General features: G+C 41.4%; 5 protein-coding genes across 6 annotated transcripts; 3 read left to right on the plus strand and 2 right to left on the minus strand.

Moving 5' to 3' along the window:
• Window positions 1–17,539: 17,539 nt before the first annotated feature.
• Window positions 17,540–20,209, minus strand: tmem167a (transmembrane protein 167A). The gene is made up of 3 exons (XM_085787031.1): window positions 20,059–20,209; window positions 18,381–18,415; window positions 17,540–18,278 (listed from the first exon to the last, which is right to left on the minus strand). The coding sequence occupies exons 1-3, from the start codon at window positions 20,190–20,192 to the stop codon at window positions 18,208–18,210; spliced, it is 240 nt and encodes a 79-aa protein (XP_085643157.1). The 5' UTR covers window positions 20,193–20,209; the 3' UTR covers window positions 17,540–18,207.
• A 1,336-nt stretch (window positions 20,210–21,545) lies between these two features.
• On the plus strand, window positions 21,546–49,118 carry LOC146981631 (DNA repair protein XRCC4-like). Of its 2 annotated transcripts, none has more exons than XM_085787034.1 (8): window positions 21,546–21,675; window positions 25,655–25,818; window positions 26,984–27,177; window positions 34,390–34,556; window positions 34,978–35,142; window positions 36,129–36,229; window positions 39,821–39,947; window positions 42,560–43,002. In XM_085787034.1, the coding sequence occupies exons 2-8, from the start codon at window positions 25,680–25,682 to the stop codon at window positions 42,570–42,572; spliced, it is 906 nt and encodes a 301-aa protein (XP_085643160.1). In that variant the 5' UTR covers window positions 21,546–21,675; window positions 25,655–25,679; the 3' UTR covers window positions 42,573–43,002. The 2 variants fall into 2 exon arrangements, with proteins under 2 accessions (XP_085643160.1, XP_085643159.1); XM_085787033.1 differs by lacking the exon at window positions 42,560–43,002 and adding an exon at window positions 48,853–49,118 and having other exon boundaries at window positions 21,608–21,675.
• A 1,393-nt stretch (window positions 49,119–50,511) lies between these two features.
• On the plus strand, window positions 50,512–85,165 carry LOC146981632 (uncharacterized). Its single transcript, XM_085788258.1, has 9 exons — window positions 50,512–50,915; window positions 52,230–52,293; window positions 53,578–53,961; window positions 55,100–55,274; window positions 55,444–55,571; window positions 57,505–57,798; window positions 60,542–61,708; window positions 67,228–84,958; window positions 85,105–85,165. The coding sequence occupies exons 1-9, from the start codon at window positions 50,883–50,885 to the stop codon at window positions 85,163–85,165; spliced, it is 20,037 nt and encodes a 6,678-aa protein (XP_085644384.1). The 5' UTR covers window positions 50,512–50,882.
• Window positions 85,166–85,397: 232 nt separating this feature from the next.
• Window positions 85,398–99,968, plus strand: LOC146981633 (uncharacterized). The gene is made up of 8 exons (XM_085787032.1): window positions 85,398–92,502; window positions 92,611–92,724; window positions 92,852–92,965; window positions 94,893–95,051; window positions 95,369–95,451; window positions 97,397–97,541; window positions 97,634–97,816; window positions 97,949–99,968. The coding sequence occupies exons 1-8, from the start codon at window positions 85,581–85,583 to the stop codon at window positions 98,104–98,106; spliced, it is 7,878 nt and encodes a 2,625-aa protein (XP_085643158.1). The 5' UTR covers window positions 85,398–85,580; the 3' UTR covers window positions 98,107–99,968.
• Window positions 99,969–103,348: 3,380 nt separating this feature from the next.
• LOC146981634 (hyaluronan and proteoglycan link protein 1-like) lies at window positions 103,349–111,619 on the minus strand. The gene is made up of 4 exons (XM_085787035.1): window positions 111,324–111,619; window positions 106,105–106,449; window positions 104,650–104,946; window positions 103,349–104,477 (listed from the first exon to the last, which is right to left on the minus strand). Exons 1-4 carry the CDS (start codon window positions 111,412–111,414, stop codon window positions 104,191–104,193), a joined length of 1,020 nt encoding a protein of 339 aa, XP_085643161.1. The 5' UTR covers window positions 111,415–111,619; the 3' UTR covers window positions 103,349–104,190.
• Between the last annotated feature and the right edge of the window lie 491 nt (window positions 111,620–112,110).

The raw sequence follows: 112,110 nt of genomic DNA on the forward strand, positions 1-112,110 counted from the left end.
GGCTGTGTGGGGCCGCAGGCGTACAGTCCGTCCCTCAGCAGCCTCTGCAGGAGGGACACTGAGGTGAAGAGGCTGTCCATGAAGAGATGGTGGTACTGACCCTCCAGGCCGCGCACCAGAGAGGTCACCACCCTGTAGCCCAGGGAGGCCACGGCCTCGTCTTCGCCGGGCTTGCCGACGCAGATCTTGGCCCGGTGGCAGTAGCCTGAGCGTGAGTCACACAGCATCCACACTGTCAGCCCCTTCCTCAGGGGCTTGGACGGCATGTACTGGGTGGGGGAGAAGCGTCCCTTCATGACAATAGCACACTTGTCTATGGTCAAACAGCGGTTGGGCATGTATGCATCCCACATGGTGTTCTCCACCACATCAAGGAGAGCCCTGATTTTGAAGAGACCATCATATCCACGCTCCCCCTGCACGGGCTCAGACTCCCGGTCACACAGCTGGAGATACTGGGTGAGTTTTTCAAAGCGCCTGGCTGTCATAGTTTTTTTAAAGCCTGCGTTGCCTATGAAAATGTCACTGGCCCAGTACATGCCGGTGTCTGGAAGCTGATTGATGCCCATAAGAATGTTCAGACCTACATAAGCTTTCATCTCCCTGACATCAGTAGGGTGCCAGTGGGGGTCTGATTTTCCACTCCTCCTTTGCCGATAGAGGGCGTAATTGTTTGTTTGTTCTACCATGTGTTCAAAAAGAGAATCTGGGAAGAGTATCCGGAAATAGTCACGGGTGTCAGCATCATCCCCCAGCGAGTGCTGTGGGCCGCTTACGGCGGAGAATGGTTCGATAGAAATTACCTGGTCAGGTTCGCCCCAGAAGTCTGGAGAAGTGCAGTCCTCGTCCAAGTCATCTTCAAAGCTGAAAAAACTCCTGCGCTCCTCCTCCTCCAAATCGGAGAAATCAATATCCGAATCGTTTGAGGTGGTATCAGAGCAGTTGGTGGAGGTAGAATAATAACAGTCCTCTGCGTACTCCTCTTCGTCGTGCTTGATCCCATTACTGCCAGTGACCAAAATTATGTTGCAGCCTCCTCCCGCGATGAAGCTGGCCGCGTCTGCAGTCTCCGCCGCGGCTGCTGCTGTGCTCGTGAATCCATTCTCCCCCTCGCCGCCGCCGTCGTCCTCCTCCTCCTCCTCCCGCACTTCGTCTTCCTCGTCCGAGTCTGGCTTTCTGTACGGAATTTCAAACCACTTCACATCGGCTGAAAGATTAAGCGGAGAGTCTTGACTGTCGCACACGGTGCTACTTTCTGTGTCCGCGCTAGTTTCCAAAATAGTAAAAAGCTCTCTCCCTTTTCTTGCCGTCGCCATGTCGGGGTATTAAAGTGCCCCTGCATGAGTCTTTTTATGTATATTTTTTCAACGTGGAAAAATAATCGCACAAACCGGTCATTCGAAATGATCTGATGTGCACTTAACTGCAGCCTCTTCTCAAAAACTTGCTGGTCGCGGACCTATGCGGCGTCTATAAGCTTGATTCTCATTGTTTCCGCTCCTGGTTTTTCTGGGCTTTGTAGCGCAGTGTGGCCGCAGACGTCAGAAGCTGCATGCATGTCCTGCTTTGTAGGGCGTTTTGCGACTGCAGCTGGTGGGGTTGCTAGTTCGCTAGGCTGGCAGATGGCCGCTTGCTGTTCTAATGCCCGCTGGCATTCACCACTATCAATATGCCGGATACCCATCTCTGAGGCCGCGGAGACAGAGAAACCACTGCGTAAAATCCAAACATCAAAAAACCATAAACTGTCAATCAATTGTATCACCTAACATTTGGAGAATGTGGAAACTTTCTTATAGCCACTGTGTACAGCTCACAAACTGCATAGTTTGCAGTGCACCCCCATTCGCACAAATGTTTTTGTGTTTTGAAAGTTTTTGAAGACTTTAATAAATCAGATATTCACAGGAAATGTGTAAAAACGTACACTGTGGTCAAAATGCAGTGATGGAGGTTTCCACGTCACACAGGACTCCTAATTTACCCGTTTCCCAAACAGACTACACACTGAACTCGGGCAGAGAAGCAGCTTGTTCATTCATAAACATGCTTCTTCCCTCTGACAGGTTCCTACATGAATCTGAAGCCCTATAGGCTATTGTGGAATTAGGGACCTCCCTCTATTTTATGAATGTGGGCAGATACTCTTGTGTTTTACTCCAGATCTGGGGTTGAATCTGATCTGTCCCTGATGAGATTGATTGATCTGCTGTAGGTTCTGCCCATATGCTCCAGCTCTTAATATTACAGCCTATTTTCAATTATGGCTGTCTGTTTAAATACTAACATGGAAGTGCATAACATTACCAGATACGCCTAAAACAATGATCCTTTAAGATCTGTACAACTCAAGCTGTGTTGATCATCCCAAGCCCACCCTGCAAAATCCAGTAACATTGTTTAGCTCTGCTCATGACCCACAGTCATAGCTACCTATGTTTAATAATTAATGGCAGAATAAACAACCCACAACACCCACTGCCTTCATGTTGCAGTGTTATCCCTCAGGTGTAACTCCCCTATGATGAGTAGAGACTCTATAGCCTTTGTGATAAGTGATGTGAGACAACATAGATTGGATTTCCCTCTTCAAATTCAGGATTAATGGTTTTTCTTCCCTTTTTTTTTCATTTTCCCACACTCACTGTAATGCAAATCAAATTCAATATTATGCATTTTGTCTTTTGTTTGATAAAGCATTATTGACCTCAGATAAACTGCATCAGTATGACTAGCCTACATGATAGGGCAGGAGATGTTAAATAAGACCTTTGAGCTTGACTTAAAAACAACTACACTCTGCTCATGGATTCCTTGCTGGCTTGGGAGGAGACTAGTAAAATCATGTCTTCTTGTATGGGGTGGGGGGGATGGGCTGCAGGAAGGGTCCTTTCCAAATTCTTTTAGCTGTGGCCTGAGTCTACATGGCTGACTGAGCACTGGGTTGCTGCCCCTGGGCCCTGCAGCGGAGGCACGATTTATGCGTCCTTCCTCACTAGCTTATTGCACAGATTCTCAGTGGTATCATATTGCTTGTCTGAGCTAAGGGCCTTGCTGCTGCTTCTTTCTGCAGAGAAGGAACTGAAGCTGTGCGCAAGTAGCCTACACTGGGAACCAGTATGTTAAGAAACAGTGGAAAATGAGAGAGGCTGTGGACCTCCAATATCCAGCCCAAAAATAGAAGTAAGGGAAAAAAAATGGCTCACTCCAGCGTTTCCAGGCCCCTGGAGCAGAGTACTGCAGCAGACCCCTCAGAGACTCCCGCGGTGGGGTGGAGAGACGCCGACCAATGGGGGCTCAGGCGTTCAGTGTGTGTGTGTGGTTATCTGCATATGTGTGTCTGTGCGGCTAACTCAGCTCCTCCACAGCTCAGCTCAGATCCTTCTCTTGTGGATGAGTTCAGAGATGGTTTCTGCGTGCGTGCGTGTGTGTATGTGTGTGTGTGCATGCATCTGCCAGCATGCGAGCAAATGGTGCAACCACTGCAGCCTCTTCTAAAGACAGACCAACCCTTCTCTGTCATTCCCTGACAGTGTACTGTGTGTGTGTGTGTGTGTGTGTGTGTGTGTGTGTGTGTGTGTGTGTGTGTATTTGTGTGTGTACTGGTGAGGGGCTTATTAATAGTGATGTTTTCTTCCACCGCCAACGGCATCCTCAGTCTCAGCTGATGTGATTGGAATTGGGGGAGCAAATTATAAGCAGTGTAGTGCATGTGTTAGTGAGCAACTCACTTAAAACCAAGGAGAAATGACAAACCTTCTCACAACTGGCAAAACTGATTTAAAGTAGAATTTCATGCATTTTCAGCATGGCCATGATTGCTTTTGTGCACGGCCATGACTGCTCTTGAACTGCAGTATCACATCTTCTCAGGACTTTAAAATGACATCTCTGTCTTCTCCTCTGCTGAAGGGTTGACTGGCCATGAACTGGTCTTTTACTCCATCTTGCTGTTCATTTTGACAGCTCTATTACCTACCACAAATGATCAATGTGACGGGTAATACTGACCTTGAGAAACACTCACCTGGTTGCCCCCTCCTGGTAGGCAAAAGCGGTACACTGCCCTCTGGTGGTCGTTAGGGAGAACTATTCACCAGCAAAGTTGTGTAAGGACAATGTTTCCTTGTGTGTGTTTAATTCTATTGGCAGAAATACTGTGTGTATTTTCATTCATATATAACAAAACGTTCTACTCTCTGTATCAGAGATGAATAAATAGCTACTTAGTGATGGGCAACAGGTTATTCTACAGAGCAAAATAAAGGTGCTGGAGAACTTTATTTGAATATAACCACTAGATGGTGGTAGAAGACAGAGTACAGGGGCAGGAGGAACTGTTTAATCATACTGAGCATCATGTTTTATGCTTTGAATCTGTAAGAAGTTATGTTACCAGAACAGTGCATGTAAAAGTTTTAATGCAAGTGTATCTCTGTGTCTCACATTCAGATCCAGGATCTGACTTGGCTCTTGGTTGTTGGACCATGTGTTCCTCATTACGCCTGTTGTGTTGGACCACGACTAAGAGACCTGGTCAGTGAGGCTCTGGCTTTGGTCTTGGCTCATTCTCAGGGCCTCTGCTGGTCCTAGTCAAAGCTAAATCCAATATGTGAGGTTTCCTGAATATCACAAATCTTTTTGTATACATTATAAGGTTATATTAGCTGCCATTTAAGGCTATTGTGTATGACTCTAGGAAAAAGTGAGGTAAGGTAGATGAGTTCATTATTGTGAAAAGTACAAGACAGTTGTATATCTCTGTTGAATATGAGACCAGTTACTGCATGTTTCAGCATGAATTGCCCTTTGTTAACGTGCCTATTTTTTTTCATGAGTCCACCCTTGAATGGATGTACAATTAAATTGCTATTATCATGATATGTTAGCACACTTCTGTTTGATTCAGATGGCTACGGACCACCTTGAAGGAAACCACTCATCCTTTTTACATTCCCTGCAGACAAATGAAGCCATGAGCAGCTGCTGAGAGAGACAGTGGATGGGACAGATTTTAAGTGCTTAAAAGATGCACAACAAAACTATTTTTAGTTTACTGCAGGTCATCTTTATTTTTGTTCACAAATACTGTTTAAACTGTCCATACACATATTACTTCCCTTCACTGATTGGTTTCTGCTACTGACCAGATTTAAGGGATAGTATTTTGATAAATAGTTTCACGTGACAATTTTGCCGATTGTCCTTTTGTATTAATATGCATATGACAATGTCCTTCGAAAGAAAGACAACTGGTAAGTATCAGTTGGAGAGAAAATTGGGAGTCTGGGGGAAATTGTCCAATTTGTACTCTCCAATTGTAATTTACTGGGGGATCTCCACTTTCCATCTACTTTTGGGTGTTGTCTTTGCAGTCATGTGACACAACACTGAGCAACAGACTCCCTCAATGATGCATCAAAGACCACAAAATATGGCACATGAGGATTGTGCAGAAGTGATCCGTGTGCTACACACAGAGATGGCCCGGAAACCCCTTTTTCCAGACAGGAATAAACAAATAACAATTGTTTTGGAGAATGTGTCACTAATCCACTAACATATGTCAGTAATTTGTATGTGTCCATGGGAAACTGAGCAGTACAGTTGGTTTGAAATGTAATTAATGCTCTGTATGGGGGCCAGTTGGTGCATAGTGTTGATCATTGTGGTATCCCTTACACTCTAATAGTCTGCTGTGTTTTATTATTAACAGTAAATCATCTGTTTGCATCAGAGTCTGCTAGACTACAGGACCTGTTTACATGTTGATTTTAATTGAATCCAAATGGATGGATGGGGAAATATCAACACATGGTTTGTGGGTGTTGTACACAGTAATTTGTCAGTGTTGTAAAAAAAAACAAAAAAACAATGCATTTCATTTCACTAGAAGATGACTGCATCTCACATAGTAGATCAACAGTGTTTTGTACCAACTTGTCATCAATATATTATTGACAGCAGTTATTAACGGACAACTTTAAACTACACAAAGCCAAGCCTATATGTCAACTGTCTGTTAACACAATGGCGAATACCTGTTTCTGTCAAGAATCATAATAGAATTTTTCTCACGCTTGAACTCCATGGGGTTATGTTTCTCTCAGTATTATCAGTATCATGTGTTGACACACGCAGCACCAGTGAGTAATCGTTTAAATGTTAATGATTAGCTGTAATTTGAGTCATAAAGGGAAACTGATTTCCCTTGAATTTCACCAGTGAAATTTGACAAATTTGTTTCTCACCACAGGGCCCATATGACACAATATCCTACGTAAGCCTTTGGTTCAGTTGTTTTAAAGGTCTTCATTCATTCATTCATTCATTCAAAACTGACATGTTGGAGCTCGATTGCAATCAGATACATAAACTCATCGTTGTGAAACAGTCATCAGATCCTCCAGCGTGGTGAGATGACACACTGTCTAATTGTTCATTCTCTTGAAAACCAGTTAAATCACAGCTGCCTCAGTGCGGGGTATCCTTGCTTTGCTCAGAAAGATTTACAGACTTAATTTGACATCGGTCTTACCAAATGCCAATGACCAGTTGTGTGATCTGGGATGGGAAGTAAAAAGCTCCCTGAACTGCTGCACAACACACAACCCGGTGTCAAAGAAAGTTATTACTCTAGGAGGATTGTAAGTCTCTGTTTCTCTCCTTGTGTCTTTCTTCTCCCTTTGGGGAGTAAATCAATAGATTCTGCAGTCCTGTTAATACTACCCCCTCATGTTAGGGCAGTGGAGGAAGGAAGTGACCACATATGGACCTTGTTACCATCCCTTGATGCACACTTCAGGTCACAGAACGAGGGAGTGTGTGGGGTGGCGCATGTGTGTGTGAGAGGGACGTGCATCAAATGTCTGTAATCCTGCTGCACAACCACTACCACTCTTCTGAAGTCATATCGCTAGGTACTTACCACTGTAATTGGTGTGGCCACAGCTGTTATATTTGATGTTCACAGACAAAATAATCTCTCTCTTTTTTTTTTCTTTTTTTCATAACTGTTTAGTACCTTGTGTTGACTAAACTTGGTGGGAGGGAAGATTGAAAAGGTTTGTATTGCTGCCAGCCTTTTAAAAACAGGTGCCTTAAGTCAAATGGCCAGTCTTTTAAATGGGAATAATTAATGAACAGATTTCTTAATCTAAACCTATAACATTCTTATGACTTCAGCCAACAAAAAAAGAAAAAAGAAAGAAAGAAAATGTGAAAAATTGAGGAGCCTCATATCCCTCTGCAAGTGTTTGGATTCAACACAAACTATTCTCCGAGCTCTCTGTAGCTGATTATTTTCAGCAGTTATCACAAGTGCAACAATTTAAGACTCGGAGTAGTTAAGGGGTGAATAATACATCTACATGTGACACTGTTTGTTTCTAACTGTCAAGCAACACTTCCATGAGAGATAAATGACAATCAATTTCATATTGCTTCTCAGGTCATAAAAACTTACAGACTTGGTGGTGCTTATTGGTCAAGTGGTTAAAGAGCACGTCCCATGTTGGCAAATGCCTGAAGCGCTGATCGCCGGTTTGACTCCTGACCAAGCCATCTTTAGTGCATGTCATCCCCCCCCAGTCTCTCTCCCTGCATTCATGTCTCTCTACACTACACTAAATACAGGCAAAAAATTTTTTTTCTAATTAACTGAATTGACGAGTCAGGGGTGTTTGTTTTATATTTTCTACAACATGGCGGCAAAGCGTGGAAAAAGCCCAACTCAGGACAACAACAACAAGAGACAAATCAGATGAGAAGCATTGCTACTCTTTCAATGTATATAGAGATTTTTTTCCCTGACTGTTGCTGTTGTGGAGTCAACGCCAAGAGCAGGGAGGCCTGTTACTACGAGACATGATCGCCCTTTCTCAGCCTGAGTCATGTCTGAAGGGCCAGGACGGGACAGAGGAGCCTTTGTAGCACTCTCCGTTCCCACATCTGAAAGTCTTGTGTCATCTGGATAGACATTTTTTCTCTTCACTTGAAGCATAAACAGTGTTACAGTGAGTGATACCCATAGACACAAACAACAAAATTTGTTTGGTTATCTGTCAACTGATAAAAATAAAATAAAAATAAAATAATAACACAGAAAATGTGAGCTTTTGTACTTGTAAATTCAAACAACATATGAAGAGTTCATTTGCAAAAGCAGATAAGTGCCATTTTGAAAAAAATGAGCTGAGGCTTTGTAGTTATTCTTTGCATAGTGTTGTCTTCAATAAAACTTTTTTTTTTTTTTTAGATATGTCTGTTTTGTTACATCTCAAAGTCACTCAACTTTGGTTTGACTGATATAACCTTATGTAAATAGAAAATAAAAAATGAAGATTCTAGAATTTTTTAAAAACGGAGTTATCTGCTTTTGCAAATGAACTCTATCTAAGAGACCGCTGTGACACAATATGATTTGCTGTGGATTTTCTTCCATTTCCTCACTCAGCAATTTGAACTTCTTTATTTGTTGTTACATCATACACTCGTCTTGCACCCGTTTACAGAAAAACACAGAGGTGGTTGAGAGCAGCTAGACGAAACAACTGGAATAAAAGAGAAAAACAAGTTGTTAACAATGTGGAACTGAATAATTTAGACTAAGTACACCATCAGAGGGAATGAAATAGTGTTGGATCATAACAGAAAGTCATTATAATATTTCTCACACAAGCCTCTCTGTGTTAGTGTTGCTTTGGATATGGAAATATGCAGATTGACCTGTGATACCGCACATCTATCTCTTTTAAATTGTTGTTTGTAAAGTCACTTTCATGAGAGGTAATGCCATGGTTCTTAATCACATGTCTGAAAGACATTTTATTATTTTAGCACTATTAAGTGTCTCTAAAGATTACAAAACAGTTCAATTATCTTCTATGTATTCCACCTCAGTTTCCTCACTGCAGCTGTGTTACTGAAGCCCTTTCTATCCATTTCCCACTGTATGAACATGTTTCAGCATGGAGGGAGGTCAGTCTGCATTGCATGTGCTGGACGATTATGTTGAGAAGATAAATAAATAAAAAACAAAAGCAGTTTACATTTACAAGAGGATTTTTTATCCTTCTGCTTGTGTGATCTGACAGGCACTTGTTGAAAGGTCCTGTAGAGAAGATTCATTTTGTGTGTAATTTTTTCCGAGTAGATAAACAGTGTGAGGAAGTTAAGCTGTCAGACTGTCACTGATATTTGGAAATCCCTTTTCTGTGCACAGAATCCAAACACTTGTGTTTCTGAACGCCTACTTACTGTAGAGATACAGTGTGTGAGATACAAGTGTAATGTTCTGACTATATGAAGCCCAGATTACGATGATTACCTAAATGTGGCAAAACTTTTGTCAAGGATCATTGTCAACAGATTTGTAGATTTTAGCAACTGTGGGATCAAAAGTTGAGAGACAACAATAATTGAGAATAGCTTGCTTTAATTCTGCAACAGTGAGAGGAAGAGAAAGATAAACACAGATAATCAGTGTCCAAGTGGAACGCTTCTGGAATATTAGAAAAAAAAAAAAAAAAATCAAAGTCACAGCCAATAAGTGACAGCAAGATCTGTGCTTTGTGTATGCGAGGCACTTCATCACCAATGTGACACAATACTCCTGCGGTTTCAGCTTCATAATTGAATTACTCAAACCTGGAGCTCTTGTTTCATTTCACTAATTCATGAAACATGTTAAGCTGGGCAGAGAAGGACACTTTTGTCAGCGTGCAATATTTCATTTTCATCTCTTGCGGGCCCAGCTAGTGACTCGCAGGCAGTGAGTTGACCCACTGTCTGATAAACATCCCCCTCCCCGAAACCTTCGTCATTGATTCTCCTTAGTTGAACTGTTTTTGTGACTATAACAGTGTAACCAGGGGTAGACAGTATTAAAACGTCGGTAATTTTTAAAAGCAAATACATTAACTCAAGTAATGGAGTTGTGTACTTCATCTACGCCTGAGGGTAGCCCAAGAGAGAGGTTTAGAAAGATGCCGTCTACCGTTACAATGCTGATTCTTGGGCCTTGCAGATGTAATGGAGGTTTATGGGGCCATATCTTCACAATTGCCTCCAGAAGGGGTGAGAAAGTCAAGTTATCAGAACCCACACAGGCATGTTTGAACAACACTCTGGACATAGATGAGATCATCAAAGCCATTGAGGAGGCCAATCAAGCATTGAGTACAGTGACCCTCTATCATCTACTGTTTTGTGCAACCTTATTTCACAATTCTACAGAAAACAAACAGCCTCCACAAAGCAGGACTATTGTTACTCAACAGAGAGGGGAGTTATTTTCATTACGCATGCACCAAATCCTGTGGTCGGTTAAGTGCGAAAACGGTGGTGTTAGTGGGCCACGACAATGTCACTGTGTTGTTGCAGCGCTGCAATTTATGACACACTTGATACACTTGTAGTCTAATTGGAAACATTTCTTTTCTGTTTAAATCTTTGCAGGCCCACTGCATTGTGTACACTTTCGGGTATAGCAAATTATTTATATCGTTATTTATCAATTTGAGGTTACAACCATGTGATTGTGAGATGGGCATCTGACAAAATTTAACTAAGCATTTCAAGCTAATTGGTATGTTGACATTGGACAGATATATCACAGCTCTAAGATTAGAGATGCCCTCATAAGTGTGACTGTGCATAGTGTTGTCTACAAGTGCACTATGCTTTCCTCTAATATTGATATGGAACAACAGCCCCACACCATCTACAATATGCCTGTGCTTCCTATGTTGTTATGGATACCAGTAAAACAGATTAAACTCCACAAGTCACTCAAAGTCAGTAGTAGACTGTGAGCAATGTGTCCCCAAGAAGAGGATTATAGACCAAGAATGTTAGTAATGGTTATGTGGGTGAGTCATGATAAATCAAATATGTTTTCGTGGAACAAGGCCAATTGCCTTTCACATTGCACTGTGCAATCCCTAATTTTCAATGCTTGATTGTGACAGAAAATGTTTAGTGAGGATTTCTCTGATACACAGTGCAAGATTTGTGGGTGATAATTAAATTATCATAATCTAATTTCCAGAAAGAAAGAAAGAAACAGGGCGGTGTTTAACTCAGTTGGTAGAGCAACTGAGCATGTGTTGAGGCTGTAGTCCTCACTGCAAGTGACCCCGGTCCAAATCCCATGCCGAGTGGTCCTATCCTGCGTGTCATTTCGCACCTCTCTGCCTCCCATTTCCTGTATCTCGCTCGACTCTCCTATCCAATAAAGGTGAAAAAAGCCCCAAAAATATACTTTAAAAAAGAAAGAAAGAAAGCCGCCAGTAAAAACAATAGGGTGTTTAAGAATCTATTATCATTTGGACAACTGCAGATTCACATTTTCTGAAAGAGCCTTTTCATTTGACATCCCCCGATTAATGTCTGAAAGAGAGGACCGGTTTATCTGATTTCACTCTATAAAAGGTTGAATGGTCAGTTGAGTGAATTTAGGCACAAAATCAACACACATTTATCCCCATGGTCTACTAAACTTTGGTTTTCAATGTATCCAGTATCTTTCACACTATTATTTTATTGAGAATATGTCTCTATTTATGTCTTTATCTATGTCTGCTTTGGAAAAAGGAGGATTGGTTTCCCAGAGCTGAAGCCCAGACTGAAGGCATAGCGAAGCAATCTGTGTGCATGACTGCATGTGTGTGATTGTAAACGGGACTCTGGATGTATATGTTGGCAACATGTCTGTATGAGAGTACATGTGGTGTGTGTGAATTGTGTTAAAGCTCTATCATCTGTACAGTGCCTGGTTCTGCACTGCTGATGTCTGCAATTGCTGTTCTTCATCAGCAGGCTTCATTCAGCTGTACGACTGCAAGCTGTTACAGTATGCCTGTTGTTCCACCGACTGCGCAGTTCCTATAGCAGCTCTGAAAGATGAAGTAGAGGACCACACGTCCCAGTTGTTGTCTGGAAACCCGCCTGCTGGACATGGGTGAGCATCTCCACTGCCAAAATGGAATTGGTCCTGGGTCTTCCTGGAAGTGATGGAGGACCTTAACATTCTGGTAGTCACAGACACTTCACGCTGAAAGTAGAATCCTTACAGGGGAAAAAGGTCATGCACATTATGTTTGTGAATCATACATAAAATAACAGTGTTGCAATGTTGTAAAACTTCTACAGGAGGAATTATGAGTCTCTGAGTCAAAAATCAAAAAAATATTTTTATCTTGATTAATTCACACAGATTTTTAACATTTTGCAATCTGTTTTTCCTCCGCTGCCAACACGCAACCTTTATTTGTTTTCCAGAAATCATGACATGACAGACATTAGCTGTAGCTAGCTAGCATCGTGTTCATAAATTGTGGTATTTTAACTTTGTGTAAGAGCAGAACTTTCACTCAAGTGTAGGTTAAACATTTTTAACTGTTGCCGACACAAACAGCTTTGCTTTCACTGTGAGCACTAAGAACACGGAGATTCCTGTGCTATATGCTGTGACTGTTTTCCACTACGCATCCTTTGTGTTGTTGTTGGGCAGGGTGAAAGCAAGATAACTGGAAATGATACAAAACAGATGCACAAGATTGTGTTAAGTGCTTAACCCAAGTAGGTCATTTAAAAAATAAAAAAAAATCTAAAACGTAAATGCAGTCTTTGATACCTTAGTGGCAAAACTGGTTTTGCGCTTTTAAAAACACATCATTGTGAAATCATAAATGTCATCATTACTGGTTAAGAGAACGATGACTAGTCAAAGTCTTAAGGTTGCCAGACTTTCACATGGGTTTCTGTGCCAAATGCATGTGTGTTTGCAATTTCAGCAGCCATAATTAGTGATTATAGTCAATCGCCATTAGTCTAAACGCTCATGGGTGTAACAACGACAGCTCCTCCTTTTATATGGGAATTTTCCCAGATAACTTGAGTGATGCATCTATATGAATGAGGTTTTTGTAAATGTTAAAGACAGCGGCCTGGGCTCCAAGCCTGTTTCTATTTTGTTGCTAAGTTTGACCTGCAAGTCTCTACTGATAACTGCAGTTTGACTACTTTCATCAGATGATATGAACACAGTTTGTGACTCAGCTTTAACCTCCCCATTGTCTCATTTGTTTAATTATACTACGGTTAAATTTCAGTGTCTACTTTTTAAAACTGTGTCATTATTAACTTCAAATCTATTTCTACACTCTGACAAATCTTCAGTAGTGTTGACCCCAAGCTCTTGAGCTTTGTGGAACTACCTTGTTACGTGGAGACAACTCCTGCCTCGGGCTAATGAGCACAGAGTGAGATGTCCTCTGAGCACACTGTGAATGCCACCTTCAAAGGAGACAAGCAGCGCCCCAGTTTCTGTGGCCACAGGGAGCTGTCTAACAGGACTGAGTTAATATTTTTCTCTTGTTACCATAAAATTTCTGGTAAAAGATTACATGTGGAAGAAGTTAGAGTGACCTCGAAGGCCTGGATCCCAGGATGAGAGCACATAAGCTGCTAGCCTACAGTATAGCTGTTTAAACTATCCAGTGTCCATTAATGGGTCATTCACACAGTGTCATCAGGTTTACGTACCACCGACCCAGATTTGCCCTACATGGAGGATATTGGTGTCTTTCAGCTGGTGGCATTAGTCTTGTCGTTTGTTCCTTCAGGGACAGAAAACAAAGGTTGCATGTTCCTAATGAGGAAGTGAGGACAGAACAAAGGCTTTACAGTATGAATGTAATGTCGAGCATTTTAACCTATCATACTGTGGCCTTTGTAATCCTCTATGTATAAAAGGGAGTTTGGGTTTGTGGCTGAAACTGCAAACATCCACAAGAGAGAACGTGCCCTCCCAGGTATCAGTAAACCAAGACACCACAAGGCTTCAAATTAAGAACAAACCAAAAAAGAAAAAAGAAAATATGGGGTCATTGGGAGGTTGATCACTGAGATACACCACTGGGATAATGAGGACTAATCATCTACTCATGTATTACATGCCTCTCTCCTCTCCTATATATTCGTATCCCTGTCATTATCTCCCTCACATTCTCACTATCCATGCTTCTCTTTGCAGTTTTCTTTTCCTCTGTCCATCTTTCATTCTTAAGCAGAGGCAGTGCAATGATTGAAACAGGCTTTGCCAAAAATTTAAAGGGTCAAGGTCTGTTTGGACACTTCTGGTTCAAGCAGCGGGAGATGGAAGAGACTTTATTAGCCTGATTGCCTTTGAAGTCCTCAAAATGACAGCGAGAAACTCCTCAATATGATCAAAGGAGGAAAGAGACCGGGAAATTAGAATAATATGGTTTGAATGTTCTTCTGCTGGAGCCTTACGGATGATGATGTATTAAGGTTTTGGAGTTACTGCAGTTGCTATCATATCTAGAGTTACACTGGGAACATTACAAATCTCTCACTTATCAGCTGCGTGAAATCGGGGGAATGAAATGACATGATTTATCCTCAATAGAAATATCCTCATTGCTCATCTGAGAATAGTTTCCACAGCCACTGTGGGAAAAAATAGTTAAGAAAATAATAATAGTAATAATAATAATGATATTCTCTAATAAACTCAATGAGCTCACTGATGTTATCAGTGAGGTTGACATGATTCCTATCTGTATCAATTATATTCACCTCTTTGTAGAAGGGGAATGACTCATGGTTCATAATGACACAAGTGGCATTTGACTTAGATATCCAAGTAAATTAAAGTAAGCGATCCGGTCGTTTTGGCTAACTTCTTGTCAGCCGATGGAGTTAGCAGTCCCCGCCCTCGTCCCTACGTCACCACATTCACGCGCATCCCTTGGCTGCACACATAGAGAGGACTGCCCCTTTATGCCGTTCTCTCTCCTCATTGGATAAAGGTTGTAGGATACAAGGAAAAAGTTTTCTCCTCGGCTTACAGCAGAGCAGAGTGACTGACAGACCCGTGTTTCAGACCAAACACTCTATATAAGTGATTGCTGTCGGAAGATATAACTATTTAAGACTTATATTAACACAAATATTCCACTTACTTCTGCTTTAATGATACACCACACCATATTAAATGAGGTGTGTTGGCTTAGATGTCTAAATTTCATGCCTCTGCATGCTGTCACATTACTGGCTAGTGACAAATAAAAAGTAAGACTTCTGTTTGATAAGTGAAGTGGGACACTTGCATAAGTATGAGAAATAACCATAGACTGTATAAAAAAGGAAATAACATAAAAAACAAACAACAAAAACTTTTCTTTAACATTTGACATTTTATTTATCCCATTAACTATGCAATTATTTATGTATGAAAATTCAAATAAATGTTTCTAAATGGGGATCTAAAAGCTGCTTAATATTGAGATACAAATCTATGGGTATAAAAAATAAGGTCAAAAACGTCTCCTGTTTTAGTTGCAAAATGTAAAATAATCATAGATTGAACAATAACAATATCAGTTGGTATTCATTTAAAAGAGCATTTCAATGTGGTATGTGCAATACACTAATTGCTAGGAGAATCAATTGCTATGCATTTGAAACGTTTGTGTGATTGTAACCATGTTGAAGGACAGCTGTGGGAGAGACTTTCTTTTTTACGACATTACTCTCCCTGAAGAAAACCACACTATGAAGTTGAGGTGGGTTTGCGGGCAGCCTTGCCCTGGAGGTGACAGGAGTGATTTTCAGCAGATGTCATGTAAAACAGAATTCTGACACACTAAAAAGAGAGAAAAAAGGTCTATTTTCTTGTGCCTTTGGCCATATGGCATCCACTTGTGTAAATTTTGATCAGCCAAGTCAAACACAGAAATCAGGACATGCATTTAGCCCCTTTAGAAACTGCAGTTGTTGTCTTAGGCATCCAGTCACTGAGGTGCTGCCAATATTCTTCACTGTTATTGTTTAGTAACCGTGCCCACCATTTAAGGGAGTTTAACAGTAATCACTATGACCTGAAAAGTAAAAAAAAAAAAGGAAAAAGTTTTAGTATGATTTTGTCCCCAAATGCCCCCTAAGGAAGGGATATACTGTATATACAACTCTGGGACTATTTGTTTACTTTCCCATTCTATGAGATTTTTTCCTTATATGTAAACACCATAACAATCAGTCTTTCCACATGTAACATGGGACCATCGATATAGCTGCTATCATGAGCTGGAGTTAAGTGACTGCAGGTCCGCCGTATCATTTTCCTTTCAGCATCACCTAAGACATTAGCTTGGTTCATTGACTCAGAGATGTCCCGCCAGCCAACCAGTATCTCTGCGCCCCAAGATAGAAACAGATGACTGAGAGCTTCCTGCTCCTCTGTGTCTCCTGTATCTGCGTCACTGGCTGATAATCATGACTTTACCGGCAGGCTTCACTTGATGCTTTATCTCAGCCGGGGAGCGCCAAAACGGATGTGCACCAATATGGGTATCCTTGTTCCCTAACAAGGGACTGTGTGTGAGGTGTTGGGATCTGGACACTCATCAGTGATCAGTCTATCACTGGTGAGTGTGTCAACAAGTATCCTCCTTTATTTTAAACCCTCTGTGCCACACAGGAGAGAGGACATGTGCGGGATTTGTTTCTGTTCATTATAACTTTTAGCATTTAGTTTAATGATTTAGATTCCCTCCCTTCTTTTAAAATTTCCCAGGAAATAGGCCATGTTACAATTATGTGATCCGAGTATTTGATAAATAGATCAAGAAGGATTTCACAGTCACATACTAGACTGTACAAGTACAACAGCAGCGAAATGTCATTGCAACAATTTTGTACTGTAATAGGTTAAATTTCAAAACTGACAACAAAAATTAAATGACGCACAATGTCCTGAACTTCAACTTGCCATAACACGTTTATTGGAATCATATAATTTCAGCTCGTCACAAGCAGTATTTGGAACAATACTTTGACATATTATTAAGCTTTTGTTTGGCTACATTTGAAGGATGGAATTAAGAGGATTTCCCATGTAGATGAGCTGTCACACATTATCATAACTTTTCTAAAAAACATTCTGGATATCCTCCAGTATACTTTAGGACTGTACTTTTGAGACTTTCTCTGCAAGGATGGAAAAAACTAAAATTCTGCTTTCCATTCTAATTCACCTCGCTGCCAAATATCTGGAATTAAATACTAGACAGATATCTAGCGATGTCATGTTGTGTGGTACAATCAACCAACAGCTCTTTGCAGCAAACCCTGTGGAGATGAGTGTTGACTGGAAGGTTATAGCGGAGGTTATCGCAAACTCTTCACTGTCCATCTCACTCTGAGCAGAATTCTGAGCACTGCACTTTAAATGCACTTCACATCCGTGCTCTTGTGCAGAAAATCTTAGTCATAGTTTCCTCTTCGCCAAAACTACTCAAGAGACAAACTGCTCAGCTGCTTCAATCTGACATGGAAATGTGCCTATGTTCTTGGAGAACACTGACAAATGTTTTAAAGGTCATCATCAACATCATGTTTTTTGTTTGTTTGGTTTTTTGCATGTTTTGCATCATAACTCATCGTACAGTGTGGCCCTATCACAAGACTTAAAATTGATGGCAAACACAAAAATCAGCCTTCTCAAACCAGATTTCCAAAAAGGTTCTTTAATAAATAGCGACAAACTGACTGTAAAACCATCAGTAGCTCTTTGTGACAAATATGTGGGGCAATTTGACACCAAAAGAGCAACAATAGCATCTTGTTTGTTGTGGAATATGATCACCAAGTTCAGATACAACGAACAAAAGATTTCATGTGAATCGCTCAACAGTTAAGAACATTTATACAGGGAGAGGACTGCGGCTACAGGTCGCTGCAATTGTGATTTACCCAAAAGCGGAAAAATAATCCATTTGAAATGTTTGGACAAACAATGCATCTTTTGGTCGACCGTTGTGATTTATTTTTTTTCCTTTAAGCTAAATGGCAGGTAACAGAAAGCACTGCCGCCTCAAGACACACACACACACTCACTCTCATACATCCATCCAGAGAAAATGTTCCATGTAAGCAAGCACAAGGACAGACCTGGAAGTCAGTGGAGGGATCTAGACACACTCTGGGGCTATCAGCTCACCCTTCCTCCAACACAGACATACACTCTCTCTGTGTGGTTACGGTGACTGGTCTCCGTTTTTACATTATCTACGTGACAACCACAGGAGGACCTGTTGTGCTTCTAGGATCGTATTGTCCATGGCTTGTGTCTGTCTATCCATTTCCCCAATGTTCCCATTTGTGGTTTTCTTTGGACTGCTACTGTTGAAACAGTATACTAAACGCCATGATGACACAGCAACAGGCCACCCATGGACTCTTCCGCTCGCCTGGAGAAGAGAAATAATGTTAAGTTCAAGGCTACATCTTTACACAATATTTGTGAAAAAAATGACTATGAAAAACAAATTGTGAAGCAATCACAGGCTTACCTATTCTGGCGCACTTCCAGAAAATTCCTAGAAGCCTAAAAAAAATGAAATGACAAAAAACTATTAGGAGTATTTATGGCCTCCATGTATGATACCGGTTTGACAAACTTGGACTTTTGTATAATGTACATTTCTTTACTGCATTAAAACGTAAAGGCAGAAATGACTCTGATGTTGTGATACTGACTTGATACAAAGGTACCACATTGAGAAACTACAACTCAGACCTCCTGAGCCTTTACCAGAGGACTTATCACTCTTCTACAAACCCCACCTGCAGCCATCAAATGTTAATTTTCATGTAAGGAGTGTGCACAGGGGAATACGGTGGGATAGCAGGCCAGTCTTAATCTCTTGTGACAGCTGAGGCAAATGGCAAATCTGCATTGACATGTCTTTTTCCATCCATGTTTAAAACCCAACTTTCTTAACTTTCATACTGACCAGATGGTGTCAGCATCCCATTGTAAAATTTTCTTTTACCAACTAAAAACAGATCTGATGTAAATGCTACATTTTCTATAATCTAGGTTTCTTTGTGTTTTTTCTAATGTAAAACATGCATTTCTGTTCAAAACACAAATTAACCCTAACCCTTTGCAAGAAGATGTTATTCTCGCCAAGTTTTTGGCCAATCCCGTCAGCACAAAAATTATCTGCATAATGTGTGGCACCAAATCAATACAAATAATAGCTCATGCCTTATAGTCAACATATCAATCAAGAGGGAAAACTATTAAATCATCCCATCTGCCACTGTCAGACTCATGTGTTTGTCTGGAGATGATGTCCCTCCCTGCTCCAATGGCGTGTGCGAGTGTGTGAGTGGGTGAGTGTGTGGCTGTTCCTGCTCTGTGCCAGACTCATTAAAAAGGTGAATCATTGAGTTTGTAAGTCCAAGGATAATAATGATCTGGTAATGATGAAAAATTACGGCTTTCTGCTACTTTACTCGTCTCAAAGAAGAGCTTTCTTATTAGCTGAAAAAATAAGCAAGTGTCCTTTGTAGCACCAGTGAGTTACAGTTCATTTTAAAAACATAGGGCTTTATGTGCACATAATCAACTGATAGCCTACTTAAAGTAGAATCAGCTTCATCACAGATCATTTGTTGGGTGTAAATATAAGGTTGTCAACCACAGACAGAAAACAAACAGTTTAAATTTAAGTTGACATTGATAATTGTCAAATTGAGGAAGGTGATTGGTGGTAGGCTCTTGGAGAATGGAACCAGATTGCAGAGGATTTTTTATTAGACATAAATCATTTTATGCCTTAACTGCCTTTACATTGTCAGTGATTGCGGTAGCATGTCACAATAGAAATTCCTGAGGGTATGAGAATAAGATATTTTCAGTGTTGCGACTCCACCCTGAGCTTTAGCCTTAGTACTTTATTCAATGTATGTGCTTTATTTTGAACTGCTTCAATGTATATCAGGATTTTCTTTCTTAACTCTATAGTACTTTCATTAAGCTCAGTGTAAAAAAAACAAACAATGAACTCTGACTGTGCTCATTTGACAGGGAAGCTGTGCATGCCACGCCTTACAGAGTAACAATATAAACTTAGCAACAAATATTAGTAGGATAAAAAACAGAACTCAAAGACAAAGACGTGCATTTAAGACATTAATTGGATTATTGTATGATATGTGTCATGTGGTATCTGATCATACCCGGTCTTGTTCTTGTCCAGCAAGCTGGGAGCCATCGCTCTGATGTAGGCACAGGTACAGATGAGGAGGAGAATCACTGTTAGCAGCGACTGGAAGTTGAAAATGGCTGACTGCAAGTTGAAAGAGAACAACATATTTAATACAGACACAATCCAGTTATACCAGTTATTCATTCTGGCAGACAAAAGACAAAAAGTGAGCTGGCTGTATATATGGACTCAGAGTCACCTATATGTATTACACACACTACACACAAGTATATATATACATTCTGCCTGGAAAAGCAACCCAACACAGTTCCTAATGTCATGCTGTTTTAAATGATATTTAAAAAAAACATCACATACAGTATTTCATGGCCTGAGAGGTTTGGGATTTGGTATTGCTTTTTATACAAAAGGCATAACTTGCCATCTTTTCATAAAAATGAAAAGGAAGCTGAATCATCATGAGTTACAATACATGTAAGCTACAAAGTTCCTATGAATCAAGATGTTTTAGTGCAATTTCTTTAGGAAACATCTGTCTCAGTCTACACAAATGTGTCAAGAGACAGAGAGACTATGTTTGTGCATGATGTTCTCATCCATCGGTTTTCTAGGAATACATGTTTTCAAAGGCTTATTATTGGCACAAATCATTACATTTTAGACATTTAATTTACATGTTGATGTTTTGTTTCATAATTTAGCACATAGTGATTTCTCTCTGTGACCATCATTAATCTTCCCTGTATGTGCTTGTCGATGCTGTATGTTTTGTAAAGGTGAAACAAAAAATCTGATTTGCATTTGCTTATCTTTGAGATCTCAGTTTAATAGGGGACACTTCAGGGAATAACTAAGTGACTTTCCAATAAGCTTTTTAAGTACATGTGTTACTGAAGGACCAACCGCATACTACCAACCATCAAAACACACACACTCGTCTCGCACTGTGTAGCTACTGCCTGAACTGTGGACAGCTACGTGGCAAAACACTTCCAAACATTCCGACGCTGGCACGCGCTGTGATCATTGGTCTGTGATACCTTTAGTCTTTCTTATCGAACATATCAATTTGTCATATCATCGCAGCGTGCGTGATAAAACCCATCTCCAATATAATTTAAGAAGAAAAACATAATTGATTGGCTAAAGGCTGTTAGCCTTTCTTAGCTAGTCAATGCTAGCTCGGGTGTTAGCATTTCCCATACGTCCTGTTGCTTTCCACCGACTACAAGCCTCAGTTGTTGTCACGGTGTATTTCCGACACAGTTTGGACGCAGGGCGTATGTTATAGGTGATGCATGGAGGATTAAGCATGCGAGAAAAGGCTGTCGTTTACCAAAAACAAACTTACCATTTTTTGCTGGGAGTCAAAGCCACATCACACTTCCTGCTCTCTCTGAAAATACGTAGCGTATCCAAAGACGTAGCGTAACGGCGTAACTACGCACTGCGTCACAAAACCTCGTTTGCTGATTGGGTGAGAAATCAAGAGTTGAAAGTTGAACCGTCTGTCATAAACTGTCAACGGAGCGCGCACAGCAGAGACTTCAGTCCAATACATCCATGCTTCAGTCTCACACTAAAATGACTCTGCTTTGGACACCGCAGTAGTAAGCAACACAGCACCGTAAGTCTAATGAGGACAGTTTGTAGGTCAGGGGTTTTATCCTCGACAAAATATCATGTGAAATAGGTCAGAGTGATTGAAAACAACTGTACTATTTTAGCGGAACGTTAAAACGTCCGCGCGTTGTTATTAATAATGGAGTAACGTTAGGCTATCACCTGGACCGATAACACAGCCATGCACAGGTGAAGAATGTAATAGGGCTAATTAGACAATACTAGCATGATGCAGGCAGTTGTTATTGTATTATATAAGATAATTTGCTTTATGGACAGCTCCACTACTTCCTGAACTTTAGCCAGCTCCTTTATTTCCTGTCTTACATTATTGGACAAACTGATTAATCCAGGTGTGTCTGACCGTTGTTGTGAGGTCAGACACACCTGTATTAATCAGTTTGTCCAATAATGTAAGACAGGAAGTAAAGGAGCTGTAATATTGAGGAAAAGGTGACCGGTATATAGGCTATATGGTTCGACAGTCTTACAGATCCTATTTTGTTTCAGTGATGGTGCAAGAGTTTTGACGTGTCTGTGGTCCACTTTTCTCTCAAAGTTTTCACAATGAAGTCCCCTCCCTTCAATCAGCCCCACATCTTGATAACATTTAAACCATGTTTTGCATCCCCCTAGACCCCCTCACCCCCCAGGGCAATTCATGTAGCCTATAAGAAATCTGTCAGATTGTTAACCACACATAAATATAAATTTAAATGTTTTCTTACATGTTTAAATGAAACTTGGTGAAAAAATGGGGCTAAAATGTTGTCAAATAGAGTCTTGTTTCCAAGAGCTAAATAAGAAGTGAAATTGTGAAGCAGACTCACATTCACGTCGTTAATGTGACAAAGTTTTATGTTAACAGTGCACTGTACAGTCTAGGCTTCTTTTTACAGTCAGCACGCATCCCAGGCTGCTGCAGTCAAATCAAGGCTTGATGTATAGCCCCAGTTTGTGCAGTTTAGAGGCAAGACATTAATTCAAACTCTGTAGTGATCATGGTCAAATTGTGTTTATACCCTAGTCACATCTTCAATGATCTGACTCATGTGATGTGGTGTTATAGCTACTATTATTATTGTAATTATTATTTTGTTATGTTATTATTATACTGCCAGGAGTCATGCTCTATAGTTGTCCAGCTTCCATGCTCACTTTAAATTTTCCACATGGTATTTTAAATGTTTCTACATATTAGGTACAATTGTTATTCCAGACGATGTCAAGGGAGCATTTTCTGTCCAAGCAATTGCAGGATAAAACATGTTGTGTGGCAGACATGCTCCGACCATATTAAGACAACACTTTTATGCTAGATACACTGTATAGGTCAAGTTTGTCATCATTCTCAAATGCTTTTGCTAGGAGTTTATAATGCAAGAGAAGGAACTTCTTGTCATGTCCCGAGGCACAGTATAGCCCTGCTGTCTCTTTTGCAAGAAGCAAGAATATAATAACTTGGATACATTACAGAAGTTTTTCAAACTTTATGGTCAACCATGCATCAGTCAAGCTATTTTGACCTCAGTAATTCTGCCTCTGACATGATTATGGTATAAGCCAGTTCCAATTTATTACTTATTGTAGTGCATGTTATATTTGCAAATTCTGTTTCTACTTGTCAAGTGGCTTAATCCAATAGCTGGACAGAATAAAAACTAAAAAGGCTATGGCTGAGCCTAGAGCAACGCTGCTTTAATCTTTGGCTGAAGATGATAACAGAGGACTGGCCAACGAGTTGTTCTTTTCATCTTGAATTGGAGAAAGCATTAAGCGAAAGTCCAGTGAAAGGAAAGTGAGAAGACTGACCTGATCGTCAGCATCCATTAAAGAGACAGTTTACTGCCCTGGTTTTCTTTCTGCTCGACACAAATTCCTTATTTAAGACACAAGATGCATAATTAGAGGCTCTGTATGTGACTCATTTGCCTACTACTTCCTGCACACAGAGTTATGTCTTGCAGTTTTCATATGCGGCAGTGCAGAAGAAATGACAATGAAAAGGTTGAGGAAAAAAGATTACAGAGGGGTTATGAAAAGAGGATGAAGGCTGTGTGTCAAAACTGCCGCTTTGCTTGGTGATTTAGGTATTTCAGTGATTGTGTTTGCTGATCAAGTGACTGAACAGATGCTGACAGGAAGACTTCAGGATAGACTTTGAAGGCATTGAGCTTCTCTCCATTCCTGACAGACAGCGCTGTTTATTTAATTGGACTGTCCTTCTGTCATTAACACAGGGTCATCGTCCCTGCAGAACAGATGTTACAGTAACTAATGAGTAGCTGAGCTCACTTCATGGGGTTAAAGTTGAAACCCTCAGCCCCCTCATCTTGTTCATCCAGTCACACCCCTTCTTGAAGCTCAAAGGGTCAACTTTAATTTGCTGCACATTTCTGTGCGTGTGTATGTGCACACACATACGCACGTGCTGGTATGAGTGTGTGTGTGTGTGTGTGTGGACAGGGCAAACCAGTGTGTCTCATTTCGAATAACCTTGACCAACTGCTCTGTCAGAACACATGATGGGGGATGTAAAGAAAGAAAAAAAAACGTGAAGCAAAAACGTGCTGTCACGTCATAACTTATAGCGCAGTGTCCGAAGGCGCTTATTTTCATTTTTTAAACATGTCCAGCTTGGCTAACTGCCACTTTAGCTGTCCTTTTCCCTCCATCTCCACACACTTTGCCCTGTATTTAAGTAGGGAAGATGTCCGACTCACCTCTCACTTCACGTGGAAGCAGTAATCACATGTTCAGGGCTGGACATTCACCAGCAATCAAGTAAAAGTTTCTCAAGCTTTTTGAGAAGAAGAAAAATGATGTGCACTGAGTAAACCAAAAGGGCAAGGACAGTAACAGGGATCATATGGTAATCCTTAGATCCTCTGTTGAACACAGGCTGTTACCGGCAGACATGCAGTTGCTGTAATGAGTCAGTTTATCAAGACATTCACCTCAGGGCAAGATTACATTACCAAACAAGTTTGTTCATACACATTAAACAGTGCAGTGCAAGTATTGATTTTGTTTCCTCATGTACAGTAAATTTGAGATTGTGGATCCCACAGGTTTTGCTTTGCTAGTTGTGGTCTGGCTTGACAATGGTTGAATAAGCTTGAGGTCTGTTAAGTTGATTAACAGTTCTCTCCTTCACTGTCCTCGCTGAAGACTGCATGAATAAAATCAGACACCAACTTACTGCACGTTTCTGGGTAATATTCTTCTATTTATCTTTAACAGCATGTAATTACCTTGCTGGTGGTCAGGGAGCCCGAACTCCCACAAGCAAACTCTTTAAAACCTGTTAATCTCCAATGTGGTTCCACTGACTCAGAGCAACCCCCACTGAAGACACACATGGATATTTTTATTGCCACATCCAAGCAGTGGAACAATGAGGTGCATTGACGCATCTAGAGCAGAGTTCTTAAACAGGGGGTTCGTGACCCCTTGGGGGTCTGTGGAGGTGCTGCGGGGGGGTCGTGGAATTTTTGGTTGATTAGAAAATGTTTTATATCTTTTAGTTTCAAATAAAAACATTGATTTGAATAGCTTGTCTGCATGATTATCATGACTTGTTGGTAGTGGCATTGGTATCAGTGAACAAGGTCTGTTTATAAATGGCAGTGGCACAGCCAACCTACTCACTGTGCCTTGTACTCGTTCAGAAAAAAACATGAATATATGAACCTGTGTATTATTTGAATAGCTTAGTATTGAATGCACAATAACAAGCTACGTTTGTGGTATTGGGTCCAGTTTAATGCAATACACTTTTTTTAATATAGTAGGGGGTCCCTGCTCCATCTCTCTCTCTCCGTCAGTTTAGGGGTCCTCGGCCTGAAAAACGTTGAAGACACCTGATCTAGACTAGAGGATAAAAACAACATTTTAACATTAATGCAAATCATTGTTGTAAAACTGAATCCTAATAGCATCTTGTTTAGAGTTTCTAAATGCCCATCTCTGATTTTGTGCAGGTCTGGAGGCTACCCGAGAACCATCATGGTTGGTACAGTCCGCCAGATAACAGTAGATACTGATCCAGGTACCCCCTACTTCCTGCGAGTTGACTGGGCTGTGGACCTGGCTGCTGGGTTTACACTAGCTCTCACAGATGGCAGCTCAGCGTGGATTGGAGAAGGTAAATTTCAGAAACTTATCAGAAATTGAGGATTATTCAAAGTATTCAGAGGATCACATTCTCTTGTTGTCTTTTTATCCACAAATTTGTAGGGCTGGACCGATTAATTGTCATTTATGATTTGAGCCTTTCTCAAACATATCAGTATCGGCGTTTGCATTGGACGTTAAAAACCAAGCGTAAGCACTTTTTTTGTGCATTCAAACTTTGCAGGTGAACTACAGACTTGCTTGGTTTGATTTAAAAATGGCATCCTTGCATTGGTTGTCCACTTTGTGTTTTTTTTCTGTGGCTGTCTCGTGTATTTAGGTTTGCCCCACACACCACCACTAAAGGACAGGGGCAAGTTGTAAAAAGAAAGTGTGTATTAGTTTTTTACAGGCTTTTTCTGTAGATATATTTACTTTATTTACAATATTGGCTATGTATTCAGTTATCTGTTTTTGGTCCTTAATATCAGTACTGGCACCGGCCTCAGAATTCCCATGTTTTTACAAATTTGGGCTTATAGGGACTTAGATCTTCTGATCAGTGACTGTACTGGGCCACTACCATTTGGTTGGCAGTCCAAACATTGTAGGCACCTGGCTGAACCCCATCTCATAATATTATAACTGTTGGTTCTCTAACCAATGTGACTGCAATGACCTTGTTTCATCATCCCCATTCACTCCTGGTCTGCAGCTTACAGGTGTATGAAGTAGATTAAACTCCACAAGGCTTGTCTTTGTATGTGTGTTCAGCGTGTGTGTGTGTGGTTACATATGCACATGAGTAAGTATACTGTGGAAGGACACCTGGAACATAACTGCTCCCTAGTTTTCTATTGCTCTCCATCTGCAGAGTTGACAGGCAGAGATGGGGTTGTGACAGCTATGTGCGGGCTTCTGGGTCGTCAGCGTTTCTGTGTTTGATGTGTTAATTGGGACCCTCAGCTGTGTGTGAGCAGCTGTGCAACAGCTGATGACATTCCCCTCGGTTTCTCTGCATGCTTCTCTTCAAATCAGCTTTCACATGCATCCATGCATCAATGTAATTTATATTTATAGTATTTCTCTGCAGTTCACTTGCCACCTATTTGAACTCTGTATAGTTGCTGGCAATTGCATGACTTTAACATGACATGGAAATGAGTAAAATGTTTCATAAACATCTCTCTGTTCAGTTTCAGAGGATGAAGTGTCGAAGGAAGCCATTGAAGTAGGAGTCTCAAGGGAAAGATATGTTGATGATCTTCTTCAAGCACTAACAAGAAGTGAGAAGGGAGGAGGACGAAGAGGACGCAACAAGGTGTATTCTTTCCACCTTTCTCCAGATCACTGTCATCTCTCATATCAGAAGATCTCTAATGATGTCTCGGTAAGCTCTGGTAGATATTTATTAGTTGGCTGGTGAACAAAATCTTTACATTCTTAGGTCTAAAACTGATCATTTTCGAAGTGGTACAAGTTACAGTTTTAAAGCTTTGTACAATGGCAGTGCATAAAGAAACAAAACAAAAAATGCAGCCGCCTCATTTTTTCCACTCGGACTGCTGCACTGGCACAGCTCTAAGGCCACTGCAGAGATCATTAAAAATTTACAGTTGTGCAGGAAAAAAAGTTGATCCTGACTCAGCTTCCGTTGCAGCACAGTTCTATATCATCCGGCATGTTGTCCAATCAAATACATGCAATCACGTATGTCTAGCACATAACTTTGCAATATGAATGCCATATTCAGTGATGGCAGTGACCATCGTCCTCACTAACATTACCTGCAGGGGGCACAAGTATCAAAATTGACAGTACTTAATACTTGCCTTGCCTGTAGATGGAGCACATTGATATGTCTGCAGTTTTTACAACATCTAACCTCTCGTGCCGACATAAAGCTGGACTGGGACTCAAACTTGGTGCCTTGTGTCTATAGTTGGATGATATTTTCTGGAACTGGTTTTGGATGCTTTTTTTCTCTGGCACAGAATGTTCTTATTTAGGGACATTATACATCATACATCACAATAACCATCTAAAGGAGATAGAACAGACTCATTAGCTGGAGTGGAGAAGTTTGAAAGCCAAGTGTTGAATCGATGTGGTTCGCCCTTGGATTCCACAACAGTGTGCACTTTCCTCTTGTCACTATTCCCTGGGGATAAATGCATCTAACGACATACAACAAAATAGAAAGGAAGTCTTATTTTTTACAGGGGGGGCTGTAAAGGAGATAAGGTTTATAGTCTTTCAACATTATAGCAGAATTAGAAAGGCTTGGTTGCCTTTGGGCCACTGTGGAAAAAGCCACAGATAGGAATCATTTGCTTTGTTAGCAGTCATTTGATAGCAACAGTCTGAGCCGGATGTCTAATGGCTAATGTAAACAGTCACCTCCCCACATGAAAGCACATCTCCCTCACATTTCTCTAACTTTCTGCACTGAAACTGAAAATGTTCAGAGGCTTGCACTGTAGACCGCGCTAAGGTGGTTCTTCCACAGAAAGTGACAGGTTTGACGGAGTACAGGTCATGGTGCTTTCAGTGGATTTAGGTGCAATTCTTCCACTGTGAGAGGATGCTGTTGCCTTCAGGGAACATTTCACTTGGGGTCCTGGGACTGCTGTGCTGGCAGAGAAGACCAGAAGGAGAAGGCCAGGGGGGGCAAGTTAGACTGTAGAAACTGCAAATCCCTGATTTATGGCCAGGGTCGTTCCCAAAACAACAGTTGATTAGAGCCTTTTTTTAGTGTGGGCCACATATACAAGTGTGCCTATGTGTGCATGTGTATGTGTCCAGACATGCAGAAATTCTGTAGGTTTTAGATGAGGCTGCCAGGCCATCAGCCTTTCAGTATCATATTTGGAAAATCAGTTATTTCTAATGTGTGTGATTGTGCCACCTGCAACTAGTCAAGGCTTTTTAAATGAAATAATAAATTATTGATATTGTGATAATTCACAATGCATTTTGGACACCCAGATGATTGCCACTTTGCAACAGAGAGACAAACAATTGATTTGACCTCATATATTCCCCAATTAAACAACTGTGCTGGTTTTGACACAAATGTATGAGTTCTCTAATTTGTGTGGGTGGTAGTTTTCACTTCATTTTTCTCCTCTCTGTTTCTTTTCTTTCTTTTTTTTGCTCAGGGAAATGTTGTTGCCAAAAGGAGCAACTAGACCACACAAAATGATTGACAAATCAGCCTCAAGTGTGCTTTTAAAAACTGAATCCATGCACACATTGTTGCTGACAGTAATCATCACTGTGTGTGGTTGACTGTGTGGTTGACACAAATCTATGAATCCTGGGGGGCTATTTGCATTAAGTGCAAACTACCACTCTTGTCTAACACCTGCTTCTTTCCTTTTTTTCTTGCTCTTCCTGGTTTGCCTTTTTTTTTTCAGCACGTCAGAGGTTAAAAACTAGAACATATTTTCCCAGCCAGATAATTTGAGGGTGCAGAAATGACCAAAAATGAGCCAAGTTTCCTTTGGGAATAGAAGAAAGGAGGGCAGAGGCAAACCAGGTGGTGAACTTAACCTGACATTAATATTTTATGAATATGACCCCAGAAGTTGTAATGATGAATGTAATTTGGGTCTTTGTTGTAAAACTACTACTATGCAGGTGTTTTAGATGGCTAAGTCAGACATTATCTCCTCCTTAATGTCTGTTAAAGTACCAATCTGTCATTGGGGGGGGGACTAGCACTAACACTTTGCTGACACTGAATATTCTTGGAGATTGAGGACTTAAGCGGAGCTAGACATTAATTAGGCTACCAAAGCAAATTGAAAAAAAAAAAAAGTTGCTTTTTTGCTGTTTTTTCGGTTTGCAGTTATTGCATCTTATTTTGTTTTGTGAAAACTACAGAATTATTTTATATACCATAGTCATACTGTGACAAGCAGCAATTGTTTGATTGATTGTTCAGAGGTCATTTTATTAAAAATGTCTCCATCACTTTATCTTAAACTACAGAGACCAGATTTGATCTGGAGAGATTGGTGACTCTTCTTCTTGACACTTGTGGTAATCAAAACCCCAGGATTCTGGATGAGTCCATGTGGAAGAAATGTGACTCTGATTATTCCACATTTTAGGTTTTTCAAATAGATTCTATATTGTTGTTTGCTGGCGATATAGCTGTTCAGTGTGACACCAGCCAGTAATTTAACTGGAGACACCCATGTTTTCTTATCTCTCATGTTGGTTCAATCATCCTACATTCTGTGAAATTACACATATTTTTTATGTGTTTGTACACTGAGTTTGTCAACATTATTTACAAATAATGTAAATCATGTGCATAATCATTTCCAATTTCCAAAGTTTCTTGGACGTTAGATGAAATTCAGTTAGACCAGACCAATCATAATTTTCGTAATTAGTTTTTAATGTTGTTTATCTGTTCTGTGTCTGTCTTCCTTTGTGCTTGGTGGTAATTCTCCAAGCTGATTTATTAGAATTTTTAATTTTTTTGGTTTTGTGTCCCAAACCAAACATGTAGTTTTCACTATGCCTAAAATTCACAGAAATAATATTTTGTTAAAAAAACTAGAAAAACTGCAAACGCTTCGCTAGTGTAATGATATTCAGCCTCTGATTTTTAATTGTTGGCGCTGTAGTAATGTTTTAGTGCTACTAGGATGACTCGTGGTCTTTGTAAAACTGATAATAATATGTAGGCACACTGGGTCATCTGTCTGCTTAAACCACAGAGTACCATCTACCTACATGTGAGACAGATTTTTTAATGACATTTCTAGTTCATGTTAACTGTTTGGATGTACGACAGAAGGAGTAGCCACTAGATTGCTGATGATGCAAATTTTCACCCCCTTGAAGTGGCCAGAATGCTTTTATGGTGGTGGTTTCAGAAAAAAATTCAAAATGAATGAAGACATATTGTTTACAAGTTTTCTTTTAGTATCTGGGAACTTGGCGCAGTCAGATGTAAATCCTGACCACATTCAAGAGTCTGATCCACCGACACATTTCTCCTACAGTCTTCACCAGCAAGGTCCACCTCACAAGGTTTTCAAGACCATGTGTGCCTGGCACTGCCTGCATCACACAAACATCACTGAACCCAATATTGTAGACAGATATCGAAGCAAGATGAAGTACTTTAAGTATTTTCCCCCTGCACTCTACGCTGTTCTCTCTATGAGAACATTTGTGCTATCAGTGATGGACAGACTGCTGTCGCCCCCTCCCTACACTTCCTGCTCTTTATCTAGCCTCGCCGCCTCTGCACAGCGGATGAGGGAGTTGATGGGACAAGCTGATCTCTGCTCGATGCCCACTCTTCCCATACTGAGCACCCATGCCCACCCTTGAACACTGTCTCTTTTGTCATCAGCTCTCACCCACTCACTTCCCTGTTCCTTAATAGGTGTTTTCAGATTGAGAGGCAGAGGGAAATCTGGCGTTTGATCACTGACATGTTCACTTGGGGTATGTTTTAAATTATAGGACACTGGGGCTGGACTCTATGTTGGCAAATTAGCTAAATTAAAATGGCAGAATTTTCCATTCTTTGAAATGTGATGTGATAATGCCAGCTTTATTGATTACTGATTATTGATTAAAGGAGTTATTGTCCTCTGATTCTTGGGAATAAATTGTGGGTTAGATCTGCAGCGGCGTGTTGGACAGTGTGATAAGGAAAGCTTTGTGTCCACTGTGCCCACAGTGTGTTATGGTATCATTTTCACTGGGGCTGTGTTCCTTTGTCTTTGTCCTCCACACCTACATCCCCCCTTCTCCACGGGTTTGACCTTATGGTCTGGCTAGCTGTCTGGAGACACACATGCAAACAAACAGTGGACCACACACACACTGGACCACATTATCATGTAGGACAATTTCATCCTGGGAAGAGGATTTTATATTCACATATTTTACTGAATGTGGGTGTCAAGAGTGTCATATGGAGGGGATTTTTCAGTGTCTGCAAGGTCAAGAAGTTCATTGCCTTTGATGGTCAGAAACTAGCCTATCTTTATTAGTTAAAATTTAGAATGTCTTTTGCTATTAGAGATTGAAACAACACTACTAAGAACCATTTATGTTTTTTGTGTGTTTTTAGTTTAGAAAACAGAGCAGAGAAATGTGGCAGTGGGCTGTGTATCACAGACGAACAATCTGACCTCCCACACCTTGGCCAAAGTTGCCAACAGTGTACAAGCTGACCTTTAACTTTATCTCAGTGTCTCAAGAGAGATGCCAAAGCTCAAGAAAATAAAGATAGCTTTTTAGAGTTTCTCTGTCTTTCAACAAGGAGCTTGAACCAATAAAAACAAACATCACTGCTTATCTGATGTGTAAAAATTAGCTTGCTGCGTGCCTACATTTTCAGATTTACATCTTGTTTAGTGCATCCTTCCTCTTTCCATGCAAGGCAATAGGCTAAAGGTAAACTTTTGGTTATGTGGAATTTCCATGTTTACTGCAGTAGGTCTCCCAAACGCTGAAAGTAAAGACAGTGAAAGACGCAAGATTTGGTATTTAAAGGAAGGAGAAGCCGAAAATAAACAGCGGCTGAGTTCTATTTTCAGTGTTAATCCAGTAAATAAGGGTTGTGATTCCAGCAGTTTAGATCACTGTATCTGGTGTCTTAAACTGGTAATACTATGTTACCATTCTGGTCAGGAAGATTTGTGGTTTTAAACTGTGTTAGTGTGTGAAACTTTGATGGCAAAGTTTGACAAAGTCCCAGTTATTATTATGGAGTGAGACTTCACATAGTGTACTCAGTGTTCAAAGCCTTCATATTATACTTTGTCACATGGCTGACACGTTTCATTGTGAGCGCACAGTTAGCAATGTATGGACACAATCACTTTCTCATTACTTAAACAGCCCAACATCGCCCAATGTCCCTACACTAGTCTCACAGTTTCACATTAATTGTGGACCATCTGACACAAACACTGAATCACAGCTATGTTGATATGTGGATGACAAAGCTCAGTGTCACACAAACTTCCTCGTAATCCCTGAGAGGAGCCTGCACTGGATCACTGTGACATCCTGATGTTGCTCTATATTTTTATGGCTTCCTGGGAACATCATCCTCCTTTAGATCCTAGGTGGTCTTCTCTGTGTCCCAGTCCTATAAAATGAGTTCTGTTGAATTGCTGATCATTGTGATCAGGATAGGAACTGGTAGCATTTGTCCTGAATAGCCTGTGCAGTTGCAAAACAGCTTGAAGGTTATAGAAAACTTCAATGCAAAGATATATACTGTGTGTTTTTGCAAAATTATTAATTGTCAATATTCATTAGAGCAAGCGATGGGGGAGAAAAATATATAGAGAAAAAAGACTGACAGAAAGAGACTGCCACACATCAGAGGGTTAACAGAGATAGATGGGTAGAATAAGGCTGTGAAGCTGTGGGAGCGACGTGAAGCGAGTGTCCACTCACTGAAACATGTTGAGGTTCACTGGTGGAGGGGAAAACAGCTGTGTTGCCTGCCAGGACAGTCTCAACCTGGGACAAAAATGACAAGTATTTTATGAGAGCTTTTGAAGATGGAAGCTTTATTATAGTGGGTCTGCAACCTCCACGCAGCCCAGTGAAGATTTAGCACCTCATCACCTTCTGGTTTCCCAGTACATCATGAGCAGTACCTTTCTGTCTGAGTGCACATCAACTGTGTGTATGTGTGTGTGTGAATCTCCAAGGCAACAAGCAAATAGAGTCTGCTGCTGTTTGAAAAAAAAAAAAGTTTTTTTGCCTTTCTGTATTGAGTATTGTCATTTGCTGTAAATTGAGTCCCTTTTGGCCAAATTTGGAGAGCTACAGTGGAATTTAGAAAATTCTACACATTGACTGTTAAATGTTAGAAAATGCTGCAACGCCCCGGCCCTGCTCTATGACTAAGCGCCAGTGTACAAACTGAATGAGGAATGTTTTATTACTTCTGAAGCCTGCCTGTGATTCCAAAGAGTCACCGACAAAAATCAACAGAGAGGAAACTGTGTCTGCGCTCTTGGATCATTTACTTCTGACCACTGAATTCATCCTGTTTTTCTCACAGACAGAAGAAAACACATCATCATCTTAAAAAATTTCCCACTTCAAATAAAATGTGATGTAATGGTTTGTTGCACTTCTGTATTGCACAGCTTCTTGGGATAACAGTGAGGTGCTGCTCATTTTTTTTCACCGCAAGTAGATTTGGGAAGCTGCTCTGGATGAGACTTTTAGGTTCTTGCATTAAATCTGGCTTATGGTGCTTGCCATCCTTTTTCCAGGTAACGTCCTGCAGCATTTCCTCGAGGATCCCCAGGTCCTCCCGGGGCAGCTGGGAGATGTAGCCTTAAATCTGTCATCCTGCCTCCTCCCAGTCTGGCATGCTCAAAGGGAAGCACCCAGAGGTTATGCTTACCATGTGCCATGAACTAACTTAACTGTCACCTGTCAGTGCAGCGAGATCCTCCCACATTGCTGAGCTCCTGAAGACAGAACTTTGCCTTAATGTTATATACGTAATTTTGAATTAAATAGTCCATTGCTATTTGATTCTTCTCTCATTTTTCTTCTTTTCTGTCTTCTCTTTCCCACTGTCCTTCAGGTGTGCTTGGGCTCTGTGGAGCTCCAGCCAGCTCCAGACCCTCTAGAGCTGAACAGGGAGATGATTGGCCAGTCCCTAAAGCGCAGCACAGATCTAGAGTCAGAAAACTGCCAGCTGTTGGAGGAAAACCGTAGGCTGAAACAGCAGCACCACAGGATACTCAGAGAGTAAGAATAAAGACGGAAGCAGCTCTGCCGGTGGATGAAACATGTGTGTTTATGAAAGAATGTTCGATGGACAGCAAATGGCATGTTCAGATGGAAAACACCCCGTTAGAATCTAATTATATTCTTTAGATGTTAGCTGCTGGCATTTGTTTGTTGATCGTGTTGTTTGCATGCAAACTCCCCTTGCTTCTAGTCACGCTGCCAGCTGTTTATGTCCACAACAATCATCTATGACATCATCACCGGTCGCCCATGTAGGAGTTTTGAGGGCTACACCCAGTTTACAGGGCTCATGATTTCTGGGAATTAACTCTGATGAAATATTTGTCTTTAATGTCATATGTAAATGTGCAAATCTGAGTCTGTGCATGTATGTGAACTTTTTGAAAAGTACATTGATGTATGTGTGTTTCCTCACCAGACTGGAGCAGCGAGTTCAGGATAAGGAGAAGTTGGAGAGGAAGCTGTACTCACGTTTTGGCATGGTGCTGAACGAGAAGAAGGCAAAGATCAGAGGCCTGCAGGACACTGTCCGCCAGCTCCAAGGAACCACGGAGCAGCAGAGAGATGTGAAGGAGAGACAAAGGTCAGCAGGCTGGTGTTACATGACTTCCTCTGATGCTTTGGCAAGCCTTGCCTGCTTTGGCACTTTAATATACAGGAACCAGTGAAATACACACAGGGTTTAAGTATAAACACTACTGATGTACGAGTGTTTTTATCACTGTTACCATGACCAACTAATCAGAATAATATGTAGTATAACACATATCAAATATTGTCATAGCTGTTTTATTTACAATTAATGGAGGTATTATATATTCTGAAGAACATGAAAAATGTTTGTGAATGCCCTGAACCCCAAAATATTCAGACAAAGAAAACACAAATTCTCAGAAACATCTCAGAAGCTGCAATGATTAAATGCTTACCATTTTTATATTGAAATGGATATAAAGAATTCATCAGAATAACTGCTGACCAACTTCTTTTCTGCATTTCTAGTCATGTTTCTTGTTGGTACATGTTAGATTACTTGTTGCACAGCAACAGTTGTGAATGGTCTTTTGGTTATTTAGAGCCTTCACAGTGCCAATGGGTGTAACTGGGGGATTTATGTTTCATGTGATGCACTTTATTGTGTGATAGTTAATTTAGCATTTAATGTAGAATAAATTAACTTATTCAGATCATTGCTTTAGTAACACACTTACAAATTTTGTTGCCAAACGGGTGAGTACAACACTGTCAGATGTTTGCTACACTTCTGGCTTCTGCAGAACACAGACAATGGCTAATTTGTTTTTTTTACAAGCCTGTATTATACCTTTCGTCATCGCCACAGTTTGGATGGAAGATTTTACTCATAATTGCGGATCATATGTTTGGCTTTGCCAGTATCCCTTGCGGTCAGTAATATTAAATATTGACGGATGATTACCGAAAGTGTTTGCCAGCACAGTAAAATGAGATGCTGTATTTCCTAAAGCGTGTCACATTGCCCCTCTCACTGATCTGTCCACATGAAACATTTTACCACTTTTTGTTCTCTCTAACTGTAATTTTCTCCAGTGACAATGACACAACTCAGGGAGAAGATGGCAGTCAGGACAGAAGAGAGGAGACAGCTGAGAGCATCCATCCATCCCAGGAGCCAACTATCCTCATCACAGGTGTGTGCATGTGTGCGCATGTGTGTGTGTGTTTGGTGAATGTCACCAGAAGAAACACGGTCCCTGAGGCCCTTAAATAAACTATTATCTGCCAATGCAGGATGAATAATGGGGTAATAAAAGTGAGAGTGTTTTCATCTTGGCCTCTGCTATAATATGTTGCAACACTAGTGCTCATGATAATAACCAGATTCAAGCATCTCTCCACCCTCTAATTACTCAGAGAAGAATAACAAAGGCTTTCAAGGATTAGGGGAGAACCAGACATTGTAATACAGAGCAGAATTAATTGTAGCAGTGAGTTGTGTGTTTGTGAGTCAATGTGCACCATGTGTGAGTTTGATTACAATGTAATGTAGGTGCCAGGCTAATATTTGAAATTTGTTTATTTGGATAAAACCCCTTGAGATGTATCATCTCGTTTTCGAGGGGGTCCTGTAATGGTTGTAATGCTGCCTATTAAAGGGTAAACAGACAAACAGCAAACTACTAGATACATGTATTGCGTTTGCGTAGCTATATCATTCGGTCAGGGTGGAGATTGAAGGGTGGACGAATTAGACTGAATGAGTTAAACACTTGAACATATTTGAAGATCATTCATAGGAGCCATTTGCAAGCTTTACCATTGCTACATAGTCAATGTTAGCATTTTGAGCCCTTCACATACCAGTCAGGAAAGAAACACTGTGAGCTCAGCGTCAAATTTCATTTGTTTACTTGACAAGAGCTGTCAAGTAAAGCAATAGAAATCAATCTACTTATTTTGCTTCTGTTCTGTCACTTTGCATCTAAGGTGCATAGTAAGAGCTAGTTAGGCCTGTTCAGGTGTTAGAAGTGGAGGTTATCTCAGAAGATATTTCAGTCATCAAGAGATTCTCGAAGATAGAGAGGACATGAGAGCTTGTCTCATCAGGAAATGACGCCTCTTATGCAGGTATTATTACCTCTTCTTTGTAAATGCAGTGTTGCTTAAAGTTTTGGCAAGATTGGTCATTAAAACAGTTATTGCTTATTTTGACTATGTCTCAACAGCAACACCCACAAATACTGTAGGTCCTTTTAAAACAGGCTCGGTCTCTCGATGTAATCCATTTTGGCTTCACGGGGCACCTTTATCAGAATTTACTCTCACATATCAGTTATAAATTATGCTCCAGTATGTTCCAGTTACAGCACTTACACATTCAACATGTCTTGATGGAACAGGGTGTGCGAGTCATCAAAACACTTCCCGTTACTAGCCGGATCCCCCCTGGAACTCCAAAAGCGTTTTGATGACTCCAAAAGTTCTCCAAAACCTTCCTTGGCATGATGGTGATTAGAAAATTGGTTAATTATCAATTTTGGGTGAAGTATCCCTTTATCCTGGCAATGTTTTTGCCCATTCCCGCTCCTCTTTGTGATGTCATAGGTCACAATATGACTCAGTGATGATGCAGACTCTAAGACTTAAGTTAAAGTTTCATGGTTAAGCTTTCCTCAAACTGGTTTTACTGTCCAATAAACTTGACAGTTGCATGTTACTGATTGTGTAAGTGAGGGGCTTGAATGTAAACTTGAAAGCACACACAAGTAGAGAAGCTGCTGAGTTCTGGGAAACACTTCCCAGTGAGTCAGCCCACGGAGTCTGCTGTGATTGCTTCAACAAGGCCGGCTGTGGGGTGGTCCTCCCCGTCCTGCATCATACAGAGTAGCTGTGATGTCACAGGCTGCAGTCTGCTGGGATAACCCACTGATCGCTCTGTCAATGGCCACGTTTGTGTTCGGAGCCAAAGCGAGCCACCCCGAGAGGATAATACATTTGCAAAACACGTTGATGTTGTAGTGACTTCAGCAGGTTCTTGGGGCTTGGCACTCTCTGCACTTTGTCACAATCACGTAAAAACACACACACACCCTCCCCACCATGCCCTTCACTCCAATCCTGGCTTCAGTGAGGATGGATGGAGGTTGTAGATTGGACAGTATGGGTCTTGGCTCACGCACTACGGTGTTTTCAGTCCAGGAAGGTTTTACAAAGCTTTCTTGTGTTTTCAGCTTGTCTGTAAAATTCACCTGCCACTTATCTCTTATCTCAGTGCCTAGATGAGTTTGTTTCCCTGTATTCTGATATTGTCTGCTTTTTGAATGTTATGGGTGTGTGTCCCAGCTTGTGTGTGAGCGTTTGAGTAGTATTTACACTTATTCAGCTGTCCAACAAATTAGTCTCTAGGCGTTGCTCTCTTGGCCATAAGCACTGCGGTGGAGGCAAGCCATATATTCATGTCAGTGGCTGTTAAAATATGCTAATGGATGCCTAATGCATTGTTAGTTCCTTTTTGTTTATATTATGCAGCCCCTGTCTGGTCACCCAAGCAACCAATTAATTCATAGATATATACGGAATGATCTGAAGGCATGAAACATAAATTGTGAGTTGGTACAACCTTTTGTGTTTAAAAAATCTGTAAACACAAGTAGATGAGGTAAACTTTGGTGAGTTTGAGACCTTACTGACCTTTGTGTTTTGTTTTGAGTCCACACCCATTTGGCTAATGCAGAGTTTGACCCAGATTGGAAGCCGTGTGCACAAATGTGGATTGATGTTTTATTTGTACTTTTGAAATCTGCCCAAACTTTACCAACATAGTAGGCTAAACATCACTCCTGTGACATGTGTGGCCTCAGTTAACCCTCATGCCTCAGGCTGTGTTTTCATATTGCTGAAGCCTGATAAGAGAGAAGAGTAATGATAGAGCAGACTTGGAGACAAAAGAAAGAAAAAACTCTCCCCCTGACCCGCTCCCTCCAGGTTTAGCACCTGATAGTGACAACACAGGAAGCATATCACTCACTATGGTGTGACGAAAGATAAAAGATCAAGATGGAGGAAGGAGAATAGTGTGGCTTAAGGGACAAAGGACTGTGAGAGAAGGAAAGGACTAATGGGTAAAAAAAAAGTGCTTATTTTAGTCTCAAATGGGCTGGAGCACAGTATTGTTTTTTTAATAAGATTAATCCTATAAACATTTCAGCTCACGTCTTTGAAGTGTTTCCTTTTATCTATACACAACTGCTCAATCTGTCGATCTTTGCATTTGAACAGGCTAGCAGCACTGTTAAAGGGCAAACAGGTGTGTTTGTATGTCTGCATATAAAAGATTGTATCCAAGTCTGACTGGGCTTGTGTGGAATGCCAGATCTCTATTCCCGATAAAGGTCACAGGACTTCGGGTGTGGAGATGTCCATCGTTAACAGAGGTTAACTGATGCAATATGACACAAATGACATTGATGGAGAGTGAGTTTAATTGATGAAGATGGAGAATTTGGGCTTCAGTGATGAAACCACCCATGTAATCCCAAAAATTTGGAACAAGTCACTATAAGTGTGCAGGCATTTAGAGGCAGTGCACTCCAACATTCAGTGGTCATCGTGAAGAAATATTGTAATCATCTACTAAACTCTGATTTACTGAGGACTGGATTGATTTTTTAAATGAACCGCCCTGCAGGTTTAGGGCTATCAATGACATCCTTGATCAAAGATATGTTGTAGCAACATGATGTCTGCTTATGTATATGCCTCTGTGTTTGTGCTGTATGCAGGTCGTGATCTTGTGTGCCACGGCATCTCTGTGGACCAGACTTTTTCCGAAGTCGAACAACCGAGACGCAAGCGCAGGCTGCCTCAGACTTCCAGCCCCAAACCTTCTGAGCAGGAACAAAATCACAGGTTAGTCAGTGCTGACGCATCCAGCATATCACCATATTTGGTATCATAGCTGTTCTTATCGCTACTTCCCACTAGATTACTTGAATTTTTTAGTGCATGACACCTCTCCTCACATACAGTAGCAATACAAAAACAAAGCATTTCTGTGGAGGAATTTGGATGGGAAAATGTAGATTATATTTTGCAGATTTTCAAGTAGCTCATTTTAAGATAGTGTCAACATGACACACAATCACACAAAGTCTTCTTTTAGTTAAAGAATAAGCTGTTCCATGTGGCCCCAAACCAGTGCAAGGAAATCTTTTCAAGCTTTAATTTTAATAGGTCTATGAAACATTCCTCTCCTTTCCCTCAAGTTTCATTCATGACATTTTTCTTTCATTTGGGGCACTCAAACAAGCCTCTGAAAAACCATCACAGTAACAATTGTGGGGTGCCCTACTGAAATTTTTTGGCCCCTGATTCCTTCCACTATAAAGTCTGAATCATTATTTTGTCGTCATCACTGGTGTTACAGGCAAAACCAACACACGCACATTTCCCAGCATCCATTACAGTAATGTCATCCGTGCGTCATTTTTGTTCTGGTTTTCACCATCTTACATCTTACAATACTGATCACATTTCTCATCACATTGAGGTCATATAGGACTCCCCCCACTTCTCTCTGACCACAGCGCTGTCCTTAGATGTGAGGCTGATATACAGATGCTGAAGAACAGCTGCAGTATCAATGAAGTCTTAATGAATTTGGATTATTTGTGGAAGAAATCAATTTATGTTTTTTATGCACTTTACAAAAAAACAACAAGCTGTGACTTTTCATGTTATACATAACTTATAACAGATGAGTGTGTGTGTGTGTGTGTGTGTGTGAACAACATGCCAGGGACACACTGGTGGGTCTGAGTCCAAGAGATTAATCAGCTTCAGTCGATGTTTGGATTTACAGAGGTGTCTCCTGGAAATCCGGCTCAAACATACAATGTTGTGAGGTCTTTTTCCTCATTCAACAGCTGCATGTTTTCTCACACTGACACTGCAATAGAATGAGCAGAGATTCTTGGACAGCTGCTTCTTAGAACCACAGAGGAGCTCAGACTAACGTCTTAGTATTATTTTTATGCTACTGCCGCATAAAAAGTCTGGAAAGCAACAAATAATAATTTACAACACAACACAAACTTGCTTGTCCAGATGTGCTGATGGTGTGTGTTCTGTTGGAATAGCAATAGCAGCTCTCACTTGCCATGATGTTGTCATGGTACATTGAGAAGATACCCTCACCTCTACATACTGACGTTGCTTACATTTAGGTGTTGGCTGGCAGATAAACAACACTAAAAATTATTGCAGTGTTGTGTCGTTAAGCAATGACAGCCACAGCTTTTGAGTTCCAGTGAAAACATGCACTTTCATTTGCACCATAGCCTTTGTATTCTTTCATATTTAATTTGTTACCGACATTTTCTTTTCTTTTCAAGAAAAACAAGTAATGTGAGCTACTTGGACAGAATGGATGATAATATAATACAATCTTGGCTTATATCAATGAATTGAATTGAATTTCCCATATTTCATGAAGGAGAAAATATTCAATTAAATATGTGATCTTTGTTTTTTTTTCTTTTTCCTTCTGTCTACTTTGTAGTCCCTTTTGTCTTTGCGTCTCTCTCTCTCTAACTCCCTTGTCTCTGACGTCCTCTTCATTGAACAGATGATATTCAGGATTCTTTAACATGATTACAGCCCTAAATTTAAGGTTGTTGTGATGAACAGTTTGTATCCAGCTATGTGGCAAGCCAGTCAACCCTTGCCTCAATACATACCGTATAACTAAAACAGTGACAACCAGGCAACAGTGTCCAGGAGGTGTCCCCAGATTTGATGCCAGATTAAGCCCCAGATTGTTTGCGCAATTTTCACAAAGCTTTGTGAAAATTGCGCAAACAATCTCTTTTGCTTTAACTGTGATAATGACCTGCTCACTGCTCTCATGAGTGACTCGCCGCTTTCCTCTCATTTTCAGTAAATCAGAAAATGAAGAATTAATGATGCCAATTTTTTCGCTCTGTTCCGCACTTCTGTAAAGATGCGTTAGTGGTCGTGTGATAACAGGCACGTAACGCCACTCCAGTGTTTCCGTAGGAACTGATGACGTTGTTGCTAATGTCATGGAGAGTGGACCAATATGGAAGTAATTTCTCAAGAGTTTGACTTCGCCCTGAGCTCGAATTTGGCTGCCAAGCCCCTCGGCCTTGGCTCCTTGTGAGACTGGAGAGGAGTAACGACTACTGAGGGACAACAAGCTACACCCAGAAAACAGGGTGTCACCACCAAGGAACCAAAGCTGCTTTGTTGCTCCTTATTCATCATGTCTTGCTGATGTTTTCCTCCCTCTTTTCATTATGAAAATAAACTATACACCATCTCTTTCATTTCCACTTTCTAAACTAGCATTTTGCAAAAGATAATTTGACCTTCCCATTTTTTTCTGGTTTACATCTGCTCTTTTAATTCTGTGGCCCAAACTACCTGAGGGGTGTTATGCACAGGGTTAATAGGGTTGTGTTGTCTTCACCTCCTCACCTCTTCCTTTACCCTGCTACCAGCTTTAGGTCCTGAGGTCATCGCAGTGTGTCTTCACACTGACAGTAATGAAGCTGGGGAGATCTACTCTTTATCTGACTATTCTACCTTTGGCTTCTGGACTCTCCTGCTGTCTTTTATAATTTGGATGATACCTATATTGTCTGCTGATGACCACGGGTGGCAGCCAGGATAATCCCACAACACGCGCTTGCTGGTTCAGTAATCCCTGCAGGAATGTCACACTCTCCACCGCCAGACCCGTCAATAAGACTTTTTATACAAAGGAGTCCAGATCGGCCGCTGAGGATAATTTACAGACGAGTGCATGACAACGTGATATGGGGGATGATGAGACAAATTGGGAAAGATGAGACTGTGCTGAATATTTCAGTCAGTAGTTTCATTCAGAAAATAACTGTGTTAGCATGTCAATGCAGAATATTATAAAATAAAACATATAGATGTTTCCTTATATTTGATAAAATTTAAAAGATTGCTTTTGTTTATTTTAAGCGGTTGATGTCATTTTTTTTTTCATTCTAAATTTAAGTTTCAAGTTTCCTTGAAAGGAATTAAAAATACACAATGGAGATGCTAATATTTAAATTTTAATGTGAAATACTGTAAATATTTTAAGTCTGCACAGTAAAAATCGACTGGAAATGTCTCACCAAATAAGACCAGTTTTTTTTTAAAGCCTGACTGAAATAAAGATTTTACATGGCAGTGTTTTTGTACTTGGTACTTTTTAAAAAAAAAAATTCATTCATCATTGTCTGATATGCAAACAACTGATAAACAACAAATTAATTTGTTTATTGACTGTGAAAGCAAAGACGATGAAGATGTTGTTTGTCAAGAAAAAAACTTCTACATCTGAAATGCTTGTGTGGTCATGTCTTTATAACTTGAGAACAATTTGGATTTTGGAGCACTAACATGCATGGATTTAAACCACAAAGGAAATTTTCACATGTCAGTGGTGAACACCAAAACTAAAGTTAAATAGATTCATATACTCACTTTGTTAACGACAGCTTTAGTGAAAAATATCATCTGAGTAGACTCATTAATTCATTAGGTAGTAGCATTTTGGCTTTGGTAGTGTTATCAATAGGCTAGCTATATGTACGAGCTCAGAAAGGGTTAACAATGTTTGTTAGAGAGCGATGATGGCTATGCCGGCCTGAAATTAAACATTTGGTCACTTGCTTATCATCGTTCTTCACTTACTGCATGCACCTGTAGGATTCCCAGCAGGGAAATGACAGGAGCCCTCCTTCTTTCCCTCTGCACAGAGCTGCAGTGAGACAGAGTGCTCTTTGTCTGTTTTCGGGCCGGGCTGTTCTCACCACTTACACTGTAATGTCTGAAACAACACGGCCTGAAGATGACATCTTTATTTTGCTGAATCCTATCATCACATACTCCATATTGAGTAATGCTGACACTTAAGTCACCCTTTCAAATATAATGTGCCAACTGGTATCTGCTTCCTGTTTTGATTATTACACTGCAAATTAACCACATTCTGTGCTTCTGTTAAATTGCGCTGACTCATGAGCAGCAGAGCAACAAACAACACTTTATACACATGTGTTTTCTAACTCAAAAATGTAATTGGTTTTATTGGGTTTCTTGTGTCAAACTCCATTACCTGTTGCTGCTTATGCTCACAGTGGGCAGTACCGCTGTTTCTGCTGGGGGTGGCACACATTAGGAAGTAACGCAGTGGGCAGGCTGTTTGAAACTATATTCCATGGCAATCAAAAACCAGCTGTGAACTTCCTACCTGATCACTTTTAACTGAATGTGTAATCATCTGCTCTTTTTTGCACTGCATAAAACCATACATATACAGTAGATGATCCCAACCACCTTCTTGCATAGCAGAAGGGCAATACCAGTCATTTTTCATGGCCAGATGAAAACATGTCTAGTTGTTGAATATCCATAAACTACATGTTAAGTGCACATTTGGTGCTCAGAAATAATTGCTTACATACAGTATACAGTATATACCATAACAGCCACATGTTGCCACCTTGCACTGCACATTACAGACAAAACTTTTCTGGCTCCTCTGCTCATTCGCTGAACCAATTAGAAATCTCTGCACTACACTTCGTCCTGAATTGTCTTCCACTGATGGAGGCCCTTATGCACTGGTCTACACATTTTGCCAGTGGCAAAGAGTATCCGTTTTGTTTCCACCCAGTCAGTAAAGGAGCCTTTTGATCATCACAATTAACGAGTGGTTTCCCTTTGAGATGCTTCTGAGAACTGATTGGTCTCATTATTTGAATTAAACCAAATGTTCTGCAGGTTTTAAGAGGATGGTAGTTGAAGATTAAGTGTGTGATAATGACAACCTGCTGCAGTGTGTGCTCAAGGGAAACTTTCTCTTTTTTTTTTTTACATTGTGAAGCAGGCAGCAGTGTAACTTCGTTAAGAAATGTGGCGTATGCTCTCCCATATGTGTGTGTATAGTAAATCTAGACTAACCCCAACATTTTTCGCCCACAGACTTGAGAACTGTTTTACATTTATGCTTGTAGGTATGTTTGCAAATTCTTGTGTGACTATCATAGTTTTCATGTTTCTGTTGACTAGATTAGAACAATACTTAGAAATGTACAGTAACTTATACAGTAACAGGAAGCAATTTAAAATGTTGAGTATACCACATAAGCATTTTAATGGATGACCAAGACAGATTTTTATTGCAGTCTTCACCAAAATGTCCTCTAAAAATGTAATTGTAACCAAAGAAACCAAAATGACTTTCTACTGTGAGCTTGATTCTGTCTCATGGCTGGGAATGCATTATGTTATTATCTTGGCTTCCTCTTGGTCCGAGACCAAAGGATCGACAAGCTGTCCACATCGCCCTCTCTCGTGTAGGCCTAATTGCTGCCTGACTTAATAACTGACTGTCTCACACATCCATTTCGTACAATGAGAAGCATGACTCTTCTGGGAATTTTACCATAAGGAGTCAATGCATTTCCACATCGTCTGTGCAAATGTCATAGATCAGACTTTTTAAAATACCTAAGCTGTCAAATGAGACATTTACTGAAATTTATTTTGAAATATTGTAATTCCAACTCCCCGTATGTCATGTATAGGCTAATTACAGCGGGGGGGGGGGGGTGACTTAACAGAATGGAATGGTTCCTACAGTGCTGCGTTTTGTGAACCAGAATTGGCACAAATCTGCAACATATGGTCTGTTACTTGTTATCAAACCATGTGGTCTGTTCCTCTTCTCTCTTTTGCTCACCTCTTTAGCAGTTTGGTAAATGCAGTGATTCAGAAAGTTACACTATGCTCCTTAAACCATCAACCCTAGAACCTGATGTTTTCACAAGGACTCTGACGCTAAGGTGTTGGTTGGGTGGCTGAATCATAGTCTGAGGCAATCTTGTCATCTGTGTGAACATCTTTCACCATTTCCACAGAAAATTTGTGTTTACGCGTTGTGTTTTTGTTCAGAGACATGCCCTTTGATGTTGTATGAATCAACCTCAAGTAGTCACTTGTCAGGTAATGATTTGCATAGTTTACCTGTACATCTTGAATGGACTTGAGAGAGAGAAAGACATTTCTCACAAGTCTACAGTCATGTGAAAAACGTAGGACATCTTATGAAATCTTGTGTGTTTTTAAAATATTTGGATATATGGATATTTAATATCAATGTGTATCACATTAGGTGCACATGATCTGAACATTATTTCTCAGCTTTTTGAAGGAGACTTGCCCTATTTAAACCTCAGAAATTTAGTTTGGTGTGCTCCTGACTGTTGAAGTGAGAGTGAACACCATGGTGAGATCGAAGGAGCTGTCAGAGCTTATCGGTCTGGTAAACTATTTGAAATCAGCCATTCCACTGTATGGAAAATAGTTTGCAAATGGAGGACATTCAAAACAACTGCCAACATGCCCAGGTCTGGCTGTCTGAGGAAGTTCACCCTGACAGCAGACTGCAATTGTACAATACAATTGAGGTGTGCAAGGAGGAAACATTGCTCTCTAAGATAAAAATTTATGCCAGACTGAAGTTTGCCAGAGAGAACATATAAAGACTTCTGGAATAATGTTCTTTGGACAGATACATCTATAATTTAATTATTTTGTCACCAGAACAGAGGACACGTTTGGCGTAAATGAAATGGGGTGTCATACATTTTTCACATGACTGTATGTGTGTCTCTAGCACCCTATAGACCACCTGACAGTCCACCAGCTGTCACAGCTATGACCAACACCTGCCCATTGATTGACATCTGGTATCGTGGATTCCAGACAGTTGTGGCACTTGTGCAGTCGTGCTCACAATGGCAGTGTGCAGCCCCCCCCCCTTTCTTTTTTTTCTCCTTTCATTTATTTTTATGTTGTTCGGAAGTTGTCAAAATGAGGGGGTGTGCTTGGCTAGGAAGAAGTGGCATTCTGCTGTTGCTGTCTGGTTTTCTATTAAAGCACAGTTCATGGTTTCTGTAACATGAATAACTTTTCATTTCACCCAAAAAATGTAAGACTCTCAACATTTGGAATTATACATGGCAAAATGTTATACACCACAAACCACAGCGATAGTAGAACTTGACTGATTAATAATAATATAGGCCTGTACAGATAAATAGATAGATAGATAGATAGATAGATAGATAGATAGATAGATAGATAGATAGATAGATAGATAGATAGATAGATAGATAGATAGATAGATAGATAGATAGATAGATTTTTTTTAACCCTAAATTGAATTTAACATTCACAATCATTTTTTTGTATTTGTGTTTATGTTTTTAACAACAATGTCCATATTTTATGACTCTGCATCAGAAATGTGTCAAATAAAGAAAAGAAAAGTGTCAGCTTCAAAAGTCCACTATCAGACTCGATAGCCTCTGTGCACCGCCACTTAGCTTCCGTTGTATTAATTTCTTTACAGTCAGTTTCGGGGGAAAAAAGCAATTTAAGCATACATGATACCATACCTGATTATCTCTAAGGAGAATGAGTTCCCATGCTGACACTTATATTTTTGGCCTCTCACTAAAGCTGAGGGGATCGGCTTAGGTGGTCTGGCCCTCCATGTTAGGCTCTAAAGGATCAAGGTTCATGTGTACCCAGAGGCATGAAGGTTCATTTTCCCGCATTTTCTGCCCTAAACAGGCGGCTCGCTCACAAACACACACAAAAACACACTTACCCGCACACACGCATACACCACAAGCTTATTTCCCTGTACCTTTGGAAATCACGCCAAGCTGTTTTCTCTCTCTTTCTGTCTCTCTCTGTGTTACAGGCTTGGCTTTTGTTTGACACCTAAATTGTTCAACTTTGTTTCACACCATTTTTCATTAATTTATGTTTCTCCTATGTGCACTGCTCTGAAGAGTAATTTTGTACTTTCGATGTGTGCCAGTTGTTGGATGTTTTGGTTTAGTTTATTTATACAGGAGCAAACACACTGTCAAACACATCAGGTGACTTCACAGTGATTCCAGATTTCCTTTGCTCCAGTGGTGCTTGTAGACATCAGATGGGTTTCTTTTTACAGACCCACACAACAATCCTGGTGTAATTGATAAAACACATTAAAATCACAGCAGCCTTGGCCTTAAAAAATGTGAGTTTCACTGGGACAGATCCTTTGGGTTCAGAGAAATTTAATGTCCCTTTTATGCTGTCTGAGGTGGCATGGGGCCGGAGGTGGAACACCTTTATAGGTCATGTGATATGTGGGTCATCTTGGGGCCTGCACAGCGGATCGCCAAGATCAAACACTCTTTGATTGGCTCTTTGACTCATTGATTTATGGGTGCTGAGAAGCAACAGGACTTCCATGGTTACCCATAGGCCTACAGTACAGATGTTTTACATGGCTGTAAATGACTTGCAACTTTTGGCTTAACGATGACTCAGGCAAGAAGGCAAAGCAGTAAAATGATTAAATGATTCGTGTAACTCTAAAACAGAGTAGTGGTTAATTATGCTGGGGTCAGGTGGCAAATTCCACTCAGGATCAGATCAGTTTGAGCTCTGTGTCCAGTTATGAAACCTGTTTCCTGGAGGTGTATCATCAGAATGCAATCTGTCTTTGTTTCCTCCTGCCAGGAGTTCAAACATGTCTCAGACTGCTGGTGTTGAAAATCTGAAAACCAGTCTATTTCGATTGTTTCTTTTTTTTTATTAGAGACATTCTGTGATAAGTGGCAGGTTGTACACATGACAAAGGAAGTTAAGAAATAAAAAAATCAATTCTTCCCTCCTTTTCTTCCACACCTCCTCATGTTCTCAGGGTCCGGCTGTCCAGACCAGTCCAGCCTTGCAGAGGAAAGATGCACTGTGGGTAACTGTTGCTGAGGTCTAAGATGATTACAATGCACACAGGTATGGAAATGGCACCTAGGACTTTTTACAAGGGCCCCCAGGCTTTAAGGGGCGGTCTCCTCTATCAAGGGCTTATCACCTCTGCTCTGGCCCTCTGCTGCTTCAGACAGCACCATGATTTGGAACAATCAGACCGCCCCAACAGAGTCAGCAGTCAGACCTATCCATCAGTTTGGATTCACATGCAGATGCCACTTTGTCTCTCGGAGGCTGCTGTTAGGGAACACTATTGACATGATACTGTACCAGTGATACATTGCATCTATTGCTGTGAAGTCTTTCTATTAAACCACTGGCTTACATCACAATGTTAAAGAAAAAAATTATACCACAATTGCACACACATGCTTTAATCTTGTAACCTTTTAAAAATTTACACAGATCCACCAATATATTATTGTTTATTTATTATATGGTATTCAAGTCTCATTTTGGAGAGTTTGTCTTGTAAGATTAAGTTTTATCAGTTCAGAGAGGACTGCTTATATGCGGGACCTCAATTGTTATTTAATTACAGTGCAGTTCATTATAGAGCAAGACATTGATGGTCTGAACAAATATGCGCAATACAATTAGTAAAAACAAACTAACAAAAATGGAACAATAAACAAAAACAAACAAAAAACACAATGACTTGTATACCAAAAATGAGCATGTACATACTACAAACCATTATGGCTTTAACAGATACACAAAATTGAATTGTTGTTTTTTATGATCTCACTGACATATTAAACATTCAAAGGCAATGCTCTTTTGTTAAAACTAACTGGAAAATACAATTGTGTGCTATCCCATACTGCCTGGAGTTACAATCACTGTCAGACAGCAGATTACCAACCCTATCTAGCAGTAGCCAATCATGGTGATTATTAGGCAACAGCTGATAAACTGTGGTCCAGCCTCTCCCCCCTGTGGAAAAGCCAAGCACAGTTAACCACTGTTCACTGACTCCTGGCCAATTCAGTCACGTTTATCAAAGATAACGCATTTCCACTTGAATTTATCAATTTCTGTGGATGAGTTTCTCCTGTATACTCTCTAAATATAAACACAGAAGTCACTGCAGTTAAAATCTGTTTAACACACTCATTTAGCCTACCCTGACCTGATGAGATAATTTTGTGCACAACCACATGAAGTGTCTCAAGTGATTCATTGGATGAATAGGAAAAACTTGCAAGTCGCAATATTGACAGAAATGTGTTGTTTCAATAAACAGTTGATCGTGACTCAGATCCCCTCACAGACATGTCTGCACCACCCTGTTTCCATCGCGCACCCTTGGTGGACGGTGCGCTCTACACATAGCACCAGTGAGACTTCATGATCAGGAGAAGTGGATTACGGTATACTGTATCCACATGCTTACAACAATCACTATACATGGCACCCTTATACTAAACGTTTTTTTGTTAATATTGTTTCTATTATTTTAAATAGTTTTTTTTTTTTTTAATCTTATTTATTCGTTCGTATATTCGTTTATACTAATCAAGAAAACATTAAGTCTGAAGTTGAAAAGTGGTAATAAATCGCTCTAAAATGATATGTAAGTGCCAAAAAAAGGAGGCTTTGTGTCGGAAGAGTCTGATTGGATGAGGATGTACCTCACAGGCACAGGGCCAAATTAAGTTTTTTCCCTCCTCTTCAAGGTGTCTCATTCACTTTTCAGATGGGCACTCTGCCCCACCTCTCCAGCACTGACGAAATAACAGTGTGCGTTAGGCAAATTTGAACTTGTTGCTTGCCAGCACTTCACTGTTTCTGTCGCTCTGAACAGAATCAGGATCATCCCGGACTGGGACCCTGCGACTCTGGAGCATCAAGGAGAAGAGACAGTGCTGCTGCGCCGGTTTGGAGTGGACGTATTTGGACACTTTTACGCATGCATGTTACGCATCGGGACTAACTGGATTTAAGGGCTTATAAAGATATATGTACATTTTATGGAATAAAAGACATTTAAACGTAAGTATATTCTGTTATTTACCCATTAATTCAAATTTAAATTGCACTTAATAATTGCACTTAAACATGGATTTGACTCACAATAAGCAGTCTAGTTATTTCTCAGTATGTAACTATTTATTATGATATTGAGCCAACCACACAATCTGTTTGTTAACCTGAACGCATCCAGTGATGCCGGGTTGTCCTTAAACAACCTACAACAACGCGCTGTCCCGCTTCTCAGTGCGCGCATGTGAAATTCCAAAATCAGCACCGCGGACCGAGGACTCCACATTTTTCTCGTCTAACAAGTGGAAATTAGAATAATCAATAGTATGTTCCCCTGTCATGAATTTTGTTGAGAGCAAGCAACAGGTGTTTCGAGGGAGGAAAAAAAAAAGTCATGGAAGCGGCACCAAACCAATTGTCAAAGTTTCAATAAATTGCTCCCTGGATGACAGTAAAGGTATTTTAAATCCCACTAGCAGGGATTGTGTTTAGCAGACAGCATCTCCGAGCTGTGTATAAAGTGTCACTAGCTCCAAAAATCTGTTACCACTTATACGCCTGTGTGATGCCTCATTACCGATCTTTCTTTGAATGACTTTTTTCTGTTTCCTAGAAAACCCTCTGCTGTAATGTAGTTTACGCACTCACTCGCGCACTTTACCGTAAATCCGAAACAAATACGCAGTCGGAGATGTTAGGAGTATTAGACCTTGATGGTTCTCGTGCTCTTTTTTTGTCTCCCCATAGTCTTATTTAATTTAGTTTCCGTAAGGGTGGGTCCCTTTACTCGGGTTAGACTTGTGTCACCGTCCTGGCATTAAGTCACAGTCACAGACGATACCCACCCTAAAATACTGTAGATGATGCTCCTTCATCACTGCAAATTGCCATTTCACAGTGAGTGTCTCGTTTTTATTTATTTTCTTATATAGAGAATAGCACTTTTAAGCTCCCACTGTGACCCACCACTTGTGTTTATACAGTGGGGTGCAAGTGAGGGCAGGAGGGGCTCGATGCGTCTGTCTCCAAAATCTTAGCAGCTCGACCCCACAGGACGTTTTACCTCTCAGCCCTGCCACCCACAAAATTACCTGAAAACATTAGCTTGCCATATTTAGATGAAAAAAAAAAAAATCTGGGCCCACGTAAATGTTTGCACTGAAGAATCCATGCCTGACAGAAAAGATCTTAAGCAGGCATGTCTATTCAAATTCAGTCACTTCTATAGGTTATGTCTCCCATAGCAAAGAAAAATCAGAAACACCATGAAATAAAGTCTTGTGTTAGCTGTCTCCTAATTCACCTATGTGATTTCCCCAACAGATGATACTAAATGTAAAGCATATCCTGTGGTTATGTTGTCTCTGTGAAGCTGCAACTGCAACAGGTAAGTCTTCACTGAATAAATGTGCCTCCCTCTACCCCTCTCTTTTTCTCAGTTGCTTCTTTTTCCCACCCTCTTTCTCTCCACCCCCCCCTGTTCTTTTCTTTATCTTCCTGCCTCTCTCACAACCCCTCGCTCTCTCTGTCCAGCTCTGTGTGTTTCGTCAAATGTGAAGTCATTGCCACTAGTAAGGTTTCTATCTGATGTTAACGTTGAAGACTAAGCCCTGTACTGATTTTAACCACAGGTGAAGTTGACCCTGACTCTGTCTCGGTATGGATGGATACCTTTCAATTAGAATCCTCTCCCAGTCTGGAAAAAACAGCTGGTTTCACCCCACATCCTAATAAGCCCCCCAATTAAAGCACACACTCATGCCTCTGGGGCTGTCCCACCACTGTTTCCAGAGAATTCCCCACATTGTTACCTGTGAAAAACCACCTACCCCCCTTAGAAAAGAAAAAAGAAATGAAGCTAAATCCTTTTTCCTCTCCACAGGGCTAAGAGTGATTCAGTCTGTTACCATTCATTTGTGTCTGATGTCCTGTCTGACATCCCACATACTTCAAATAGAGATGTAGTGAACTCAGATATAGTCAGCTTTAAATGTGAATAGAGCCTTGGGGGGGTTGAGCATAGAAACAGTTAACCTTGTCTGATCTGGAAGCAGTGTAATACCAGGCTGGATATTGGGTTAAATAAGGTATCCTTACTCTGTACTGAAATATAGATGTATAGTATCAGGTCATGAGAGGTGAGATACATAATATTGTCCAGTTTGTGGCACACTGACTTTGTTTTGTGTGGCTCTACCTGCCACCATCAGTTATTCATCCTGCAGGTGAAGGAGAGCTTGTTCGAGAGGAGATACTGTATGCTCAGATCTCAGCAGTGGCAAGAGGGAGTGATGCAACCATGATTCCCCTGTTTAACCAATTATCTTGAACGTTTTTCTTTTCAACAAACATGCTGCACACGTACTACAGTCAGAGTTCAAATGTGTTCACACACCCATCATTTTAAGGATGAGGTTTGACTTTCCAAGACCCATTTTCAGGCTGTGATGCATGTTTTCTTCATTAGGCTGGGTGTAGTTGTTACACCCTGTCAATGTAAATGTGTCTGGCTGTTTATAGTGTCTACTTGCAACTGCTTGGGTCAGAGTAAATATATGCATTTGTATACAAAATATACATAAAAAAGATGAAGAACAGAATGAAAACACAGTGATTAATAAGGGAATATAAACTGAAGCTGCATTTAACCCTTCTGTGGTTTGCCTTTCAGCATCCAACACATTATCGATATTCAGACCAGTCACTGGTTCGCTCTCAGGGAAGGTAACACTTCCCTGCTTCTTTTCAACCATCCCGACGTCAGCACCAGTCATCAGTCCCAATGGAACAGCCATTTTTGTCAAAGATTACTTGCGGATCAAATGGACCAAAATCGAGGGAAATATTGAATCCACAGTGCTGGTGGCACAAAGTGGGGTCATCAAGATAGGCTCTAGCTACAGGAACCGTGTGTCAGTGCCCAGTCACCCCGAGGATGTTGGCGATGCCTCACTGACGATGGTCAAGCTGCTTGCCAGTGATGCAGGCACTTATCGCTGTGAGGTCATGTACGGCATTGAAGACACCCAGGATACAGTTAACCTCAATGTCGACGGTAAGGCATTTATTATATCCTTCCTGCATCAAACTGGAATCAGACAAAAAGACTCTAAAATAACTTCCCAACTCTCTGAACATCAAAGGGGGGGGGGGGTCCTGCAAGGGTTTAATAATAGTGAAATTCAATACGAGTGATGATAGAAATGTAAACATATGAGAGAGCTATGGGCGCCCTTCTGCTTACTCTGATAGCAGCAGCTACCCAGTAGTTACGCAGAACAAACCACAGTTTTCAGTTGGTCTTATTTTAGAGGCAAATCAGATGAGACTTTGGGTCCCTGTCCATACCAAGAGCTGCAATGTTTTAATTCCAGTGTTCATCTGTGTATCCAAATGACCTATCAGAGTCCATATGGATGCCGTTCCAGATGTTAGTATGGGCAAAGCAAAAGCTACATAACCTCATCTTTCCTCGTCATTTAGGGTGCCACCTTGTCAGTGGAGATTCTTCTCTTTGGCTGGGCATTCAGTGGGTGTTACCAAGTCTTTTTTTTTTTCTTTTTTTTTACTTTGCCTTCACAGACAGAATTCCACAGGATCCCTCATTAACTTTCCACAAGGTTTAAATTATGTATAGGATAATGCAACACTATTGCAGTCCTTCCAGGTCAAATGTCGTTGTAGTCTCCTTGGTGCATTCTACATTTCCTCACTTGAGAATATTTCTAGTAAATTATAACTCGTGTTTGGGGCATGTAGAAAACATGGGCGGAGTGTGTGTGTGTGTGTGTGTTGGGGGGGGGCATGGGTTGACTGTCTTCGCAACCTCCTCTCAAACTATCTGCAATGTTAATTAGGACTATCAATCATGTCTTCTGTGTCTGTTTACTGTCCACAAATATGAGGATTTCAGGGCCATGGCATCATCAGCAGTTATCTTGTTCATTTGTGGTGAAATTTATTATGATCATTTTGCTCATCCTCTTGGTTTATTGCAAAGTTCCCCCTTTCCAAACAAGCAGAGACACAATTATTGCACTCATGGTGTGTGCTCTATAAGACATTTGCCATAATTTATGCCTCTGAAATTATGTTGATCGATTCCAGATCGCCGCATTCATGTTTGTACACAAATACTCATCATGTTTCATTTCTGGTTGGTCTTTTTCCTAACTTCTTCTATTTGTTGGCAGGTGTTGTCTTCCACTACCGAGCGAGCACAGACAGGTATACCCTGGACTATCAGAAGGCCATCAGAACTTGTCAAAATATCGGCGCCACCATCGCTACATTCGACCAACTGAAGGCAGCCTATGAGGATGGCTTTGATCAATGTGATGCTGGCTGGATTGCTGATCAGACAGTGAGGTTAGCTGCGTATTGATCCTCTGTAAAAAGTTATATCTTTTAACCAACATTGCTTTTTATGTACAGTAATATGCATGTTTATCTTCTTGAGCTTTGATGTGTCAGCTTTGATGTGACTTTACTACAAACTTGAGAGTTTAAAAGGCTTTTTCTCTCTTTTTCTGCATAGGTACCCTATTACAAGGCCACGGAATGGCTGCTTTGGAAACCTTCAGGCTAAACCTGGCATTAGGTCATATGGAACCAGGAAACCCACGGAGACCTATGATGTATACTGTTACGCAGATAAACTTGATGGTAAGTGAGTTTCAAAATGAAGCCTTTTGAGTTCAATGAGGTGTTTGAAGGCACTGACACACCCTCATGCTGGAGTTACCGAAGCTTGAAATTATCAAAGTGCCAAAGCAAATGACTTTTACAGCTTATAAAATTGCTGTGGAAATAGACCACAGTATTTTGTTTGAAAATATCATTGTTGACAACATGTTATCTGTTTTATATTTTGTTGCACAAAACAGTTCCACAGGTTGCCTAAAGATAGTTACGTTTAGAGAGAAGCTCCTAATAATATGACTTGACTCTTGATTTACCATGACTGTGGTCAGTAACAAAAATGTTATAATGGGGGTTTTAAGTATCTTTGGTATTACTTATGGGAAGTTTCACTTCTCAGCCAAAACTCTTTTTCTCTCTGTTCCAATTTTAAGATCCCCCTTTACTCAACTTAAGTACCAGAACCCGCCCTCCCTGTAGTTGCTTCTCTTCTCTTGGATGTTGACAGTGCAGTCTTGTTACCGAACACAATACCATCCAATAATGTGTAAATATGCAGCCACCATTGCCGTCAGTATTGTAAAATTTGAATTGTTAGTGTTATCAGCAGATGTAGTTGGTAGAGTCAGCCAGGGAACATCACCCCATCCCACATCCTCCAGGGACAAACACATACATCTTCCAGCTAGCTCTCTAGTCTCTCCATGGAATTATATATTCACCTTTGACCCCTGTGCTTTTTGCACATGATGTTATTAAACTGTGTCAGACACATACTCCAAAATACTTAACCCTATTGCTTTGATTTACTGAGTGTCTCTTGGATCATTAGTGTTTGTATTTATTTGTAATAGAAAGTAGGACAACAGATGTCTCCTTGGGACATTTGGCTCTATCTGTATATGTCTCAGGCTTCTGGCATGTCACAGTGCCATGGACATTAATCATATGATTAGTTTGATTTATGTTGATGTATATCAAATCATTTTTTCCTCCTCTCTTTTGAGATATAGATATGGAGTATAGGTTTTTCTCAGGTAAAACCTGTGGCTTCTGATAATTTACTGGTAATCTACAATATGATCTTTAATGGGGAGAAAATGTCCAGTAAAACCACAGAACCATATCTTTTGTTTGTTTTTTAAGAGGGAATATATTTCTGGGTTGAAAACATCTCATAATTTCATTGTAAATCAGAGGTATGAAACCAACATCCAACATTTGAAAAGCTTCGGCCAAGATTAACTGAAAACATATAGTCAGTCAGTCAGTCAGTCAGTCATCTTCTCTTATAATGTTGTTTGGTTTCAATTGAGAACTTGTCTTGCTGTAGTCTTTCGTTTATTCCTGTTGGCAAAGACAAATATTTAAAGTTGTACTAGTGCAGTGACCATTCTGAAGGTAAGATCCTTGTACAAACAACATAAAGGACGGAAAGATTGAGGGTGTAGTCTAGTTCACTCACCCCCGAGGGGAAACCTAATGTCCTGAAGCACAGACACATTCATTGACAGGACAGGCACATTGTCTGCATTGCTATCCCACCTCAGATTAATATAATGAATGAACTACTGTTGTCCTAAATATGATCGGTGGGAGATGTTTTGGGTCCATGCCCTGCACAGCTGTGACTTTGGTCAGCTGTTTTTTTTTTTTTTTTTTTTTAGTTATTTTTCTTCTGAAAGGTCAAAATGGTCTGAAAATCTGTGGTTGTGATTACTCCAGATGACAGGCTTTTTAGTGGGATTTTCATTTTAAATCATTTAAAATGAAATGTGAGATGGCTGCCCATCAGGTAGTGATACAGCACTGATTTGTCCTAAGGTTTGTTGCATGGGTTCAACAGTGAATTAAACCCTCTGCCCTAAATGACTGGTTCTTAGAGTAATCAGATTTGGTTCGATGTGATCACATTTGTTATGACTCAATCTGTATTACATTTTGCTCTTTTATTCAGGTGAAGTTTTCTATGCTCCTGTGGCCCAAAAGATGACTTTTGAAGAGGCCCGTGAAGCGTGCGAGAAGATGAATGCTGTTTTGGCAACCCCTGGCCACCTGCACGCAGCCTGGAGACAGGGGCTGGATAGGTGTGACTATGGCTGGCTCTCTGATGGCAGTGTACGACATCCTGTTGCAGTACCCAAAATGCAGTGCGGGGGAGGTCTGCTTGGTGTCAGGACCATGTATCGCTACAGAAACCAGACTGGCTTCCCTGAACCAAATAAGAAGCTTGGAGCTTACTGTTTTAGAGGTAAATTATTGTTGTTACTATAGAGTACATTTACAGTATGTCATGGAACAAAGTGTTGCCTGCATATGGTGGGTCACAGGGAGTATGCTTATATTTTGGTTTATAAAAGACAGACAGTGATTGAAAGCACAAAGCATCCCTGTCAAACCAGGCCTGGACTGTAAGGAGCTATGATCTCATCTCCTGTATGTATTCACTCCTGCTTCCCCACCCTTTGATTTTCTGTGTCTTTGCACCACTGTGCACTTTCCCACATCTAAACCAGACCCACAATTTAAAATGTTTACAGGCCGTCTCATCCTTTGCCCATTGTTCTATTCACTTTGTCTCTCTGTTTCATGCTGTATGTATAATTTCAATGACAACAACAACCAGAGCAAAGCAGAGGAATCATGTTCTCATGAGCATTGCGTGCTGTGTGCCAGACTGGTCTCGCAGATTTCAGTGTCCAGTTGACCTCACTCTCTCACATTTTAGTTTCCCACCCATTTCTGCTGCAATAAAATTAACCAAAAGGAGGGTAAAATCATACTGGTAAGCTCTGTTTACTCTTAAAGCAATAGGCTGGCCAGTTCTTGTAATGGGGAGAATAATGACCAGTAGTTATCTTAAGAGCTTGTGAAGACTCGGCTCCTGTCTTTGTGTTTTTTCTTTATTATTTCCAGCTGGGTCAATTAAGGCCTCTAAATCTTAAGTCTTATACAACCTCACCCCTGATGTGAAACAAACTAAAACAGGAATTAACTAACAATAGAAAATTAAACCATTACCAAATTAACCAAATTGACTGTAATTCCAATCATGATAATCCATAATAAGAGAGCCGAGTAGCTAAGGTGTGGACCGAGGGATGTAAGTCAAACTTTCTTTGGACTTGCATTTAAGACACACTTAGTTATGCATGTGAATGACAAACTCTGCTGATTACCGACCATGGGAAGTCAGTATATTATAACGAAGGATCATATATAAATGGTGACATTTCATGGTTCATTGGAAGTTAGCAGAATTAGGCTGATGCCTGCAAATGTGAAGTGTTCTTAACTAATCAGTATCCCCAGGGCAAAGCCAAATGACAGATGACAGTTGCCATTTCGAGAAGCAGCAAAAGTAACTAAGACCACACTCGTCAGACTTTTAAGTCTCACTATCTAACTCCCTTTTCACCTTTCTCCTCTCATTTCCGCTGTCAGAGTTCGACCTCCGTCATTCTCACTTGTACTTATCAGAGCAGACATTTGGATAATGGACAAAGCTACTGCTGGACTTCTAAATTCAGTCATCCTTGGTGACCCCTGACCTGGCCTTTCCATCTTTACAAATGAGAGGCTGGATAGATAAGCCGTCCTCTGCCTGGCCATTTACTGCCCCCGAGCCATGTTAACTCTCGCAGTGATAAGTCCTCATGGGGTTCAGAGGGCATGCAAACAGGCCACTCTCACCTCCTGCTCTGTGTATTCCATGTCACCTCTCTCAGTCATGTTGTATTTACGCCCCCCTCTAAGTGCTTTTCAAGTACCCTTGTTTGGTGGGACTCAGTCCATCATTTCCTGCTTTCTAACTCCTAATAATATCTCAAAAAAGAATGTATTATGTAAACCTATGTCAGTTAGACTACACAGTAAGACAGGGGAAAGGAGGTAGGTGCAAAAGGAAAAGGGATACAATTGGTCTCTGATTGGTCTCTGAATTGGCCTGGAGAAAAACAAAGGCCCAAACAGCATGTTACTATACAGCTCAAATGCATTGGTGAGATAATGCACTCCTAGGGAAAAACGTATGTCACACCTTACATCAGAGATAGTTCCTTGAAGAACGTAATGGCCAACAGCTGGCTTTCCACAATCTGTCTGCACCACTGAGGAAAGCTTTCTAAAGCTGTCACACTGCTTTTTATGGGTATGTGTGTGTGTGCGTGGAGGAAGGGGCACATTCAACAGGCAAAGGGATTTTCTTAATAAAACTTTACAATTACCTGAACTTTGAAGAATATGTAGACAGGTTCAATACAGACTATTTGAGAACATGCGCTGAGAGAGGATGGGACTTAAATGATCACACAAAAAATACAAGTTAACACTCACATGAACTGTTGAAGGACAGCTAGTTCACAGGGGTAAAATTGGCCTCTGAGGACAAAAAAACATGTTTACCAGTGGAACGACTGCGAGTATTTCAGGAGCATGGAGTGATGAGGTGAAGATCTAAACCTTTTTACAATATGACTGCTGTTTCCTACTCCTTCTTCTTTCCTCCTGCCTTTTCCTTCCTTCCTTCTTCTTCGTTTGTTTATTTATGAACACAAAACTTGGTTCGGGCTGCCGTACAAACATGGCTGTGCAAGATGGTGACACTCTCTAAAGCAAGACCCTTGCTATGTATCTATGAAAGAAGAATTATAAGGCTACGAAAACCAAACTATATTTATTTATTTTATAGCGAATATACACTTATACAAATATATTCATGGGTAGTATAATCAGATTTTGCCAATAAACCTTGCCAATTATTACGCACTGAACCTTTAAGAGAGGAAGTCCATCACATTAAGACTTCTCAGAAACCTTTAACTTTAGGTGCTTTGTGTCAGACTGCTGTTATAGCTCTGGCATATTGCCCTGTGACTGCTATTTGACTCACAAGGCTGATCTGACACACTGTCTCACGTACCTACAAGAACAAAAATGTATAACATTTGATTCTAAATGATGTTTATGCTATGTGTTTTATGTGTGTTTTATAGGAAGGAGAGAGGGGATCAACCAGACATCCTTTGTTGATGTGTCTGTGGTAGAAACCACCACCAGTGGCTTCACTACCTCCACCCCTTTACTGGAGAGTAGTACGTCTGCACCAACATCTGAAACTGCATCAGAGGCAGCTGAATCTCCAGACTCTCCTGTTACTTCAGATACCACATCTATGTTCTCTACCAGTATGGCTCCACCTCGCCCAACTCCAGCAGGCCAAGAAGAAGTGCTCATCACCACAGTTGCACCAACAATCAAAGAGGAAGATGAGGAAACTGATGGCACAGCAATCGCACCTGACCAGTACACAACAGAAAGTAGTGATACCACAGAATCAGTGTCTGAGCCTATTGAGGAGCCAGACGATCACTCAGTTATTGAGATCAGCACAATCCAACCTGATGTCCCCATACCTGATGCCTCTGTCAACACAGAGGCCATGTTTGCTAAAGGTAAGACTGAGGAAACTATTGTGGATCCTGACATCACCACAGCGATGACCTCTGACTTCACCGACACGCCAACAAAATCAAGCGAACTCACTAGTGAGGAAGTGCTCAGCTCCACAGAAGCAACACCCTCACCTGATCAGCTTCATTCAACAACACTATTCCCAGACTATGGTTTTATTGTGGATGAAACAGAGACTCCTTTTCCTCTAGAGGTACTTCCACCTACTCGACCGCCTCAGGAGGACTCCACACCCCCCTCAGCAGACAGCACAAGTATTACTGATGGAACAACAGTTCCCACAACAGTTTCCACTGATACCACCTTCAACACCCGACCTGGCCAAGAGGTGAGCCACGAAACAGGATTATCAGAGACAACGCAGGATGTAGAGACACCAGCTGATGTCACCAAGGCAAATACCACAACTGCAACTGAGACATCTGCGACTGTCCCAATTGACAGTGGGACCTCGGCTGAGGATATTACATCGTCAGTGAGTGTTTTTGATGAGTCTGCCACTCGGCTACCAGAGCACAGTGGTAACACGCTGACAGAGGACAACGCAGCAACAGAGATTGACAGAGAGTTTTTTACATCCGCTCCCATGGCTTCGACTGTGGCCGTCACGACCACTACTCCAGGTACATCGGTCACTGATGAGCAGTCCATTCAAGTGACCACAGTCATCCAGATGCAGAATGTGTCAGGTAAGATGGACAAACAATACTTTATACACTTTATACCTTTGATGCTTCATTTGACATATGTATTCAATGACAATATTGTAATGCAGATTTTGTTGTGCGAGTAGGCAGCACCATTACTTTAATTGGCCACAATGACGACAAGATAGACTGATGCCACAAATATTATGTGGCACTATGCGTCCCAGCATTGTTTCGGCTGATATATGATAACAAGTTTTGCTGTTCAGTATCTGGGAGTTGGGGGAGACTGCTGTCCAAGGTGCTGAAGTGGAGAGAAGGTCTGATTTTGAGAATGTATAGTGCTTGGAGAAAACGGTGGTATACCAAATACAGTATAGGCAAGGCAAGGCAAGTATATTTGTATAGTAAGGAGGTGATGCAGGGAGCAGTTGGTGCAGAGGGGATGGAGCTCTGAAGAAATCTATGAAATACACAGCGAGTGTGCAAAACACCAAGGCCAAACTACAAAGTACAACAGACAATGACAGTTTAAAAAATGTGCATGAGGAGAGAAGTAGGCTCCGTGTAATCTGATGTGTCCCCCAGCAGTCTAAGCCTATGGCAGCAGAGCTATACAAATGGTTCAGGGTTACCTGAGCAAGACATAACTAAAATCTCTATCATGGTGGAAAGTTTTTAACCTGGATCTAAACGTGGAGGGAGTGTCGGCCTCTCTGACCAATGGAGAGAGCTGGTTCCACAGTAGAGGAGCCTGGTAGCTAAAGCCTCTACCTGCCAGTCTGTTTTTAGAGACACTGGGAACCACTAACAAACCTGCATTCTGTAAGCAAAATGTTCCAATAGGGCAATAAGGAACGATGAGGTCTATAAGATAGGATGGAGCTTTGTCATTAGGAGCCTTATAAGCCAGTTGAAGGATTTTGAAGTCTATTCTATATCCTACAGGATATAGAATGGAGTGAGGCTAAAATAGGAGAGATGTGCTCTCTTTCACTAACTTGCAATGGACCAACTGGAGACTCTTTAGAGAGTTTTTGGACATTCTGACAAAAGAGAGTTAGACTACGTTCACACTGAAGTTACAAGTGACCTGAATCCAATTTTTTCACTCAAATGCGACCCATATCCATTTTGCTTTTGACAGTGTGAACAGCACAAGTCGCATTGAATCTGACATTTTCAAATCAGATTCAGGCCACTTTCAAATGTGGTACTGAATCAGATTCAGATCTGATTTGTTCCTAAAGCTAAGGCTGATTTGATGCAACTTTTACGTCACTTTACAATGTTTTGTTTTAAGAAGCGGCCGCAGGACCACATACACATGCCACACACACACAGCAATAAAAAAAACGGCCCGATAAAACGTTGGATAATTTGACGTGCAGCGGTGTGTGTTTACCGACAACAGAACAGCTGTAGTGAGAACGTGAGTGCTGAGGGAGAGGAGATTATAAATAAAAAAGGACACATGGTGTTAGACTTTGGGTTGTAATAACCTTTTTGATGTTGTTTCTTAAAGGGATAGTTCACCCAAAATTCAAATTTCATATCTACTCACCCTCATGTCGACTAAGGGCTGGGAGAATTTTCAGAGTCCTCCGTGCCTTCTCGGAGTTATGGGGGGTCCGTGCAGCAGTATTTGTCCATATAATGGTTGTGAATGGTGCTCACTTTTCTTCGTCCAAAAAGACACACCAAAAAACATCAAAATACCTCCATAGTGCTCGTCTGTAATGTCCCTCTTGTATTGAAGCCCCGACATGAGAAATTGTTCCGCCGGTCAGTGCACTGACACAGGAAGAGCAGTGAACTGAGACACTGGGAGCTTCCGCTATACAAACAAGCTTAAAATATAGACTTATTTAATTTTTTTTCGGAACAATTTCTGGGCTTCAATACAAGAGGGACATTACAGACGAGCAGTATGGAGGTATTTGGATGTTTTTTGTTTCAGTAACTTGTGTTGCACATAATATTCAGAGATATCAACTAAATTGACAAGGACTTTTTTCCCTGTTCCCTTGTTCTCATTTTGATGTGTGTTCTCATTGTGAAATTGGAGGACGGTGAAAGCTTAGGACCTCCTTTCTCAGTCTGAATGAACAGATGTCCTGATAATTATTTTGATGCAGACAAGCAAGAGGTGATGGGAAAGATAAAGAAAGAGAAAAAAGGGTAGGGTAGCAGTAGGGGGGGGGGTGGAGTCTGGATCACAAGTTTTAAAACTTTATATGAAATATTATAGTTTTTTATTAAGTTTGCTATAGCCCTTGCATGAACACCAGATTTTCTTCTTTCATGCATCTTTCTCACATAAAAAATATGCAATCATAAAAACAACATTCTCATTATATTAAATATTTCTATTAGTTTTACAGTCTACAGTTCAGTGTGTCATGTGTTTCATCAACTGTTTTTTATTTGATAGTGACATTATATGGTCTTTATTTTTGTGAGATAACTAAAATGTTTCTGTTTGGGTTGTTTCAATTATGTTGGTATAGACATGACTTGGTTAAAGAAAACTGAGAAGTCAACAGGACATGATCTCACATGCAAACAGCAGCTGCATCATTTTCTACTCCTTTAATTTGCTCTCCATCTGAGCTGCAAACATTGCCATGGTGACTCATTCCTTGTCCCTGCAGAGCAGCTCGTGCTGGAGGAGAGGGATCCAGTGAACTGGAAAATATACAAGTGAATGAATTGGTCATTTGGCAGTTTTTGGAATTTGGTCTGGCTTTGCGGTAGGTATTAAGTCTGCCTGAGAGAGCAGCAGTCTGTACTCTATGTGGTCAGACACACAGTGGTCAGTTTGGGTGCCAAGCGTAGTTTCAGTACAGTATCAGTTCTGTTTGTATGTAAATAAGATATGAAATCTCCCTCTGCATACCCTATGCGTATTCATGCTACAAACAACTATGCATTTGCTGTATTCTCTCCTTTTGTGTGTATGTACCATCTTACTGACAGCCAGTCTGGCAATAACAGAGGTGTGTTGGCACTCTACCTGAGTAAGCACAGATGCCTGTCTTGAGCAGAGACTGGACACCACCTCAAGAGGTGATGTCATTGCTAACGCAAAGTCTCCCCTCTGTGAGGACAGCTGGAGGCTGATGACCAAAGTGGGTGATTATAGCTACTTTTACTGCTACATCATGTGATGTGGCTCAGCTGAGGCACTTGACGCCTTTTGCTGCCCTCCCAGTCTGTATGGGAAAAGCTTGTGGAAAATATTGTGTCAGTAGGAGGGTGTGTTGTCTGGCTACATGGCAACAAAGTATACAGTAATATCAGGATATTTCAAAAAGTCAGTGAATGAATAAATATTTATTGTCCAAACCTTGTTAGTGTAGTGGTCATGTGACCAGAGCCCATGTGTTTCAGATTAATTTTAGACAATTTAACAAAGTGTTTACCAAGTGTTTATATGACATGTTATGACTTGTTGAAATATTGATATTCTGAGGCGTGTCAACCACAAATGTCACAAAACAATGCATGGAACCACCGATAGTAGATTCTTAGTGCAATAAACATGAATTTAATAGTCACTTGGCTAATGCTTGCTAAACAAGTACTTTATGAAATAGTCAAAAGATTTTGGGAAATGTGTTTATCTACTTTCAGCATAAAAAACGAGGTACTGGTTGGCAGAAGCTAGTTGTTCACTTCTGTTTCTAGTTGCTAAGCTAGCTGGTTGGTGTTGCTGGCAAACCATCATAACATGACACCATGGATGTAGGTTGCAATTAGAGTGTCATTAACATGATTAATACAAGTTAATAATTTATTGTTTGATTATTTAATTAACTTAATTATGTTGAGTTCAAACATCTATTGAGAGTAGTTGTAGTAGTTATGGCAGATGTCAAGCTCATCTAATAAATTTGGGTATCAAAAGAGAAGCTACTTGCTGTCTGGCAATGCAAATAAAGCAACTATCAGAGGAGATAATGATGAGTGAAATAATTATTTTGAGTTGAAGTTGTCAATCAACCAGACCACCTAATGGTCAATGTCAATATGACGACCATATTCGTTTTTATTTACTGTCTTGCATGGTATACCTTTTAGTGACAGTTGGGTCATAGTACATAGATAAGTATTGTCTCTGCTTTGCAGCACACTTAATCACATACACTAATCATTATTTGTGTTTACTAAGGGGTTATGTAGTTTGGCTGAGATAAAATACAAAAAAAACAACAACAACAACCCCCCAAAAAAACGTTAAGCTGACTGCCAGCTGTGTTTGTGGCTAACCCCACTATGAGAACAGTGGTCAGTGCTTCTGAGATTAGATTTGGCTTTGAGAGCTTCAGCATAATCAATTGAGGCTACAAGGTGGTGAGGATTAAAGAGAAATGGTTATGTGTACATACTGTATGTGTGGGTCAGTTAGGTGGCTTCATTTGCCTGAGTTCCCAGGCTTGATCTGGCTTCTAAACAGGTGTCTTTCTGCAGAGCTGAGCTGATGCAGGTGTTCTTGGTTGCAACCAATAATCTTTCTGAATCACCATTTGTGGGAAACAGAGGGAGAGGAGACAAGAGGTAGAGCAACAGCAAGAGGGAGAGAGAGAGAGAGGCAGACAGAGAGAGAGAGAGATGTGATATGGATATCAAAGGATTTCAAGTCTTTGTGGGTGAATAAACTTTTCCTCCTCGTTGCTTGTATAAAATCCTAATACAAACACTAGTAAATAGTTCATGCTGAGTAGGATCAAACTGTTCATTTTACGATTACCAAAGCCGGCACCTTCACATTTTTTAATTAATTATGGGTATGCAAAATAAAACTGGAAAGCATATTTTTGTAGGGGGAAGAATAGCCACATGAGTTACAGAGATGTTGTTTGGGCTACTCTTGAAATGTCACACGTTCCTCTGTACAGGTATAGGCATGGACATTTGCTTGGTTTCAAATGTTATGATTGGCCTCTAGTTCACTGAATTAAGCTGCATTAAAAAAAAGCTTCAATATCTGGAGTTTGGCTTTGTGTAGTAATTCACTTCCAATGAAGGTAGATTGTTTCCAGCCAGGCAACATCCTGTTTATTTATATGAATACATAAACCCATCCTAGGCAGCAGTCCATAGGTAGATGATGATACCATTGCATGCTGTTAAGGGAATTGATCCCTGCTTCTGTGTTAACTTAAAATTATGAGCAGACAGCTGCTGACATCTGAATTCACTTAACTTGTGGACCGCTTTGTAGATAAAATACAGAAGGCAGGCACAGGGGCATGAATACTACCAAAACACAATGCTATCCAAGTTAATAATACCACTGTTAATGTTGACTTGGTAAAGGTTATAATGTGTAATTTTGAATAAGTTTGTACATAAAGATTTTGATAAAACTTGATAAAACAGATGAGATGCAAATGCTATAATGATACTATAACTGGCTATAACAGACTGCGATTTTAGAAATAAAATGCTAACTTTTATTTGTAATGTTTTTCTGGTATTATTAAACTAGACTTTTGCTTACTTTAAAATCATATTGTTACAGCCTGCACTTATATTCTTCATTATTTTCTTTACAGTTGGCCAGGTTCTACAGCCACAAGATTCTCAGTCTCCTGCTATACCGGTTGTGGATGACCATCACACCCCCTCCATAGCTGACAGTGAGCCTATCCAGCAGAGTGGAGACCCAGAGCTTTTCCCACAGGTTGCTGTAACCCTCACTCCAGCTGTTAGTTTTATAAATGGTAAACAAGAGATCACATTGGAGCCAGAGAAAGAAATAGAGGCCAAAGGTACCCAGATTTTGACTAATGTGTCAACTCTGGGATTAGGCGATGAAATAACCACAGTGTTTGATTATAGTTGGACTGATCTTCCAGTTGATAACTCCACTGACTCTATGGAGAAACAGACAAAAGTACCAATCTCTACAGAGATCCCAGATGTTGATGGCTATGACCCTTATTTAATCCCAATAGTTGAATCAACACCTCCTCAAATACTCCCTATAGAAGATGACCTGACTACAAAAGGCCCCACACAGAGAGACTCAACCTCTGTTCCAGCCTCAACAGTGAAGGCAAAAACTACAGGTCCAATTGCAACAGATGCAACAGAGGAGATGGATGATGTCACAGCTACCTCTGCTGACTTTCTTCCTTCAGTAACAGCCAAGCCATGGACCACCAAAGCAACTAGAGAAACCCAAACAGCAAAAGATGATCAAGAAACCTCCACAGCATTTGTGCAAAAAGAGGTAGATGAGTCAGAGAGGACTCCCATTTATGTGAAAAGTGACTCAATAGTGACTCAGACAAAAACAGCTGAGGACCAGTTCTCTGTCACTTCTTCAACCGAACTTCACACAGCCAGAGATAAAGCAGAAGTCACAGAGGAGGCAGAGAGCACATCTGCTACTCCAGCTGTGGAAGACAGTGCTCAGTCTACGTTACAGACTATGTCCACTCCCGCCTCTGATGACGCTGGTTGGAAAACACCAACATCAACAATTAGTGAGTCACAGAGCTCTACTCAAGATGTGGAGGGAGGAAAAGTGACCCAAACCCCAAAAGAATTTGCCTTCAGCACAATGATTCCTTTAGTATCTAGTGGTTCAGCCCTTTCTGAGCAGACAGCCGAGACTGAGATAACACCAGCCAAAGATGTAGACAGCACTCAGTCATCATCATCTGTTGCACCTTCCTTGGCTGAAACTTCAGAGGGGACAGGTACAACAGATGCAAAGTCTACATCAGAGGAGGATGGTTCAGGCATCCAAACAGTGGACACGTTTACAACCAGGCCTCTATCCCATACATCTGTAGGGACTGCAACAACATCTTCAAGCATAAGCTCTAGACAAACAACAGATCAAGTGACAGGGGAGAGTGAAGAAACATCACAAACAGTAGAAACAGTTGGCGAAGATGAAATATCTACTCAAGAATCAATTACAACCACTGCCTCCCCCATATACAGTGCTATCGAAATTATTAAGACAACAATGTCATCATTCACTGAATTTTTCAGTCAGTACTCAACACAAAGTGCATCAGTAATGACTGATTCACCTGATCACCTGATTTCAACTGCAATATCAAAAGTGGAAATCACCAGTGTAAATGAGGACACAACCCAAACACAAGCTTCAAAAATGACCCCAGGAAGTATTTTTCCAGAGACAGGTTCCATGCACCCTGGAACTGATGGAGAGAGTGCAGATATCCTAACATCTGGGATGACATCAACAGAAGCTGCTGTATCAACTACTGTGCTACCATCCTCAAAACTCAGCACAGCCAGTGAGGTGACAAATGAAAATATGGAAATACCTTCTAGTTCTAAGGAACCTGCAGTTGGCGACATCACTCAAAGCACACGACCCACTTACAGCACAGAGAAACCAACAACATTATATGAAGACACACAAAAACCATCAGCCTCATCACAACTAATCACATCTATAGGTGAGGCAGAGACAACCTCAATTAAAACCTATACAGACAGAGAAAGCTCAGAAAAGGACACAGCTGAAACATCTAGTACCGGTACACCAATTAATACAGCTTCTGCATCCTCTATGTTAAGCACTGAGAAACCAACAACAATAGAATCAGTGCGTTCTGTAACAGACTCGACTTCCCCAACAATAGACAAAGAGAGCTCAAGTGAACTAACAAGTTTAATACCCGGCAAAGACACTGCAGCCCCTACAACCTCATTTTTTCCCAGCACTGACAAGCCAACAGCACTGCCAGGTGAGGAACCTGAAAGTGATGTAAGAGATCGTACAGAAGAGTCCTCAGTTTCTCCTGTTACGGATGAGACAGAAAAATCACCTGTTACTGTTCCAGTGGATCCAGAAGGCATAAGTGACCAAACCCCAGACATGTTCACTACAACTTCCTCGGTTGTAGGTACAACTTTATCATTTTACAGCACTGAAGCACCAACAGCAACATCTACTGAAACAACGAGTCTTGAAACAGACAAAACCAGAATCCCACCGCTTTCAGTCGAACCATCAGTTTCTGCCATCACGGATGAGACATTAACAAGCTCAGTAACAGAGATTCCAAGTCTGACTTCTGTTACATCATTCTCACTTCCAGAAACTGTGGAACAAGATATTAGCAGTGAGACTACAATGGTGGAGTCTGCTCCTTCAATCAGTGGGTCAACTGCTGAACCTGAAACATCATCTTCTGTCACTGTCCAAGTGGATCCAGAAAGCTCAAGTGACCAGACCACTGACATGTTCACTCTGATCTCTTCTGTCATTGCTACAGCTTCATCATTATTCAGCACTGAATCACCAAGAGCAACTCCTACTGCATCTTCATTGTTTAGCACTGAGAAATCAACGGCATATCCGCTTGAGGAACAAGATGGTACTGTTTCAGTGAAGACAGACAAGACCTCAGTTTCTCCTGTTACTGATGAAACAGAAAAATCACCTGTTACTGTTCCAGTGGATCCAGAAGGCTCAGGTGACCAAACCCCACACATGTTCTCTACAACCTCCACAGTTGTAGGTACAACTTTATCATTGTTCAGCACTGAAGCACCAACAGCAACATCTACTGAAACAATGAGTCTTGAAACAGACAAAACCAGAATCCCACCGCTTTCAATCAAACCATCAGTTTCTGCCATCACGGATGAGACATTAACAAGCTCAGTAACAGAGATTCCAAGTCTGACTTCTATTACATCATCCACTCTTCCACAAACTGTTGAAATAGACATTAGCAGTGAAACGACAATGGTGGAATCTGTTCCTTCAATCAGTGGATCAACTGCTGAACCTGAAGCATCATCCTTCCTTACTGTCACTTTGTCACAGAGTTCAGAGGACGGCAGTACTGGCGTCTCTGAGGAGTCAGTCTTTACTACAGCAACTTTGCCTTCAGAATTCAGCACAGAGTCACCATCAGTCACATCATCACATGAACCTGGAACAAGTGATTCTTCACCAACTGCTGGAGCCATAGCTTCATCCCTCTACAGTACTGAGAAACCAACATCAGTGTTGCCTGAAACACAAGACACTCTTTCCACAAGTCAGACCAGAGAGCCATCAGTAACACCAGAGGAAGGTTCTGCTCTCACATCAACAGACGAAGAGATCGCAGGTACACAGACAACTGCCACGTTCAGTGAAAACACTTCACAATCATCAGTTTCTCCTGTTACTGATGAAACAGAAAGATCTTCTGTCACTGTCCAAGTGGATCCAGAAAGCTCAAGTGACCAGACCACTGACATGTTCACTCTGATCTCTTCTGTCATTGCTACAGCTTCATCATTATTCAGCACTGAATCACCAAGAGCAACTCCTACTGCATCTTCATTGTTTAGCACTGAGAAATCAACGGCATATCCGCTTGAGGAACAAGATGGTACTGTTTCAGTGAAGACAGACAAGACCTCAGTTTCTCCTGTTACTGATGAAACAGAAAAATCACCTGTTACTGTTCCAGTGGATCCAGAAGGCTCAGGTGACCAAACCCCAGACATGTTCTCTACAACCTCTTCTGTTGTAGGTACAACTTTATCATTGTTCAGCACTGAAGCACCAACAGCAACATCTACTGAAACAATGAGTCTTGAAACAGACAAAACCAGAATCCCAGCGCTTTCAATCGAACCATCAGTTTCTGCCATCACGGATGAGACATTAACAAGCTCAGTAACAGAGATTCCAAGTCTGACTTCTATTACATCATCCACTCTTCCACAAACTGTTGAAATAGACATTAGCAGTGAAACGACAATGGTGGAATCTGTTCCTTCAATCAGTGGATCAACTGCTGAACCTGAAGCATCATCCTTCCTTCCTGTCACTTTTACAGAGAGTTCAGGGGACGGCAGTACTGGCATCTCTGAGGAGTCAGTCTTTACTACAGCAACTTTGCCTTCAGAATTCAGCACAGAGTCACCATCAGTCACATCATCACATGAACCTGGAACAAGTGATTCTTCACCAACTGCTGGGGCCATAGCTTCATCCCTCTACAGTACTGAGAAACCAACATCAGTGTCACCTGAAACACAAGACACTCTTTCCACAAGTCAGACCAGAGAGCCATCAGTAACACCAGAGGAAGGTTCTGCTCTCACATCAACAGATGAAGAGGTCGCAGGTACACAGACAACTGCCACGTTCAGTGAAGGCACTTCACAATCATCAGTTCCTCCTGTTACTGATGAAACAGAAAGATCTTCTGTTACTGTTCAAGTGGATCCAGAAGGCTCAGGTGACCAAACCACTGACATGTTCACTCTGACCTCTTCTGTCATTGCTACAGCTTCATCATCATTCAGCACCGAATCACCAAGAGCAACTCCAACTGCATCTTCATTGTTTAGCACTGAGAAGTCAACAGAATATCCGCTTGAGAAACAAGATGGTACCGTCACAGTGCAAACAGACAAGACCTCAGTTTCTCCTGTTACTGATGAGACAGAAAAATCACCTGTTACTGTTCCAGTGGATCTAGAAGGCTCAGGTGACCAAACCCCAGACATGTTCTCTACAACCTCTTCTGTTGTAGGTACAACTTTATCATTGTTCAGCACTGAAGCACCAACAGCAACATCTACTGAAACAATGAGTCTTGAAACAGACAAAACCAGAATCCCACCGCTTTCAATCGAACCATCAGTTTCTGCCATCACGGATGAGACATTAACAAGCTCAGTAACAGAGATTCCAGGTCTGACTTCTATTACATCATCCACTCTTCCACAAACTGTTGAAATAGACATTAGCAGTGAAACGACAATGGTGGAATCTGTTCCTTCAATCAGTGGATCAACTGCTGAACCTGAAGCATCATCCTTCCTTCCTGTCACTTTTACAGAGAGTTCAGGGGACGGCAGTACTGGCATCTCTGAGGAGTCAGTCTTTACTACAGCAACTTTGCCTTCAGAATTCAGCACAGAGTCACCATCAGTCACATCATCACATGAACCTGGAACAAGTGATTCTTCACCAACTGCTGGGGCCATAGCTTCATCCCTCTACAGTACTGAGAAACCAACATCAGTGTCACCTGAAACACAAGACACTCTTTCCACAAGTCAGACCAGAGAGCCATCAGTAACACCAGAGGAAGGTTCTGCTCTCACATCAACAGATGAAGAGGTCGCAGGTACACAGACAACTGCCACGTTCAGTGAAGGCACTTCACAATCATCAGTTTCTCCTGTTACTGATGAAACAGAAAGATCTTCTGTCACTGTCCAAGTGGATCCAGAAGGCTCAGGTGACCAAACCACTGACATGTTCACTCTGACCTCTTCTGTCATTGCTACAGCTTCATCATCATTCAGCACCGAATCACCAAGAGCAACTCCAACTGCATCTTCATTGTTTAGCACTGAGAAGTCAACAGAATATCCGCTTGAGAAACAAGATGGTACCGTCACAGTGCAAACAGACAAGACCTCAGTTTCTCCTGTTACTGATGAGACAGAAAAATCACCTGTTACTGTTCCAGTGGATCCAGAAGGCTCAGGTGACCAAACCCCAGACATGTTCTCTACAACCTCCTCTGTTGTAGGTACAACTTTATCATTGTTCAGCACTGAAGCACCAACAGCAACATCTACTCAAACAATGAGTCTTGAAACAGACAAAACCAGAATCCCACCGCTTTCAATCGAACCATCAGTTTCCGCCATCACGGATGAGACATTAACAAGCTCAGTAACAGAGATTCCAAGTCTGACTTCTATTACATCATCCACTCTTCCACAAACTGTTGAAATAGACATTAGCAGTGAAACGACAATGGTGGAATCTGTTCCTTCAATCAGTGGATCAACTGCTGAACCTGAAGCATCATCCTTCCTTCCTGTCACTTTTACAGAGAGTTCAGGGGACGGCAGTACTGGCATCTCTGAGGAGTCAGTCTTTACTACAGCAACTTTGCCTTCAGAATTCAGCACAGAGTCACCATCAGTCACATCATCACATGAACCTGGAACAAGTGATTCTTCACCAACTGCTGGGGCCATAGCTTCATCCCTCTACAGTACTGTGAAACCAACATCAGTGTCACCTGAAACACAAGACACTCTTTCCACAAGTCAGACCAGAGAGCCATCAGTAACACCAGAGGAAGGTTCTGCTCTCACATCAACAGATGAAGAGGTCGCAGGTACACAGACAACTGCCACGTTCAGTGAAGGCACTTCACAATCATCAGTTCCTCCTGTTACTGATGAAACTGAAAGACCTTCTGTTACTGTTCAAGTGGATCCAGAAGGCTCAGGTGACCAAACCACTGACATGTTCACTCTGACCTCTTCTGTCATTGCTACAGCTTCATCATCATTCAGCACCGAATCACCAAGAGCAACTCCAACTGCATCTTCATTGTTTAGCACTGAGAAGTCAACAGAATATCCGCTTGAGAAACAAGATGGTACCGTCACAGTGCAAACAGACAAGACCTCAGTTTCTCCTGTTACTGATGAGACAGAAAAATCACCTGTTACTGTTCCAGTGGATCCAGAAGGCTCAGGTGACCAAACCCCAGACATGTTCTCTCCAACCTCCACGGTTGTAGGTACAACTTTATCATTCTACAGCACTGAAGCATCACCAGCAACATCTACTGAAACATCAAGTTTTGAAATAGACAAAACAAGAATACCTCATCTTTCAGTAGAACCATCAGTTTCTGCCATCACGGATGAGACATTAACAAGTTCAATAACAGAGATTCCAAGTTCGACTTCTCTTATATCATCCACTCTTCCAGAAACTGTTGAACAAGATACTAGTAGTGAGACTACAATGGTGGAGTCTGTTCCTTCAATCAGTGGATCAACTGCTGAACCTGAAGCATCATCCTTCCTTCCGGTCACTTTTACAGAGAGTTCAGGGGACGGCAGTACTGGCATCTCTGAGGAGTCAGTCTTTACTACAGCAACTTTGCCTTCAGAATTCAGCACAGAGTCACCATCAGTCACATCATCACATGAACCTGGAACAAGTGATTCTTCACCAACTGCTGGGGCCATAGCTTCATCCCTCTACAGTACTGAGAAACCAACATCAGTGTCACCTGAAACACAAGACACTCTTTCCACAAGTCAGACCAGAGAGCCATCAGTAACACCAGAGGAAGGTTCTGCTCTCACATCAACAGATGAAGAGGTCGCAGGTACACAGACAACTGCCACGTTCAGTGAAGGCACTTCACAATCATCAGTTTCTCCTGTTACTGATGAAACAGAAAGATCTTCTGTCACTGTCCAAGTGGATCCAGAAGGCTCAGGTGACCAAACCACTGACATGTTCACTCTGACCTCTTCTGTCATTGCTACAGCTTCATCATCATTCAGCACCGAATCACCAAGAGCAACTCCAACTGCATCTTCATTGTTTAGCACTGAGAAGTCAACAGAATATCCGCTTGAGAAACAAGATGGTACCGTCACAGTGCAAACAGACAAGACCTCAGTTTCTCCTGTTACTGATGAGACAGAAAAATCACCTGTTACTGTTCCAGTGGATCCAGAAGGCTCAGGTGACCAAACCCCAGACATGTTCTCTACAACCTCCTCTGTTGTAGGTACAACTTTATCATTGTTCAGCACTGAAGCACCAACAGCAACATCTACTGAAACAATGAGTCTTGAAACAGACAAAACCAGAATCCCACCGCTTTCAATCGAACCATCAGTTTCTGCCATCACGGATGAGACATTAACAAGCTCAGTAACAGAGATTCCAAGTCTGACTTCTATTACATCATCCACTCTTCCACAAACTGTTGAAATAGACATTAGCAGTGAAACGACAATGGTGGAATCTGTTCCTTCAATCAGTGGATCAACTGCTGAACCTGAAGCATCATCCTTCCTTCCGGTCACTTTTACAGAGAGTTCAGGGGACGGCAGTACTGGCGTCTCTGAGGAGTCAGTCTTTACTACAGCAACTTTGCCTTCAGAATTCAGCACAGAGTCACCATCAGTCACATCATCACATGAACCTGGAACAAGTGATTCTTCACCAACTGCTGGGGCCATAGCTTCATCCCTCTACAGTACTGTGAAACCAACATCAGTGTCACCTGAAACACAAGACACTCTTTCCACAAGTCAGACCAGAGAGCCATCAGTAACACCAGAGGAAGGTTCTGCTCTCACATCAACAGATGAAGAGGTCGCAGGTACACAGACAACTGCCACGTTCAGTGAAAACACTTCACAATCATCAGTTTCTCCTGTTACTGATGAAACAGAAAGATCTTCTGTTACTGTTCAAGTGGATCCAGAAGGCTCAGGTGACCAAACCACTGACATGTTCACTCTGACCTCTTCTGTCATTGCTACAGCTTCATCATCATTCAGCACCGAATCACCAAGAGCAACTCCAACTGCATCTTCATTGTTTAGCACTGAGAAGTCAACAGAATATCCGCTTGAGAAACAAGATGGTACCGTCACAGTGCAAACAGACAAGACCTCAGTTTCTCCTGTTACTGATGAGACAGAAAAATCACCTGTTACTGTTCCAGTGGATCCAGAAGGCTCAGGTGACCAAACCCCAGACATGTTCTCTACAACCTCTTCTGTTGTAGGTACAACTTTATCATTGTTCAGCACTGAAGCACCAACAGCAACATCTACTGAAACAATGAGTCTTGAAACAGACAAAACCAGAATCCCACCGCTTTCAATCGAACCATCAGTTTCTGCCATCACGGATGAGACATTAACAAGCTCAGTAACAGAGATTCCAGGTCTGACTTCTATTACATCATCCACTCTTCCACAAACTGTTGAAATAGACATTAGCAGTGAAACGACAATGGTGGAATCTGTGCCTTCAATCAGTGGATCAACTGCTGAACCTGAAGCATCATCTTTCCTTCCTGTCACTTTTACAGAGAGTTCAGGGGACGGCAGTACTGGCATCTCTGAGGAGTCAGTCTTTACTACAGCAACTTTGCCTTCAGAATTCAGCACAGAGTCACCATCAGTCACATCATCACATGAACCTGGAACAAGTGATTCTTCACCAACTGCTGGGGCCATAGCTTCATCCCTCTACAGTACTGAGAAACCAACATCAGTGTCACCTGAAACACAAGACACTCTTTCCACAAGTCAGACCAGAGAGCCATCAGTAACACCAGAGGAAGGTTCTGCTCTCACATCAACAGATGAAGAGGTCGCAGGTACACAGACAACTGCCACGTTCAGTGAAGGCACTTCACAATCATCAGTTCCTCCTGTTACTGATGAAACAGAAAGATCTTCTGTCACTGTCCAAGTGGATCCAGAAGGCTCAGGTGACCAAACCACTGACATGTTCACTCTGACCTCTTCTGTCATTGCTACAGCTTCATCATCATTCAGCACCGAATCACCAAGAGCAACTCCAACTGCATCTTCATTGTTTAGCACTGAGAAGTCAACAGAATATCCGCTTGAGAAACAAGATGGTACTGTCACAGTGCAAACAGACAAGACCTCAGTTTCTCCTGTTACTGATGAGACAGAAAAATCACCTGTTACTGTTCCAGTGGATCCAGAAGGCTCAGGTGACCAAACCCCAGACATGTTCTCTACAACCTCCTCTGTTGTAGGTACAACTTTATCATTGTTCAGCACTGAAGCACCAACAGCAACATCTACTGAAACAATGAGTCTTGAAACAGAAAAAACCAGAATCCCACCGCTTTCAATCGAACCATCAGTTTCTGCCATCACGGATGAGACATTAACAAGCTCAGTAACAGAGATTCCAAGTCTGACTTCTATTACATCATCCACTCTTCCACAAACTGTTGAAATAGACATTAGCAGTGAAACGACAATGGTGGAATCTGTTCCTTCAATCAGTGGATCAACTGCTGAACCTGAAGCATCATCCTTCCTTCCTGTCACTTTTACAGAGAGTTCAGGGGACGGCAGTACTGGCATCTCTGAGGAGTCAGTCTTTACTACAGCAACTTTGCCTTCAGAATTCAGCACAGAGTCACCATCAGTCACATCATCACATGAACCTGGAACAAGTGATTCTTCACCAACTGCTGGGGCCATAGCTTCATCCCTCTACAGTACTGTGAAACCAACATCAGTGTCACCTGAAACACAAGACACTCTTTCCACAAGTCAGACCAGAGAGCCATCAGTAACACCAGAGGAAGGTTCTGCTCTCACATCAACAGATGAAGAGGTCGCAGGTACACAGACAACTGCCACGTTCAGTGAAGGCACTTCACAATCATCAGTTCCTCCTGTTACTGATGAAACTGAAAGACCTTCTGTTACTGTTCAAGTGGATCCAGAAGGCTCAGGTGACCAAACCACTGACATGTTCACTCTGACCTCTTCTGTCATTGCTACAGCTTCATCATCATTCAGCACCGAATCACCAAGAGCAACTCCAACTGCATCTTCATTGTTTAGCACTGAGAAGTCAACAGAATATCCGCTTGAGAAACAAGATGGTACCGTCACAGTGCAAACAGACAAGACCTCAGTTTCTCCTGTTACTGATGAGACAGAAAAATCACCTGTTACTGTTCCAGTGGATCCAGAAGGCTCAGGTGACCAAACCCCAGACATGTTCTCTACAACCTCTTCTGTTGTAGGTACAACTTTATCATTGTTCAGCACTGAAGCACCAACAGCAACATCTACTGAAACAATGAGTCTTGAAACAGACAAAACCAGAATCCCACCGCTTTCAATCGAACCATCAGTTTCTGCCATCACGGATGAGACATTAACAAGCTCAGTAACAGAGATTCCAGGTCTGACTTCTATTACATCATCCACTCTTCCACAAACTGTTGAAATAGACATTAGCAGTGAAACGACAATGGTGGAATCTGTGCCTTCAATCAGTGGATCAACTGCTGAACCTGAAGCATCATCTTTCCTTCCTGTCACTTTTACAGAGAGTTCAGGGGACGGCAGTACTGGCATCTCTGAGGAGTCAGTCTTTACTACAGCAACTTTGCCTTCAGAATTCAGCACAGAGTCACCATCAGTCACATCATCACATGAACCTGGAACAAGTGATTCTTCACCAACTGCTGGGGCCATAGCTTCATCCCTCTACAGTACTGAGAAACCAACATCAGTGTCACCTGAAACACAAGACACTCTTTCCACAAGTCAGACCAGAGAGCCATCAGTAACACCAGAGGAAGGTTCTGCTCTCACATCAACAGATGAAGAGGTCGCAGGTACACAGACAACTGCCACGTTCAGTGAAGGCACTTCACAATCATCAGTTCCTCCTGTTACTGATGAAACAGAAAGATCTTCTGTCACTGTCCAAGTGGATCCAGAAGGCTCAGGTGACCAAACCACTGACATGTTCACTCTGACCTCTTCTGTCATTGCTACAGCTTCATCATCATTCAGCACCGAATCACCAAGAGCAACTCCAACTGCATCTTCATTGTTTAGCACTGAGAAGTCAACAGAATATCCGCTTGAGAAACAAGATGGTACTGTCACAGTGCAAACAGACAAGACCTCAGTTTCTCCTGTTACTGATGAGACAGAAAAATCACCTGTTACTGTTCCAGTGGATCCAGAAGGCTCAGGTGACCAAACCCCAGACATGTTCTCTACAACCTCCTCTGTTGTAGGTACAACTTTATCATTGTTCAGCACTGAAGCACCAACAGCAACATCTACTGAAACAATGAGTCTTGAAACAGAAAAAACCAGAATCCCACCGCTTTCAATCGAACCATCAGTTTCTGCCATCACGGATGAGACATTAACAAGCTCAGTAACAGAGATTCCAAGTCTGACTTCTATTACATCATCCACTCTTCCACAAACTGTTGAAATAGACATTAGCAGTGAAACGACAATGGTGGAATCTGTTCCTTCAATCAGTGGATCAACTGCTGAACCTGAAGCATCATCCTTCCTTCCTGTCACTTTTACAGAGAGTTCAGGGGACGGCAGTACTGGCATCTCTGAGGAGTCAGTCTTTACTACAGCAACTTTGCCTTCAGAATTCAGCACAGAGTCACCATCAGTCACATCATCACATGAACCTGGAACAAGTGATTCTTCACCAACTGCTGGGGCCATAGCTTCATCCCTCTACAGTACTGTGAAACCAACATCAGTGTCACCTGAAACACAAGACACTCTTTCCACAAGTCAGACCAGAGAGCCATCAGTAACACCAGAGGAAGGTTCTGCTCTCACATCAACAGATGAAGAGGTCGCAGGTACACAGACAACTGCCACGTTCAGTGAAGGCACTTCACAATCATCAGTTCCTCCTGTTACTGATGAAACTGAAAGACCTTCTGTTACTGTTCAAGTGGATCCAGAAGGCTCAGGTGACCAAACCACTGACATGTTCACTCTGACCTCTTCTGTCATTGCTACAGCTTCATCATCATTCAGCACCGAATCACCAAGAGCAACTCCAACTGCATCTTCATTGTTTAGCACTGAGAAGTCAACAGAATATCCGCTTGAGAAACAAGATGGTACCGTCACAGTGCAAACAGACAAGACCTCAGTTTCTCCTGTTACTGATGAGACAGAAAAATCACCTGTTACTGTTCCAGTGGATCCAGAAGGCTCAGGTGACCAAACCCCAGACATGTTCTCTCCAACCTCCACGGTTGTAGGTACAACTTTATCATTCTACAGCACTGAAGCATCACCAGCAACATCTACTGAAACATCAAGTTTTGAAACAGACAAAACAAGAATACCTCATCTTTCAGTAGAACCATCAGTTTCTGCCCTCACAGATGAGACATTAACAAGTTCAATAACAGAGATTCCAAGTTCGACTTCTCTTATATCATCCACTCTTCCAGAAACTGTTGAACAAGATACTAGTAGTGAGACTACAATGGTGGAGTCTGTTCCTTCAATCAGTGGATCAACTGCTGAACCTGAAGCATCATCCTTCCTTCCGGTCACTTTTACAGAGAGTTCAGGGGACGGCAGTACTGGCATCTCTGAGGAGTCAGTCTTTACTACAGCAACTTTGCCTTCAGAATTCAGCACAGAGTCACCATCAGTCACATCATCACATGAACCTGGAACAAGTGATTCTTCACCAACTGCTGGGGCCATCGCTTCATCCCTCTACAGTACTGAGAAACCAATATCAGTGTCACCTGAAACACAAGACACTCTTTCCACAAGTCAGACCAGAGAGCCATCAGTAACACCAGAGGAAGGTTCTGCTCTCACATCAACAGATGAAGAGGTCGCAGGTACACAGACAACTGCCACGTTCAGTGAAGGCACTTCACAATCATCAGTTTCTCCTGTTACTGATGAAACAGAAAGATCTTCTGTTACTGTTCAAGTGGATCCAGAAGGCTCAGGTGACCAAACCACTGACATGTTCACTCTGACCTCTTCTGTCATTGCTACAGCTTCATCATCATTCAGCACCGAATCACCAAGAGCAACTCCAACTGCATCTTCATTGTTTAGCACTGAGAAGTCAACAGAATATCCGCTTGAGAAACAAGATGGTACCGTCACAGTGCAAACAGACAAGACCTCAGTTTCTCCTGTTACTGATGAGACAGAAAAATCACCTGTTACTGTTCCAGTGGATCCAGAAGGCTCAGGTGACCAAACCCCAGACATGTTCTCTACAACCTCTTCTGTTGTAGGTACAACTTTATCATTGTTCAGCACTGAAGCACCAACAGCAACATCTACTGAAACAATGAGTCTTGAAACAGACAAAACCAGAATCCCAGCGCTTTCAATCGAACCATCAGTTTCTGCCATCACGGATGAGACATTAACAAGCTCAGTAACAGAGATTCCAAGTCTGACTTCTATTACATCATCCACTCTTCCACAAACTGTTGAAATAGACATTAGCAGTGAAACGACAATGGTGGAATCTGTTCCTTCAATCAGTGGATCAACTGCTGAACCTGAAGCATCATCCTTCCTTCCTGTCACTTTTACAGAGAGTTCAGGGGACGGCAGTACTGGCATCTCTGAGGAGTCAGTCTTTACTACAGCAACTTTGCCTTCAGAATTCAGCACAGAGTCACCATCAGTCACATCATCACATGAACCTGGAACAAGTGATTCTTCACCAACTGCTGGGGCCATAGCTTCATCCCTCTACAGTACTGAGAAACCAACATCAGTGTCACCTGAAACACAAGACACTCTTTCCACAAGTCAGACCAGAGAGCCATCAGTAACACCAGAGGAAGGTTCTGCTCTCACATCAACAGATGAAGAGGTCGCAGGTACACAGACAACTGCCACGTTCAGTGAAGGCACTTCACAATCATCAGTTCCTCCTGTTACTGATGAAACAGAAAGATCTTCTGTTACTGTTCAAGTGGATCCAGAAGGCTCAGGTGACCAAACCACTGACATGTTCACTCTGATCTCTTCTGTCATTGCTACAGCTTCATCATCATTCAGCACCGAATCACCAAGAGCAACTCCAACTGCATCTTCATTGTTTAGCACTGAGAAGTCAACAGAATATCCGCTTGAGAAACAAGATGGTACTGTCACAGTGCAAACAGACAAGACCTCAGTTTCTCCTGTTACTGATGAGACAGAAAAATCACCTGTTACTGTTCCAGTGGATCCAGAAGGCTCAGGTGACCAAACCCCAGACATGTTCTCTACAACCTCCACAGTTGTAGGTACAACTTTATCATTGTTCAGCACTGAAGCACCAACAGCAACATCTACTCAAACAATGAGTCTTGATACAGACAAAACCAGAATCCCACCGCTTTCAATCGAACCATCAGTTTCTGCCATCACGGATGAGACATTAACAAGCTCAGTAACAGAGATTCCAAGTCTGACTTCTATTACATCATCCACTCTTCCACAAACTGTTGAAATAGACATTAGCAGTGAAACGACAATGGTGGAATCTGTTCCTTCAATCAGTGGATCAACTGCTGAACCTGAAGCATCATCCTTCCTTCCTGTCACTTTTACAGAGAGTTCAGGGGACGGCAGTACTGGCATCTCTGAGGAGTCAGTCTTTACTACAGCAACTTTGCCTTCAGAATTCAGCACAGAGTCACCATCAGTCACATCATCACATGAACCTGGAACAAGTGATTCTTCACCAACTGCTGGGGCCATAGCTTCATCCCTCTACAGTACTGAGAAACCAACATCAGTGTCACCTGAAACACAAGACACTCTTTCCACAAGTCAGACCAGAGAGCCATCAGTAACACCAGAGGAAGGTTCTGCTCTCACATCAACAGATGGAGAGAGCTCAGGTACACAGACAACTACGATGTTCAGTGAAGACACTTCACAATCATCAATTTCTCTTTTTACTGATGAAACTGAAAGACCTTCTGTTACTGTCCAAGTGGATCCAGAAGGCTCAGGTGACCAAACCACTGACATGTTCACTCTGACCTCTTCTGTCATTGCTACAGCTTCATCATCATTCAGCACCGAATCACCAAGAGCAACTCCAACTGCATCTTCATTGTTTAGCACTGAGAAGTCAACAGAATATCCGCTTGAGAAACAAGATGGTACCGTCACAGTGCAAACAGACAAGACCTCAGTTTCTCCTGTTACTGATGAGACAGAAAAATCACCTGTTACTGTTCCAGTGGATCCAGAAGGCTCAGGTGACCAAACCCCAGACATGTTCTCTACAACCTCTTCTGTTGTAGGTACAACTTTATCATTGTTCAGCACTGAAGCACCAACAGCAACATCTACTGAAACAATGAGTCTTGAAACAGACAAAACCAGAATCCCACCGCTTTCAATCGAACCATCAGTTTCTGCCATCACGGATGAGACATTAACAAGCTCAGTAACAGAGATTCCAAGTCTGACTTCTATTACATCATCCACTCTTCCACAAACTGTTGAAATAGACATTAGCAGTGAAACGACAATGGTGGAATCTGTTCCTTCAATCAGTGGATCAACTGCTGAACCTGAAGCATCATCCTTCCTTACTGTCACTTTGTCACAGAGTTCAGGGGACGGCAGTACTGGCATCTCTGAGGAGTCAGTCTTTACTACAGCAACTTTGCCTTCAGAATTCAGCACAGAGTCACCATCAGTCACATCATCACATGAACCTGGAACAAGTGATTCTTCACCAACTGCTGGGGCCATAGCTTCATCCCTCTACAGTACTGAGAAACCAACATCAGTGTCACCTGAAACACAAGACACTCTTTCCACAAGTCAGACCAGAGAGCCATCAGTAACACCAGAGGAAGGTTCTGCTCTCACATCAACAGACAAAGAGATTGCAGGTACACAGACAACTGCCACGTTCAGTGAAGACACTTCACAATCATCAATTTCTCTTTTTACTGATGAAACTGAAAGACCTTCTGTTACTGTCCAAGTGGATCCAGAAGGCTCAGGTGACCAAACCACTGACATGTTCACTCTGACCTCTTCTGTCATTGCTACAGCTTCATCATCATTCAGCACCGAATCACCAAGAGCAACTCCAACTGCATCTTCATTGTTTAGCACTGAGAAGTCAACAGAATATCCGCTTGAGAAACAAGATGGTACCGTCACAGTGCAAACAGACAAGACCTCAGTTTCTCCTGTTACTGATGAGACAGAAAAATCACCTGTTACTGTTCCAGTGGATCCAGAAGGCTCAGGTGACCAAACCCCAGACATGTTCTCTACAACCTCTTCTGTTGTAGGTACAACTTTATCATTGTTCAGCACTGAAGCACCAACAGCAACATCTACTGAAACAATGAGTCTTGAAACAGACAAAACCAGAATCCCACCGCTTTCAATCGAACCATCAGTTTCTGCCATCACGGATGAGACATTAACAAGCTCAGTAACAGAGATTCCAAGTCTGACTTCTATTACATCATCCACTCTTCCACAAACTGTTGAAATAGACATTAGCAGTGAAACGACAATGGTGGAATCTGTTCCTTCAATCAGTGGATCAACTGCTGAACCTGAAGCATCATCCTTCCTTCCTGTCACTTTTACAGAGAGTTCAGGGGACGGCAGTACTGGCATCTCTGAGGAGTCAGTCTTTACTACAGCAACTTTGCCTTCAGAATTCAGCACAGAGTCACCATCAGTCACATCATCACATGAACCTGGAACAAGTGATTCTTCACCAACTGCTGGGGCCATCGCTTCATCCCTCTACAGTACTGAGAAACCAACATCAGTGTCACCTGAAACACAAGACACTCTTTCCACAAGTCAGACCAGAGAGCCATCAGTAACACCAGAGGAAGGTTCTGCTCTCACATCAACAGACGAAGAGATTGCAGGTACACAGACAACTGCCACGTTCAGTGAAGACACTTCACAATCATCAGTTTCTCCTGTTACTGATGAAACAGAAAGATCTTCTGTCACTGCCCAAGTGGATCCAGAAGGCTCAGGTGACCAAACCACTGACATGTTCACTCTGATCTCTTCTGTCATTGCTACAGCTTCATCATCATTCAGCACCGAATCACCAAGAGCAACTCCAACTGCATCTTCATTGTTTAGCACTGAGAAGTCAACAGAATATCCGCTTGAGAAACAAGATGGTACTGTCACACTGCAAACAGACAAGACCTCAGTTTCTCCTGTTACTGATGAGACAGAAAAATCACCTGTTACTGTTCCAGTGGATCCAGAAGGCTCAGGTGACCAAACCCCAGACATGTTCTCTACAACCTCCACGGTTGTAGGTACAACTTTATCATTGTTCAGCACTGAAGCATCACCAGCAACATCTACTGAAACATCAAGTTTTGAAACAGACAAAACAAGAATACCTCATCTTTCAGTAGAACCATCAGTTTCTGCCATCACGGATGAGACATTAACAAGCTCAATAACAGAGATTCCAAGTTCGACTTCTCTTATATCATCCACTCTTCCAGAAACTGTTGAACAAGATACTAGTAGTGAGACTACAATGGTGGAGTCTGTTCCTGCAATCAGTGGATCAACTGCTGAACCTGAAGCATCATCCTTCCTTCCTGTCACTTTTACAGAGAGTTCAGGGGACGGCAGTACTGGCGTCTCTGAGGAGTCAGTCTTTACTACAGCAACTTTGCCTTCAGAATTCAGCACAGAGTCACCATCAGTCACATCATCACATGAACCTGGAACAAGTGATTCTTCAACAACTGCTGGGACCATAGCTTCATCCCTCTACAGTACTGAGAAACCAACATCAGTGTCACCTGAAACACAAGACACTCTTACCATAAGTCAAACCAGAGAGCCATCAGTAACTCAGCAGTCAACATCTGAGACTACAATGACACATCAATCCCCAAAGCATATAAGCACAGAAAAAACTGTCATTCCAATAATTCCAATTGATGAATCAGACACCAGTTCTCCAATCACTACAGAAGATTATATTTCACCAGGACAGTCAACTGAAATTTTCATCGAGGAAACATCTGACATTCCTTTGTTGCCAACTACAGACCAGATAATGGATCCAGATACCGGCTCAGCAACACTGATTGGCAGCTCACTTGAAACAGCCACTACATCTACAAGTTCAGCAAGGCCATCCATTCCTTTCATAGATGAATCTGAATTGACTCAACAAACTCCTGATGTTAGCAACATAGTTTCTAGTCAAACACCAACAGCCATTTCCTCAGTGTTTAGCACAAAAACACCAGCAGTATCAACACCATTACTTGTGACAAGCACCAGAAGCCCATCTGAAAGCACATCAGAGCCTGGTTTTAAAACATCAACCTCTGCCTCACCACAGTTCATGACAGAGGAGTCTACAAAGGTTATCCAATCTTCTGTCTCCCCCAGCTCATCAACTACAAGTGAGACAATGACAACACTGATGGATGACATAGAGATCTCAGGAGATGGCAAATCTCCATCTATAGATGAAATTCCCCTGGAAACACCAACAGCAGCTGGATGGCCCTCTGTGGAACCAACAGCCTCAGCAATAACTACATCATTTAGACCATCAATTACATCCACTGTTTATGAAAAAACTGACAGAGACTCTACAACTATCACAAGAAGTCCCTACACACTTGAAACCTCTCAACCCAGTGTCTCTGTGTTTACCTCAAAGGAAACCTCTACTTACTTTGATATGGAGAGTTCTGGTGGCTTACCTGAAGAGGATGACTTGGAATCAAGTCCAGATGGGTCTGGTGCACAGCCATCCACTGAGACTACCACAAAACCACAGGTTAAATTTACTGTGGCCACAGATGAGACTGAAAGAGATGAGACTGAGAGTACATCTGACATGTTGAGTGCTACATCCATGGGTCCCTCCGGCACACAGCCTAGCAAGGAATTTATGTCATCAACCGGATCTCCACACACACACATAACAAGCACTGAGATTTACAATACAGAGGGTAGTGGGGTCCTCACAGATGACTCTGGGACAGAGGATGGTAGTGCAGGGGCTTACTTTTTTGATGGATCAAGTACAGTTGTACCAGTCACAAGTCCTCCTATGATGCCAACTACAGTCGCAGCCACAGAACAAATTACACTTTCTTCTAGTGCTGTTGCTGGCACAGAGGACAGCTCAAGTGGCCAAACAACAGATAAGTCTACTGATGATGTTATTACTCGAAAACCTTCGGGTACCACAGCCTCTTCTCTTTATAGCACTGAAAAACCAACTGCAGCGTCTATCAAAGTCCTTACTTCAGCACCCCCAGGGAGCTCAGCTGTTACGTTCTCTCACACATCTTCAGCATCGTCTTCAGATGCTTATAACACAGAGAATCCTGAGGGGCCATTGAGTACACCCACAGAGAAACCTACAATGACACTAGCACCACATGAAAGTGAAACATCAGATTTTGCAACATCTACTGCTGCTTCTTCTCTCTACAGCACAGAGAAGGCAAAAATCACAACAGCATATACTATTACACCTGCCCAGTCAGTTGACATGTCTCTCTCGACAACTGATACATCAAAACAAAGTCCAGATTTTACTTTTACAGAGGAGGAGAGTTCTGGTGACCAGACCACTGAGAGAGAAGTGACAGGTGAAACTGAAACATTTGTTTCACTTACACCAACCTCTGATGAACAGATTTCCTCACAGGAGGGCGAAACTACTCCAGATACCCCCATCACTTCCGAAGCAACAAAGCCTCCTGTTTCAAGTACTGGGAAAGATGAAGTATCTGTATCTGAGCGTATAACACAGTCCTCTGATACAAAGTTTCCCTCTCATACAGCTGGAGCCTCAGTTGGTGATCATGCTACAGTTGACTACACTACTGTAAGCTCCATCAGTGAACATGGGCAAGATGAATTCACATCAATGTCCACCCCAGTTCCCTCCATTATATATCATAGTGTTACTGACCAACAGGTAGTGATCATTACCCCCAGTGGCAGCCAACCCAAAACTGACCTGAGTGAACAAACACCTACCATGGTCTTGCATGTTTCAAAAACATCAAGCAGCACAACTGCCATATTCACAGAGGATGTAACAGAAGACAATGAATTGTTTTCAACAGTTACAGACAGTATGAAGGAAAGCCACACTCCTGTTCTTATCACCAAAGATGATACAATCATTGATGCAGATGTTACCTCCATTGTTCCGTCCTCTTCATTTTACCCAACCATTCAGACAGAGGAGGCTGGAGGTATCACAGCAGTTACCATGACACAAAAGTTGGAGGTGACAGAAGTCACAGAAGGTTCGGGGACTGACGATGCCACCTTCTTTACTCCAACACCAGTGACATTTCAAGCTGCTTCAATCACTGATTTGTCACCAGCTTCAACATCTTCTGAATATTCATTGTCCACCTCACAGCCGTCACCAGCGGCAGGTGTTTCAACTGAGGAGATGGTCTCATTATCCCCACATGCCACCCCAGCTACCACTGTGCCCCCAAAGACAAAGTCAAGCTCTGAAGAAGCACATGATTTAACTACACCACACACAGTTTCCCCTATTGACACTTACACCAAAACAGTTCCAGCACTGGTGTTCGAAGATTTATCAGATGAGAAATTCACAGATAAAGTCACTGAGGCTGTTACTGAGATCTCCACATCCTCATCTTTGCCTTCTAAAGTCTTAACTGAAACAACAGACTCCATGTCGGTCACCACAGTGACAAGTGAGGAATATTTTGTGAGCACTGATGAAGCGGAAAAGTCTGTGACCTCATCACCCACAGCCGTAACGTCCACAAGTGCTGACACAACAGATGACACAAGTGATGACACCTTAAGTTCCACGCAAAGTACTGTGCTGTCATTCACTGCAACACCAGACACAACAGTGTCCACTGAATCTGGTACAGTGAAACCAAGCAGTGAAGCAACTGATGAGGGATATTCAGGTAGCGGTGACATTGAGGAAGGCTCTGCACTAGATAACTCAGAGACACCTTCAGGGTTCCCTGTGTATGGATGGACTCCATCTGAAAAGTTGATCAAATCTACAGCCTCCTCTCTGTTCAGCACAGAGCAACCAACCAACCAACCATTGTTAGTTACATCACCTGAAGCTGCCACTGGGGATACTGAAACAACAATACCAAGTTCTGCTTCCAGTCTTTATAGCACTGAAAAGCCAACTGTCACATCTCCTGCTGATGTTTCTTGGCAACATATATCAGAAGCATATGATTTAACTACACCACACACAGTTTCCCCAATTGACACCCACACCAAATGGCTGGGGAAGGAAGATTCATCAAGTGAGGAATTCACAGATAAAGTCACTGAGTCAGTCACTGAGATCTCCACATCCTCATCTTTGCCTTCTCAAGTCTCAACTGAAACAACTGAATCCAGCTCTGTGTCTCGAGTGTCGAGCGAGGAATTTTTGGTGACCACGGATGAAGCAGAAAAACCTATGACCACATCACCACCAGCTGTAACAACCACAAGTCCCGACGCAACTGATGAGACTGTAGTTTCCACACAAGCTGCTGTGCCTTCAGTCACTGCCACGCCACATGCAACAGTGTCCACCGAACCCAGCACAATGAAACAAACCAGTGAGGCAACTGATGATGGAGATACTGATAGCAGTGGTGATGACTCTGACGAAGGCTCTGCAGTGGATACATTAGACACAACATCTTCTGTGGATGGATGGACAGCATCTGACAAGTTAGTTAAATCCACAGCGTCCTCACTATTCAGCACTGAGAAGCCAACTTCCACACCCTCTCCTGACACCCAAGACACTTTTGTGACAGAGCCCTTGATGCAGACAACATTAGCTCCTCCCAAAAGCACAGATACATATTCAGTGGCAAGTATCATAGATGTTACAGAAGTGGTGAGCTCTGGGGTTGAGATAGCAGATGCCACAACTGCGCCACATTTGACAGTAACATCTGAGACTAAAAAGACTGTAGCTACTCCATTGCTCCCTGTGTTCAGTTCAGAGAAACCAGCCACAGTGACCAAAGAGGATGAAACTTCTAAGCCTGACATAATGGTTCAGTTTGTCACCACTTTTGTCCCAGAACCGGAGATGACGCAACCTGATGTGTCCTTCCAACAAGCAAGGTCTGAGATTGCAATCACTCATCATCCCCACACTGACATCTCCACTGAGAAAACTGTACTGGCCACAACCAGCCCAATATTGCCCACTGAGGAATCAAGCCAGCATTTTGAACCCAGTGACACAACTCTGCAGACTGGAGTTACAACCACATCACTGGAAGATAAGACAAATGAAGCACCAAGGCAAGCATCTCTAACAATAGATGTTCCAACTGATGGTGAGGGAAGCTCAAACAAAGACGATGAAGTTCAGGAAACAACTACCTTTTCTACAGTGACCTCCCCTGTTACAGAAGACACTAAAATTACAGAGTTGACTGAGGATGAATCCATAACCCAAAAATCAGAAACCGTCCAATCTGTAAAGCCTGAAGCAGAAACGACAACTGTTCATCCAATTACCTCAACAGAGTCAAGCTCAGTGGAAACATCAGAGACTTCAACTGACCACACGCTAGAGGAAACAAAACAGAGTCTGACCCCAACTGTGTCATCACTGTTCAGCACTGAAACACCATTGCTGACTTCAGATCTTACTGGCCAAGAAGGTTCTGGAGAGACATCAACAGCATCAACCAAAACTGTGTCAGAAGAGAGTGAACAAATTGTCACTTCTACCTCTGCCACTGAGAAATCAACTACAGTGTCACTTGTAACAGACACTTCAACAGATAAAGAGGGCTCAAGTTATGAAAAGACATCATCAGAGTCAGGGGAGATCTCTGCATCAACAGAAACAGTTATTATCATTTCGCCTGAAGGTTCAGGTGATGAGCCATCGGTTCTCTCTGAATCTATCACTGCAACTGATTCACCCCTGTCTAGTACGGCTAAGATGGATAGTATCACCAGTACTTTAACGCACACACAAACGGATGAACCAGAATCATCTACATATGAACGAACTTCAGGGCAGAAGTCACCAGAGACCTTTATTACTGAAACATATGCACCACAATCCTCTGCTGTGTCCAGCACTATCAATCCAACTGAGAGATCGCCTTCTCATGAGTCAGGATCAACAGATTCTGATTCTTCAGATTTTTCGACACAAGATTCAGACCCATTAAGTAGTGATCAGTCCTCTGGCATTTCACATGCAACAGAAACATCTACAAGCTCAGACACTAAAGTAATAGCCACCACAGTCCCAGCTGTTCTTTCAACATCAGCATCCTCACATCCTGATGTTTTAGTCCTGTTTGCCACAACATCTTCCACTGTACAGGACCTAACAACTCCCAAAGAATCATTTGAACAAATCAAATCAGAGATAGCACTTACACACCGCCCTGACACAGATCTTTCCTCTCAGGATTCATCATCGACTACAATTCAGCCTAGTTATGCAGGTCATGCAACAAGTCAGATTACAGAATCAGCAACTGTAACTGTATCTGCTTCAGTGGAAAATGGGACAGTTGAACCCACTCTTGACCAGGTTTCAAGAAGTACAAAGACTGAACTATCTCCAGGTGCAACTGTTGAAACAATACCATTTCCAGATGATGACTATCCAATCCCAGATTATGATGGGGGTGACACCAACATGGTTTACTCCGCTCCAAAATATAATGGTAGTACAGCACCAGAAAAAGTAGCACAGTTAATAACTGCAGCACCAGCTGTTTTACAGACATCTGAGAGTAAGCCTGTTGATTCAGTGAGTGGAACTGAAAGTAGCTCAAAAGACAAGGTCACCCAGTCACCTAGAGCAGCAGAAGCGATAACTGTTATGCCATCTGTCAGTGCATCATCACCCTCTAGTTCTGAGAGTAGTTCAGAAAGCAGCAGCAGCTCAGAGGAAAGTATGACCATCGCAAGCACTGTTAAGATGAGTGGTGATGAGACTGAGAAAATCACCTCTGTGACTAAGTCCCCCTCCGACACTGGGACTGAAAGTGGGTCTGCCAGCTCTGGAAGTGGGTCTGGAGAGTCGATGACTACAAAGAAACCAAAGATCCCCAATATGGAGCAACAATCTCTGTCCTTTGATGACATCCAGACGATCTTCAAGGCAGACGCTACCACACCTTCAAAGGTGGAGTCTGCCAGTGTTGATAGCGCTTCTATAAAAGAGGACGACATAGACAAAATTAACCGAGATGTCTCACCTGACACTGAAATGCCCACAACGACCCAAATAGAGTTCACAATATTACCAACACAGACACCAAGCCTGCCAGTGTCAGTTGAATCTGAAGCTACCACTCCATCATCTTTCTCTGGTGCGGATGAGAAAGTAGACAGTAACTCCACTGCCCAGCCAGATACAGGACTGGATTTGGGCCACACCGTTGTTGGTGAAACTGTTGAAATTCCAGGTATGTTTCTTTAAAGGCTTTAACTTTAATACAACAAAATGTATGAAGTCAGAATAATCTTTGGTTAAACACAACTTTTGTTCTGCTTTAATTTTAATCTCACAACAGGAACTTACACATGCACTGAGGACATTTGTCTGAATGGAGGCTCTTGCTATAAAACTGGCAGCCTCCATACCTGCAGCTGTCCTCCTGGTTACAGTGGTGATCGCTGTGAGACAGGTAGGAAAGACTTCTTTTCGCAATATCTCACTTCACTAACATTTATCTTAAATGAGATTCATGGTCTAGGGGACTACAATTCATTTAGGCTATTCCCTATTACTAATTGCTTCTGTTTCTTACACAGATATTGATGAGTGCCAGTCAAACCCTTGCCGCAATGGAGGTACATGTATTGACAGGCTGGCTTCCTTCACATGTGTGTGCCTACCAAGCTACTCTGGGCTGTATTGTGAGGAGGGTAAGTTTGTGTTGATGTGATGGATTCTCCTCCGAACTTTTCTCTAAATATTCTTTTTCAGACTAATGAAAATGTGCCATTTCAGTATTGTTGTAAGGGGTGCCAGGTACCCATATAAGCTGTCTAGCTCAGATGATTTTTATATGACATGATTGGACCTGTAATTTAATCAATTGCCTTGGAGAGATAAACCAGAATAAAAAGACCATGTGTCATGCAAACATTAGACATCATTACTGTCAGTGCAGCTGTATTAAGTAGTGTTTTGTGATTCCCATTGCTGCTAAGTACATCACCATAATCACACAAACATCCATGAACCACTTTTTATTGCCAGCTCAAATGTGGTTTACACTGTATGCCAGTCACTTCTTGACATTTTCATATGGGAGTAGACTAGCAGATTGTACATGACATACGTTCCTTCTGTTACTCAGAAGTTAAGGTTATCTAAAGGTATTTCTGAAGTAAAAGGTCTGAAGTTCCTATACCCTGTAGCTTTTCCTAGTCGTGTTTGATAGCACTGTCATCTTTACCCTTTGATGTGATTGTATGTGTGCATTCACAATCTAGCCCCAGAATTCTAAGCTTTTTTTTCTGGGTTGATCCTCTTAAAGTTACTTTTTTCCCTTTTCTTTGGCAGACATTTCTGAGAAAGCAGCTGTGTCTGAGTACACAAACTGGGTGTGATTCACTCATGAGTGATTCTGACAAAATTTAGGGTGTAGACACTGGTCAGTAAAAATCAGCCAAGGGAGATGATGCCCTAAGTTCAACACACTTGAGATGGAAGTAGGGCACATCTAGGAAATGAAAGTGAAATGCTATAGAGTTTGAGTTGTACATGACCTCTTTATAGCTGCATGTTTCATAAATTTCTCAGGGGTCTTAGACTTATACTTAGACTTAGAGATACTTTATTGATCCCAATAGAAATTAAATAGCACTATAATACAGAGAAAAGAAAATATACAAAAAATGTAAAATATATATACACCATGTACATCTATGTTAGGTATCAAATACTAAAATAGAATGAATTGAGAAAATAGAAAGCCAACTGAAATAGAAAATAATCTGTTCCCATGTGCCTGTGGAGGGAAACTGTGCAAATGTGGCTGTGCAGAAAAAACATGTGTTATTATTGTTTCCAATGTCGTAGCTGGGCAGTGTTGTGCAGTCTTATGGCCAGGGGGACAATAGAGTTCTCAAGTCTGTGTGTGGAGCAGGATAGGGACAGGAGCCTGTCACTGAACACACTACTGATACCTGGTGAATGTGTTGTGTAGAGGATGGTGGGAGAATGGAGAGAAGTTCCTCCAGGGTCCTCCTCTCTGCCACTGTTACTAGTGAGTCCAGCTCTCCCATCACAGAGCCAGCCCTCCTCACCAGTCTGTCCAATCATGCTGAGTCCCTCTTTTTGCTATTTCCTCCCAGTTTTAGCAGTTTTTTTTGTAGATGTTGAAGGACCCTGGTCTTCTCAGTAATTTATAATAATAATAATGATTTCATAATAAATAATCAGTATTTCATGTTGCTTTTTGAATACATATAAATTATCAATCTGAGAAGAAGCATTAGCATTACAATGACACGTTGAATAGATGGTACTTAATAGAATTTCTTCTTGTTTTGTTTCACTATTGTTACGGGCTGTAGGAACTAATCCATCACTTTGTTACCCTTTCATCTTTATTGGAGACAATAGACAGCAATAGATAACAGCAGGCCTGAGGGTTGGCATACTCAGGTGTGAAGAGCACTGGAGATGCAGTAGATTAGATTATGTCATGATGGTGAGGTAAACAGATCCACGGATGTAAGTAACAGCTAGAAGTTTACCTTTGAAAATGTTTGCTTTTCACATCTGCTGACCCGTGGTTCTTCCTGTACACCTCACTCTCGCTCTTGTTCTCTCTACCATCAGATACAGAAGTATGTGACTACGGCTGGCATAAATTTCAAGGCCACTGCTACAAGTACTTCCCTCACAGAAGAAACTGGGACACAGCAGAGAGAGAGTGCCGCATGCAGGGGGCTCATCTCACCAGCGTCCTCTCCCACGAGGAGCAACAGTTTGTCAATCGTAAGTTAAAGATCCTACTGTAATTGTAGATAAATGTCCATAAGCGCAAGAACAGAATCAAACCCTGATTTAGAAAACCTACATGATAAGATTGAAAAAATTAAAGTACTTTTGTTGAAGCCACATCACATACAGTATACAAAGGTAGTTGTAGAGTAAACTATGTACTGTAACTGCAAGAAAATGAATCAGACAAGAAAAATGCCATCACTATCTCTTGTTTCCACTCACACTTTGTGTAACTGAGCAGTCCTAAAAAGGACATATGGCAACAGAGAAATGTAATTTGCTGTGTCTCACTCTACCCTGTATGGCAGGTCTTGGACAGGACTACCAGTGGATCGGCCTGAATGATAAGATGTTTGACAGTGACTTCCGCTGGACTGATGGCAGCCTTATGGTAAGATAGGTTCCTTTCTCACATATTTCCGTCTCAACAAACATGGCACAGAGACAGTGTAAATATTTGGGTTAGATGCTGGTGACAGATACAGTCATCTAGGAGGGAGAGTCGTTCTTTTCAGGGGCTGTGGTGACTTTCTCATGACGTACTCTCCTCCGCCTCATATCGCTACACCCTGCTGGGTGACTGCTGTGGTCATAAATCTGATGTGGACCATGCTGTCAACGCACCACGGAATCCTTTTATTCAGTGTGAGTCCAGCACAGGGAAGGAAGTAGCTGCAACAAAGCAAAGACGATGACAGTCCAGTGTTATGCCCGGGAGACAAATGCAAACTGTAGTGTTTATGAAGCAGCACAAAAGTCTGTGATTGCTATAGTGTGTGTAGCTGCTGAAGATCCCCCTCACAAGACAGGAAAGTGGCTAATTACCATGTGCATCTGTGTTGCACAGACTGATGTCCTCACTTCAAAGATAATTCTCCAGGACCAAAGATAGAGGAAGTATAGAGAAAGCCTCAGGGTTAAAAGATAAGCACGGACCGCCTTTGGGGACCCTTCCTCAGCTGAGAGATTAAGGGGTGAGGAGGGTGTGAGTGAAGTTGTGTGGAGGGGAGTTTGGCAGGCGTGGACAGGTATGGACCCCCTTTAACCCCTATACACATCAGGGGGGCCAGCCAGCAGGAAGCTACCCGGGGGAAGGGCCATCAGACAGGCAGCTAGACACAGATGGACAGCACCTGTGTTGAGCTGCAGAAAGAGAGCCCAGGGGGTCTGGGTGGGTGGTCACCTTCAGTGGATTTAAGAATAATAATAAGACTACTTAAAAAAAAAAGTTAAATATTTACATGTGAGAAAAAAAAGATTTATTTCAGCAGTAGGACACTGAAACCCCCAAGCTGACTTGTCTTTGGATTGAGTGTGCGTGTGTGTGTGTCTGTGGGTGATCAAAGTTTGTTTGATTATTTTGAGGAAGATGTAGGCCCGCTGTGCAATTGATGGGTCACATATTTGTTAACGTGAAGTGAGCAAAGCAGGAAGCCGGTGTGTGTGTGTTTGTTAACCATAATGACAGAGTAGCAGAGCCTCGGGGCGTGATTGGAGGAGTGGGGGGTTCACAGCTTTGAAGAAACCGTTTGAACCTGGAGTGCGCTGAAAGACTGCAGGTAGCATCAATTCCTGTGCTACAGCTGTGTGTATACTGTACAAGTGTGACGATGTACAGCTGTGTGTATGGAATCCTGTGCCTGCAGAATTACACGTGTAACGCCAGGTATGCAGACTGTGTGATGAAATGACGAAAACTTATGTTTGTCTATTATCACAAAGCTGTTTATTCCTAAACACACAGTACCTGGAACATGGATGCCGAGCATGCCAACTATCTTATTACATATCACTGTCTGATATAAGCCACTGCTCTGTGGTGTGTTCAGAGCACTTTAAGAAATCCTACTCAGTATACTGTACTATTATATTTAGACATATTGTGGCTGCATGTGACATTGTTTATAAGCCCATTTTGTGTCTTGTGTAAATCATATGGAGCCTGCAACTGTCCCTCACAGCTGAACTATGATGATGTAATAGCTGCTGAGTTAATGTTGGCTCCTTGAAAGAAACGGTTGTTCCCTCTTGTGGCCATTAATTAAAATTACAGTGACATGAAGCTGCTGCCAAAACAGCACAGCATCTCCCTTTTCAGCCTGTGGAAGAAGATAGGTGGTAACAACACATGTTCTCATTAAGTAATCTGGCATTCAGTTTATCAGGCAACAGATATACTGTACATAAATAGTTTCCACTACTTCTAAAATAGGAAATAAACATCTGTATGCCAGGGGTTTTACTAACACATTTTGTGATGGGTTTAGTAAGGTACATTCAAATAAAAATTACCCTAAATGTATCATCATGTCCCTGCCTTTTTATCTCTTTTTCAGCAATATGAAAATTGGAGGCCAAACCAGCCTGACAGCTTCTTCTCTTCTGGCGAGGATTGTGTTGTGATGATCTGGCATGAGGATGGCCAGTGGAACGATGTTCCTTGCAACTATCACCTCACTTTCACCTGCAAGAAAGGCACAGGTAATAAGATGCAGGCACAAATCATTTCTTACTTTACTGAGAAAATACAGAGCTCTGGAGAGTAATATTATATTGTCACTTATGTTTCTCAGTGGCCTGTAGCCAGCCCCCTCTGGTGGAGAATGCACGAACCTTTGGTAAGAGGCGTGAGAGGTATGAGATCAACTCGCTGGTGAGGTACCAGTGCCAGACAGGCTTTATTCAGAGGCACGTCCCAATCATCCGTTGTCGTGGGAATGGACAATGGGATGTCCCTAAAATCACCTGCATGAACCGTAAGTACAGCTAGTGCATCTCAAGATATACATACATTCCTTTGCGTGTCTCACACTGAACTGGATTTTATTTTGACAGTTAAGTGTTGTTATATGAGTGATTTATTGCAACATATACTTTTTCTCTGACAGCATCTAGCTATCGGAGGACTTTTATGAGAAGACATCAACATACTAGTCTCTATAGCGTCAACAACTTCCAAAGATGGCCAGATGAGGCCATCCCTGTTTTCCACCAGCGCTTCCGGGGAAGAAGAGACAGGACTGAACATAGGCAGAAGAGACAGTGATTATCGTGCAACATGGCACATCTTACCTAAGACAAGAACACATGGCTGGGGCTTGTGAGGAAAGTGGGAAAATATTCTCAAAGGAGAAGCACAAGAGAAAACACATCAAAGAATCCAAGAGGATAATCTGCAGTTCTCTTGCCTTTTGGACGACAATGGAATCTCACACAGTGCCTTTTAAAGAGATGTTGACACATGACTTTTCTTATCAAGAGGCATTGTTTTGTACCAATGCCAATGTGGATAAAATACTTTCAGCTGGCTACTGGAAAAGCAAAAAAAAAAAAAAAAATCTGATCAGTCCTTTTTAAACTGAGGACATTTTGTCTTTGTCCATCACATATCAGATAATACAACCATGACTGTTGTCTTATACCTTTTTACACCAACTGTGCTATTTAAAATCACCATAAGTGTTCCTTATTCAAAGAAAAAAACTGTTGTGAAATTATAGCGCTTATGTTATGTAAAGGAATCGATTATGTTGTCGTGCTGTTTTAAGCTGGACTTCATTTTAATGAGCATGCATACATATGCATATATATTTAGACCCTCAACCCTTAACTATATTAATTCTTAGTTAGGAGATCCAGGTTTGGTTTCTCAAAACACAAATGGAAGCATCAGTAGCTCCTATATTGGTCGACTATTATTTCTCATGTGTACAACTATAAACTTTTATGAAGAATCAAATTTCAGTTTTCAAACATAATCAGCAGAGATACAAATCATGTTTTGAACCAGAGTTGCATAGCTTTGCAAGAGGTAGTTGTCCAGATTCCAGGTTAATGACACACCCCAGACTGGGGAAAATGCGCCAGATTGTTCAGTCAGCTACTGGAGACCTGCTCTGTGGTGGCAGCCTTCACTGGATGTCATCACTGTCTTGTCCAGATAAATGTCTATTGATAGTTTTCTATAGAGAATGAAAAAAAAAACTTACTGACATTTCTTTTGATTTTTTTTTTTGCAATTTTTTATGAGAGATGGGTCTACCTATCGACGATGCCTTTATCCACTGATGGAAATCAATGTCCATCATCTGCTTTAAAATGAAAGAAGGGAAGTGTGGCTCCAGTAACATGTATTTTGTGCTAATGCGTGTTACAATACTTACAATAACTTACGATAGTTCATAACATACAATAGTTGCTGCAGCATGTTTACAATAATTTTAATGCTGTTCATAATCACACATCAAAGAGTCAGCTCTCTCTTTGCTTCTTCTTTCTGTCATTGTGGTCAATTGAAATCAACCATTGAGAGAATGTATTTTGTGAGACACTCAAAAAGACTTGAACATAATGGCTTTTTTAGGCAGAAATACAATTTATTCTCAAGCTGCTCTTGGATCTCCTTACTTCTGTAATATGATGCTGTCACATATCCCAGCAGTGCTCTTTATGTATTTTTATTGTACGTTCAAAAGGAGCCACAATTTACAGACTGTCTAAATGGGATGCACTGAGGATGAAAGACTTTCTAACAATATGATGGATTTATACGTCTTTTTACATCTTTAATGCAAACAGTGGACCAAAAAATAAGGAGGGCCCCATCGGCTGCAATAATGTTGTTCTTTAACTTTAACAAAATATTTGTACATGTGGATGGCTATGTGTGTCTCAAGCCATTTTTATTTTATGGAGAAATGTTGTTTTGTTTTGTCTGCCTGTGAATGTCTGTGTGTGTGTTTCAGCCTTAATGTGCACATAATATCATTTTATATTTATAACAGTTTATTTTATTTTTTGTTTTACAATGTGAATGTCCGGGATGTTTGTGAATTTTTTTTTTTTATAATTTTTTTAAAGAAAATCAAACCATTTTTTCCTGCTTTGAATCACCAAAGAAATAAAATAAATATAATGATATTATATACTAAGGACATTTTGAATTTTTAAAGAAATGTTTGGAAATATGTTTTTGAGTGCTGTGCATGGTTTCTCTGTGTTTGTGTAGGTTTTCCCCAGATTTGGTGGTTCGATGTAAACTGAAAAATGTAAATTATGACTCTCCTTAAAAAAACTTAGCAAACTGATTACCTGGAAATTGCAACATTTCTAAGTAAATTATCATTCATTTCTAAGTTGAAGCTGCAAAGAAGTGTATTTAGATCATGTCAGCCAGTTAAATTGAATTCAAATTCAAGTTTAGTCTTTATTGTCATTGTACAGTACATAACAAAATGTACTTGTGCAGCCTCTTAAAACTATACTCATATTCACAAACTCACACATACATATATTAAAAACATAATTACAAATAATTAAGGGTATCCAATATTGCACCAAGTCTCATGTAGAAAGTGCAAAATGCTGCCGAGTGAAACAGGATTTCTGTCAAGTTTCTCCAGAGGATGGTTCTTATCCCTTCCTGTCCTTCTTCTTCTTCTTCCTCTTCTTTCTGTTTTTTTGGTGCTTAGCAGCCATAGGTACATGGTGGCAACCAGTTTTATGCCACCATCTTTCTTTGAGGATGGTTAATTCTCACGCATACTTTTCAGCTAAGTTTACTTTAGCCTGATGAGTTTAATTGCTTTCTGCTCCAGGAAGTTGTATTAACTAAGTGCAAGCTAGGAGAGTCCAAAAAATTAAAAAGACATTAGTTAAGATCATTCCTAAGGATCAAACTTACAGTTTACTGTGTAATGGATGGTATAAACTGTGTATGGTTTGTCTTTCTGCTTCAATGATGTAGCAAACTTTTAACAGGCTTTCACAGTTTCATGCCTGCAAAGTGCCTCAGAAGTGGAGAATGCTGGTAAAGAGCATGCATAAATGAAAAATGTAGGTCCTCTTGCAGTAAATTGTGTACAGAGTAAATAGTGTTGTGGTTTCACCAGCAGGTAGTGCTGTCAGACTAAGTCATGGTTTCTGTCTGCTCATGGAATAGGGTAGATATTCATTTCTGTCCTTATAGCACCCACACAATTCATGCAAACACTGAACATAATGTGAATCCTTTTTAAACTGAATTCCCTGAATCGCACTGTAGAACATCGTCTCATTTCAAAGTGTCTTTCATATACATCAAACTGAAGAGCCTATCAGACATGCTCTGCAAAACACTGTTGGTAGACAGATTACATTTTGAGGGGGAACAGGCAGGAAGCAGTGCATGTGAATTATAGCAAACATATTAAGAAGTGGATAAGGGATCATAAGTGACACTCATGATGAAATGGCTGATGCTGCTCAACTGGATCAGCATATAATTGCATAGCACTGCATTTGTAGTCAATAGCGTGGCTGAAGGTGGCTCTTCTTGAATGTCAAACACTTCTTATGCCTACATGGTGGTGCATAAAGTAAGAAGATTAATTCCCTTGGTGTGAAAACAGAAGCTTTTTGAGTACATTACCCTTAACCACTGTTCCCAGAGCACCCCTTTACACAGCAGTGCCTTGAAGTTCACACTGACACTCCTTAGTAGCACAAAACACCATTACATAGATAATAACATCAAGTTGTTTGATGTAATTTTTGTCTAAATTTGCCTTGCATTTTCACTGTGAGAGCCTGCTCTGTCATTAGAGAAAACTTAAGTTATGTGATCAAAGGCTGACCCTAGATTCCCCAGCGAGAGTAAAGTCTACAATCACACCTCATGAAATGCAGATGCCTCATGGGTGATCAGTGGAAAAACCTCAACCTCTCTGCCTGTTGAGGTATTTCACAGGTTTTCTAGGTTTGTTTCAGAAAGGAAATGCATCCTGGCTCTTGCTGATTTCTTAGGTTGACAGGCGCCTGAGACTCTGTCTATCCTGAAGCAGTGTGTCTATCATCCACTTATTGCCCTGCTATTTTCCTACCACGTGTAACTTAATCTGGATACCTGTGAGTGACAACTTGGGATGTAGTACTGAGTGTCAGCAAAACATTTGATAGGTTGAAACCATAGAAAGCAAACAAATGAAATGTTCAGCCTTACTCCTGCAGGATCAGCCAAGGACAGTTAGTTACAACAGCAACCGCTGATCAATTAAACTCTCGATTTTCAGCATAAATAAACCTGGAGAAAAAAGAAAAAGAAAAACTCTCCAAGTGTGCAGAAACATAAATGTTTTGTTAATTTACTGCAAGTGCATAGTCCACGGATTCAAATTAAGGTTTCTTTTATCATTATTCACATTTTATATGCTGTAAAACTGGTGAACATTTTTGTACATTCTCTCTCTGTTCTCTGTTGCTCTCTGCTCTCTGCAGCATCCACCAAACAAAAAGCTTTCACCATAACACACATCTACAATTGTCTGGTGTTTCACTGCTGTATCTACCTAAATCTGACCCCATTCCCATGCATTCCCACAACGCTCTTACAGACTGTCTTACTGTTTCCTTTGTCTAACTTAGTGGTGGGCTGGCAGGCTGGCACTGAATTAAAAACATGCCAAAGAACAAGTTGAGGAGAGTCTAATCTTAAATCCTCTCAACGGCATGGGTTCATGCCAGATACATGGCCCCTAATTTGGCATCTTAAACAATGCTGCTTAAATCTCTGCTTAAACCTCAGTATCAGCACATAATGCACGCTGATTTGGTTCCAGTGGAAATTAAAATGTTTATTGTTGGAAAAAGGAGCAGGTTCAAATATTGTTTTTAAAAGTTATGGTCTTTATTTTGAGCAGTTTGTTGAAAAAGGTACATGGCGATAAGATATATATATAAAAAACAAAACACCTCCACCTCCACCATTACTCATGCGCAAGTGTGTACAAATGCACAAGTGTTGACAAAGAATGCATCACCATAATGCCACATGTAACCTGCAGTAAGTACCACATATCAGTGCCCATGGTTAAAAAAAATTAAAAAGAGATAATATCAAATGTCAAAATTTTACAAGTGATACCTAAATTATGTGTTTTCTTCTTCTTCTTGTCTTTGTGAATCAAAAAAAAAGATTTACTGGATTTGATTTCTACTTCATTGTCAAATACATGCAGTATTCACTCGCATCGTGTCACTACAGTATTTCAACAACTCAATGGGTATTTACCAATGAAACCATAGTACAGGTGCCAGTAAAAATGTACAGCTCATAACCTCCGTGTCAAAATGTGAAACGGTGTTATGGCAAATATGAAAAATGTTAACCTACTTCTTCTCTAACCTGCTAAAAATAAAATGTTGTTTTCCATGTGATGCATATAAATTGTTTACAAATTACACTTCACAAAAACTCAGCATGTGTCAAACTGAATCTGAATTTTTATTTAGAGCGGACATCAAAAAAAAACAAAAAAACGAAAAAGTGACAAACATTAAAAAAGTCCCAAAAATGTTAAACAAACATAATCAAAAGGTTACAAAAAATGTAAAAAAAAAAAAAAAAAAAGAGAAAAAAAAGAAATGCTGGGATGGGAGTTGGACTAAGGGGAAATATCAATGTAGAGAAGATCACAGTCAAAAACATATACATTCATTTTGTATTAAACAGTAAATTGGATCACAGCTCAATGTTTGATAGGTCAAAAAATCTCAGAGCGTGAAAAAGGATTCCAGTTACTTACTTACTGCAATATAACATGTTGATGTCGGTCGCTCAACAGTAGTAGACAAGTCATGTTCATTACTTTCACCAATTTAGGGGTCTATCACTGGTGTGGTACTTGATAAAATAAAATAAACTATCACGTGTTTTTGTTCTTTCCACACATTTAAAGCAGCAAATATAATCTGCACGTGCAGAAATGCTCTTAATCTTGAACTTCACACATCTAAACCTTCTGTGGAAGACAAACCAAACTTAGATGATGTTTCACGACCATTAAGTTCTTGTCTCTGTCACATCACTCATACATTGACACTGTTGCCATTTCCCCCACAGTCTGTATAAAAATAATGAACCCACAGTTAGAGTAAAACAAAATGTAATGACTACAAAATATTTTGCCATTTATTGCATATGGATGTAAGATGTACAGTATTTTTTAAGGAGTTAAAAAGGGGTTATCACAGCTTCTGAAACTGAGTTCATGCTAGTTTAAATCCAAAGCTTATCTGCTTTATTGTTGATTTTATTTGTTGTGGTTGTTGCAGCTCTTTGGTGGTTATGGTTTCTCTACCCCTGTCTACCCTTTCACTGTGGCTTGAAGCAGTAGACGCCATAAGCCTTTTGCATCTTGTCTGGGAATTCAACGAACCGCACTGCAGATTCTGTGGGGCTGCAGTTCTTACGGGGCCTGGAGATGGGGTAGCGGACACTTCCATCAGCCAGCCAGCCAGCATCACAGCGATCGTAGCCTTCGAGTTTCCAAGCGGCGTACATGTGGCCCACTTTGGCGATCTCGGCACCGTCATCTAAGCATGCCTGGACAGCCTCATCAAAAGTCAAGCTGTTGGGTTGGACAAGCCAATAGAAATCTCCTGGTGGCAGAAAACAACAGGTGATCAAGAGAAGCACTTGATGGCCTTATTCTATTCTTAATAGATGATACACTATTTTCCGTTACTTGTTTCTTGGTGCAAGCACACCACCTGAACAACTGTCACCCTAAAGAACATATCAGTACAGTGGATGTACAAATTAAAACCTCACCTGTGAATGCAGAAGCGTAGCAAAACACATCAAAACGGGTCTGTTTGTTCTGATGACCATAGCTTATGAGGCCAGGGGTACTGGAGCCACCACAAGGCTCTCTGGGTTTGGTGATTGGATACTTCACTGTGCCATCACTCAGCCAGCCCGCATTGCACCAGTCAAGACCACCTTTCCAGGCTTCAAACAGCTGGTCATAGGAGGCGACCACAGCATCCTGCTCTGCACAGGCCTGCGCAGCTTCGGCAAAGGTCAGGCTGTAGCGGCCCATACTGGACGAGTATGGGAACACAACGCCTGTGAGGAGAGGAAGAGATTAAATGAGAATATGTCAACCCAGCTGGTTAAAGTTTAAATAAGGGATGTGAGAGGTTATGTCTTTCTTTAAAATGTGTGTGGTCTTGGAGTCCACTCTCCAGGGAGGTTGCCTTAGCTGGCATGCAATGAGATGTTTCATTTTATGTTAGTGAATGTAGGCCTAATAGTCTTTCAGGTCCAGCAGCTTGCAAAAATGTCTGCAGAAGCCAGACTTTGTGCTTGCCTCATCTTTAGAAAACTAGGTCTTAAGCTTTGCTGCATTAAAGATCAAATAAAGAAATGGTAAAAATCATAATTCGGAAGTAAATATCCATGTTATTACAGTTTAAGCAAGTGTAGACAGTGGTGCAAACTTAGTGGTAAAACATTTTACTGATATTGGTGCCTCATTACAACTTCCTTTTCAATATCAACTGTTTTTCATGATTACCAAACACAATTTTTAACAGATATCAAAACATCAGAAGGTTGATATTATTGTGTTCATGCTTCTTTGGTCTAAAATTTCATGTGCCTATTCCACCTCCACCCAGTTTGATCATTTGTGCATGTAAAACTATCAACAGAATTTGTGTGGGAGCTGCCTTTTACTACAGAAGTGCTGTGACATTTTGCAAATATCTAATGTGTCACAACGCAAGATTTTAGAAATACAATGCATGAGTAAACACGCAAATGATCACGCTTGCATGAGAAGCTGTTGCTTTTTGTATTCCAAAAAAGACATTATTGTCCCTCTGATGAAAAAAACTGATGAGTAAATCAAATGTGTGAGGATATGAATTGGAAAAAGACAAAATGTGTTTCTGTTTACTGCTGTTGAACAGTATTCAAATGTAATCATGGCTGACTCATTACAGAGGTTTGTATAAATCAGCACAAGCTGTCTGTTCTTTTGTTTTTCTTTTTCCACAAGAGAAGAGAAGAAAAACAAAGGCAATGTTAAGCAAAATTGTTGATTCTAAATTATGATTTTTTTTTCAACAGTGAAATATGTGAAATGACCATGGAACATTTAATATACACAATATGTCTTGCCAATTGAATTAAAATTTCGACAGATTATATGAAATGACATGAGATGAGATGCGAAATGTCTCTGAGCTTTTCTAAATAGATATAATAAACAGGATTTACCATCAATGAGACCACCTTGCACCTCCAAGAAGACCTCTTGCATGCTGTCCTCCATCCCGTTGATGATCTCACAGCGGTATCTTCCTGTGTCTTCTACAGCGACGTCAGTAATTACCATAGTGGCATCTTCTTCGTCTGTTCCCGCCAGGAAGGCACGATTCTCAAAGCTTCCATAGGTCTTCTTGAGGAATCCCATTGACATCAGCACATCCTCATTCAGTGACTCGTCATCTGCCACCTTGGTCCATTTTATCCGAATGCCAGTGCTGCCAAAGGAAAAGGAGTCTTCGGACTTGAGCCTACACGGCAGGGTGACGTTGGCACCTAAGCCAGCAAAAACCTTGGCTGGAAAAGAGGGGAAAAAAAGGTATAACCTCATCGGAAGTTGTGTAATATTGTGTTTATATAGGTTTACATAAATCAGCAACTCATATATATTTTGCATTGATTATAAAGATTGCATACAGAAGTCGTTGCTTTGCTTTTGTGCTTGCTGATGTAGGAAAGGTCTGTTTGAGAACTCCAAATAAAAAGGGAAAAATGCCTGATAACTGCTTTTCCCAATTCTTCCGTCTTTATTGTACTCGTTGTTGTTTTGTATATAACTCTGCCGCCTGTTTTGGCATGTCTGTCCTGTGTATTTATTATTGAGCTATACTCATACATACACAAAGGCTTTCTGTTAAAAGTGTTTTCTCACAGAAAACAAAGTCTTGGAGTATTCTGTTGGGTTTATTAGATACAGTATTGGACACCGGCCAAACTTCAGCCTCTGGAGCCAGTTATCCTCTTCAGTCTCCTTCCTGTTCTTGTCAGTCCTGGCTCTTATAAACCTTTGGCTCCTCTGCATTAACCCTCAAAGTGCTTCTCTTTCATCTGTTCCATCTGATTTGTGTAAAACACATCAGGCACAATGTCAGTAACATTACAATACAATACAAGTAAGCTGATAATATAGTCTATTATACACAATCTAGCTGTCATCATCACTTTTTCTTTTGTATGTTATATCTGCACCCTCCCTGTCCATTTTATAACTTTAAGTCAAAATGGCTTGTTTCTCACCATGGGTTCCTAAAATCTCCTCAACATCCATGTTCAGACCTCACAGGGGGCTTGCTTATTTGAAAAGACCCTAACCAGTGAGGGGTGGCCTGTGCCAGGCAATAACAAGTACCAGATGGAGAGATGCACAGTAGCTCTAACCTCCACCCACACAGGTACAGCCTTGAACAACCAACCTTCAGTGGAGTCCAACTCTGTGCCACACAGGACTTGTCATATGATATGGCAATTACATAACTGAATGAACTCCTAAAGTAACAACCTTTTGGTTTGGCTGTAAGAAGTCTGCAACTATAACTGTTATGCAACCAAGCAGGTTTTTGGCCGAATCCAGGGTCAGAGCTTAAACATTGTCCTTCAAGTGTCTGGTGCCATGTCTGTGAGTCACTGAGACAAACCTAAGATCCTCTGTTTCTGATTTATTTTTCTCCCCACTTACTAAGGATGTATGTTCTGTGTCTGAGCCAGTTTGTCTCTGCTTTCTGACTGAGGATGCCAACATTTGTGTTGAGACTGCCTTACTTCAAGCAGCCACATCAGAGCCGTGACTGAAGCACTGTGTCACTGGCTCTTTGTGAGCGAAAATGTTTCCCACATGGGCAATGCAGGAAATAATAGGAGCCAGTGGCTTGCTGCCTTATATTCTATTCAACCCATAGCCTGCCTTCAACACACACAAACACATATACACACACATACATAGAAAAGTCACACTAAAACGACTTCTAATCAACACCGTGCCTAAACTGTCACAGTTCTCCATTCTAACTACACAGAAGACGTGTGTCTGGACTTTGTTCGGTGGTGCTCAGATCATTAGTATTGAGCTCTCCTGCAGAAGGATTTAATTAGCAGAAGCACTGCAGACAGAACTAATCTACCCTTCAGACCCATCTCGTGCCACTTTACCCTTCATTTTTCCATTTCTTTCATACAGCTGCGGACCCCAGAGAATCCTTCCATAAAAGAGTCTCTCCATCCAGCAGCCTTACTCGTCCCTTGTCTGATCAGGAAGATGCCAGGTACTTTACAAGCTGACTAACACCCTTTGCTGTTGCTAATTACTAATGTCATTAAAAGCAGTGCCGAGTTTAAAAGCTGTCTGGACAAGATTCTGCTTTGACCGTTCTGTCAGTGAGAAATGACTCATAGCCTCATAAATTCTCTGCATGGGTAGCAGTTTGCAAGTGCGACCAAAGTATCCAGAATGACGAAACTGGTCATCAAAAGCCCTGGCGAAGGTGAAGGAGATGGTGACGTCAACATCACCTCAGCAGATGTGATGCCACCCAACATTTATGCCGAAACTTTTCCAAATTCCAAAAGCTTATAGAGTAGTTACGATAAACAGTTTCATTGTACTGTCCTGTGGAAACATTGTTCTGTCCACAGACTGAATACCGACCACTTGATGTGGTTTAAATCCCTGAAATTTGAAACAGAAGGAGGGGGTAGATTAAACATCAGTGTGCCAACAAAGTGCTGAGAAAGGAGCTTTGAATTCATTACTGTAGACATACCAACCTAATACCTTAAGCATAATGAAGAACTCTGTCCCATACACTCAGGCACAGCCTTGAGGATAATGATGACTGAGTGCCAGTGGTAGCAGACAGAGAGACAGGCATGGTGAAAGCAATTCCATACTCTTTCCTGTTCCTGCAGTTGCCAGCAGACTCAGGTCCCACAGGAGAATGTGGCCCCGACCATGTGGGGCACACTACGCTCATAAAGCAACAGCCTGTTGTGTGTACTTAGCCTTTCAGGAAAACAAGGAAGTCTTTCTTTTCTTTGTCATACCGCAAACAACATCCTATTTATACAAGAACCCCTCCGGGGTCAAAGGTGGTGCCAAATGGTCATGTTTAGCATAAAAATGTGCCGTCGACAAATTCTCAATGGTTCCTATCTGAAGATTCTGTTAAGGGTGCAACTGGGAATGAAACTACAGCAAAGACGTAAATGAACACGTGCGCATGACAATAAAAGCGCTGTGCAGCTGCAGCCAAGACCTACTGCCATTTTATGACCGAGCACAATTCTCTCTCACTCTGTAAAAGCTTGTATTAGCAAGTGATTGGAACCATCTGCTTCTTTGTAACACCAAACTGTAAATTAACAGCATTACAGTGGTCCAGATCTGCTCAGTGACCCACATATTCTGGAATTACCAGAGTGTAATTGCGGTGTGAAACCCCAAAGCACATTTTGCGCTTTAATTTATTAAATGAACCAAATGCTTAATTTGCTCAAATCTGTCATATGAAAGGATGGAAAGGATTGAAATCTACAGAGAGCAGCTGCTACGTGTTTAAATCAGTGTGTCTGCACAATGTGCCACACCCTCTGACAAAGCAACTAGACATGTGAAGCTTTACAACATCCCGCTGCTTTGCTCTCCTCCGCTGCTGGCCCACATGTGTCAATATGTAGAAAGAATTAACAAGCACAGCTGCGACAAACAGAGCGAGCCAACTCCGACACACTAATTCCAATAAACTGCTTCCTGTTGTCTCTCAAGCAGAACAGGCACAAACACAAAGCACAGGTGTGTAGTGCTCACATGGGAAAATGTATATGCAGTCCCTAGCCCACATGTACAGTGGGCTGTCAACAGAGTCATTTGTTAAAGTTCTCTCAGATTGAACTAACATATGTGCAATGGGATTGAACGTGACTCCGTCAATGTCCCCCTAGCCTAAACATATTTTCTCTGCAGCCCCCATCGTCATCCCATCTCCAGCCAGGCCCCTTTTCCCCACCCAGCCCTAGCAACAGGGGCCAAGCCTCAGTAACCAACAACCACAGTAAGCATTAGACTTAACAGGCTATTACCTCACAGGGAAAGGCAGAGTCATTTGGCTGCTGTTCAGCATAGGGCTCTATACGTTTGGCTGCGGATCATTAATCTTAACTCTGCTCCTGTCAGACTGCCTGTAACCGTAGCGGGTTTCCAAAAATCCTCAGTGCCAGAGTGAGTCAGTTGGTATATGGACAGGCAACGCCCCGTGAACAGACAGAGAACACACTGCTCACGTTGCCAATAAAAGCTATACTGTATGGAACTGCAATTGAGCTGGCCAGAGCTGCGCCAGTGAGCTTTCACATGATGCAGACAGTGAGGTCATATGCAGTATAAAACACATGTGCACGATACACACATACGCACACATCACTGGCCAATGGCAGTTATTTCAATGTTTGGATAAAAAAGCATAATTTCGTCCCAGAGTGAAACTGTTCTCCCTACAGACGAGCTATTTCCTCCCATCTTGGAAAAGAGAAGAGCTGACACATCCCTAATTTGACATTCACTGAGTCAGCTCGCAGGGGCTGCTGAAAGCACATTAAATATCACTCAGCACATATTATTACACAAAGGCTTCTAGCTACCATTTTTCCCCCCACCACAGCAATAGATCTATTCTAGTATTTCCAAGCTTGCAGTTGCAGCAACTCCCTCAGTGTGCCATTCTGTGGGAGAGGTGTGAATTTGAATTATAACAGCATCATAAAGAAGTGCAGGCGCTCTCTGATAAGACTTCTTTCTAGGTTTTTATGTTCTGTTGACAATGAGGAAAAAAGAAGATAGAAAAACAATGAAATGACAAAACAGAAAAGCAAAACAAAAAAGATCAAAAGGTCAAGATTTAACCGTGGGAAAGTGGATTATTTTCACACTCTTGTAAAGACTACTACTAGGCTTGTTTCAGCCACTAAGGCACCTGTGACCCATTTTAAGAGAACAGCCAGAGTAGTATCAGTGATGTGGTCCTCATTCAGTAGCGTGGGCAGAGAGCCTCTGTGAATGACAGGGTGATTTATTCAGCAGCCGGTCCATGCTGTGGTGGCCAGTTTGCAGCGAGTCAATGAGTCAATGGTGAGTCACACTGTGGCAGTGTATGTGTTGCCCCAGAGACGACTCTGTTACCTACTCCTACAATGACCCTGTTGTTAGAGAAGCCTGAGCTGTGGTACCACTTTACTTAGGTCTCTTACACAGCTCATCCTCCTTCTTGGTCTTTTTTTTTCTACATGCACACTCAAGCACACACACAAACATGCATTCACAAAAAAAGTAACAAGTGCACACAATTTATAATATAAATTAGTGGGTGGTATCATTTTTTTTTTTTACAGAAATGTATTCTTACCTGTTGCTTGAAAGGGAGGGCTCGTCCCCTGACTGTACACACTGGCAGCCAGGCTCAGGGAGATTATTGTGATGCACAGCAGGCTCGTCATTTTCTCTATTTTCACAAATAACCCTCTTCAGTAAAAATATAAATATTGAACTTTGAAGTAAAACTGCACTAAGTTATCTAAACTTTAAATATTTGAAGAGAGCCCAAACAATATTTCTTCTCTTTTAATTTTTATTCATCTGGCAGTCCCGCTTCCTGTCTTTGTGCAGCAGCCGCCTGTGGTGCTACTGGAAAGTTTGGGCTCCTCAGAGGTCCAGACAAGTGGCTTTTATTGTATCCTTGCATGGTTAAGACCACTCCCCCTCCCATCAGCCCATCACCACGCACAGCTCTATACTGGCTCCTCTTTGCCACATTATTCTCCTTTGGGAGAAGCAAAACTCCAGACAATTAACCTGCAGATAATCATCCTGGGATAGATGTATAAGTGGAGCTATTATGAATCCTGTACAGTAATTAGATAAGTATCACTAAAAACCTCAATGAGTGAAACTTTTCTTCTTGCATTACATGCATCATCTCATGTCTTGCAGCCTTGGTACGTTTTCACTCTGTTATTATTTCTACTTTTACAATCTCTGTATCAAGTTTCAATGATGTTCATATTCTTAGTTCTGTAGTTCAAGTAATGTATCAACTCTGAAGTCTGTAAAGGACCTGAATACTTCCCAAATCCTGACATACAAGCACACACACACATACACGCACGCACGCACACACACACACACACACGCGC

The sequence above is a fragment of the Trachurus japonicus genome, chromosome 9, assembly GCF_045865225.1.
Source record: "Trachurus japonicus isolate A0001 chromosome 9, Traja_1.0".
NCBI lineage: Eukaryota > Metazoa > Chordata > Actinopteri > Carangiformes > Carangidae > Trachurus > Trachurus japonicus.

What these genes read in the sequence shown, in the direction of transcription:
- tmem167a (XM_085787031.1), bottom strand. Translation starts at nt 20,192, where the DNA reads ATGTTGTTCTCTTTCAACTTGCAGTCAGCCATTTTCAACTTCCAGTCG. An exon ending in CTGGACAAGAACAAGACCGG is followed by an intron (nt 18,416 to 20,058) that starts GTATGATCAGAT and finishes CATTTTTTTTAG; the next exon opens with GCTTCTAGGAATTTTCTGGA. An exon ending in CTGGAAGTGCGCCAGAATAG is followed by an intron (nt 18,279 to 18,380) that starts GTAAGCCTGTGA and finishes TCTCTTCTCCAG; the next exon opens with GCGAGCGGAAGAGTCCATGG.
- LOC146981631 (XM_085787033.1), top strand. Translation starts at nt 25,680, where the DNA reads ATGGTTGGTACAGTCCGCCAGATAACAGTAGATACTGATCCAGGTACC. An exon ending in CACCACAGGATACTCAGAGA is followed by an intron (nt 34,557 to 34,977) that starts GTAAGAATAAAG and finishes TTTCCTCACCAG; the next exon opens with ACTGGAGCAGCGAGTTCAGG. An exon ending in GAGCAGGAACAAAATCACAG is followed by an intron (nt 39,948 to 48,852) that starts GTTAGTCAGTGC and finishes TCATGTTCTCAG; the next exon opens with GGTCCGGCTGTCCAGACCAG.
- LOC146981632 (XM_085788258.1), top strand. Translation starts at nt 50,883, where the DNA reads ATGTACATTTTATGGAATAAAAGACATTTAAAC. An exon ending in GGAATAAAAGACATTTAAAC is followed by an intron (nt 50,916 to 52,229) that starts GTAAGTATATTC and finishes TTTCCCCAACAG; the next exon opens with ATGATACTAAATGTAAAGCA. An exon ending in TGAAGCTGCAACTGCAACAG is followed by an intron (nt 52,294 to 53,577) that starts GTAAGTCTTCAC and finishes TTTGCCTTTCAG; the next exon opens with CATCCAACACATTATCGATA.
- LOC146981633 (XM_085787032.1), top strand. Translation starts at nt 85,581, where the DNA reads ATGGTGGAGTCTGTTCCTGCAATCAGTGGATCAACTGCTGAACCTGAA. An exon ending in CACCTGCAAGAAAGGCACAG is followed by an intron (nt 97,542 to 97,633) that starts GTAATAAGATGC and finishes TATGTTTCTCAG; the next exon opens with TGGCCTGTAGCCAGCCCCCT. An exon ending in TAAAATCACCTGCATGAACC is followed by an intron (nt 97,817 to 97,948) that starts GTAAGTACAGCT and finishes TTTCTCTGACAG; the next exon opens with CATCTAGCTATCGGAGGACT.
- LOC146981634 (XM_085787035.1), bottom strand. Translation starts at nt 111,414, where the DNA reads ATGACGAGCCTGCTGTGCATCACAATAATCTCCCTGAGCCTGGCTGCC. An exon ending in CCCTCCCTTTCAAGCAACAG is followed by an intron (nt 106,450 to 111,323) that starts GTAAGAATACAT and finishes CCTCTTTTCCAG; the next exon opens with CCAAGGTTTTTGCTGGCTTA. An exon ending in GCAAGGTGGTCTCATTGATG is followed by an intron (nt 104,947 to 106,104) that starts GTAAATCCTGTT and finishes CTCTCCTCACAG; the next exon opens with GCGTTGTGTTCCCATACTCG.